Below are 122,265 nucleotides of genomic sequence, written 5' to 3' on the forward strand. Positions count from 1 at the left end.
GGCCGAAACACCCTAGGAACCAAAGGTACACTACTGACGATGCGCTCCCCAAATTTCACCACGCTCACTGTTCATTAACTCTTGGAAGTGCTTGCACAAAGGATAGTAACATCTCATCCTGTGTTCTTGGAATCTGAATATCTGGACTTGTCCAGTGACTGCTGAGAAAGATCAGCTGACAACAGGGGAAAGTCCTTGTGGCAGCACGGAGAGACGGCTGACAGGAGGGAATAGACCCCACTGGGACAGTCATGGGGTAGCTTCCCATTTCTGTAGTTTCCCATGCTTCGCAGTATGTTGGAAACACCCGCTTTAGCTACAGAAAGTCAACATACGAGAATACCCCTAGAGTCTGCGAGAGCGGGGGCGGAAGATGACTCATCGGCTGACAACATGGTAACGACTGGACTCGAAACGACTACGAGTAAAGAGAGCACAGCACAAGAGAACACCACAGCAACTGTCACAAGTTCTGCTGCAACAGTGGGCCACAAACAGATGCAGGTATGTGTCTGTGGTTGGAGGAAAGTTACATCACACCATGGGCTGAGGATCCACCAGGGGAAGAAGGGGTGTTTGGGTAAAGAAAGACAGAGAACTCGCATTGATTACTTTCTGCGAAAGCGATCAAATCAGTCGAATGAAGCACAGCAACTGGACGCAAACCATAGTTTGCAGTGCATCAGTACCACTGTCATGGAGGACGTAAACTCAAGCACCGAAGTAGCAACTGAGGTGGAACCAACAACAGGAGTGGAATACACCCAGCCTCCCAGACCTGCAGTCGAGAGGAGACTACCAGGGCACAGACCGTATGTGAAGTGGCCTGGCGCCAGTGACAAGAAGTTGTGGGAAACAGTGAATACTGACCTTACCTTGACCCTCGAGAAACTTCGAGGCACAGTGGTGAAGAAGTTGGAGAGGATGGGGGACATCATCTATGAGTACGGGACAGAAAGATTTGGAGTGGAAGAGGCAAAAGGTGGGAGAAAGGTTCCAACCCCACCAGTTTCCAGGAGGCAACAAGAAATCAAGCGCCTCGTTCAAGAAAGGCGGCAGCTTAAGGAACAGTGGAAGAAGGCCTCGGAAGTGGAAAAGGAGGGCATAGAGGCATTTCAGGCTGACATCAAAACCCGGTTGGCATCCCTCCGTAGAGCAGAGAACCTACGGAAACGCAGAAGGAAGAAAGAACAAACTAGAACTCGATTCTATAAAGATCCCTTCAAGTTCCTTAAAAGTCTCTTCACAAAGGAAAAAAGTAGAGCTCTTAAAACAACAAAGAAAGACCTAGAGGAGCACCTGAGAACAATAAACTTTGACGCAAAGCGACATGAACATCTGGCCATCCCATCAGATATCCCACCCATTGAACCCCCGGAACATCATATTGAGATCAGCCCTCCGACATGGAAAGAGGTGGAAAACACAGTTCGACGGGCAAGAACAGCATCAGCCCTGGGGCCAAATGGAGTCCCGTACAAAGTGTATAAGAACGCACCAGACGTCCTGAGGTTCCTCTGGAGGCTTATGAGAACAGCTTGGCAGAAGAAGATTATACCCAAAGTGTGGCGTAGAGCAGGCAGATCCCTAAGGAGAAGGATGCAGTGAATATCAGCCAATTCCGCCCAATCTCCTTACTGAATGTCGAGGGTAAAATCTTCTTTAGGGTCATTACCCAGATGATGGCCGAGTACCTGCAAAGGAATGCATACGTCGATACATCTGTACAGAAGGCAGGAATATCAGGGTTCTCTGGCTGCTTGGAACATTCCAGCATGATCTGGCACCAGATCCAAATGGCCAAGGTGGAGAAAAGGGACCTCCAATGACTTAAATGTCTTCCTCGACCTCGCCAATGCATTTGGCTCTGTGCCCCATGAACTCCTGTGGTCTGCCTTCAGATTTTTCCACATCCCGGACACCATCACAAACCTGGTGAAGTCGTACTTCCAGGATCTGCAGTTCTGCTTCACCACCTCAGAGTTCACCACCTCATGGCAGTGCCTGAATGTAGGTATAATGGCGGGATGTACCATTTCTCTGTTGGCATTCACAATGGCAATGGAGGTTATCATCAGATCGTCAAAATGGGTTGCTGGTGGACAGCGAGTCGACTCTGGTTTCCGCCTCCCTCCACTCAGAGCCTACATGGACGACATTACAACATTGACCACCACTGTCCCATGCACCAGGAGACTGCTCAGAAAACTCGAGGAGAACATCAGCTGGGCCCGTATGAAGATTAAACCATCCAAGTCACGCAGCATCTCGATTGTGAAGGGAGTACTCTCTGACCTGAAATTCTTCATCGGAGATGACCAAATCCCAACAGTGTCTGAGCAGCCGGTAAAAAGCCTTGGAAGGTGGTATGATGCAAGCCTGAAGGACAAAGACCAGGTGCAACAGCTGCGCAAAGACATCAGTAGTAGCCTACAGTCCATCGACAACACCCAACTACCTGGAAAGTTAAAGGCCTGGTGTCTGCAGTTTGGTCTCCTACCCTGGGTGTTGTGGCCCTTAGCACTGTATGAGGTTCCAATCTCAACAGTGGAGAAGATGGAAAGAGGAGTCACAGGCTACTTAAAGAAGTGGCTTGGAGTTCCACGATGCCTTACCACCATAGGCCTCTATGGAGATGGTGTCCTCAAGCTGCCCCTCACCAGTCTAACAGAGGAATTCAAGTGTGCAAAAACCAGGCTCCAGATGACACTGAATGAATCTCGAGACCCAGTGGTGAGCAACAACGCGCCGACCTTGGCAACTGGGCGCAAATGGAGGCCAGGAAAAGCAGTCCAGGAGGCAACAGCAGCCCTCAGACATGCTGACATTGTGGTTCATGTTCAGCAAGGGAGAGGAGGCCTTGGGCTAACTAGCCGTGCTGCTTGGAGTAAGGCCACTGCACCAGAGCGGCGGAAGATGGTAGTGCAGGAAGTACGCCATCAGGAGGAGGCTGCAAGGTGGGGCAAGGCAGTCTCTCTTGCCAAACAGGGACAGTGGACTCGATGGGACAGTGTGGAGAAGAGGAAGATCAGCTGGAAGGATCTGTGGGCCATGGAAGCGAGGCGGTTGAGCTTTTCAATCAGAGCAACATATGACGTCCTTCCAACACCAGTTAATCTTCACCAATGGTATGGTGAAGATCCAGACTGTGCCCTCTGTTCCATGCCAGCCAACCTCAGGCACATTCTCACAGGGTGTAAAACAAGCCTCACCTAAGGACGCTACACTTGGCGTCACAACCAAGTCCTTAAAAACCTTGTGTCCGCCCTGGAGGACAAGCGAGCTGCCACCAAATCCCTACCACCCACAGCAGCATCATACTCCTTACGGACAAACTTTGTCCGCGAAGGGGCTACACCACCGAAGAGCGGCTCTACACCATTAGAGCGAGACCAGCTGCGCTTGGCCCGCGACTGGAAAATGCTAGCTGACATTGGCCGGCAAATTGTGTTTCCTCCGGAGATCGCAACCACCACCCTAAGACCTGACATGGTGCTCTGGTCCCGTTCACTCAATAAGGTCTTCATCATTGAGCTCACAGTACCCTGGGAAAACTCAGTAGATGAGGCTTATGAGCGAAAACATCTGCGCTATGCTGATCTAGCTGCCGAAGCACGGCATCATGGCTGGAACACAGAAGTCCGTACAGTGGAGGTGGGCTGCAGAGGTTTTGTGGCAACATCTACAACCAGACTGCTTAGAGACCTGGGAATTAAGGTCCAGAGCCAGCGTTCGGCAATCAAAGTTGTATCAGAGGCGGCAGAAGGCAGCAGTCAGTGGCTCTGGATGAAGAGGAAAGACCCCAGCTGGGCCCCGAAGTGAGAGGGCCAGGAGGTATGGGGTCAACAATGCTTGACTCAGGTAGGATGACGCCCCTGCCATGCATAGTCCCATGGGATGTTGGCTATCAACAACAAGGCAACTCTTATGACTAATTGGGAATGGGACGCAAGCGTAGGATTGATCACCCTGTCGCTGGCCGCCTTTGGGGAGGGTGTATAGTGTGAAAGGCCGAAACACCCTAGGAACCAAAGGTACACTACTGACAATGCGCTCCCCAAATTTCACCACGCTCACTGTTCATTAACTCTTGGAAGTGCTTGCACAAAGGATAGTAACATCTCATCCTGTGTTCTTGGAATCAGCCTACATTTTTGTGATTCACTTGAGCGGTACCAAATTGTTTTTCAGCTGTGATACGGCAGCGCCCCTTAGGGGTAGGTTTCTTCCAATACACTTTAGGGACCTGGGATGTATTCATCCTGCCCATTCTGATGCAAAACGTTTCTCATACGAAAACAAATGGTATTTGTCTAATATAAACTTTAATTTTGCTCTGTTTTGCTTCGTTTGGTTCTTAAACGTTAAACGATGTCCGTAATGAATACACATCTCTTATCTGGAGAAAAGAAACGCGCATTGCGCAGGCGTTGTACAGACGAAACAACGGAAGAGGTCACTTCAGCATGAGTAGCTCGGTGGACTACCAACCATCGTTTTGATTTCTACAGAATTAGGCTACCTCTCTTTTTAACTTCTTATCTGAATCGGCGGTACCCTTCTTTCTATTTACACTTGGTTCCAACGTAGGTTACAGTTGGCTAATTATCGAGAGAAACAACATTGTAGCTGACAAGGCGGGCGCCATCAGTGTAGCATTTCTCAATATGAAATGATATAATCGGCTGCCAATGTAACAGAACAATGCAACATTTTTAAGCAAGAGTGATACTTTTGTTTCCTGTAATTTAAAGAAAAGATGACAGCTCGCAACAGTGTAACACATGGAATACCCAACACTAAGGTCAAGTACTCCAAATTAGCCAGTGATGATGACGGCTACATTGACCTGCAGGTAAGGGCTTGAGTGTGCTAGAATGGGCCTGGTAGGGTTGGAATGGATATCTGGAATCTATAGGCCGTTTGAAATGAACTGCCGGGGGCAATTATTGTAATCTATCATCATCATTATGTAACTATAGACATAGTCCAATATCGTTATTGCATCAATCAACCCTGTATATGAAATAATGTTGTAATATCAGTATTGGAAAAAGCTTTTGGGATGGTTTGGTGAAACACAAATGATAAAATGTTTGATATTCTGTAGTATGTTGTTATTAAGTAATGTTTATCCCCCCACAGTTCAAAAAGAGCCCACCCAAGGTCCCATACAAAGCCATTGCACTGGCCACTGGCCTCTTCTTGATTGGCTCTCTGTTAATCACCATTGGAGCCCTCCTATTGGCAGGATACTTTGAAGTCACAGTGAGTATGACAGTTAAGTCTATTTGTACATTCCTGTCATGTTTTACAACAAATACATTTTCACACAGTTAACTTTGACACATTCTAGTGTGTTCCTTAGATATGAATATTTTATAGATTTTCTGTCTTCATTCGTTTCAGCATGCTGACCGGACTGTGCCTGTTCTCATCATTGGAATCCTGGTTTTCCTTCCTGGATTCTATCACCTGCGGATAGCTTACTATGCATCAAAGGGCTACCGTGGTTACTCCTATGATGATATACCAGATTTTGATGACTGAGCCACTCCTCACTGAGAGTCATGTGTTATTTTTATATAGTGTTGTTAAATACATTAATCAGACAGGGATCTAGTCCTAAAGCAGATGTCCTTTGATGTTTTTGTTAATCATAGAATGTCTTAACTTTTTGTTATTTGACTGAATTACCACCATAGTTCATTATGATTGATTACTATATTTAGTTTAGATATGTTTGTGTTATTGGGTCCTGTGTGGCTCAGTCGGTAGAGCATGGCGCTTGCAACGCCAAGCGTCGTGGGTTCGATTCCCGCTGGGACCACCCATATGTAAAAGTAGTGGCCCCAGCCGACTTGTAAGTCGCTTTGGACAAAAGCGTCTGCTAAATGGGATATATTATTATATTATTGTTTCTAACAAAGAACATGTTTTTTAGTTGACGGATCAATTGGGAATGTGTTTCTAGGATGCTTTTTTTTCTCCAACATATAAAAGAGAAGGATGTCATTTCTATGCTGATAAAATACTTAGCTGTGCTGTGAGGGAGGCATGAATTGAATTTATTGTCCAACTGTTAGTCCTATACCTGATCACTGTAACCATAAACAGAACCATGAGTTTGAGACATTATGGCTAAACTTGAAAGTTGACTCTTTTTCTGTTGAAATGTCACTTGTGCTTTCCTGTAGGGTTTGCTGGTAGGAGTATCTTATGTGATTAATGCCAATCCTTTGATCTCCATATGGTGTGCTGCTAGGCCTGTGAGAATCAAGAGGGAAAAGTAGTCACGCAACAATACAGAGCTCAAAGTGTCTGGTATAGATATCTACTGACTAAGTTTGAGAGGCATTGCCACTGGCAACGCAGAGTGTATGTTGAAAAGAAAGGCAATTGTGGTTGTGCACCAGCTCAAATAAAGGCTATTATAAACAACCATCTTCACTTTTGTGTCAACTCATGCCCTCATGTGGTGTTCCAAAGTTTTCTCAGTGGGGAAAAAACAAACCCAATATTCTACAGACAACCATTGATGTTTTTTGAACCAAATGTTTCGAAAATGTAAGATCTGTGTTTGTTTGAGAGCTATTATTTGACATATTTGGGTGAATGATGCTACTGGTAGAGTTGATGAAGTTATGCCTAAATCAAGCAGGTAGGGCGTTACATTTAACATTAACATCAACATTTACCACTAAGGTAACCTCATCAGGCTATTGCGCACAGGCTATTCTGCATTTGGGTAGAAGTGTTTGGGAACGAGATTACCACTAAGTGAGGGTCTCTAGGAGCAGTTTACCCCAACAACCTCAGACCCCAAACCATTAAAAAATAGTTGTTGGAGGGGCATCTATTCATATAGGAAAACTATCCCACACATATTGATAAAACATGTGATGTTGTGAAGGCATTTTGTTGTAACTTTGTGGGGAAAAGTATTTCACCTTGTAATAAAGGCGTTATTGATCATTGCATCACGGAAAGAGACATGAGAAGAACAGAAGCAAGGCATTTTGGATGACATTTGGACCCTTATTAAAAATGTATGACTGGGGGCATAGGCAACATTACATTGACATTGTTTATGGACGTGTCCCGTTGTATAGCATGTGTCTTTTGTCAGGGTCTCCAAAACGTCCTCTCCCACGGAAAAGGGCTTTTGTCTGGAGCGCTTAAACTGAGTGCATATCTTAGGGAGGAGGAGGGAGATACGAGGAAGGAAAGAAACCGCGAGGAACGTAGTGCATGAATAGACGACTATACTCTTACACATTCTCCGTCATTGTAGGGTGGAACTGAGAGGTGCACATCATTTGGGGATTTTTTGAGCAACACATTACTTAAATAAATGCGCTTAAATGGATTCAGATAGTTTTTTTCTACTGGTCCTTTTTACTACACTTTGGATAACTTTGGACAAAGCTGCAAGAAGGAGAAAATTTGAAATATGCTCGGAAACTTTCAAATTATTATAAACCAATCTAGGCACTCCTTAAGTTTTTCTCTGTCTTTATATTGGATTTAATGAATATAATGAAATACTGCTACAGCTACATCTAAACTGAGCTTTTCCTATCTTCACTCTTGTTGAGTCAGCACCTATCAGGGGCTCGTGAAAGACAGTTTCACGCTGTTATAAAATATGCGAACACCTGCATTTTTAAGTCAAACGTATCAAACTTTAGAATAACCAATGAAAGCCTAAATACGTCAACTGCTGAAAAAAGCAAAGGACCCGATGGACTGATTGTATTCTGGTCAACTCAGAGAAGAAGTGCCTCAAGCAAGGTAAATCGACTCCGCCACATCCTACATGTGAATAACAGTTTATGTGAGTTACACATGTGGTCCACTTTTATTGCAAATGTACATTCACTTATTATAGAATCTACTTTTTTTCACAAACACACATTTCCTCACCCTTTTTTTTAGTCTAGACAAAGATTCCGTTGTAGCTTTATACTTTTGTCTCAAGTATTCGACCTACTGTTAAAACAGTCTGACAAGCAGAATATTCCCTGAAGTGCATTGTGTTGACGTCCGTTCTTGTTGACCATTTTGCTCTAGACATGTTGCTTTATGATTACCGGTTGAGGTGTGATTTATGTAGCGCGCGTTAGCTTTTAAGTGTACATTTGGAACAAGGTAGATTATTCATAGCCTTTGGTGAAATTAAGATTAATTAATGCATTAAATGAATGCATACTGAGAACAATGTTCAATCACAGCAGAATTGTCATTTTGTATTCAGGTTGGGTCCCTTTCCAATCAGTCCATGTCAGACAATAGAGACACCTGTTTTTGTTGTTGTTGCCTGATATGGAGACCATCCTTGTAAACAAACCATGTAGTTACTCTAAAATAACAATGACTTTCAGATTTTTTTTCTGATATATGATGTTATTCCTATTCTTTAATTATTTACTGCATTCAGATATCAGCCTTGATGCCACATATTATATTTTTCTTTATGTTTGAAAACTGATCAATGAAAACAGCATCTGCTACTTAACCCTCCCATCCCCCACTGTGGATAAAGGCAAAAACCCAACAGAATATGATGCATATTTGCTTACACTACTCCATAATGAGTCACCAGTTCAATCCACACTTGGTTATTGAGACTAACTTCATTCTGAAAGACCATGTATTGTGTCATTCAGTTCTTCTGTTTGATAGGTTTATGAATTACTTATACTGGATATCCTCACTTGGACTGTGGCAATTCATGAGTCATGACACAAGGGCATCATTGATGCTAAATAGTTCAGTTATCTACCATGGCACTTATTTCATGATTTAGTAAAGTGTCCATTGTATCAGAGTGATGTTTTTTATTGCTGATTTTGTAGATTTTAATTGCTTACTCAGGTGACCAAAGTCCAACTGTAAAGCTCAGTTCATCCATGGGCCTTAGTGATTTACCAGATTCTGTGGTTCTATGTTCTGCACAGTGGAGGCTCCTCGGAGTAGGAAGGGGAGGACCATCCTCTTCAGTGAATTTCATAAAAAGAAAAATAGTGAAACATAAAAAAAGTTATCCTGAACTGAACTGAATATATTCACGTCAACAAATATCTGATTAAAACACAGTTTAGCAATGAAGTTCCACAGTAGCATCAACAGCACCCTCCAGGGTAGCACAATGGTGTAGCCAGAGGACAGCTATTTTCCGTCCTCCAATGGGTACATTGACTTCAATACAAGATATTATGACAACTTCCGGAGGACGTCCTCCAACCTATCAGAGCTCTTACAGTATGAACTAACATGTTGTCCATCCAATGAAAGGATCCAAGAATTCATCTAGTACTGAAAGCATAAGCTACAGCTAGCTAGCATTGCAGTGCATAAAATGTTGTGAGTATGTGACTCAAAGAGAGAAAGGACAATGGTTGAACAGTTTTGAAAACAAATATTCATTCAAAAATTAAGGAGAAGCAGAAGAAGCATATTTTGTTGTATTTTAGCTTCTTAGTTTGCCTTTCACTTATGTAGCTAATGCAGCTAATTTAGCCTACTCAACAAGCTGACTCAAACAGAGAGGAATGCTACTTAATGTTAGCTAGCTGGCTAAAGATATCCAACACAGCAACACTTCCAAGTCAAGGTAAGTGTTCAGTTCTATTAATTCATTGCCACCGGTGCCCGGTGTAACTGCTTGCTGTACACTGTACTGTGTGATTGTACACACATATTGGATTGCGGGTTTACTAACGCATTTGTTCTAGTTTGTTGACTATAACATTAATATGGTGACAACGATGTAGGCTGTGTAGTGATTAGCGGTTATGGTTTGAAGGTTTGGCTCAGATAGGTTTTTACACCTGGTCACAGCCAGCTGTTGTGTTGTGCACTGAAGTCCACAAGTAAAGACAAAAGGTGAGAGCAAGAAAAGCAGATAGATGCGAGAAGGAATTATACAATGAGCAAAGTGATGATGCTCTATGTGGCTGCTGTGAGAGTGAACTGTGTGTATGGGTGATCAGGGTTGTATTTATTCCACCGATTCTGTTGAAAAACATTTATTAAAACGGAACCAAACAGAATTTGTCCAATAGAAACTCTGTTTTAGTTGCAAAACGGAACGTTATTATTTAGCATCGAGGTGTAATAAAGAAAGTTTTTGTTTTTTGCACGGATTTGATACAAAACCGCTTAGAGTTTTGAGGGAAAACCTAAAGGAGATTAGAAAAAGGGAGCAAATAAAGACATATTCAGCTGAATGCAGTGTAAAAGGCACCATTGTATAGACATGGCCATTTCAACCTGCAGTGTTGTTGGAAACTCTTAATGTGTTTCTAGGTCGTAGATGGTAAGAGTTGACTTGGTGTGGTATAAATTAACCTCCAGAACTAAATGGGTTCTTTAGTGTTATTTTAGCTTTCTTTCAATCAACCAAGACATTTGGGCAGCACCTCACTTTTGTCTCTCTCCTTCTTCTAACAAAGCCAATGTGGTTATTGCGTGTGAAGTATTCTAGATCAGGTGCAGCAATCAGCTATCTATGCCTTGAGACACTTCATTTCACATCAATGCAGTGGTTGACCCTAAATTAAGGTTTGCATGGCCACCAGAGGTCATGGGGTGGGGCAAACTACTCTAAAGGGCTGGTTGAATTAATGGAGGATGTCAGTACACAAGATGTAGAGGGTGTATCAGAGGGAGTTGGGATATGAACAACAACAAAAAATCTAATTCACACATGCGTACAGTTCAATACACACAAATATAAGCACCAACCAAATTATTATCATTATTATTAATAATGGGTCTCAATGATGACAGACGTATCCATCTCTTCTCCCCCCCACCACACTAAGTTACACCTTGAAATAAGAGTTTGGTCTCTATTCTCGCTAATTCGGTCAGTAAAATGTTGATTGTTGGCCTTAACCCTTTCCTTTTATGAAGTAATCTGGTGGGATGTGCAGTGGATGAATTCTATATTTGTTTATGATTTACTAAGTAGGTGTGTTCTTTCTTTGCACCTGCAATAGGGCCCTCAGTTCCCCCATCAAACCCAGCAGGCTTGTTCTGAGGCCATGGCCCAAGCAGGATTAACCAGGATTACTAAGAAAGTAATACAGCTGCTTATCAGGTCCGTCTCTATCACCAACATCACAGATGGGCCTTGGCCGCTAGGCCGATAGGATTTTCTTAGTATGTATTACCAAGTGTGTGAACGTAGAGAGTTAGTCAGATGGATAGTGTCATGTTCTATTGTTATGAGTTTGATGTACACATTTGCGGTTTTGTCTGGGTGCGAATTCGGCAAAACATTTTTGGGGGTGGTGGGGTTTACTCTCAGTGGGCTTACTACTTTACTACTGGCCTTGCCTGGCCTGGCCTGGCCTGGGGGGATCATTTTCCTCCATGTTTTCACCTCTTTCCCTCTTAATGCAGAGCTCTTCAAACTGCTGCATCCTACCTGTGAGATCCAGCTCAGCCCTGTCCGTCATTTACTCCCTTAGCGCTACTGTAAGTGTGTACCATGCATGCTGTGCCACATTTAGATGGGATAAACCATTCAAGTTATTTATAATGCCATCAAAATGGCAAGCATCCCCGTGAACAGAACAATCTGGCAGGTTATGGAACAGTTTTTGCTGACAACTGTTTACTGAGGAGAAGACAACAGTCTTGATAGATTATGGATTTATGTATGATGGCTCTCTCACAGGGGATGGATGGAAGGTTTGGTATGGTACATTTGTCAGTGAGATCAATGGCTGTCACTCTGCTATGGCAAGCAGTGCTTAATAATAAAAATTCACCAACTGTTTGTAAAAGCATATACAGGACAGCGTGCTGCTGACGGATGCCCTTTATCTTTGATTTCTAATTCGATTACACTATTAAGGTTGGGAGCAGCAGTACTGGATTAGACTAGGTGTTCACAAGGGTGCAGTCCAAAGTCATTTGTCTCATTGAAGCCCAGTAAGAGATGCAACTATTTTTAAAGGTGCAATATGCAGAAATCGCATTTCCTTGTTGGCCTATTTTCAGTTTAAGTGGCAAAACAAGCAGTCATTGTGTAGAGAATTTTTATACCATTTAAACTGCTCGGACAAATATTTTCCATAACCAAAAATGTTGTATTTTCAACTGTTTGAACTTAAGAGCGGGAGCACATAGAACAGATCTACCACTTCTTTAAACTTGCTTTCAATGGGAATGACAGTTCTCTAACTCACATTTCACGGGTCGCCCAAAAAGTTACATATTGCAGCTTTAACAGGTTTGAAAGTCTTTACACTGTCATTTCAAGGTAAAATGTCTTCTGTGTAAGTGTCATTAGTCCACTGCATTGATTGCCAGACTTATGGGAGAAAAGGCCCAGACTATTTGAGTGTCTGAGGTTGTATATCGGTTGTGTACTGACAGAACAGTCTTACTCAGTATGACAGAACGGTCCGGATCTCCCTCAATGGCTTCTTTTGTGTGACTTAGACACTTATGTAACGTCTCCGTGTTCCCCTCAGATACCCTCAGGCTCAGCTCCCCTCACTTCCTAACCCGCATCTGCTCCATGTACAGTTGATCCTGGCAGAGCTGCATTTGTCTGCTGTTCAGGACTGTATAAGAGGGGCTTAGCTACCACTCCCAACCCTGTAAACTAAAGCCATGTTTTAGGCAAAGAAACTTAAATGACTGTTGGGCAATATTAACATAATCCAATAATTCATAATAATTGACTTGGTGTATTTGTATGCAACCAGCAACTTTTTCATTGAAGAAGCAAAATCAGAACCCTCCTTGAGCAGCTCCCATAATTGTAATGATTTCTCTTGACAATATGCTTTTAGAAAGAACACTGAGTCCTCTCATTCGTTTGAATATAGAGAGATAATCATTCTGAAGGCACCCAATTTGCTTTTCCATTATGAGATTAAAGGCACATTGATATGATGCTTTGTGTACTGTGCATCTCCAAGCACTGTCATTCAACATACTATCAGTGTCCTATGCAACCCCTCATTACTATGTATGATGTGGCATCTTGAGATAAACTTGTAGGCCTCCTCTGTTTGTATTTAAATTAAAGGACTTCCTGCCCTGGGAAACAGGTCATACCTGTAGCCACAGAATAATGGTGGGTTCTGTCCTCTGACTCTTCTGTCTACACCTATAGACCTGGAACCCTACAGGCTCTCTCTGCAGGGTCTGTAGTCTGGCTCTCCCCTCTCAACTGCCCTGTCAAAGCACCAACTATAAGGCTGGAGAAACTCTAAAGAATTTGACAGGTGATATAAGTACCTATAGGTGATAAGCATGTATAAAGAGCTATCCAAAATAAACATTTTAGCAGTTAAACGTTTCCCTCAATAGCAGCAACATGACATGAGAGGGGGTTGGTTGGCTGGGTGCTCCATTGGATGCCATGTGGCTGAATGATGAAAACTGTTACCTCGGAAGACTACTTCTACCTCAGAGAATGATGCAGTGCTGTGCAATCAGCTCCAGTGACAAGTAATCATGTGTTTCTGTCACTTTGTAGGGATGATGACACAATAGCTAGTGCAGTTGGGAAAAAACAGAATGGGATGGGCAATGTTCGATTTAATTTGGCATTTCAGGCGTAAGGCAGGAACAAGAGGACATCATTACTCCTTCCATCTCTGTCCTGTCAGAGCAAGTTATAGGTATCATGTATCCCTGTGAAACAATTTATGTTGCTCCTTTTCCATTCAGAGAGGAGAGACTTTTGTTTTGGTTGTGACATAGCCCATGGCCATGTTGTCATTTCTGCTACTCTCATATAATAACATCATTGTTGCCTTGCCCCCAAATCAGTGATAAATATCACACTGATTTAACCAACTCAGGACAGATGTCATTGCTAATTCCCATCAGGACTAAAGAGTCCCGCTGAGTCCCATACCCTTATCAGACAAGTGCAGAGAATAACAATATCCCCAACCTATTCTTCCCAGATCTGTTTACTATGTCAGGTTACTACTATGAAACCAAATGTGTCACGTGAGTTGAGTTGGCATATCTGTTGCTATTACACTTCCTAGCTTTCTAAAAATGGCCTCCTTCTATTAGTGTAATTAACTTACACCAGTGATAAGCTGGTATTAGTGACTCTGAATTGCGTGTGCGGGAGGATACAGTGTATATGTGTGTGTGGAGGAAAGGTGAAAGCTTAAACTGTAGATGATTTTAAGCTGTATGTGGCTACCTTAACACATCATGGGCCAGACAGGGCAACACAGATTCAGTTTTCAGAGCTTTATTGACCCTTAGTATTGTCAGGCCCCATCCATTCTTCTTTCTAGGAAGTGGATTATTGAGCAGTCTGGTTACAGTAATATCCGGTTCACATTCAGTGGGTCGGTGCAATAATGCACAATGTCAGAGATAGAAATTACATTCATGGAATTTACAGCGTTCTCTTTTCGAATACTGTAAATGTTTTTTATTTATATATATATATATTGAAACACAAGAGTAAATATGAATTGAAAGTGCATTGACCATTAGACTGGGGTTGGGATGACGAGATAAACAGAGATGTCCCTGATGTTTTCCTCTTGCATGTGTCACCTGTCTAAAGCTGTTAGCCCAGTTAGCTTGAGACAAGACCTACAGTATGAGCTGGGCAAATCACAGGCAGAAGGTTCATCTTTTTGACCATATCAGTGACAGGGACACCCACAGGTCTGTCTAATGGTGATACACACAAACTCATACACACACATACACATCAATATATTTTCACTCCCAAAGCTAGTTTGAATAAGCACGTTTCCCTTAATCCAAATCCAAATCACAAATCAGACATCCAATTTTGCAGTGAGCAAAGACTTTTTACAGAATACAGTCAGTTATCAAGCCGTCAACAGACTGGAATACAGTTTGAAGTAGGGATTATGAAATACTTTAGGGTTGATGTTAACTTGGAGGATTACCTCGGTCTTGTCTGATGCCAGATGCAGTGGGAATGTCCTTGTACAGTATTGAAGGCTGTATGTTACTTTATGTCAGAGGTTTGATTTGAATGTGTGTGTTGCTGTGTTTTCAGGTTGGGAGATATGTAAAGCAGTGTGAGGGACGGCGATGGGATTGGAGAGGCTGTGGCTGCTGGGTGTCACCACTGCTGTTGCCCTCTGTCTGCTGCGTAAGTATAATACTGCACAGTGCATTTGCTATGCTCATAACATTTTATTGGTTTCTCTCCTTACACATACATTGCTCTCCTAGCTACCTAAGTAATTCACTTCATACATTTCTATTACAATACTAAATCAATGTAGTGAAGTTATGTACTGTAAATCATATAAAATGTGCCTCTAGAGAAATCCTCTCATTCAATTCACTATCTGCCTCTCGCCATTTCTGTCTCTCTTCATCCCTTTCCACCCTTAATTACCAATGTCTTTTCCTCTGGAGTTTATACCACTCTCTTTCCATTCCTTGTTTACGTGGACGCTTATGTAATGGCAAAGAGTCCAAGGCCGTGGCTCTCATGTACTGGTTGGTGGACGTTTCTGAATGCACTCCCTAGAACATATGATTCAAAGCATCATACTGATAAGTCTCTGACATCAGCCACTATGTACATGTGACATAGATTGGGGAAAGTGATGAGGAGGGGGTCGGGGGGTCTAGACACAAGTGTGTACAAGGGAATGGGGTGAAATCCGAATGTACAAAATACATCTGATGGTGCGGATTTAGATTAATCTGGGATTTATACTGGTCCCATCCAAAAAGCATGCTTCTAGGGGGAGGGGTGCTTAGTGGAGCGAGGCCATGTGTGGACCCCAGGGGGATGTGGATCGGGAGGGAGGGGTGAGGGGCCTGCTACCCTACCATCTATCAGGGAGTGTCCCCTTTTGAGCAAAGCACTGCCGCAACGTGTTGTATTTTAAAGAGAACAGTGCAGCAGAAGCGAACTCCTTCCACTACTCTTTTGTCCGCGTGAGGCATACAATGCCTTAAATTTCCCTGGGAAGCTGTGAAGCGAGCTGTAGCCAATTGCGTTATTGTGTTTATGAGTCTGTTATTAAAGGATGTGAAGCAATGTTTATGTTTACTGCTTTTCATTTAAGTCATGTATGAATATAAATATTGCATATGCATTTGTTCATATGTGCAGAAAATTGTATATAAATGAATTCATATGTTTATATAAAGGCTGAAGGCTGAAAACAGCCTATACTATATCTAGGTCTTTTTCTAGTTTTCTACAATGTGTTTTCGTTTTAAAGACTGCACTGGCGATTTTAGCATGGAAATCTTGGTGGGGCAAAAGAATTTTATTTGGGATGCATGCCAGCAAATCCATTACACAACACAACACTAAACATTACATTATTTGCACTATAACAGTGAAAAACGATGCCCACAAACTGTTAGGGCCTACATAAAGCTGTCCCAACAGCAGAGTCACAACAGCAGTCCCAACACATTACCACTACTGCACCTGGCTATCAGCGGAGCCTTGTCTGGGAGCGAAACAGTTCATTCAGCCTCATTTACTGCCTTTAAATTAAACATAGCTAATATGGCTGACTTGCTTCAACAAATGTGGTTTCTACTGACAATTGAGATGTACAAACTATGGCATAAGGGGATGACAAGCGGATAAGAGGCAATCCGTAATTTCGATTAAGACATTACTGAGCGAGCTAGGACGGACGTAGTCAATATAACTATTTGTTCAGCACTTTTGAAATGTACAGCAACAGAATTCAGAACATGGGCCGTTCTTACAGTGTTCTCCCTGTACACCAAGTCAGAACCATAGGATAAATAAAGGGGGCATATAAGCAGACAATGAAAGCTCTTACAATATTCAAAGACTACATTTCTCAAAAACAGGTTATAGGCTACATGTGCACCACCAAGTCAGAACAGTAGGCGAAATTAAGAGGTGAAAATAGACCAAATTATTAGGGTGAGGCACATTGGCTACTAACAGTTTACTACTCAACATACACGTATTACTTTCTTAGCTACCGTTTACATATCTTCCTGGCATATTACATAATTTATGCAGAAGCATACTAGACATTTTTGTACTCACCTTGTTGTGCTGTGCCCACTTGAACAGGAAGGTGGAGCGGCAGTCCTTCGTTGGCAAATTTTATCATCAAATTTTGCCATCAAAGTCTGGCATTCTCTGGATTTATGGTGCTTTCAAGACAACTGGGAACTCTGAAAAAAAGGTTGAATCATGATAATGTCAGTCATCTTCAGGTCGTAGCTATAGAAAGAAGCCAGAGTTCCGAATTTACAATTCCGAGTTCAGTGAAAGTTTAAAACATACTTTCCCAGTCGTAGCTCATTTTTCCAGAGTTCCCAATTGTCTTGAACTCACTAAAGTCAGATTTAGCAGTTAACAGCTGTTTTGAGCGTGGCACAAATTGTGCTTCATTGACAGCATGGCCAATTTTGAACGTTTATCATTTTAAAGGGAAAGAAACCCTTAATCTTAGACTTTGGACCAAACAGCTACTCCACTGAATAGCAGGCTAATAAGGGCTTTGCAATGCTTGCAGTTAGCTACACGGATTCCTTCCAAACCACTCAAATCAAATCACATTTTAAAATCAAATAACATTTTATTTGTCACATGCCCTGAATACAACAGGTGTAGACTTTACAGTGAAATGCTTATTTATACACACCATTAACCAACAATACAGTTTTAAGAAAATACCCCCCAAAAAAGTAAGAGATGAGACTAACAAATATTTAAAGAGCAGCAGTAAATAACAATAGTGGGGCTATATACATGAGGGACCGGTACAGAGTCAATATGTCAAGGTAATTGAGGTAACATATACATGTAGGTAGAGTTATTAAAGTGACTATGCATAAATAATAACGGAGAGTAGCAGCAGCGTGGGGGGGAATGCAAATAGTCTGGGTAGCCATTTGATTAGAGGTTCAGGAGTCTTATGGCTTGGGGGTAGAAGCTGTTTAGAAGCCTCTTGGACCTAGACTTGGCACTCCGGAACCGCTTTCCGTGCGGTAGTAGAGAGAACAGTCTATTGATGGTCCTGGATGGCAGGAAGCTTGGTCCCTGTGATGTACTAGGCCACACGCACTACCCTCTGTAGTGCCTTAAAGTTGTAGGCCGAGCAGTTGCCATACCAGGGAGTGATGCAACCCGTCAGGATGCTCTCGATTGTGCAACTGTAAAACCTTTTGAGTATCTGAAGACCCATGCCAAATCTTTTTAGTGTCATGAGGGGGAATAGGTTTTGTTATGCCCTCTTCATGACTGTCTTGGTGTGCTTGGACCTTGTTAGTTTGTTGGTGATGTGAACGCCAAGGAACATGAAGCTCTCAACCTGCTCCACTACAGCCCCGTCGATGAGAATGGGGGTGTGCTCAGTCCTCCTTTTCTTGTAGTCCACAATCATCTCCTTTGTCTTGATCACGTTGAGAGAGAGGTTGTTCTTCTTGCACCACATGGTCAGGTCTCTGACCTCCTGCCTATAGGCTGTCTCATCGTTGTCGGTCACTGTTGTGTCATCGGCAAACCTAATGATGGTGTTGGAGTCGTGCCTGGCCGTGCAGTCATGAGCGAACAGGGAGTACAGGAGGGGACTGAGCACACACCCCTGAGGGGCCCCCATGTTAAGGATCAGCGTGGCGGATGTGTTGTTACCTACCCTTACCACCTGGGGGCGGCCCGTCAGGAAGTCCAGGATCCAGTTGCAGAGGGAGGTGTTTAGTCCCAGGGTCCTTAGCTTAGTGATGAGCTTTGAGGGCACTATGGTGCTGAACGCTGAGCTGTAGTCAATGAATAGCATTCTCACATAGGTGTTCCTTTTGTCCAGGTGTGAAAGGGCTGTGTGGAGTGCAATAGAGATTGCATCATCTGTGGATCTGTTGGGGCGGTATGCAAATTGGAGTGGGTCTAAGGTTTCTGGGATCATGGTGTTGATGTGAGCCATGACCAACCTTTCAAAGCATTTCATGGCTACAGATGTGAGTGCTACGGGTCGGTAGTCATTTAGGCAGGTTACCTTAGTATTCTTGGGCACAGGGACTATGGTGGTCTGCTTGAAACATGTTGGTATTACAGACTCAATCAGGGACATGTTGAAAATGTCAGTGAAGACACTTACATTGTGGAATTTGCAATTTCCAACTTGTTTTGTAATGTTTATGTCCAATGGCCGACACCCATACATTTTATCTATAATTTCTCTTTATTATTTCTCTTCCGATGACGGAAGGATTAAAAAGGATTTGCCAGTAGATTATCGACTTGATTCATGATGATGACAGCTAGCTAAAATGTTGAAAGTATGATGTTGACTTGATCAGTCCAATCAAAGCTACTGTAGATATAATGTGATTTGACGTCATTTTATCTGTGGCCAATGACCTTGAGCACTTCTTGGATGGGCACTTCTAATGTAACTTTATGGCAGCACCCAAGGGGCTAGAATTTTCTAGCTCTACCCTTAGACTTGGCGGTGACGTAGTGTCCCCATGAGTGATAGAACCCTGAGCCAATCACGGAGCATTGCTCTGTATTTTCTGCTAGCTGCCCCACCACCACAGAGAGCACTGAGCTAGGCTGGAACACCTGCATTTTGGAGCTGCCTTACTCAAGAAAACAAAAAGAGACCATGTTTGTACACGGCTTTTGTATGCGGCTTAAATACATACATTTTTTACATTGTTTGCAAACTGATATGTGACACGTATTAATGCCAAAATAACATGCAAAACAGGAAAGCCCCCCCAAAAAATGTTTTTTGTTTGTTTGCTTCTTTTTTTGCAAAACATTTGGGGCTCAAAACAGGCTCTGCCCCACCTGCCCTGAATGACGGGTCGCCACTGAAAGAATGTATTTTCTCCCCAAATAAGTGCAAACCGTGTGTACCTTTAGGCCGTTCATCACCTTTCGGATAGCACTCACATATAGTTGTGTTCTCCAGTTAAATTGGAGATAACCCATCAACCCTAGTCTACTGTGCACAATTGTGTTGGCCTATTGCTATTGCCCAACAGCCAACGGTATTTTCCTTACCATTATTCAGGACATGCAACAAATGAGTCGCCTAGTGGGCTTATTAACAAAATGAACTGGTTATGACATTTCATGACGAAGAAGTATTACATCATAGTCCTAAATCTATGGTGTTGTTAGACCCAATGTGTCTCTCCTTACTGATGACAATGAATGAATGACGGGCGATCGAATTTTGCATGTGACTTGATGGAATTTGAATTATGTGAAGTGCCTAATGATAATGATAATGATGGTGTGAGCCCAGTAACAGATTGACTGCAGTCCATTTAATCATAGAGTAGGCTACTGTTACTTTGAGTCTCTAAAACCACACTGTTTCCATTTCTATAGTCATATGACAAATACTCAATTTTATTGAAAGATATGTTGGCCTTTTACTAGATTCTTATATTTTTGCATGGACTGAATATTTCCATAACTGATCAAATGTCCGTAGGCTAATAGGCAAGACTAATATTCTGCCCATATTAACACATTTATTTTAGGTCATAGCCTAAAAAAATAGCCATACATGATTTAATGAAAAGCAGCAAACAGACACAACATTGTTTCACATTCTTTAATGACAGACTCAAACACAAACATGCAATTGGCTACTGCTCTTTCACAGCTGTTTCCTGCGCAAGTACAGGGAAACTCAGTATATTGTACAATGCATATATTGATTGCGCAGAGGGGTCTGTAGTCTCTGTAGTGTTGTACCTTCGCTGTCGTGTTTTGCTCGATAAAAAGACTACAGGTAAGCCCTTTGAGATTAGTACTTAATCACCAGGCTAAACAAGGTGCAGATACAACACAACACAGGCTCTGGCCCAAGTGTCGTTAATGAGATTGCAGCATGTCTACAGAGCCGGTTGCAGCCTAGTGATCTTGTCACCAAATGGAGTACTATTGTTTTACATGGCCTCTGTGTGCCTGTTTTAAACAAAGCATACTCTCGAGATATTCAGGCTGGCATCCAACTCATGAATATTTATTCACATTTAAATGTGTGTTTATGTTATCTACTCTTGTCTCTTTCCCCGTAGCCCTACTGCTTGTTATTTTCTCAATCTCCTTCCAGTTTTTCTCTATCCTTGCCTTTTGGTTTTAGCCCTGTTTCTCCTGTCTTTGTCCTCCCCTCCCCTTCCCTCTCATGAAGTGACACTTTTGCTCCAAAACAGTTTTATCATCAGTTCTCTGCCCTGCAAAAAAATTATTGAATATTTACTCAATATCTTCCTGGAATGTGTAACCAGAAATTCCACTGAATGCATTTAGAAAAACACTTAAAGTTTATCTGGTTCTGCATGACACTCAAACCTATGTGGAACAGATCCACATAGCTTATGGATGTTAAGGAGCTCTTAAATATTAATTTATGTTGTGGGTGTTGACCGTTCAGATATTAGCATGTTTTTACTGCAGATTCACCAGTCATGCTCAGCCTTCTTCCATGGTATTGTTACCTGTGTGTTACCTGTGTGCTTTCTCCTCAGGTACATCCCAGGGTGTGGAGGCGGTGGTACGAGCCAGGGTTGGGGGGACTGCAGAGCTCAGTTGCAGTCTTACCCCCCCTTCTACAGGAGCCACCACCCCAAACCTGTTCCCACTGCACGTGGTGGAGTGGGTTCGCCTGGGTTACAATGTGCCCATCCTCATCAAATTTGGAGTGTACGCACCACGCGTGCATCCCAACTACAAGGGTGAGTCCTCTTGTCCCAGATCTATGTCTTAGCACTGCTTCTTTCAAATTACGCAATGCACAGGAAAGGCATTGTGGTAATTGCAGTTATACACCATGACTGAGCATGTGAACCTTTTGGTTCTCACTTTCAGAGTCCTGGTGCAATTTAATCTTTTGTCCTGTTTGTTTATTGGGAGCCATTTGTCTGCACACAACAGCCCAGTGTTTTTACTGCTTTTTTTACAGTGTAGGGTATGGGAAAAGGACAAAGGAGAGTTTAACCTCAATTACCTAAACGCGACGATAGCAGTTGTGGTATCTCAAAGGAGTGAAGAGAAGGACCTGACAACTGTATCTGATTATATCTGAAGAGATTGCGTGCAATAAGGTTGCATTGTCTTAAACAACTTTCAATTACCTTCCTTTCAGCCTTCCTTTCCCCTGACGAGGAACTGGCTGGGAATGTGCTTTAAGTACAGCTGATTTGTTTTGAGTTGGGATGGGGATGAGGGCTACACTGGTATTTTTGAATGCTGGAAGGTTTCAGTGGTGAGAATACTCCAAATAGGTAATCAATTAAGAGCCCTGTAATTAGACTGTGTGTGTGTGTGTGTGTGTGTGTGTGTGTGTGTGTGTGTGTGTGTGTGTGTGTGTGTGTGTGTGTGTGTGTGTGTGTGTGTGCGTGCGTGCGTGTGTCTGTGTGTGTGTGTGGTAGGGCAGGGCAGGGCACTGGGACAGGAACTAGGCGAGGACGGAAATATGTTAGTCAGGGGGGTGGGATGACAGGCGGGGCTGTGTGTGGATGTGTGTCTGTGTGTGTGTGTGTGTGTGTGTGTGTGTGTGTGTGTGTGTGTGTGTGTGTGTGTGTGTGTGTGTGTGTGTGTGTGTGTGTGTGTGTGTGTGTGTGTGTTTATGTGAGTGCAAGTGGAGTATGGATTGAAGAGAGTGGGGTTAAATTGAGACAGGCTTGGCTGAGGTGGGGGCTGGTGGTCTGATGACAGTTTGTTCTTGGTATTCAGAGGGGTGACCTTGTTTAGCTGTAAGGAGGATGGATGAAGCATATGGAATATTAGAGTTCTCTTTCATTGAGTACCATAATCTAGTCATTGTTTCTCTGAGAAATAAGACAAAGGCTATGTCACCCCCCCCCCCCACGTCCTCTGACAGAGCCCATGCCAATACTCCAAAATCCCATACCCTCTCATCTAGGTCACTGAACTGGCAGGAAGCTTTTCAAGTCCACCTAGAGTTTGTTTGCATTTAAAAACAATCACTAGATACATTCAGCTATCACACTGAAGATCAAATGGACCCTGGCATGCACTGGACACACACCAGACTCTGACCACTCAGGAATGGCCTGGAGAGCACTGGCCAACAGATGTCTGGCAGTCTGTCTGACCCACCCATAGATAGGCCATTAACAGTGTTATTGTTTTAGGGCTATCATGTGATGCTCCATGACCCAGAATTCATCACTGAATCTATGGGGGTAAAACCAACAGAAAAGATGCAACAACAGTCTAACGGTTTGTTACTTAGCTTTGATGAGGGATATTCTCCCTCTCTGTGTGTCTGGGCTCCGCTTAACCCCTGTCTGCCTCATATCCTCTCAGCTCCCCTTCCTCTGGAGGCAGATGGCAACATGTGAAGCGTATCAGCACTGCAGATCTAATATATTCTACCCTCAAATTAAAATGTTTTGGGATTTAACCACAGCCCCACCTCACTAGACAGTATGAAACACAGCCACTTCCTGGTCTTTGTCTCAAGCAGTATGCTCAGGGACAAACAAGAACAACCTTTTAGTAAGGGGAAGAAATGACTCAATGTTGTTAAACCTTATTTAGAGCCTATAAGACTGTTCTGTCATCTCTGTCTCTCATGTAAAATCTTGCCCTGATGCCATCATCCCCCAACCTAAAAATGTCACATGCAAGAATGAGAGGAAGCGTTATCTTGGATGAGGACATAATATTGCCATGCTTTTAATGTCCAGTTGTTCCGGTAGGATATCAGGTGTATTTCTGATGACAGTGAGTGTCTGTGTCTATGTCTGTGTCTGTGCAACAGAGTAATGTTCTTCTGTTGACCCCATTAGAAGCCAATCCCTCTGAAACACAGACAGATTACTTGTGCAGGCTGCTCTGCAAATCTCTTATTTCTGGAGCGAATCAGAAACCCTTTTGAAGGAGGCTTCCCAGTACTACATCCTTCTTCCTCCGTGTCTATTTTCTAAACATACCCTGGAGGACTGAACATCAATCACCTGACAAAACAGAGGAACAGACAGATAAATAGTGACTGAGTGTGCAGTCAACTTGACAGGTGAAGTCTGTTCGAGTTGTGCTTGTTGAGGAAATGTTTAGTCCAAGCTGGCCTGTGAGTCTCCCTGCACTGGATGCCCTGTCAGAGGCACTTACTCTAAAAAAGGGCAGATCAAATGTGTCCTCTCTGCTGAAGTAAATGAGTGGAGACGGTGTGGAGGGGGTTGAACGACAGCAGCAAAAACCCCCGACTCAGCCCAGCAGGCCCCCATTACTCGGTCTCAGTGTGAGCCCTAAACGCTGGGGGAGTCATAGCTTTGTTTCACCTTTTTACAAATACACACATTAAAGAACCTCAATAAATGAGCCTTGTTCCAACACAAATCTTATTTGGAATTTACATTTTCATTAGTAAACATAACCCTATTTGACCACCTAAACCAGAACATAGGTGGCAGCTGACGCCGATCCACATGATCCAGCTGCAGCCTGCATTTCTAGTGAAACGGAACCAGGGAGACGTTTGCCAAACAGTGACACAATAAGAGAAGAAAGCAGGCTGGACCCGTGGAGCTCATCAAATCAAATGTTATTTGTCACATGTGCCGAATACAACAGGTGTAAACCTTACCGTGAAATGCTTACTTACCAGCCCTTAATTGACCAACAATGCAGTTTTAAGAAAATATAGTTAAGAAAATATTGACTAAATAAACTAAAGTAAAAATAAAAGATAAAAATAAGGAACACAATAAAATAACAATAATGAGGCTATGTACAAGGGGTACCGGTACCGAGTCAACGTGCGGGGGTACAGGTTAGTCGAGGTCATTTGTCCATGTAGGTTGGGGTAAAGTGAGGTTGTGGCATGTTCTCCAGCTCTGAGGTGGTCCATCAAGACAAAGGCTCTGTTTCTTCATCTCACAACGCTGTAGGTGTGTCCCATGGGACTGGGATCAGAGCAGGGGGAAGGAGATCAGACCCAGTATTGTGCTGCCTGGGAGCTTTTGTATGAAAGCCTTCTCTAAGGTCCAAACACTTCCTGGGACGTTCTACCTTATCCCAGACCTGAGACCTGAGGATAGGGCTATAAGTTAAACTTAACATTTTATTATGTAGAATTCACTTAAAAAGGTTTAAACTGATGCATCATGTTAGTTTGCAAGTAAAGAGGTTGGACTTGCCTGAATGAGCCCCCAAAAATGCTGCATATATTTTGGAAAGTCAATCTAACTGTGAATCATTTACCAACACATCATGTGTGGAATACAGAAGGGATTATGAGAGAACTCACATGTGCATGAACATATACACATGGTGATTTCTAAGTCATGTTTTAGTAAGTGTCAAATACAGTGTTGTTAAAAACAGCGATGACACACTGACATGCTTTCGTGCTCTGCCACAGACCATGGTTGACTAGATTGCATGTTCTCTTGATTCAGGCAATGGCAGGTCATGCTGAAGTTGGCCAAGTTGTCTGAGTGCTGAAGTTTGGATGTGTCAAGCAGTGGCTTGAACATGTGAGCAGGGGTTAACACAGTCGGACAGAGAGTGAGGGACAGAGTTACCTGTAATCATTTGACAAAGAGCTATTCATAAGAGGGTTAAAGTGATTAGGGGAGAGGAGGATTGAAGAGCGACATTTTGGAGGAAGGGAGGGGTGGGCTGCCAGGGGCTGGGGTCCAGCCCCAGACTTATGATTGTATTCAAATCAAAACACATCCCACAATGCACCTCTGCCACATACGGAACTGACAAAGAACAACAGAACTGAGGCCTCTCAGAATGATCTGTCTTCCTCCATAGGTGCCACTGTTATTGTAGCATATGAAATTCTGTATATCCCCGCGCATTACAACATTCAATTTTTTTGTTAATTATATTTTTTTTACCCTTTTTTTCTCCCCAATTTCATGGTATCCAATTGGTAGTTACAGTCTTGTTTCATCGCTGCAAATCCCGTAACGGACTCGGGAGAGGCAAAGGTCGTGAGCCATACTTCCCCCGAAACACAAACCAACCAAGCCGCACTGCTTCTTGACACAATGCCCACTTTACTCGGGAGCCAGCTGCACTAATGCGTCAGAGGAAACACAGTACACCTGGCGACCGTGTCAGCGTGCACTGCGCCCGGCCCGCCAGAGGAGTCAGTAGTGCGCGATGGGACAAGGACATCCCTGCCGGCCAAACCCTCCCCTAACCCGGACGACGCTGGGCCAATTGTGCGCCGCCCCATGGGTCTTCCAGTTGTGGGCGGCTGCGACAGAGCCTGGACTCGAACCCAGAATATCGAGTGGCACAGCTAGCACTGCGAGATCACTGGAATTATGTGGGTAAAATGAATATGATTTTAACACTAGTTTCAATGAAGTAAGCATAGAGAGCACAGTGATTTTAAACACAATGCAGTACACCACAGAGAGAGTCCTTGTATACTACAACCCCCAGGCCATGGTTACATAAAAACGGTTGTCAGAGTACAGGCTAGCCAGTTCTCTGGCAGTGCAGTGAGCGGTGCAGCTCAAAAAGAGCTGAGTGATTTTTAACCTGCCACCCAGTGGGGGAGAACCTGACTCTGGCTAATGTGAAGAGGGTGGTATGTTTTAGCGTTGCGGGTGGATTATATTGTTTCCATTTTGCACCCTTCACTGCACACCAGCCAGAATAGCAGCTCATTTTAAGGTAGAATGGAGCCGTCATGTGATATCTGGGGGTGGAAAAAGAGTAAGGAGAACAGACAGGAGAAAGCAGCAGCTATTGTTTCTCTGCCTCTGTGTTGTATAGAGACTAGTGTAGAGGACCTCTAGACATTGTGCTAATGCAGACGAAGGGGGAGTGATCAATGTCTCTGCTGGAGTGTTGCAGGCTCACTGAGGTCATAGAGGTCTCTCACTCATTGGTAGCAGTCGGTGAATTATTGATAAAAATCCCCTCCATAACCTCTTCATAACCTCTCATTGTATTCCTTGTGGAATGCAGCGATGGGACACTTAACCGTTTTGATCAATACTTGGTCATCTTTGATGAGTATTCAGATCCCCATATTTTTGTTTTCGGTTGGGATGGATTGGAAATTCTCGACAGCTTAAATTTGGAACATATTATAAAAAATGTGGTTGAGACCTGTCTGTCCATCTTAACAAAAGCAATCATTGACAGGGCGCATATTTATTTGTATCTTATCCTAATTGTTTTTTTTATGAATGGAAGCAATTTTAACCATGGCTAGAAAATAAATATTCAAATTCAAATTGAACTGCATTTGTCACTCTATGTCAAGGGCTATTGTCTGACCACAGATTCAAGCGAAAACAGGCTTTTCTCTCTCTCACTCTCTTTTTCCTCTCACTCTCTCCATTTCATACTGTTTTAACAGTCACAAGCCATTTACCCATCTTTAAATACAAACATGTTTTCTTCCACGTGTCATCTTTCAAATCACAGGCACAAACCCCTGTGATCGACCCTCCCTTCCCAGTGTGTTGCCGCCGTCGCTCCCCGTTGCTACAGCAACTGAATTCAAATCTAAACGCCCAGCCTGGGGTATTCTTGGTTTCATCACTATGGTAACCTGAGAGAATTACGAGGGGTGGTGTGGGAAGGGGGTTGCAGTCCCTTTGTAGTGATGGACAGGCAGGAGGGGAGCAAGAAATGGTTAAATGTTTGATGGTCAAATGAGACATTCCCCATTGGTAAGCCAGTTGGCACTACACACTAGCACTCACATGCATTTGGATTTAATTAACCATTAAAAATTCCATGGTTTGTGTTTGTTTCTTAATCATTCTTAGAGGTGCTGGAAATCTTAATGAACTTAAAATATCCCGCAATATTTAGCCACACAGGGATGTGGTGTGAGAGAGAGTCTGTGTGGTGTGAGAGAGAGTCTGTGTGGTGTGAGAGAGAGTCTGTGTGGTGTGAGAGAGAGTCTGTGTGGTGTGAGAGAGAGTCTGTGTGGTGTTGCACATGAAAGTGTTTTTCCTCCAGTTCACTCACTAGGTGTAGAATACATTTTATTGCTGTTTGGGGAAAAGCCTACATAGGAAATAGGCAGCTCAGGGAGGATCCCTCAGTTTGAGATACCAGCCAGTGGATGAAGTCTTTCATACACCTGTTATCATTTCAGCACACATTTCCTCTCTCTGAGTGCTCTGTCAGTTCTCCTGGTAACACTGACCTGGGATTAAAGGGACCTTTTTATGGAAGCACAAACTGAACGCCGCCCAGTCAGGGTTGGGTCTGTGTTTAAGCAGGTCAATCCCTACCTCGGCAAGCAAACCTTACTATTAACCAAAGCAACAGCCCCAGCCAGGAATGTGGGGTCAATTGTTAGTCACTGTAATTCCTTTTTAAACACAGTGTGGTGTTTCACCCTGCACCCTGTGGGTGCATAATGAATCACAAGGCTGCCTCTGTTCACTGCTGTCTGAAGGGAAAACATCCTGGATAGACGAATAGGGTTGCTATTGGGTTTTCCTCTGACGTGTTTTGGCATCATTTTAAGGTTGACATAAATTCAATAAATCTCTGTCATACAACACCCTGGAGAGATGACCGCAGTTGCTGAACTACAAGATTGTGTGGTGAAAAGATTCAATGATGAGGGTGCTACTCCGTTTCTATTCTCATGGTTATTCAATGAACAGACCAGGTTTCAAGTAGGGGCTTTTTACACATTGTGTTGTCAATCATAGGATTTAGTGTACAAGGTGCCTACAGTCTTTTATCCAGATTCTGCTCTAGAGTTCGATTGGTTATCTATTATAATTGCTTACTACAGAGGCTCAGAAAGCCTAAGCATTTATCAGACATAATCATATTCCTTGTCAGGGTTAATTGGTCCAACTTTTCATCTTGAAAAATATGTGTAGCCCTTTCCACTCACAGCCACTGTCATCCCATATACGGGTTGAAAATGGCAGATTTTTGTCATTGATAAGCACCTAAGTTGGAATGCAGTGTTGTACAGTAACATGCTATACATGATATCAGAGCTCAGGTTCTCCGCATCACAGCGCTGTGTGGTTTTTGACTGACAGCTGTAATTTGAGCACCGCGCCCGACAAGAAGATGCCCCCATCCCTTCCGCTAATTGGGCTACTTTTGCACATTTGTTGTTGTCTGAGTGAGGGAAATGCTGTAAATTGAGAGAAGTCAATGTGTTCTGAAAGATGAGACGTTGATCTCTATGTTTGATCCACAGTTACAAGGATGACATGCGTTATACCCTGGGTTATCCTGAACAGAATGAGACTATGTTTCTCTGAAGTGCATTTTGAAAGCCTAACACTATAAGATCGTATTTTATAACTTAGCTAGCCATGTTGGCAATAGAACATGATGCCCACCTGACCCAGATTGCGATTTATAATGGAACATTTTTGGATTGCGTAAACAACAACAGTGTTAATGATGGCGATACAGGGCTGTTTTCCAAATAAAAAAACTACAAGTGTGCTTGCTTAAATTCCTCAATTCATTCAAATTCCTCCACCTTATAGTTGAAGGCTCTTTCATTGAGTCATAAAAGTGCAGTGAAATGACTTAAGAACTGTGCAGAGGGGTGTGGCCACTTGGAGACACCAGTTAGACCTTTCACTCAAACCCTCGTAATTGTTTTTCCTTATCTTGCACCTACTCCAAAATTACAATTAATATTTGTATTATGTTACTGAATGTATCCAGAGTATTTTCAGATTTCATCATTGACAAATGCTGTGAAAAGTACATAAAATCAAGTGTAACTTTTGGATTCAGTCTTGTGTCAGGTGAACTGTTGTGTCCTTACCTTTGGTCTGATAATTTCCCTATACTATTGCTCAGCCTGGTCTCATAAACTAGAAGTAACATAGTAAATGAAAATCCAGGACACTCAAATTAGTATGATATGTTATGTTTAGTATGGTCAGGCAAAAATGGAAGTAGGGTGGTTGGTCAGGGTGAATGGGTGTATAACGCGAACATCTAGCAACCCAAAGGTTGCATGTTCAAATTTCATCACAGACAACATTAGCATTTTAGCTGATTAGCAACTTTGCAACTACTTAGCATGTTAGCTAACCCTTCCCCTAACCTTAAGTCTATTTCCTGTTTTTAGAAGCCATGCACTTTCTCCTCTGCTCATATAAAGCTACACACGTTATTACAGTTATGGGTAACTGATTGGGTAGGTCCTACATTTGTTTTGTTCTCATGAGGGGGATGCATGAGGTTTCTCTGTAACTGCTCTGTTTATTTTCAAACTGATTGGCAGTTGCCTGCTAAGTGCATGAGTTTTCCCCTGATGTACTGTACTATACACATCCTCTGCATTTGGGAGAAAAAAATAATAATTGAGAGACAGAATAAAAGGGTGGGTACCCTGAAAACCAGGCTTCAGTCACCAGGCAACCACGAGATCATGTTTCAAAGTTGAAAGAGAAATAGAGGGGTGTGAGTGAGAAATGGAGAGACGTGGGGTGTCTTCCGCTCTCCAGTGTTTGTTTCTCTCTGCCATATGCTCCTCCACGATAAACAAAAACAGGTGGTACATTTCATAAGAAATCTTGACATTTTTACATTGATAGGAGCTTCTCTCTATATGTTGATCTTGGTACCAACCTGCCTTCTGCACTCTTCCTATTGTAAACAACAGGAGGTCTAAATAACATAGTAAAGCTTCCTCAACTATAATCTTGCTTTACTTGGCACAAGTGAATCATATGTTTGTACTTCCCCAAACCCACGGTCTCTGGCTTCTCTTGAAATTGTATTATCTCCCTGCCATTTTTCTCATTCCATTCAGCAGACCAAAAAGCCCTGAGTCCAAACCTCTTTGGGAATGGATGTAATGCATAATTGAATATTTGATACTAACAGCAAACGTTATGGGACAGCATAGTTAATGTCCTCTTGAACCGAGCTGAAAACCCAAGAGGTTGGACTTTGACTGTGGCCTTTTATGACACTGGATGCCTGTGTCCTCTGCTTGGTAAGCCCCCTGTCTGCATGTGCTGACTCTGATAGTTTGGTTGTGTGTTCTGACCCTGGTGGCTCCCTGTCTCTCTCTGTGCCCAGGCCGTGTGTCTCTGACCCGGGGGGCCTCGCTGCTGGTGGAGGGGCTGAGCCTGGAGGACGAGGGCTGGTTTGAGTGTCGCATCCTGCTCCTGGACCGCACCACAGACGAGTTCCGCAACGGCACCTGGACCTTTCTCTCCATCACAGGTGCAGCTCAGGGGGACTCTGTGGCAGTCAGAGGAACTGGACTAGCGCTTACAGGACAGGAAATCCTCCAGCTGCTTACAACCATCAATGTTTTCCCTTTAAAATATCCTCAGCATGAGGCTGGAGCATGACAGTCCCTCTCCTGTTTATCTATGGAGTCTTATTGCGGTGTGTGAGCTGTTGTTGCATAATGCTCAGTGTTTTACACAGTGCTCACGTCTCGTCCTTGTCTGGTTCTGCTGTTCACTGTGGGATGACGTTGACACGGGAGTGTCTGTTAGGAGCCACAGGGGACGTAGACACAGTGCATGTGACCTCACCAGGCTAGTGGAGGCTAAAGGGAAAACAGTGATTTGTGTTGCAGTTTGTGTTGCAGTCCTGGATCATCTCTCCCCTACTGTCACTCTCTCCTTCTCTACTTTTCCTATTCTGTCTTTCCCATCCACACTCATGTCAAAACACATGTCACTCCAATTTACTATCTACCTCTACCTCTCTTTCTTTCCATTTGTCTCCTGCCTCCTTCATGCATCAAATAGGATATCATCAGGGCAAGTATTGTGTTACATCCAAGTAATGCACAAAGGCCATGACTAGCTTACAGATGTAGCAATAACAGAATTCATAGTTTGGCGTTAGTTATCTAATTGTTACACATTAGTTAATAAATTAGCTAGCTAATTGGGATATATTTGTTTAAAGATCATCAATTGTTCCTCTATTACAGCCCCACCTGTGTTTATCAAGACTCCGCCTACCTTTGTAGAAGTCTTGCAAGGGGATTCCCTGGCCCTCAGCTGTGGTGCTCATGGCAATCCTCGACCAACTGTTATCTGGCATAAAGATGAGACCCCAATTGAGAAACATGAAAAGATGGCGGTATGTAATTTTTTTTATTTTTAAACCCATGTTTGCTGTTGTTGGATGAAGTTGTTGGTTATGATTTAAAGCATCTCCAATCTCTCTCTCACTCTCTCTCTCGCTCTCTCTTTCGCTCAGGTGCTCAATGGCACCTTGTCTTTGGTCACCGTCACCAGAGAGACATCAGGAATGTATAAATGTCAGGTGTCCAACTCGGAAGGGAATCTGACCCATACAACCCAGCTGCAGGTCAAAGGTCAGAGTCAGACTATTTTTTAACCATCTGGGAGAGGCAGAAAGGTCTTCCCTCTCCTGACACTTCAGCTCAGTTAGCGCAACCTTTCGGTTACTGACCCAATGCTATTAACCGCTAGGCTATCAAAAAGTTATATCAGCATAAACCCGATGTTCTATCTGCAATCCAATAACAAGCCTGAACAAATACAGATGGACCAATCAAAAAATACTGTATGTCTTTGCCATCTCACTCTAAGTATGGTCTAGGCTAGTCTAACCAGTAATAATGGCACGCAAACAAAAAAAATAACACTGTCAGAAATCTGAAGTAAATGATGTTGTCACATCGTTGTTAAGTGATGACAGTAGTTGGTCAGATGATCATAATACATTTATTAATGTATTTGATGATGTTTTCTGACTCTATCTTGGTAAAATCGTGTTATTCTATCATTTATGTATGAAAATAACAGTTTTCTTAAAAACGGAAAATGTCTAATTCAGAAGTGTCAGATAGAACATTAAGGCTAAACCCAGATTGACATTTCAGAGCCATACGGTTTTATCTGCTTTTGCAACCCACTAAAATGTTTCAGGATTTTGATACTCTGCACTCTAGGTACCTTTATGGTGAGGACCTTAATGGGTTATGAAAGAAGCATTCACTACAAAACTGTTCTGAGATCTGGGATGTGAAAACTGGGATGCTCAATATCTCAGAACTATGCTTTGCGTAGATAAAACCTTATAGTCCCAAGGTCACAACCTGTTTTGTAACATGATACGCTATGAAACACTGCCAGACAGACGCACACTCTGGTTATAAACTAGTTTTTCATGCAAAAATGTTTACTTGAGAAATACTGCACCAAACACCTTAGCTAGATGTAAAATAGACAGATTTCTTGATTCATTTGAGATTAATTCTGACTATTTTGAGGAGGTGGTAGTGGCTGTTTTGCTGTTACCGTGCCTCAAGAGGGAAAAACAACTCTAACTGCCAGGGTATGATAAAGTGAACATAACAGCCACATCGAACCACACCCCCAAGACTCAAATCTTAGTTTTTTCTTAAAGGAAAAATATTCATATTTTTTTCATTAATCCACTGTTGATATAGTCCCAAAATGTTTAGCATGTCGGCAGTCAAGTTTTCAAGATATAGGATTTTCAAGAAGCTAATGCCCTATTGACGTGCTAGTCAGAACGCGGAAACATTTCCAACTAGCTTTTTGTTCTAGGTAAGTCAGTTAAGAAAAAATTCTTATTTACAATGACGGCCTACCCCGGACAACTCTGGGCCAATTATGTGCCGCCCTATGGGACTCTGTTTCCAGGCTGTTGTGATACAGCCTGGAAATTAACCAGGGTCTGTAGTGACGCCTCTAGCGCTGAGATGCAATGCCTTAGACCGCTGCACCACTCGGGTGCCCAAAAGACAGCTATGTGTAGGCGACTTGTGTATAACTACAACACAGTTGCAACGTAGCAGTTATAGCGGCAGGTAGCCTAGTGGTTAGAGTGTTGGGCCAGTAACTGAAAGGTTGTTGGTTCGAATCCCTGAGCTGACATGGTAAAAATCGTTCTGTCCCTGAACAAGGCAGTTAACTTAAATAAATGTACAATTGATTATTTTAAACCAGTTACCAAGTCAGAAATGTCAGAGTTTCTTAGTTCCGAAGAGCACGTGAAGGCGACAAAAATGTAACTTGCCACATCATCACGATGATGCGTTTTGCATCATATGATGATGTGGCAAGTGACACTTTGCTTTTTGAACGTCCAAATTCTTGAAAACTGCTGACATGCAAAACATTATGGGACTGTATCAACAGTGGACTAATGAAAAAAGACCAGAAGATAGTCTTTGAGTGGATTTGTCCTTTAATGAGCAGCAGAAAAACAAATGCGGGAATCTCTCTTTAAGAATAGGTAATAGAGTGCAGATCAGAGCTACTGTCATACTGCCATCTAGTGGTGTATGGTCTATAAATGCACTGCCCTTGTCACATCAAATCATGATCTGATTGTGAAGCTGTTATTTGGCATGAGAATAACTGTATCATTAAGGTTAATCAGTTGAATCACTTGTTTTACAGCCAGATAATAGCACATGCAGTAACTGAAAATCTCCCAAATTCAAAATAGGTCCTCCACTCATCATTATCGCCCCAGAGGACACCACCCTCAACATATCCCAGGATGCAGTTCTACAGTGCCAAGCTGAGGCCTATCCCTCCAACCTCACCTATGAGTGGTGGAAACAGGGACAGAATGTCTACCATATTGAGTGAGTTGACTACAACACAAACACAGACAAATAACACAAACTATAGTAGCTACAGGGATATGTGGGAATCATACTGCACTCTTAGAAAAAAGGTGCTATCTAGGTTCTTAAAGGGTTCTTTGCCTGTCCCCATAGGAAAACCCTTTGAAGAACACTTTTTGCTTCCAGCTAGAACCCTTTTGGTTCTAGGTAGAACCATTTCAACAGAGGGTTCTACATAGAACCCAAAAGTGTTCTGCCTGAAACCAAAACAGGTTCTACCTGGAAGCAAAAAGGGTTCTCCTTTGGGGACAGCCGAATAACTTTTGGAACCCTTTTTTCTTATGTTGTGCATTTATGTTTTCAAGCATTGATTCCATGTAATCTTACAAAGCCATTGGCACTACAATTCAGGTTAATTGGATTGTTACTAAGTCAGTTAAATACCGGTAGTAGCATTGTCACCACAGGTAATCCCTAGACAGTGGTGCATAATGCAACTACGAAGATACTAACTCAAGGCCGGGTTGTGATGTGTGTGTTTTGTCCTCAGGTATCTTAAGACACGTGTGAAGATCCTAGTGGACGGCACACTCCTCATCCCTAGTCTTGTCCCAGAGGATACTGGGAATTACACCTGTATACCAACCAATGGGCTGATGACCTCACCATCTGCCTCAGCACACCTCAAAGTCAAACGTAAGAATTGTGGTTGACTATGGCTATGCATGCCTTGATTTCCTGGCTTGTGTGTTTTAGTCCATCTCTGGGAGAGTGACTGACTATATCTACTTCCTCTGTCTCTCTTAGACCCTGCCAGGGTGGGCCGGATGCCCAGGGAGACGTATCTACCTACGGGCATGGGAGGAGTCATTTTCTGCCCAGTCCAGGCTGAGCCTCCCATGATCTTTGTCAACTGGACCAAAGATGGGAGCAATTTAAACCTTGACAATGTAGGCAATCAGGGCAACATGAATCCTATCACACAGTATATCCACCATTAATCTCTGTTGTATTTCATATTTGTTTTTTCTCCTTCTGTCTTTGCCTGCTCAGTTCCCTGGCTGGTTGGTGAATGCCGAGGGCTCTGTGTTTATAGCCACAGCTAATGACAATGCAGTGGGTATGTACACCTGTACTGCCTATAACAGCTACGGGACCATGGGACAGTCTGAACCCACTAAGGTTATCCTGCAGGTAAGGCTGTACCCCAGGCCTCTGTTCCCTAGTTATGGATTACAGTGCTACCTGTAAATGTGTACGCAAAAAAAGGTACCGAATTGTACTTAAAGGGTTACAAATGCATGTCACTGTAGGTACCGTGTAAGGTACCATTAGTTATACATACATAGTTGTATCCTTCCTGTTCGTACTACTAAGCTAACACAAGGAATTGTTTTAAGAAGGTCATACCATGGATTATTTAGCTATTTGATTTAGATTTATAAAACAAAGATATTTAAAAACGATTTGATACAATTTCGAATGAGGCCTTTACTACTAAGTCATTGAATTGAATAATACATTCAGAAATGGCAAAAAGACAGTAAAACATCTATCATAAGCAGTCAGGGTTTGACATGTCTGTCCTATATCTAGGAGATATAAGAAAGCTCAGGAAATATATATACAGTACCAGTCAAAAGTTTGGACACACCTACTTATTCCAGGGTTTTTCTTTATTTTGACTATTTTCTGCATTGTAGAATAATAGTGAAGACATAAAAACTATGAAATAGCACATATGGAATCTTGTAGTAACCAAAAAAGTTAAACAAATCCAAATATATTTTATATTTCAGATTCTTAAAACCCTTGATGACAGCTTTGCACACTCTTGGCATTCTCTCAACTAGCTTCACCTGGAATGCTTTCCCAACACTCTTGAAGGTGTTCCCACATATGCTGAGCACTTGTTGGCTGCTTTTCATTCACTCTGCAGTCCAACTAATCCCAAACCAATTGGGTTGATGTCAGGTGATTGTGGAGGCTGGGTCATCTGATGCAGCACTCCATCACTCTCCTTCTTGGTCAAATAGCCCTTACACAGCCTGGAGGTGTGTTGGGTCATTGACCTGTTGAAAAACAATTGATAGTCCCACTAAGTGCAAATTAGATGGGATGGCATATCGCTGCAGAATGCTGTGGTAGTTATGCTGGTTAAGTGTGGAGTGCTGCATCAGATGAAGTGACTTTGAACCGGGCATGGTAATAGGTGCCAGACGCATCGGTTTGTGTCAAGAACTGCAGCACTGCTGACTTTTTCACGCTCAACAGTTTCACGTGTATATTAAGAATGGTCCACCACCAAAAGCACATCCAGCCAACTTGACACAACTGTGGGAAGCATTGGAGTCAACATGGGCCAGCATCCCTGTGGAACGCTTTCGACACCTTGTAGAGTCCATGCCCTGATGAATTGAGGCTGTTCTGAGGGCAAAGGGGGGCGGGGGGGAACTCAATATTAGGAAGGTGTTCCTAATGTTTGGTATACTGCATATGTACCTCTGAAGGTTATGCGTATTTTGATATTTTTGTACCCAGGGAAAAAAATTCTGAGAGTATATGGACTTAAAACTCTCTCCCTCTGCAGGACCCGCCCTCATTCTCAGTGTCCCCTCGTGCTGAGTACCTGCAGGAGGTGGGCGGGGAGCTGGTCATCCCCTGTGAAGCTGATGGAAACCCCTCTCCCAATATCACTTGGAGCAAGGTGAGGTGTCCCTGATAGACATTGCTGAAGGAACCCCAGACATCATAGTCCTCTCTCTCTCTCTCTACTTACGCTAATCTCTACATGTTGTCCCTTTCATTTGTAGGTTGGTCCCATTCCTCGCTCCCCATACACTGTTCTGTCCAATGGCTCCCTCCTCTTGAAGCCTCTCAGCAAAGATCATCAGGGGGGCTGGGAGTGCCTCGCCACCAACCGTGTGGCCACCGTTGGCACTGCCACTGTGGTCTTGGTGCTGGGTGAGTGCCAACTGCATGGAGCAACATGGTACAAGACATGCTATACTATATTTATGTACAGTTCCGCTGGTCTATTCTCATTGCTCTCCTCATCTTTCTCCCAGGCACCAGCCCTCATGCTGCCTCATCTGTATCAGTCAGTACTGGGATGAACCAGGCCAATGTGTCCTGGGAACCTGGCTTTGATGGAGGATACACCCAGAAGTTTACTGTCTGGTTAGTAACTCATCTCAATGTTTATCCGAATGAGACTCAACTCAGCACTGCTCTCTGGAACACGGTGGTTGAATCTCTCTGTTCCTCCCTTTTGCCCCCAGGGTCAAGCAGACTTCCAGAGGGAAACATGAGTGGGGATCTATCTCCGTGCCCACTTCCAAGTCTCACTTGTTGGTGACAGGGCTGCTGGCTGGCACCAGCTACCAGTTCAGTGTCCTTTCTCAGAACAAACTAGGCTCTGGACCCTTCAGTGAAATTACCTCTGTCAGGACGCAGGGTCAATACAAATTTTAACTGACAAAGTACTCTTTAATTTGTCTGTATTGGACATTTATCTACATTTTTACTGTATGTACAAGTCTGATCTTATCTTGTCTCACCTCCACAGCCCTGCCAACATATCCACCGACAGTGGCGACCAGTCTACCAACTCTCAACCCTCCCTTGTTCCTGTCAGCCAATCGGACTGTGTTGGGGATTGTCCTGCAGTGGTATCCTCCTGAGTCTCAGGCCACACTACTCACTGGGTATGTCCTCCAGGTTCGGAGGGACAGAGGCCAATGGGTCATTCTCAACAGTGCTGTGAAGACCAACCAGAGTGAACTACTGGTGCAAGGATTACTGAGGGTGAGAGGCGATGATCATTTTGGACCTTGGCAGAATGAATGAAGACACTGACTATTTGATAAATGAGGTGTAATGAACTGTAATCTGAAGGCTATGACCTCCAAGCTCTACTGTGTTTTCAGATACGTTGCCCAGAATTGTGTCTACTGAACACTTGTCCTTCTCCCCTCTCAGGACTGCATTTATGATCTGAGATTGATGTCTCGCAGTAACAAACTACTGAGTGAGCCCAGCGAGTCTGTCAATGTGAACACCACAGGTTAGTATCATTACTGAACAGCCAGCTGTGATCAACTGCATGATAGAAACACTGTTTAGGTTGATAAAGGCTAGACGATACAGTCCTAAACATTATGTAGCAGGTATATCAATTGTGCTTGATAATAATCAATGGTCATGACACTTGTCGTTATGTTGATAAATGTATTGCGTAGGTATTTCCCATTGTTAGCCAAAAGCATGGCTGTCTACGCTGTTGGTAGTACATTACTCAGACACTGTGCCTGGTATGGTTGCAGGGATGGAGATGTACCCTGTCCAGCCAGGCTTTTTGGAGTTTGTCCCTGAGCCCCTATTGGCTGGTGTGTTGGGTGGAGTGTGCTTCCTGTTCGTGGCAATCATCCTCTCCTTGGTGACAGCCTGTGTTATGAGTCACAGAAGAGCCCATCGGCGCAGGAAGAGGAGAGATGGTAAAGACTGTTGCATCCTAACATTTTTCTGATATGAAAACAGAGAATTTCAAGCTTTTGTTTTATTAGAGGTTATCTTTAAGAGAGTATTTTCCAAAGCCTTGGTGACTGGATCAACTCTTTGTAACTGTCAAGTGGTTCCTATGCCCTAATCTACACTGCTATGCTAATAGCAATGCTAATGCTAAATGCAATGCTAATCTACACTGAGTATACAAATATTACGGACACCTGCTCTTCCAATGACAGACTGACCAGGTGAATCCAGGTGAAAGCTATGATGCCTCATTGATGTCACTTGTTAAATCCACTTCAATCAGTGTAGAGGAAAGGGAGGAAGAAGAAGGATTTTTAAGCTTGAGACAATTGAGACATGGATTGTTTGTGTGCCATTCAGAGGGTGAATGGGCAAGACAAAAGATTTAAGCACCTTTGAACGGGGTATGGTAGCAGGTGACAGGCACACTGGTTTGTGTCAAGAACTGCAATGGGTTTTATCACACTATACAGTTTCCCGTGTGTATCAAGAATGGTCCGTCGCCCAATGGACATCCAGCCAACTTGACACAACTGTGGGAAGCATTGAAGTCAACATGGGCCAGCATCCCTGTGGAATGCTTTCAACACCTTGTAGAGTCCATGCCCCGGTGAATTGTATACTCGGGGTATTTCAGTGGACAGCGTTCCTTTTCATCCCATCTATTTGTTTATTTTACATGTGCCATTGTTTGACCTTTTCACCCTTCCCCGCCTTTTCAGATCAACCCTCTGCCTTCCAGAAGAGTCTTTCTCCAGAGTAAGTTCCCATCCTTACCAGCATGTTTTCCTCATTGCATTGACCGTCTTCTCACCAACCCATGTTTCATTCTTGTGCATTTTTTGGAGAATCATTTCAAATTAATGTGTATTTATTTGATCTGCTACTAATAACAAACATAACTATTTGTATCCACTGAATGCATCCTTACATATGGTTCTTCTAAGCTTGAGACAATAATGTAATAATGCATTAACCTGTACTGTTTAACTCATCTCTCCTCCTTTATGACTCTTCTCTTCCTCAGAGCTCGCTCGCCTTCTGACAGCCCAGACAGCGTCCTGAAGATCAAGTTTTGTCCTCCCCTGTCTTTCTTTCCCAACTCCTCGTCTTCCCAGGCTGATCGTTCCTCCTTCAATAAAGGCAGCCGTGGAGAGTACCAGGACCAGCGCAGGCAGCTCCTGTCCAGCTCTACTCCCCCACCACATTACACCCTCTTTGAGAGCCACCTGGGAGGTAAGGCCCCCTCACCCTCTGCTCTGGAGTCCATCTTAAGAGGCCCAGATGGACGTTTCATTGTCCAACCCCTGCCAGAGGCGCCTACTCTTTCCAACATGAAGACAGTCTTCCTACAAACCCAAACCAATAGGGGAGGCAGCGGCACAGTGAGCAACCGGACATCTTTCAGAGACTCTCCGAAGTCCAGCAGTCTGAGCTCTGAGAGGGGAGAGGGAAAGGAGTCCCCCCTGACAGTGGAGGTTACCGAACTCAGCAAGCCCCCTGCCTCCCCGGGCAGAGTGAGGGCAATGGCCAGGAACTTCTCCCGTCACGGCTGCTTCTACTCTGATGACGAGCAGGGCTTCTCAGAGGCTCTGCTGGAGAGAGCCAGTTTCCACTCCGATAGGAGTGAGAAGAGAGTCTGTGACTCCCTGAAAAGATACCGATCTGGGCACCCAGAGGACATCTTCCCCAGCCTGGGCAGGACAGCCAGGCTGCTGGAGATGGACAGGCATCACCTCGCAGATTACCAACCTATGGAGAGAGAGAGCCAGCTGACTAACGCCAGCACACTGGTCTCACAGATTGACACAAGTGAACAAAAGCAGGATAACCTCAGAAAGTGTCGGCAGCTGGCCAAAGAGAGGGAGATGATGGAAAGGGAGCTGGATAACTATACTGCCAGTCAGAGGGAAAGGGAGTGGGAGAAAGTGGAGAACCAGCTTGAAAAGGCAACAAGCCCTAACAGAGAACTGGGCAGTTCAGGGGCTGAGGATCCTATATGGAAGCCACAGGACATTACCTTACGTCCCAAAGCCCACCGGGCGTCCGGGCAGACCCATCAGCTGTCGGACTATAGGAGGGCCTGCTACTTTGGGAACACCAGCAGCCCAATGGACCGGCTCCCTTCCTCCTACATTCAATGGGACATCAGCCCAGTCACCTCCATCAGCAGCCTTGTTCCAGTGCAGAGCCCCTTAGAGAGCACCACGCCAAGATCCCAACATCCTCACCAACGTCATGCTGGGCTGTCCATGGAGGACTCACTACATGTGGAATGCTCACGCTGCCCAGTCACTCAATGCACCTCTCCATCTCAGCTCTCCCCTACCTCAGAAAGACCACCTATCAGTCAAGGAACAGACAGAAATGTAGGCAGAGCCAGGTCAAGGAGTCCTGACAGAACTGTAGAAAGAGAGCAGGACATGTATCGTAGAAGGTCTATGGTTGAGGAGGGCTGGAGGGAGACAAAACAGCCAGGGGGAGGTGACTTAAAACCAAGATCGTCCTTTGCTTATGGTACACAGCATCTGGAGCCAACAGCTGAAAGATCTGTTTTACCAGAGCGAGTGAGGGCCACAGGTTCTGGCCAGCCATACCCAGGCACTGCACCATATAGTCTGTCTGAGAGAACAGAGACAATGGATGATAGGGAGAGATTAAATCAAATTCACTCTGGTTGCTCTACCTTGCCATATGGTTACTCTACCTTGCTCCACAAAGCAGGGGCCAAAGGGAAAGTGAGAGGTGATCAAATTAGGGATGACCCTCAGAGTTCACTGTCAAACCCTGAGCATGAGAGAGAGGGTGTCAGGGCACGCTCCAGAAGGAGTGATAGGGCTCTTTTTAGTGACAGCCCCAGTCAAATTTCCCCCTTAACTCTTCTGGAAGCGTGTGAGAGCGATCAGTCCCAGTTCTCTGCTGCTAGAATAACAGAGTCTTTCAAGAATAAGCCGGCAACCCAGGCACCCAAAATGTCCCCACTGCAAACAAGTGCAATTCTGGAGTATTTGAGCCTCCCGGGTTTCATTGAGATGAGTGTGGACAACCCTGGGGATGAATCTGAACTCACAGACACTGCTTGCAAAAGCGTAGAGCCACGGACAGACACTTCTCTGGAAGGTAAGCCAGACGTGGTTCCAAAAAACTGGGATGTTCATGTGCAGGAGAAGCTAGAGAAAAGTTCAAGCCAAAACACGGTTTCTTTTTTAGAAAACAGACACTTTGTTGTTCCAGCAGGAACTTCAAAGGCAATTGAGAAGCCAGACTATAGATACTCTCTGCAAGTGCAAGCAAGAGATTCAAGCCACAGTGCTGCGATTCCAGACAGGTCCAAAAAACTAGCACCCGGGTCAGAATACACGGGGAATTATCGTTATTATGAGCAGTCACAACCACTTATTAGTCAAAAGACAACAAGCTCAGAGAGACCACCAACGAGAATTGGTTTAAGTCCAGCCCAGACATTGGCTAGTGCAGCTAAAAGCATGGCAGAAGTTGTGTTTAAACACACTAATACTTTTGCAGGGAAACCAGAGTCAGCTTCAGAACAATTCCAAAGACTTCATTCTCAAGGCAACAGGACTAATAAAATAGCCTCTAGGATCTATCAACACCCTGCACCGTTCATCAAGAAATCTCTGAGCATTGGGCCCTGCAGAACTCTTTCAGGCATGGGACAGTCTCGTCCATTCATAAAAAAGTCCATCAGCTTAGGGTCACAGAAATGGGAGCATTTTGAAAGACCAAGGACTTATGTCACAGAGAAATGTTACTGGGATGAGTTCCCAAACCCAGACGTCCGGGTCAAATCGTATAGTTTAGGACGCACCCGTGCACCCTCCTTTTCCAGACCAGACCCCTTGTGGCGGGAAGGGGTCCAGTTTAGACAGCCGAGTGTAGGAAGCTTGGAGAAGCCTCTGAATGCTGACAGATCCTTGGAGAGGCTTCAGTATGACAGATCCCTAGCCAGCTCTTCCTATACCTACCTCAGCCCCTCCATGTACCCACCAAGACAACCCCCAGTCTCTGTTAGACTAGACCTATTAGATCCGTGTAGACAGGCCAGTGCTTATCCTGATGCCGCCACGTCGCCTATCACATATCAGGATGCTCTGAGGTCTGTAGAGCAAAGATATGTCTCTATGAACTCCTCAATACCCCAGTACCTACCTAGACTAGACCAGTACCTACCCAGACTAGACCAGTACCCACCCAGACCAGACCAGTACACACCCAGACCAGACATGAGGGGAGACTACCCCAGACAGATGGAGTCCAAGAGGGGCCAACCGAGGCCCAACCTGCCCCGGATGTATAGCTGGCCTTCACCCTACCACGGTGGCCCTTTCCCAGCCAGGGATGTAGACAGTCATAGAGAGGCAGAGAGAGGGACAGGGAAGGGGGCAGGAGCTGAGGCAGAGATGAGCGACAACAGGGAAGGATGGAGGGCCAGTTATGCCAGTCAGAGCAGTGGGAGAGGTAGCGTTGGCCTCCTCCGTCAGTCCCTCTCTATCACTCCCATCCTTCTCAGCTCCCCGGAGACAACAGAGGAAAGTGAGACACAGAGACACAGAGCTGAGATGGATCTACGTGAGTGGAGAAAAAAAAGGTGAAACTACCGCACCAGTCCAACATCACACACAGGTGTCTTCACAGCTGAAGAAATTGAGGATATTGCCAAAATGTCATTGCTTTACTGTTAAATTATTACTATTGTCCCCTGTATGTCTGACTCTGACTACTTGTTTTGTGTGTCTGTCATTAGAAGGAACACATCAGTAGATGAGAGTTATGAGTGGGATTCTGCTGATGTCTGTGTGGATTTGGAAGTCCTGGAGGCCATGAAGCCACAGGCGGGGGTAGGGAAGGGCAGGGGCCAGGGCAGGCATGATCGAGTCCTTTCTGTGGCTGGCCTTCAGGACCTCTACAGGAAAGGTAAGACAATTGTATTTTATTATTCACCACACTGAATGTATCATATCATGTGCCTTTTGTTGTGGTTGTGGTGATGTGAGTTGTACCCATGATTCTTCCCATTCCATGCTGTTCCTCTCAATCCTGCCCCTCAGGCCCTCCTCCCTCAGTCAGTCCACCAGTTTCCAACCTACCTCACTGCCAATACACCCGCTCCCTAAGTGAGGCGCACTTCAATGCACTCCGCCTGGAATACCAGGAGTACAGGCGCTCTCAGGGATCCTCCTACACCAGTGATCCCTGCCTCCCTCCCGACACAGACTCTGACTCCAACTCAGCACTGCTCTAGCTGCCTGCCCACCCTGGTCCGTTCCTCTCTGCCTGCTACTGTTACCCCCTCACCTTCTCTTTGACCTCTCACTGCCTGCCTCTATCCCTGCTAGTTTTCATCCATCTGTTGTGAAATTGTGCGTTCACTTTTTCTGTTTATTTTAGAACACTATTTTTTAAGCAAAGCATCAATTTATACTAGCTAATGGTATCCTAATCTCACAGTATTTTGATGTTTGTCTTTCTGAATCTTATATTGTTTGTCCTGGGAATGTGTTTAATGGTTTTTAACATTTTGTATTTCAGATATGTCAAAGAAAGGAACCAAATAGTTTCTCAGATGCAGAGAACTGACAGTACTGTGGTCCTGGATGTATGCTTGATATATTTTTTGAAGCTTCATGCAACACCTCAAAATCCAAATCCTCCACAATCCAACTGGATCCTCTGTGGACGGAACACTGTCAAAAGTGTAACCAACTAAAAGAGACAGGATATGCTTGTTCATATGGCGCACGTCGTACACACCAATTGCCACAGATATTGATACCTGTGTTGTGCCATCATTATTGACACAGAATAATACTTGGCCCTGATTGGAGCCTGTTATGAGATGGATATTTATATTTCTTGTGTTTTGGTTTAACTGACCAGGAACCTTGCAAAGAGGCAAGTACAAATGTAAAACCAAAACAACAAGTGTTTTATGGGCTTTTGGTAAGCTTGGACAATCAAACACAGTTGTCCTCTTTAAAAAAGATCTTGGAAAAGTCCCTGGATTCATGCTTGTACATAACCACTTGGCCAGCTAATGGTGGCAAGCTAGAGATCTGCCTGAGATCTGTATTTCAAGTCCAAAGAGTATTTCACATCAAGGACAAGGTCTTTTTGCTTCCACCACCATTTTATGAAAATTGGTGAAAACATCAGTCAGTTTATGACAATGTATGGATCTGTATGTGAAAACACTGAATATGAAGATTTAGTACCATACTCAACACAAACAGTATTTTGTCATTAGCAACCTAAATGGCATGTGCTTTGAGTGAGCGAGCCTTCATCTTTGTGTTGCATTGTTACAGTGAGTGGGTAGCTAGCTCACCATTACCTGAGCAGAAAAACATGTTTATTCATTTCCCAATTAAACAGGTAAATCTCCCTCATTGTTGTGTTTGTAATTATACTCTGTTTTCTCCGCAGAGTATTTCAGACTAACAGGAAAGTGTTGAGTGATTGCTGTAATTTATGTGTCAATGTTTTCATATACTGTAGCCCTAGACAATTACACCTTGTATTTTTGGTACCATAGCAACTCAACATCTTAATCCTTGATCATATGAAAAATATGTTATAAAGTTGTCCATGACAGGGACAGGTTGTGTATCATCTTTGCTTTACCTTTGTCTGCCCAAAAAATGGTAGTTCACCATTCTCAAATATGGTTGAACATTATTCCCAAACTAAGCCTATATTAAATTATTGGAATTAAAGAATAACAATACGTCTTGAGATTAAGTACTGTGTATAATGTATGTCATCACCTTTTGTACTACAAGCATTATTGAACATTATTGTATATTTATTAACATGAGTTTTGATATGCAACAATGTTTACATGCAAGTTCACATTATTAATGTGAAAAGCACACTGTGAATATACTCCATTAAGCTGAATTCTGCTGGAATAAGAAGTCTCCATTTAGTGTTGTACATTTTATATCCAAAATTGTGTCCTGACATTTGTTATTTAATAAAAAACTGTACTTTATAATGGAACTGTTTTACAGTGACCAAGAGAGATATTTCTTATACAATTTAATAAAAGGAAAGAATTGAAGCATGTATTATACTTAAGGAGCATTTGTACATCTGTACATTTGGAGTACATTTGGCATTTTTTAAAATAAGTTTGATGTTTTGTACAAACTGAATGTTTTTTCAATATCTGCTCATTTGGTTGTTGTCATTGTCGTTTTTATTTTTGTATTGAATAAATTGTTTTATTCTGAATGTACCAGAATGTGACATTATGATTTGACATTGAAACATCTTGAACAGGGTCCTGAACTACCCAGTCTGCACCCATGTTCATTTTATTGGTAACAGTGAGATAAAACTCAAGAGTGAATCATTCACAGACTTTACACCTTTACTTATTTCAGACTTTACACATGAGGTCACCATTCAGTGAACTGGGTTCAAAATTGAGGGAAGCATAATTTGTGATTATTATGTTGTGTCCTACAGCACCACTCTTCTCAGACGGGATTTCAGCACAGTTTGTTCCTCCTCTCTTCTATGTTGGAGTTTAGGCTCAGTTTGATGAGACCCAAGATCACACTTTCTCTCATGCCAATCGGCGCTAGGGTATGAGGCGTAATGCGTGCTATACCTCGATTGTAAAATATAATATTTAACTAACAACTGATAAGGCAATGCCGCAATAGAGTGATTATTGGGAGACTCGAACTGCTGATGCAACGAGAACCGGGAGTGACGACTTCTATGGGGAGGAGAGTGTACGATTGTAAGTGCAAACTTCACATCACACTTCTTTGGAAGAACGTTGAGAAGTGGAGGGAGGCAGCAGGGGGCACAATATGTAGCTACAGCTCAGACTGCTATGGAGTGTTATGTTGAATGACTAGCTCGTAGAGTCCAGGGGACGGATTGGAAGAAATGCGGGTTGATGTGATCACGTGCTGCTACAATTGCCTATTATGTTTTGGTTGTTTGAGCATTTTTGTTTGTTTGTGGTTAATATTTCTAGATAGCTAGCTAACGAGCTAACTGTAGCAAGCTAGCTATATAATAACATACCTTAAGGGAACTTTTTGACAATCACCGTATGGTTAGTGAGAAAGTCCATATTGGAAATGTACCGTACTAGACTTAAAACATTTTTAAAATATAGACCTACCGGGAAGTCATCAAATGAACTTTGTCGGACATTGGGGATTTTCGTTTTATAAAATAATCAAATTTTGGTCCATTTTTCCTCTATAAGTCATGAACTTTGTCGGACATTCGGTTTTCGTTTTATAAAATAATCACGTCCATTTGAGAGGACATTGGACCATCCCGAATCACGACATGTGAAAATACATTGGTGAGCAAAGGTTTGGCATAATCACTTGGCCCCGAACAAGATCCCGTCTAGGCCTCAACGGTTTTTGAGTTATGGCCATTTTTCTGGGATTAAAGGTCCAAAATGAAAATGGAGAATTATTTTTTTCACATCATGGCAAAGCAAGCAGCCTGACTTTGAAAGAAAAAATCTGCCATTTATCTATCGTCATTTAAGAGGTTTGTGATGTTCAGATATAGGTGTTTTTTTTTCAACGGCTACAGCCATCCAGTTGCAGGGTGTTCATGTTCCTGACATTTCAATTTTCAGTGACTTTCTGAAAAACACAGACTCACTAAACCCTTTGTAAATAACTGTTTTAACAGTTTCAAAAAGTGACATTCTGAAATCAACCCAATGAGGATATGGAGATTTATAGAATCACTGCCAACAGGAATGCCTTAGTTCATCGTGGCTGTCAATTTGGCATTCCTGCATGATTTTTATAGCAGACAAATTGGTGATGGTGAACTGTAAAATCACTCATTTCTCCCAAAAGATGTCAAAGTTAACCATATGGCAAAAGCACAGTGACTTTGAAAGACACAGAGAAAACATTACCAAATGGACATTCTGAAATCAACCCTAATGGGCGATGGAGAGGTACCAGAATCACTTTCCGAGTTCATCGGGCCAGTCAATTGCACCAAATTTCAGTGACTTTGGGTGACAAAACATTTGCAATATGTTTTAAGGTCCTCAGTGATCTGTGCCAACCAAAAGCGACATTCTGAAATCAACCCTAACAGTTAAAAGAAGGTACCAGTTGTGCCATCCCGAGGTCATCGGGCCAGTCAATATTCCTGCATGATTTTTATGGCATACAAATTGGTGAGTCCCAGTTAACCATATGGCAAAAATGACTTTGAAAGAGTGAGAAAACATTACCAAATGGACATTCTGAAATCAACCCTAATGATTTTTTCAGCGATGGAGAGGTACCAGAATCACTTCTAAGCTTCCTGGAGCCATCCATTGACCCAAAAGGTCAATTTGGCATTCCTGCAACCCTGTTTTCAGTGACTTTGCAAAGGATTCTGTCAGTTTTGTATTTATAGCAGTGAGGTACCATCACCAAAAGTGACATTTGAAATCAACAGGGGCTGATGGAGAGGTACCAAATCACTGCCCAAAACCATCCCGAATCGGGCCATCAATTGTAATTCCTGCATCATTTTTCCCATAGATGACAAAGAAATGCTCTGAATGCCCAGTTAACCATATGGCAAATGCACAGTGTTTGAAAGGGTGAGAAAACATTACCAAATGGACATTCTGAAATCAACCCAAGGCCGTGGAGAGGTACCAGAATCACTCCCGCCATCCCGAGTTCTCGGGCCAGTCAATTTGGCATTCCTGAAAAAAATTCAGTGACTTTGCAAAAGTGAGAAAACATTTGCAATATGTTTTAACGTGAGGTACCGTCACCAAAAGTGACATTCTGAAATCAACCCAAAGGAATGTTCCTTTGATCACTGCAAGCCATCCCGAGTGTGGCATTAACCAGTCAATTTGGCAAAGCAGGATTTTTATAGCATGACAAATTGTAATGCCCAGTTAACCATATGGCAAATGCACAGTGACTTTGAAAGAGTGAGAAACATCACCAAATGGACATTCTGGAATCAACCCTAATGTGGAGAGGTACCAGAATCGCTGATTCTAGCCATCCTGAGCATCGGGCCAGTCAAATTGATTCCTGCACGAATTTTCAGTGACTTTGCAAAAGTGAAAAACATTTGCAATATTTTTAACAGTGAGTAGACATTCTGAAATTTCAACCCAATCAAGACATGGTGTATTTATAGTATCCTGCCCAGCCATCCCGAATTGGTCATCAGGGGCAAGGGTTAAAAAATCAGATTTGGCATTCCTGCATGATTTTTATGGTCATTTTGATGGACAAATTGGTGATGGTGACTGCCCAGTTAAAATATGGCAAATGCACAGTACACTTTGAAAGAGTGAAAAACATTACCAAATGGACATTGTTCGAAATCAACCTAACAGAGTCGATGGAGAGGTACCAGAATCACTGCCGAATCCTGCATCGACACAGTCAATTTGGCATTCCTGCACCAATTTTCAGTGACTTTGAAACAGTGAGAAAACATTTGCAATATGTTTTAACAGTGAGGTACCATTAAAAATGGCGACATTCTGAAATCAACCCTAACACAAGATGGAGATTGTACCGCACTGCCCAGCCATCCCAAATCTGTCCGAGTCAATTCAATGCATTCCTGCATGATTTTTATAGCATGGCAAATTGGTGATGAATGCCCAGTTAACCATATGGCACATGTGACTTTGAAAATGAGAAAACATTACCAAATGGACATTCTAGAAATCAACCCAATGTGTTTTATGGAGAGTTTGTACCAGAATCACTGCCCAGCCATCCAAGTTCATCGGGCCAAACGAGTCAAAAGTTTGGCATTCCTGCATCATTTTTGTAGCATGACAAATTGGTGATGGTGAATGCCCAGTTAACCATATGGCAAATGCACAGTGACTTTGAAAGAGTGAGAAACATCACCAAATGGACATTCTGAAATCAACCCTAACGAGCAATGGAGAGGTACCAGAATCACTGCCCAGCCATCCCGAGTTCATCGGGCCAGTCAATTTGGCATTCCTGCACGAATTTTCAGTGACTTTGGTGAAAGTGAGAAACATTTGTATGTTTTAACAGTGGGTTCACCAAAAGGACATTCTGAAATCAACCCAAACGAGCGATGGAGAGGTACCAGAATCACTGCCCAGCCATCCCGAGGTCATCGGGCCAGTCAATTTGGCATTCCTGCATGATTTTTATAGCATGACAAATTGGTGATGGTGACTGCCCAGTTAACCATATGGCAAATGCACAGTGACTTTGAAAGGGTGAGAAAACATTACCAAATGGACATTCTGAAATCAACCCTAATGAGCAATGGAGAGGTACCAGAATCACTGCCCAGCCATCCCGAGTTCATCGGGCCAGATAATTTGGCATTCCTGCACGAATTTTCAGTGACTTTGCAAAAGTGAGAAACATTTGCAATATGTTTTAACAGTGAGGTACCATCACCAAAAGTGACATTCTGAAATCAACCCAAACGAGCGATGGAGAGGTACCAGAATCACTGCCCAGCCATCCCGAGGTCATCGGGCCAGTCAATTTGGCATTCCTGCATGATTTTTATGGCATGACAAATTGGTGATGGTGACTGCCCAGTTAACCATATGGCAAATGCACAGTGACTTTGAAAGAGTGAGAAAACATTACCAAATGGACATTCTGAAATCAACCCTAATGAGCGATGGAGAGGTACCAGAATCACTGCCGAGCCATCCCGAGTTCATCGGGCCAGTCAATTTGGCATTCCTGCACGAATTTTCAGTGACTTTGCAAAAGTGAGAAAACATTTGCAATATGTTTTAACAGTGAGGTACCATCACCAAAAGCGACATTCTGAAATCAACCCTAACGAGCGATGGAGAGGTACCAGTATCACTGCCCAGCCATCCCGAGGTCATCGGGCCAGTCAATTTGGCATTCCTGCATGATTTTTATGGCATGACAAATTGGTGATGGTGAATGCCCAGTTAACCATATGGCAAATGCACAGTGACTTTGAAAGAGTGAGAAAACATTACCAAATGGACATTCTGAAATCAACCCTACAAAAAATGGCATCACCATAGTGCCAGACTGTGCCGAGTTCATCGAGGCCAGTCAATTTGGCATTCCTAGCTCGCTCGGTCAGTGACGCAGCAAATGAGAAAAAAGGCATTTGCAAGTATGTTTTGATTTTGGGTGACAAACCGTTAGGTTTAGAAAGACAATTCAACCACAGGAATGTTCCTAAGGTCCTCCACTGATGTGCAAGCCAACCTTGACTGTGTGACATTAACCCTTCACAGTTAAAAGAAGGTGTTTACATAAAAACAGTGTGCATTGACTTCTCTCCCCATAGGAATACATTGGCTGCTCCAAAATACAACCTGGAGTCTATATGGGTTATGAATGCATGTATGAACCTGTCTTCTACCAGTCTATCAGACCACTATAAGGTCTACCTGTGTCGATTCTAGGCTTCCTGGGCCAACCCGAAGTTCATCGAGTTGTTTATCCATACACTGCCTGCAATTTGATGGACAGTGACATTGAACCCTGTGTAAAACAGTCAATTTTTAACGTAAAGACTTAAAACTCAGGATTCTGTAAAAGCATAGCCCAATGAGGATATGTGTTGACTTAGAATTCCTGTGTCAACCAAGTGCCATAATTGGTGTCTCAGGGCTGCTTGGAAGGGTTAAAAAAATCAGATCTGTCCAAAACTTCAAATATATGATTAGGCAACCCCCATGAACTGTAAATCAGTCATTTTTCCCATAAAAATTCAAAGGAAAACTAAATCACACAGATACTCAACTTGGATGGAGGGACGTATTGGGGTGCGTAGAGACTGACAGTGCCTCCAATAGTTAGCTTTGTTCGAGCTAAAAAAGAACTCAGACCTAGAGTTCCAAACTTTAGAAACCTGTTCTAGACCTCAGGTTTTAACGTGGTGAGTTACGGCACCTAGAATGTTCTCGGACCGAGAAACAGCCTCGAACATTTGAATGACTTCAATTCATTTTGACCATTACGAAAATGGCGACATTTAGAAAAGTCTCAGAGACACAAGACTAGGTGCATGAAAATTGGCTGATAGACACGGACCCCAACGTTTCTGTCCGATGGCTCATTCAAGGACCCCGTAAAGGCATGGAAAAATTACCAAATGGATTTTCAGCACCAATTAGGCTTTTACTCGGACACCAAATGACCTATCGAGCCAAAACTCGGGATTCGGGGTCGCCTCACATAGGACTACACATAATGTCCGAACTGGCCCCGCAGCTAGAAAAACTATGTGTTTTATGTTTTTTTTATGGTTTGAACCAAAGGCATTGTGAATTTTGGGCCAGCTCTGAAGTATGTGATGCTGGGAAAAGTGGGTTTGGTGTCAGTTTGTATCAGTTTGGTGTCAGAATGATGTCAAATTGACTGATGGACGGTGACTTGCAGGTGACTCTTGTCCATTTGCAATATGTTTAAAGCGGTGAGGTACCATCACCAAAAGTGACATTCTGAAATCAACCCAAACGAGCGATGGAGAGGTACCAGAATCACTGCCCAGCCATCCCGAGTTCATCGGGCCAGTCAATTTGGCATTCCTGCATGATTTTTATAGCATGACATATTGGTGATGGTGAATGCCCAGTTAACCATATGGCAAATGCACAGTGACTTTGAAAGAGTGAGAAACATCACCAAATGGACATTCTGGAATCAACCCTAACGAGCGATGGAGAGGTACCAGAATCACTGCCAAGCCATCCTGAGTTCATCGGGCCAGTCAATTTGGCATTCCTGCACGAATTTTCAGTGACTTTGCAAAAGTGAGAAAACATTTGCAATATGTTTTAACAGTGAGGTACCATCACCAAAAGTGACATTCTGAAATCAACCCAAACGAGTGATGGAGAGGTAGCAGAATCATTGCCCAGCCATACCGAGTTCATCGGGCCAGTCAATTTGGCATTCCTGCATGATTTTTATAGCATGACAAATTGGTGATGGTGAATGCCCAGTTAACCATATTGCAAATGCACAGTGACTTTGCAAAAGTGAGAAAACATAAACAAATGGACATGATGAAATCAACACCACGAGTGATTGAAAGGAACAACAATCACTGCCCGGCCATCCCGAGTTCTTCAGGCCAGTCAATTTTGCATTTCTGAAGGATTTTTGAGCATGTCAAATTTCTTATGACATTTGGCAAAACATATGCCTTATGCACAAGTAAAAAAAAAAACCATTATGATAATAAAATATGACTAAAGTATGTTGATACAGTTCTTATACGTGTGTAATTGACACAAAATTCGAAAAATTTCGAAAAACGGTCCAGAAAGCACTTTTTAGGGGTGTGTGAAGTTTCTTTATGAAATTTAGCAATAGCAATTTTTGACTTTTGACTTCTTATGAAATCATGTTCCAAATGGAGAAAACATATGCCTAATGCACAAGTAAAAAAAAAAAAAAATTATGATAATAAAATATGACTAAAGTATGTTGATACAGTTCTTATACGTGTGTAATTGACACAAAATTCGAAACTTTTTCGAAAAACGGTCCAGAAAGCACTTTTTTAGGGGTGTATGAAGTTTTTTAAGAAATTTTGCAATTATTGACTTTTGACTTCTGACTTCCTATGAAATCATATTGCAGATGGAGAAAACACATGCAATAATGCGCAAGTAAAAAAACTAAAAAAATTATGATATTAAAATTGGACAAAAGTATATTCATACAGTTCTTACACATGTGTAATTGACAAAAGAAGCGAAAGAATTTCGAAAGCACTTTTTTAAGGGGTGATAAGTTTTTGACAAAAAAATCAATTTTTTCAAAATTTGGCTTTTGGATGTTGACTTGGAGTCCATTTTCAATATGAAAAACCACGGTGGAGCGCACGCGCCACCTGTTGGATTTTTGAAGTGTTACAACTGGCAATAGCCATATGGCATTTGAAGTACATTTTGCATGAATCAACGCCGATTTGGGTGGTATTGACCAATGTGTACATGGTTTGTACTCTGCCAATAGTTTGCCATTCATTTTTGTCCAATACAGGGGAATTCCCTTACAGCAGCTAGTGAAACTAACTACTTAGCTATATAGATTACATTCAATTCGGCTCTATTGTGGCTACAGGATCTACATAGCTCTCTCACGACCGTTAGCTAGCCAACCAAGCTAAACTCAAGTCTATCGTAAATCGTTGAGTTAGCGGACGTGGCTAGCTAACTAGCTGTTTTAGATGCTGACCAGACGGGACACTTCGCTTTTTTAGCTAACCTAGATTGCTAGTTAGGTATATAGCAAACAAAAGGGCTAATGTTACGGCACTGAATGATGTTTCCTAAACTTGTTTGGTTGAAGCCATCTGTGTGTGATCGTGAGTTTGAGAGGAGTAGCTAGCTAGTATGAGAGGGAGCGAATGAATGCATCTGGGGAAGAATACCTTAGCCTCACATGGCATCCGATTATCACAATACTGTAATTTATGCATGGCAACACATGATGTCATGACACATTCTTATGAGGTATAGTTAAGCTACATTATCAGTTGTGTGTCTGTCTGAGTTATATCTTTATAGAGTTATATATTTATAGTGGATGATACCTGAGTTGATTCCAGACCAGCTGGACAGGACTTATCAGACTTCAAGAGGAACCAATTTTTAGCTTTTGTCAGGTCACACACGTTTCCACACACAAACCTACAACATGTCTCCGTGTAGCCGAAATGAAATCCGCGAGTTGGCGGTTCTTGCGCCCTATGGCGTTTCAATCAGTGACGTCACTTGATCTGAGACCTTGAAGTAGTGGTTCCCCTTACTCTGCAAGAGCCGCAGCTTTTGTGGAGCGATGGGTAACGATGCTTCAAGGGTGACTGTTCGCGCCCAGGTCGGGGCGACGGGACGGACGTAAAGTCTATATAATTTTTTTTATTTTTTTCACCTTTATTTAACCAGGTAGGCAAGTTGAGAACAAGTTCTCATTTACAATTGCGACCTGGCCAAGATAAAGCAAAGCAGTTCGACACATACAACGACACAGAGTTACACATGGAGTAAAACAAACATACAGTCAATAATACAGTATAAACAAGTCTATATACGATGTGAGCAAATGAGGTGAGATAAGGGAGGTAAAGGCAAAAAAGGCCATGGTGGCAAAGTAAATACAATATAGCAAGTACAACACTGGAATGGTAGATTTGCAATGGAAGAATGTGGAAATACAAATAATGGGGTGCAAAGGAGCTAAATAAACCAATTAAATACAGTAGGGAAAGAGGTAGTTGTTTGGGCTAAATTATAGGTGGGCTATGTACAGGTGCAGTAATCTGTGAGCTGCTCTGACAGTTGGTGCTTAAAGCTAGTGAGGGAGATAAGTGTTTCCAGTTTAAGAGATTTTTGTAGTTTGTTCCAGTCATTGGCAGCAGAGAACTGGAAGGAGAGGCGGCCAAAGAAAGAATTGGTTTTGGGGGTGACTAGAGAGATATACCTGCTGGAGCGTGTGCTACAGGTGGGAGATGCTATGGTGACCAGCGAGCTGAGATAAGGGGGGACTTTACCTAGCAGGGTCTTGACATGGAGCCAGTGGGTTTGGCGACGAGTATGAAGCGAGGGCCAGCCAACGAGAGCGTACAGGTCGCAATGGTGGGTAGTATATGGGGCTTTGGTGACAAAACGGATTGCACTGTGATAGACTGCATCCAATTTGTTGAGTAGGGTATTGGAGGCTATTTTGTAAATGACCGCCAAAGTCAAGGATTGGTAGGATGGTCAGTTTTACAAGGGTATGTTTGGCAGCATGAGTGAAGGATGCTTTGTTGCGAAATAGGAAGCCAATTCTAGATTTAACTTTGGATTGGAGATGTTTGAAATGGGTCTGGAAGGAGAGTTTACAGTCTAACCAGACACCTAAGTATTTGTAGTTGTCCACATATTTTAAGTCAGAGCCGTCCAGAGTAGTGATGTTGGACAGGCGGGCGGGTGCAGGTAGCGATCGGTTGAAGAGCATGCATTTAGTTTTACTTGTATTTAAGAGCAATTGGAGGCCACGGAAGGAGAGTTGTATGGCATTGAAGCTTGCCTGGAGGGTTGTTAACACAGTGTCCAAAGAAGGGCCAGAAGTATACAGAATGGTGTCGTCTGCGTAGAGGTGGATCAGAGACTCACCAGCAGCAAGAGCGACCTCATTGATGTATACAGAGAAGAGAGTCGGTCCAAGAATTGAACCCTGTGGCACCCCCATAGAGACTGCCAGAGGTCCGGACAGCAGACCCTCCGATTTGACACACTGAACTCTATCAGAGAAGTAGTTGTTGAACCAGGCGAAGCAATCATTTGAGAAACCAAGGCTGTCGAGTCTACCGATGAGGATGTGGTGATTGACAGAGTCAAAAGCCTTGGCCAGATCAATGAATACGGCTGCACAGTAATGTTTCTTATCGATGGCGGTTATGATATCGTTTAGGACCTTGACCTTGTTACATTTGCATCATAAATTACAGTGTATTCCCCAGCCTAATCTAGTAACCACCGTCCTCGACTCATCCAGCCTAAAGATACAGGTATACACATCACTGGGACATTGTTATTGCATTATCATGAACAGATATTGCCACCTTAGGTAATGGTGGATGTGTACTGCACAGTTGAGAGGATCCCATGAGTAAGAATTTCACTGCAAGGTTTAGCCTACGATCACATCTGATGTTATTCAGTATAAACCTTGATTTCCATCGAAATCATGAAGAATAATTGTATTGTCTGTGTTTGTATGCTGTGAGGATGACACCATAAGAACAGGCGGGTTCAAGAAGGATGGAAACCTAGAGTTCAACATAGGGCCATTTTCTACAGGAGATACCCAGACACACACATCTGTATTAAAACTAAAACTGAGGGGGCAATAGCACAGACAGAAGGGGTCACCCAAACACGTCATAGAGGCTATAAAGTTGAAGCATTCGTCTAGAAGGATTTCTCACCACCACATATGGTAGTGAGATGAAGTCCAGCCGCAGGTAATGGGACGAGATGAAACCGAGCCAATATTCTCTCTCATTGATTAAACATCTCATCTCAATACATGTTTCTGTTCCCAAAACTAGAATCTGTTATGAACACAGTGCACTAAATTTTATAGACTTGACGCTCTGCCAAAGTAAAACATAAATAAAAAGTTGTTTATAAGTGCCAGGTTGCATTTGTGCAGACGCGCACTTCAGAAGAGGCGTTCCCTAACGGAAATATGCAAATACAGTGGGGCAAAAAAGTATTTAGTCAGCCACCAATTGTGCAAGTTCTCCCACGTAAAAAGATGAGAGAGGCCTGTAATTTTCATCATAGGTACACTTCAACTATGACAGACAAAATGAGAGAGAAAAAAATCCAGAAAATCACGTAGGATTTTTAATGAATTTATTTGCAAATTATGGTGGGAAAAAAGTATTTGGTCACCTACAAACAAGCAAGATTTCTGGCTCTCACAGACCTGTAACTTCTTCTTTAAGAGGCTCCTCTGTCCTCCACTCGTTACCTGTATTAATGGCACATGGTTGAACTTGTTATCGGTATAAAAGACCCCTGTCCACAACCTCAAACAGTCACACTCCATACTCCACTATGGCCAAGACCAAAGAGCTGTCAAAGGACACCAGAAACAAAATTGTAGACCTGCACCAGGCTGGGAAGACTGAATCTGCAATAGGTAAGCAGCTTGGTTTGAAGAAATCAACTGTGGGAGCAATTATTAGGAAATGGAAGACATACAAGACCACTGATAATCTCCCTCGATCTGGGGCTCCACGCAAGATCTAACCCCGTGGGGTCAAAATGATCACAAGAACAGTGAGCAAAAATCCCAGAACCACACAGGGGGACCTAGTGAATGACCTGCAGAGAGTTGGGACCAAAGAAACAAAGCCTACCATCAGCAAGGGCATTGAAGATGAAACGTGGCTGGGTCTTTCAGCATGACAATGATCCCAAACACACCGCCCGGGCAACGAAGGAGTGGCTTCGTAAGAAGCATTTCAAGGTCCTGGAGTGGCCTAGCCAGTCTCCAGATCTCAACCCCATAGAAAATCTTTGGAGGGAGTTGAAAGTCTGTGTTGCCCAGCAACAGCCCCAAAACATCACTACTCTAGAGGAGATCTGCATGGAGGAATGGGCCAAAATACCAGCAACAGTGTGTGAAAACCTTGTGAACACTTACAGAAAACCTTTGACCTCTGTCATTGCCAACAAAGGGTATATAACAAAGTATTGAGATAAACACATTTTTTTGACCAAATACTTATTTTCCACCATAGTTTGCAAATAAATTCATTAAAAATCCTACAATATGATTTTCTGGATTTCTTTTTCTCATTTTGTCTGTTATAGTTGAAGTGTACCTATGATGAAAACTACAGGCCTCTCATCTTTTTAACTGGGAGAACTTGCACAATTGGTGGCTGACTAAATACTTTTTTGCCCCACTGTATATGCTACGAGACAATAGGATCTCGCGCTTGATTTTGACCACCTCCTTGCTTGTTCTGCCCACTAGGCTTCCCTCTTGCTCCCACTGTAAACAACACAGATTAGTAAATATCTTTGGCAATAGTTTCAATTTGAGGTGGCACATTGTTGGCGTTCGCATGCTTCCTAGCCGGAAGTGCATATATTTTTTTATTTTAACTTTATTGAATTAGGCAAGTGAGATTTTTTTTTTCATTTTTCGTTTTAATTTATTTTTATTAACAACAAATCAATACATAAAGCACACGAGGGAACACAAGCATACATAGATTACAAACCATGGCCAATCGAGCTAGGGGGTACAATATCACATTACAATTACACAAGGACCTTAAGGGACATACATATACTTACAATTCTAACAGCTTATTTGTTAGTAAAGCATTTATCTGTCTTAAAATACAGTTCAATTTCTTTTTGTAGGGCACTAAAATGGGGTTTTCTGTTTGTAAATTTACATTTGTGTATATGAAATTTGGCCAAAAGAATAATGAAATGAATTACATGAAAATGTTTCAGCTTATTTCTATTGAATGTAAAGAATTCAAACACTACATCTCTCAACAATAGAGTAAAATCTTCATAAATGTGTTCAATTATAAACCTACTGATGTCTTGCCACAGTTTTCTTACATTCATACAATGCCAAAAAAGATGCAACACTGTTTCTGGGTGGTCATTACAAAAGGAGCAATTTGAGTTGATGTTTTCCTTAAAACTTCTTCATATAGTGGTTGGCAGGATAATATTTATGAATAATTTTAAAGGAAACTTCCTTAATTTTGTTAACAAGTAGGTATGTGTGTGGCAACATCCAAACTTTTTTCCAACAGATATTATCAAAAAATCCATTCCAATAAGGCATGACATAAGGTATAGATACAACATCCTGCTGAAACAAGGATCGTATCGCTCTGTTGTTGAATGGACCAAAAGAGAAACAAATCTTTCCTACTGATGAGTCAACAGGGTCAATAGAAGGTAGGCTCTGAGGGTCAGGTCTTCACATGTTCCTGAATAACAGAGCAACACCTGAGGGAATGGCATCTAAAACAATTGCAAAAGCTACTTGTTCAGAAAATAATTTGTAAAATTCTGATGTAATTCCAACAACACCTGGTGATTTATTGTTCTTTAGATGTTTGATAGACTCTATAATCTCGTCAACTTTGATGGGTTCATCACACTGTTTAGATTCTATATCACTGATAGAGTGAACATTTTTCTGTGAGTTAAAAAACATATCTGTGGATTCCTGACAGTACGTAGAGCTATACAATTTTCTGTAAAAATTGCTACAGTATTTAGCGATTAATTTTTGGTCATTTGTAATAACACCATCAATGTTTAACTTATGGATAGTGTTATTTTCAGAGTGACATTTCTCAAGTCTAAAGAAATAGGATGAATTCTGTTCTCCCTCTTCAATCCTTTTTTCCTAGATCTAATAAAGGCTCCTTCTGCTTTTAATTTATATATATTATCCAGTTTATTTTGTAACTCAATTAGTTCCATCTTCTCCTCCCCCGAGAGGTCTGGTGGGGACCTCTGAGAAAGGGAAATCATCTTAATGATCACCTTTTCCTCCTCAGCTCTTCTGGTCTTAGCAAGATTACTACCATATTTTCTAAGGTATTTGGACGCCTCAAATAGGCAAGTGAGTTAAGAACAAATTCTTATTTCCAATGATGGCCAAACCTGGACAACGTTGGGCCAATTGTGTGCCGCCCTATGGGACTCCCAATCACGGCTGGATGTTACGCGGCCTGGATTCAAACCAGGAACTGCAGTGACGCATCTTGCAGTGAGATGCAGTGCCTTAGACTTTGCGGACCTCGGGAGCCCATATTATGACACAATTTTGTGACGTTTTTGTTCGTTTTGGACTTCAGTAAGTTTTTTTTTCAGCTGCAGAGTTCTTACCACTCTACAAGATCCCAGGAACACCTGAAGATGTGCAATTGTTTTAGATGCCATTCCCGCAGGTGTTGCTTTATTTTTCAGGAACGTGTCAAGGCCTGACCCTCAGAACATACCTAAGATTAACCCTGTTGACTCATCAGTAGGAAAAATGTGTTTCTCTTTTGGTCCATCCAACAACAATTACAAGCCTTGTTTCAGCAGGATGTTGTATCTATACCTCATGCCATGCCTTATTGGAATGGTTTTATTGATCATATGTTGAAAAAAAGTTTGGATGTTGCCACACACATACCTACTTACTGTATTAACAAAATTAAGGACGTTTCAAAAAATCATGAATATTATCCTGCCAACCACTATATGAAGAGTTTTAAGAAAAACACAAATTCAAATTGTACCTTTTGTAATGACCTCCCAGAAACGGTGTTGCATCTTTTTTGGCATTGTATTCATGTAATGAATCTGTGGCAAGACATCAGTAGATGTATAATTGAACACATTTATGAAGATTTTACACTTATGGAGAGATGTACTTCTTGGATTCTTTACCTACGATAGAAATAAGTTGAAACAATTATGTAATTAATTGTATTATTCTTTTGGCCCAATTTCATATTCACAAATGTAAATTTACAAACAAAACACCACATGTTCTTACCTTACAAAAGTAAATTGAACCATAAGACAACAGCTTTTTGAAGATGCTATATCTATTTTAATGTTTCATTTTGGTTTTTCATGCCTTTTGTATCATGCAATTCCATGGGTACTGTGATGTACAAAATCCTAGTTAAGTATTGACAGTGATACTCGACCAACAAAAAAACTAAGAGTTATAAATGTGTGTGTATGTCCCTTAAGGTCCATGTGTAATGTGATATTGTACCCCCTAGCTCAATTGTCCTTTGTATATTATTTATACACGTAGATCTCACACTTGTTCCCCCATGTACTTTTTGTATTGATTTGTTGTTAATAATAATCATTTTAAAAAGGGGTTTTAATCTTAGATTAATTCTGACTATTTTGAGGAAGTGTACTACTGGCTACGGCATCTCTAAATAGAGAAAACCAGTACTATTACCACTTTTTTCTCGTTTTTAAGCGAAGACCTTTTAAGGGAGTATGCGAGCTGAAGCATGCCCCCTTTAGTATCCTTGTGGAGCCGGGTACGAGCCTACATTTACAGTTCTTACATTGAAAGCAATTATCTAAAAGAAAATTGGACAATTTCTTTTTATTTCGAATATGACCTGCTTTTGTATAAACAGTCCACAATACATGTTTACAGACTGATGAAAGTAAAGCAACAATGAGGGGAAAGGCTAAAATAAAATAAACAATAGAGCAACAAATCACCTATGGAATAAGTATATTATTAACCACATTTATAAAAAATAAAAAAAGTAAGCAGTACAGGGCTGAATCTGAACACAAGTTAAGATATGTGTGTGTAAGATTCCATCCCAAATAATTACAATCAGATTCTCACTATCTTGAGGATCAAGGGGGAAGAACTCATGCACAGACAACACACAACTGTCACATAACTCAAGCCAAGTAATCACAAAGTACAATTAAGAGTTGTCAATCAGTTGTGTATATTTAAGTGAAATTACTTAATTTATGAAATTACCAATGCATTGTGGATTGATGATTCTACAATAACGTTCCACCCATTTTCCCCAATGTTAAAATGAGAAAATAATGTTCCTCTAGTTGTCCAACATAGGAACATCTTGAATAACGTCCATTGCAATATGAGACACTTCACATTTCTCATGGTTTTCCATCAATTACTTTCACAGCAATGAGTGCTTAACTCACTAGCCATAATCATGTAAAATAACTAATTGTTTTACTACCATGACAAACCAATTTTACAGAATATTGAAAACCTATTAATTTCCAAGTTCACAACTGCAAGACTAAATTAAAATGCGAAACAGTGCCGTTCATACACATGAAAAGAAATAAACACATTTACCACACCAGGGACAGGCAGTCAATACATAATGGTCCATTTCAATTGAAAAATAAATGTCCACAATTCAGTGTCTGTGTAATCTTGGTGCCTTTTATTAGGTTTAACTGATAAAATGTCAAATAATATTCACATGGCAGGCAAGTCACCAAGTTTTGGATGTTCAGTGGGTATTTAATGCTTCAAACCAAGCGCCAAATACTACTGCCACACTGTGGAACCACGAAACTTTGTTGAAAACTTGACCTTTGTCAAGCCATGACTGTCATACACTGTCATATACCAAGTTGAGTCTCAACCCATATTTGATCATTCAATAACCAGGCATAGACCCAAACCACACAGTGAATTAACACCCCATATGTTACCACTTTCTCTTGCTTTACATGTATGGGTCAAGACCTTAATGCCATTTACATGCAAATTACTAAAAGCTTCAGTGGTGAAAATAAGATTCAAGTATTGAATCTCTGCCATCATAAAAGGAAGCTTTCATGCACTCAAGCACCCACAATCAAGAAATAAGTGTGTTCATTAGTGTGTTGATAAAGGAAAGAAGAATAAGCTATTTGCAGAGAATATCCATTTGGTACAATTATTGGATCACATATCTGTATATGTGTTTGTTTACGAGGCCAAAAGTGGTACTCAGGGAGAAGCCTGGATGTAAGAGAAAGAAGCGGCCGTCTGGCAACATTAAGGCATGTATGCAGGAGGCGGCTGGAACTGGTTGGCAATGTCATAATCAGCAGGATATGTTTCACTGCTCTCCTCCATCTCTGAGAGAAGCTCCAGCGCCTGCTCTTCCTCCTCTGTGGGGTAGTGGCGCAGCAGGTTGGCAGCTGTGGCCAGAATAGAGGCTCCACCAGCCCCCGCCACCAGGTAAAAGCTGATGGCAAAAGTGACGTAGATGAGGGATCCGTGGTACTTCTTGTGCTGCTGCTGTAGTGACAAGATGAGCTCTGAGGCCCAGTAGCAGAACCCGATCACTGTGGCACACTGCAGCACTGAAACCATACAAAATAACAGCAAACGGGAAAATATTGTTTTGTTTCTACCTTGCCTTGCAATTGTTTTCACACTCTTTAGCTGAAAAGCTCATTCCCTCCCCCTTCCACCGCCAAAACCATTCATACCTGTGAGAATGTGTGCAAATGCATATCTGCGGGTGATCTTGAGGGCAGGGTGCTTGGGTCCAAAGACATCCAGCAGGAAAGCTGTCAGGCTGCACAGGATGCCCAGGAAGCAGAATGCAGCAATGACCCTTATCAGTAAGATGGTCTGGGAGTTCATGCAGTAATCTTTAGGAGAAGTTCGTGATAGTTAACACAAACCACAGGTCTTGTAAACATGCCAACGTGATTTCACATTCGGCGCTCGAGCCACTGTTGACAATATCATTACTTACCCTCCATGAGTTTTGGGTCAATGTATCCCAGGACATCAGCCACTCCAAGCTCCTGCCTGGGACACGTCCCTCCATGAACTCGGACCCAAGCTGGTTCAGCCAATGCCGTACATAGAGCCGTGATGGAGAGTGCTCCGGGGAGGGCAGATGCCAGGCTTCGCTCTGGCTGCTTGGGCAGTGCGGTACCCCCTCTCATTCGCCGGCTTCCAGGGACAGTGGCACCAGGTGGTGCATACATTGTCATTCAATTCCCCCTTTGTCTTCAACCAGGACTCAGTGCCTGATGTATATCTATGTTATGTCACTCAAAGGACGGACAGCTTTTGTTTTGACAATGCGCCCTTCCGCCTATGAAATAATCAGCTCACCAAAACCGATAGTGAAGGTCAACTGGTTACATTATTTGTCAAATAAATAAGTTTCATCTGTTGGGTGTGATATGATAAATGACAAAAAAAAAAATAGACCGATAATTTTCAGTGTAACTAGCTAAGATTTCGACCTAGGCCTGTTAGCAGCAGAAGTTAGCTATCTAGTTCGTTTTAGACGTATAACATTAGCTCGCTAAGTATACAATCCTAATTGAAACAGTAACGTGAACTGGCATAATAAATACAATCTTATGATATGATACTTACAATCTGGCCAATAAATGTATCTAAAACGCGAACATCAGGATCTATACTAGCTCTCACGCTAAAAACAAAAACAAAAGGCAGCCAATTCACTAGCTAGCTTCCTGTACAATTGATTCCTTCCTTGTTATTCAGCACAAACCAAGGTACTTTTGTGGTTATTTACCGCCATCTACTGGGTTATTGTGCAGCTACACACCAGAAAACACGCGCAATGTTCACCCTGTACTCATGGGTGCGGTAATGAGCCAGATGGACGTTAGATTGGCAGCCAGCAGTAACTAGATACGAACAGGAAGTAAAAGTAGGAAGTTGAGGTTGAGCGTTTTTGGATTTGGTTGGTAAAAGTATTTACATATACCGGATAACAACATCGTATTTTAAGTGGATATTAGCTATCGTCATTGTTTATGTCTGTATGATATTTGCATTATCTTCTTGGAGATACGGTTTTGTTGGTATCATTCATAGCTACGACTAGTTTGGTGGCTGCACATTGTGCTTATCAGTTGCCAGTAACTGCAAGATAGCAAGCTTGTTAGCAATGAAGGACACTTTGGCCCTTCTACAGAAATTCAACGCGCATCCAGATTCCCGCTGTTGGTATGTTGCATGGAACCCCAAGGGCACATTGCTGGCCTCGTGTGGTGGTGACCGGGCCATTCGGATATGGGGAAGGGAAGGTAAATATCCCAAATCCACTGTGTGAAATCAACCATATCAGAGGCATGTGCCGGTGGGGAAAACAGAAAAAAATGAACCCCTTTGTCTGTGTAGGTGACTCTTGGGAATGCAAGACAGTGCTCCAGGATGGACACCAGAGAGCTGTCAGAAAGGTGGCATGGTCCCCATGTGGAAACTACCTGGCCTCAGCCAGCTTTGATGCCACAACCTGCATCTGGAAGAAGAAGAATGATGATTTTGAGGTGAGTCGTCCACAGACAATTGACCAAATGCTTTGTGATGATAGTAAGATATGGCCCGTGAGAGCATCACACTGTCTCTGTTTCTTTCAGTGCTTGACAGTGTTGGAAGGACATGAGAATGAGGTCAAATGTGTGGCCTGGGCCCCATCCGGTAACCTGCTGGCCACATGTAGCAGAGACAAGAGTGTCTGGATCTGGGAGGGTTAGTGCTGCATTAACAAAGGAATACAATTCCTTGTATTTTTATCACATTACTTGTGTTCCATATAAACATTCAGCTGTTGTGTATCTGTATGTAGTTTTGAACAGTCTGTCACCATGTCTCTTTCTGTCTTTCTCAGTGGATGAGGAGGATGAGTATGAGTGTGTGAGCGTGGTGAACTCTCATACACAGGATGTCAAGCATGTTGTCTGGCATCCAACACAGGAGGTACTGCCTATTTCATACTGTTTCACTTTTTGTACTAAATAGCAGCATTATATAATCCTTTCACACCCCAACACTATTGCAAGGCTTCTCTGGACTAATCGTTTCAGTATTCTGCATTGTGTTTTTACCCACTGAAGTTAAATGTTCTCTACGCAGCTTCTGGCCTCGTGTAGCTACGACAACAATGTGTGTGTCTATAAAGAAGAGGATGATGACTGGGAGTGCAGGGCGACCTTGGAGGGTCACACCTCCACTGTCTGGGGTTTGACCTTTGACCCAAGTGGCCAGAGACTGGCATCGTGCAGTGATGACCGTACTGTGAAGATCTGGAAAGAATGTCAGTCTGGAGGTGGGCAGGGTGAGCAAGATGCTCCATGAATGTGTGAATGATGTAAGGGGAAAAGGTAATGATAAATGCCCATTTAATGCCTGATTTGTTTTTTTACTGAAGGCACAGACACGGCTTGGAAATGTGTTTGCACCCTTTCAGGGTTTCATGGACGGACAGTGTATGATATTGCATGGTGAGCATCCTCTTTATATAAAAAATATTGATAAAATGCAGCCACAGATCCAATTCAGTACTTATTTGTTTTGCTCAGGTGTCCGCTGACCGGTGCCCTGGCGACTGCATGTGGTGATGACGGAGTGCGTGTGTTTAAGGAGGATGAGACGGCTGACCCAGACCAGCCTGTTTTCTCCTTGTCTGCCCATGTACCCAAGGCCCACAGCCAGGATGTCAACTGTATCGCCTGGCACCCCAAGGAGGCTGGGCTCCTTGTCTCCTGCAGTGACAATGGGGAGATAGCCGTCTGGAACTACCAGTCTGAGGTCTGAGAAAATGTACAGTATGCTGGGCCAGTTAGGACTTCCACATCCAGTGTTTAACAGTGCTGAATTTACCTTGTACAATCGAGGGTGCTACCAGCACTGAAAGTCATGTATTTTGTTTCTCTTGGAATATCCTGTTAACTAGATTAGTGGTTAATTGTAACATTAGGTTTCTTGGTCTCATGTGATACTGATAAGACTCCTGCCTGTGCACTTGTTCTGTGCTTCATAAATTGTGGTTTCAAGGATCCCAAATGTGTATTGTCATAATTATGTATTTGAAAAACAATTTACACATATTCCAAAGGCATTTTGTAATATCAATAAAATTGTTATAGCTATTTAATCAAAGTTGAGTGGTTCGGCACATTTGGATGTCTAGGACTGGTGCTCGCTAAATGTTTCCAGAAACGTTGTAAGGGAAAGAAAGCACTGAATTGTAAGCTATGATGGAAAGTGCCTTGCATTAAAAAAATATTACATTATTCGTAAGGATTATTGTCCTCATTTTAAAAGGTAGACTCAGCTATATGTAAAATGCAGTGGGTAAATTTCAGTCCTTTGGCTACCACGTAAGCGCATGAAGCGAACCCATGCACATGCATAGACACTGTGAGAGAGTGAAGTCTTGCACCTCGTTCATCGCAATATCTGCAGTGCTACTTATGGCAACGTCATTACACTTAGGCTACCTTTAAATTGACAGTCAAAGCAGTCAGGTCAATTTGAATTATTTATTGTAAAAAAAAAAACTGCACAAGCATTTTACAAAAAAAACAGGTCAATATTAATCACGTTGTTGAAACAGTTATAGTAGACAAATCTTTAATATTCAATGACTTCACTAAAATACTAAGTATGCTTTTTTCATGTACAATTCAAACCTTGTGGTTGACATCGAATTAGGTACTATTTACATTCTCGACTGATCCAAATTCAAAAACTACTGTAGACGTGGAAAAAGTTTAACATTACCTCAAGAGCATATAATGAGAAGTCCAAAAATAGATTCAAGGGGAAAAAACAACTAGACGGATTAGCAACAAAACTGACGCACGCACAACTTTGGGGCAAAAAAGACCGGGTTGGCTAAGATTGTTGACATGTAATCTATATGAGCACTTGTCTCAAATAGTTAGTTGTTGGTTAGCTAGCTAGCGAATTATAGCCATAACACCTCAAAACAAGATATGGTATCAAGAACAAGATGAAACGAGCCACTTACAATTCCCCATATGGCAGCTACTTGTCATTGTTGCTAGCTATCCAGAATCACAACGCCGACTTGTGCCCCATTGAAGCGTGCACATCGTTTTCGTGACGTTCTCAGCTAACCAGTGTATGCCTCACCTAAAACAAAACCAACAATCCCTACTGATCCCAGTCTGGGGAGGCTCCTCACCATCTATAGATCCCCGATTAGTCTGAGTCACTGTCTCCATCGCTTTCTGCCTCCTTCACGTCCACACTGAATTTATACTCCTGATCACAGCCCATGTAGGCATCACTCATGAAGTACAGTGTGTAGTTGTGAATGCCCAGCACTGGTGCAACAAAGTCCAGCTTCACCTGCAGTGGGAGGAAGGGGCACAGAGTGAGGCCAAGCACTGCTGACAGAGTGCTTTAAGATTATTTGTCTACTTTGTTTTTACACCCACAAGCCATATGCAACAATTTTGTCAAACATATGCAGTTACCTGCAGGTATTCATTGGCTCCACAAGATCAGATTGATGTGTGGTATTTAACTGACCTTGGCCTTCTGCTGCAGTGTCAGCCTCTTGATGGAGATCAGGCTGTTGGATTTGGGGTCTCCAATTACCACCCACCAGCCCTCCTCACGTTTCTGGAACAATAACACAACAATCAAATGTTAAAAATGTCAGTTTTTGAGTTTGTGATTTTTGAATGAATCAATATGGGAGTTCTGACAAGCTGGTGGTGATGATAGGTACCTGGGGGAAGAGTGGAGCAATAACAGGCCCAGTCACCTCCTCTTCTCTCTCCAACTGGACCAGAACCAAAACTGGACCTCCACTGAACACAAAGATATGATCAGACACCTACTCAGTTTCTCTCTCATTCGCAATGTTCTATAGATTCACTGGGCAGTAGTAGTAACTAGTAAAAACATGATCAAACTCCTAAGCAAATTGACAGTTTCCTGTGGTACCAATCTCTTTATATTCGGTCAAGCTATTTCCCCACAAAGATTCCCCTACACCGCAAACAGCCCCCATTTAAATCACCTCTTGATATTCTCCTTCTCTGCCACCTCGTAGGACAGTTCAATGTTGGGGTAGCGGTTACAGAAGCGAGCCACGTCAGCTATCTGTGTGTCTGAGAGCTGCAGCAGCCCACTACGATCCTCATCCTCCATCTCCATGATGTCAAATATACTCTCCACACCCTGAGAAATATATTGAGAGATCAGCTTCAAATCAAATCAAATTTTTATTTGTCACATACACATGGTTAGTAGATGTTAATGCGAGTGTAGCGAAATGCTTGTGCTTCTAGTTCCGACAATGCAGTAATAACCAACAAGTAATCTAACTAACAATTCCTAAACTACTGTCTTATACACAGTGTAAGGGGATAAAGAATATGTACATAAGGATATATGAATGAGTGATGGTACAGAGCAGCATAGGCAAGATACAGTATATGGTATCGAGTACAGTATATACATATGAGATGAGTATGTAAACAAAGTGGCATAGTTAAAGTGGCTAGTGATACATGTATTACATAAGGATGCAGTCGATGATATAGAGTACAGTATATACGTATGCATATGAGATGAATAATGTAGGGTAAGTAACATTATATAAGGTAGCATTGTTTAAAGTGGCTAGTGATATATTTACATCATTTCCCATCAATTCCCATTATTAAAGTGGCTGGAGTTGAGTCAGTGTCAGTGTGTTGGCAGCAGCCACTCAATGTTAGTGGTGGCTGTTTAACAGTCTGATGGCCTTGAGATAGAAGCTGTTTTTCAGTCTCTCGGTCCCAGCTTTGATGCACCTGTACTGACCTCGCCTTCTGGATGATAGCGGGGTGAACAGGCAGTGGCTCGGGTGGTTGATGTCCCTGATGATCTTTATGGCCTTCCTGTAACATCGGGTGGTGTAGGTGTCCTGGAGGGCAGGTAGTTTGCCCCCGGTGATGCGTTGTGCAGACCTCACTACCCTCTGGAGAGCCTTACGGTTGAGGGCGGAGCAGTTGCTGTACCAGGCGGTGATACAGCCCGCCAGGATGCTCTCGATTGTGCATCTGTAGAAGTTTGTGAGTGCTTTTGGTGACAAGCCGAATTTCTTCAGCCTCCTGAGGTTGAAGAGGCGCTGCTGCGCCTTCTTCACAATGCTGTCTGTGTGAGTGGACCAATTCAGTTTGTCTGTGATGTGTATGCCGAGGAACTTAAAACTTGCTACTCTCTCCACTACTGTTCCATCGATGTGGATAGGGGGGTGTTCCCTCTGCTGTTTCCTGAAGTCCACAATCATCTCCTTAGTTTTGTTGACGTTGAGTGTGAGGTTATTTTCCTGACACCACACTCCGAGGGCCCTCACCTCCTCCCTGTAGGCCGTCTCGTCGTTGTTGGTAATCAAGCCTACCACTGTTGTGTCGTCCGCAAACTTGATGATTGAGGCGTGCGTGGCCACGCAGTCGTGGGTGAACAGGGAGTACAGGAGAGGGCTCAGAACGCACCCTTGTGGGGCCCCAGTGTTGAGGATCAGCGGGGAGGAGATGTTGTTACCTACCCTCACCACCTGGGGGCGGCCCGTCAGGAAGTCCAGTACCCAGTTGCACAGGGCGGGGTCGAGACCCAGGGTCTCGAGCTTGATGACGAGCTTGGAGGGTACTATGGTGTTGAATGCCGAGCTGTAGTCGATGAACAGCATTCTCACATAGGTATTCCTCTTGTCCAGATGGGTTAGGGCAGTGTGCAGTGTGGTTGAGATTGCATCGTCTGTGGACATATTTGGGCGGTAAGCAAATTGGAGTGGGTCTAGGGTGTCAGGTAGGGTGGAGGTGATATGGTCCTTGACTAGTCTCTCAAAGCACTTCATGATGACGGAAGTGAGTGCTACGGGGCGGTAGTCGTTTAGCTCAGTTACCTTAGCTTTCTTGGGAACAGGAACAATGGTGGCCCTCTTGAAGCATGTGGGAACAGCAGACTGGTATAGGGATTGATTGAATATGTCCGTAAACACACCAGCCAGCTGGTCTGCGCATGCTCTGAGGGCGCGGCTGGGGATGCCGTCTGGGCCTGCAGCCTTGCGAGAGTTAACACGTTTAAATGTTTTACTCACCTCGGCTGCAGTGAAGGAGAGACCGCATTTTTCCGTTGCAGGCAGTGTCAGTGGCACTGTATTGTCCTCAAAGCGGGCAAAAAGTTATTTAGTCTGCCTGGGAGCAAGACATCCTGGTCCGTGACTGGGCTGGATTTCTTCCTGTAGTCCGTGATTGACTCTAGACCCTGCCACATGCCTCGTGTCTGAGCCGTTGAATTGGGATTCAACTTTGTCTCTGTACTGACGCTTAGCTTGTTTGATAGCCTTACGAAGGAATAGCTGCACTGTTTGTATTCAGTCATGTTACCAGACACCTTGCCCTGATTGAAAGCAGTGGTTCGCGCTTTCAGTTTCACACGAATGCTGCCATCAATCCACGGTTTCTGGTTAGGGAATGTTTTAATCGTTGCTATGGGAACGACATCTTCAACACACGTTCTAATGAACTCGCACACAGAATCAGCGTATTCGTCAATGTTGTTATCTGATGCAATACGAAACATGTCCCAGTCCACGTGATGGAAGCAGTCTTGGAGTGTGGAGTCAGCTTGGTCGGACCAGCGTTGGACAGACCTCAGCGTGGGAGCTTCTTTTTTTAGCTTTTGTCTGTAGGCAGGTATCAGCAAAATGGAGTCGTGGTCAGCTTTTCCGAAAGGGGGGCGGGGCAGGGCCTTATATGCGTCGCGGAAGTTAGAGTAACAGTGATCCAAGGTTTTTCCGCCCCTGGTAGCGCAATCGATATGCTGATAAAATTTAGGGAGTCTTGTTTTCAGATTAGCCTTGTTAAAATCCCCAGCAACAATGAATGCAGCCTCCGGATAAATGGTTTCCAGTTTGCAAAGAGTTAAATAAAGTTCGTTCAGAGCCATCGATGTGTCTGCTTGGGGGGGGGGGGATATATATGGCTGTGATTATAATCGAAGAGAATTCTCTTGGTATATAATGCGGTCTACATTTGATTGTGAGGAATTCTAAATCAGGTGAACAGAAGGATTTGAGTTCCTGTATGTTTCTTTCATCGCACCATGCCTCGTTAGCCATAAGGCATACACCCCCACCCCTCTTCTTACCAGAAAGGTGTTTGTTTCTGTCGGCGCGATGCGTGGAGAAACCCGTTGGCTGCACCGCTTCGGATAGCGTCTCTCCAGTGAGCCATGTTTCCGTGAAGCACAGAACGTTACAGTCTGATGTCCCTCTGGAATGCTACCCTTGCTCAGATTTCATCAACCTTGTTGTCAAGAGACTGGACATTGGCAAGAAGAATGCTAGGAAGTGGGGCACGATGTGCCCGTCTCCGTAGTCTGACCAGAAGACCGCCACGTTTCCCTCTTTTTCGGAGTCGTTTTTTTGGGTCGCTGCATGCGATCCATTCCGTTTGTAAGGCAGAACACAGGATCCGCGTCGCGAAAAACATATTCTTGGTCGTACTGATGGTGAGTTGACGCTGATCTTATATACAGTAGTTCTTCTCGACTGTATGTAATGAAACCTAAGATGACCTGGGGTACTAATGTAAGAAATAACACGTAAAAAAACAAAAAACTGCATAGTTTCCTAGGAACGCGAAGAGAGGCGGCCATCTCTGTCGGCGCCGGAAGTTCAAGATCCACACCCGTGCAAGATGTTCATTGCTTGTCTGGTAAATTAAAGTGTTACAAATGGATAGAGTAACAGGGAGTAGTGGATGTGTTACCTTGTCTGTGCAGCGTTTGATGTGCTCCAAGGTGAAGTAAGGCAGCTGTTTGAGATAGGAGTCCTTGGACCACATGGCCTGGGTGACCATCTGGGCCAGCTCCATAGCAGCCAGCGCAGGGCTCAGCCAGCCGTTACTGGACAGCACATCTACACAGGCCTGGATCAGACGCACAGCCTGGACAAGACAGAACCATATACAGATTTTAAACACTAGCATAACACTCTATGACCCACTGCTCTCTCAGCAGTTTAACACTAGGTCATACCACAGTTTTAAGGTGTAAGCATGCTCCAGTTTGGCTGGCACCTAGCCGATACCAGCTTGTCGAATTGAACGAGTGTGCTTGCGTACTCCCTTAAAAGACCTTTGATTGAAAAACGAGAACAAAAAGCAGCAATGGTACTGTTTGTCCATTTTGAGATCTCATCGCCCAGGATTACCCAACTCGTGGCCTATTTGGCCCCCCAAGTTTTCAAAAACATTTATACAAATAATATATTTTTTGAGACATATGTATAAAAACTGTAAAAACATCAGGAAATCAGCTTCAAATGATTTTACATTTGGGAAATCTGCTCCCAATTATTTCCATGCATAGAGACACGTGATCATATACAGATGTAAGCAAGGTTTGAAATGTTTTAGTCAAATATGATATACAATACCAGTCAAAAGTTTGGACACATCCACTCATTACAGTTTTCTTTTTCATTTCAAGACATCAAAACTCAAAATTAACATGGAATCATGTAGTAAATAAAAAAAGTGTTAAATCAAAAGATATTATATATTTGAGATTCTTCAAAGTAGCCACCCTTTGCTTTGACAGCTTTGCACACTCTTGGCATTCTCTCAACCAGCTACCTGAGGTAGTCTCCACGAATGCATTTCAATTAATAACAGGTGTGCCTTGTTAAAAGTTAATTTGTGGAATTTCTTTCCTTAATGCATTTGAGCCAATGTGTTGTGTTGTGACAAGGTACGGGTGGTATACAGAAGACAGCCCTATTTGGTAAATGACCAAGTCCATATTATGGCAAGAACAGCTCAAATAAGCAAAGAGGAATGACAGTTCATCATTACTTTAAGACTTGGTCAGTCAATCTGGAAAATTATTATTATTATTTTTTTTTTTTTTACCTTTATTTAACCAGGCAAGTCAGTTAAGAACAAATTCTTATTTTCAATGACGGCCTGGGAACAGTGGGTCAACTGCCTGTTCAGGGGCAGAATGACAGATTTGTACCTTGTCAGCTCGGGGGTTTGAACTCGCAACCTTCCGGTTACTAGCCCAACGCTCTAGCCACTAGACTACCCTGCCACCCCATAATAACTTTTAAAGTTTCTTCAAGTGCAGTCACAAAAACTATCACACACTGATGAAACTGGCTCTCATGAGGACTGCCACAGGAAAGGAAGACCCAGAGTTACCTCTGCTGCAGAGGATAAGTTCATTAGTTACCAGCCTCAGAAATTGCAGCCCAAATAAACGCTTCAAAGTTCAAGTAACAGGCATCTCAACATCAAGTGTTCAGAGGAGACTGTGTGAATCAGGCCTTCATGGTCGGATTGCTGCAAAGAAACCACTCTACTAAAGGACACCAATAATAATAAGAAACTTGCTTGGGCCATTAGACCGGTGGAAATCTGTCCTTTGGTCTGATGAGTCCAAATTTGAGATTTTTTGTTCCAACAACCATCTCTTTGTGAGATGCAGAGTAGGTGAACAGATGATCTCCGCAAGTGTGGTTCCCACCATGAAGGTGGTGTGAGAGTGCTTTGCTGGTGACACTGTCAGTGATTTATTTAGACTTCAAGGCACAATTAACCAGCATGGCTACTGTACGACAGCATTCTGCAGCGATACGTCATCCCATCTGGTTTGTGCTTAGTGGGACTATCATTTGTTTTTCAACAGGACAATGACCCAACACACCTCCAGGCTGTGTAAGGGCTATTTCACCAAGAAGGAGAGTGATGGAGTGCTGAATCAGATGACTTGGCCTCCACAATCACCCGACCTCAACCCAATTGAGATGGTTTGGTATGAGTTGGACCGCAGAGAAGGAAAAGCGGCCAACAAGTGCTCAGCATATGTGGGAACTCCTTCAAGACTGTTGGAAAAACATTCCAGGTGATTTTGGTTGAGCGAATGCTAAGAGGGTGCAAAGCTGTCATCAAGGCAAAGGGTGGCTACTTTGAAGAATCTCAAATATAAAATATATATTGATTTGTTTAACACCTTTTTGGTTACTACATGATTCCATGTGTTATTTCATAGTTTTGATGTCTTCACTATTATTCTACAATGTAGAAAAAAAGTAAAAAAAGAAAAACCCTTGAATGAATGAGTAGGTGATTGGTACTGTATGTTTGGGCTTCTTGCAGTCTACAAATTATTTGTAATTAAGTTCTGGCCCCCAACCATCTGCTCAAGAAAAAAAAATTGGCACGCAGGTGAATCTAGTTGATGATCCCTGCCATAGCCAAAATACACTTCCTCAAAGGTCAAAGAACTCAAGAAATCTGTAATTAATTTACACATTTTTGCAGGCAAGATCTTAGCCACACAATTTTGCTTCTGACTAGGATGTTTGGTGCAGTATTTCAAAAAATGTGCATGAGGACGAGTCGTCTGAGAGAAATTACAAATAACTTAATTGAAGATTCCCTACTGTTGACCAAATAAATGAACGAGGGGGTGTAGTCCTCGGCTTCAGACTTCGGCTTGCCTCTAGAAAAAAAGTTGTGCCCGAACAGCCGGAAAAACCCTTGCCCATGTCCAAAACATCTCAAAATGTTATCATAATATATGTGGATGCCTTTACTGCTCTACAGAGTCCATTTACCACAGCTAAGATTCCACCAAAGTATCTATCAATGTCTCAGCCATTCCTCCTCACCTTGCTGAGGATCTCCTCTGTGTCTGACTGCAGCTCAGCGCTCAACTGCATCCTGGACAAGTGAGCCTGCAGCAGCAGATTGGTCTTCACGTGTGGGTCATTGAACTTGGGGTTGTTCAGTTTGTGTGGCACCTTCTGGGCCAGCTGAAAACACCACATATACAATTTGATTAATGAAAAGTGTTTCCAGATTAGTATTCGTGAGCAATTTCCATTTTTTCCACTTCTACATGGGTATTTGAGTGGGTTATGAGTCTGCTCAAAATGCATATTATGATTATTGATGTGCATTAGTATGTTTACCTGTCTGAGCAGGTTGTCCTCATGGTGTCTGATGGGAATGTTCTTGTACTCCGCAGCATTGGAGATGATCTCAATCAATCCACGAATCTTGGTCTTGGCGTTCAGGGACATACTGAACAACTCTGATACAAACACAAATAAAATATGTCAGTAACTCCAGAACTGTTGTACATAGCAACACGTTATATACTCAATGATGGATGTATTCTATTTCAACAGTTGTTTAGTCTTTGCGATGGTTCACAGTATAGGTGATGTGACTGATACAGCCATATTTCGTGAGTGGGTTGTTGGTTGTGGTAGTTCTCACCGATGGTGGTGTAGTTGATATAGTAGTAGGCAGCGATCATGCCCAAGTTAAGAGGTGCCACATCCATCTCATCCTCGATGCTGATGCACTTGGACTGCTCTAGATCATGCAGGGTGTTCTCCACCAGCTCTGACAGGTGGTCTGACAGGTGACGGTGAGACATGCCTGCAGGGGAGATGGAGAGCAGCAGTTTAACAGAAGACTACACATATACTGGTAACTTCCAAAATAAAACAAACACTTGCGTAAATAAGGGATACAAAGTATTGTGAATGCAGGTGGTTCCTGAGTTAATTAAGCCATTAACATCCCATCATGATTGTGTACAAATGCTGGGCAGGATGACAGAGGAATAACAATGATTCCAAGCACCACCCTCCTTTTGAAGCTTCCAGTCTGTTAATCGAACTCAATCAGCATGACAGAGTGATCTCCAGCATTGTCCTCATCAACACTCACACCTGTGTTAACGAGAGAATCACTGACATGATGTCAGCTGGTCCTTTTATAGCAAGTGCTGAAATGCAGTGGAAATGTTTTTTGGTGATTCAGTTCATTTGCATGGCAAAGAGGGACTTTGCAATTAATTGCAATTCATCTGATCACTCGTCATAACATTCTGGAGTATATGCAAATTGCCATCATACAAACTGAGGTAGCAGACTTTGTGAAAATTAATATTTGTGTCATTCTCAAAACTTTTGGCCACGACTGTAAAATAAACCCAACTGAACACTTATGGGAGATTCTGGAGCAGTGCCTGAGCTAGGTTTTACCACCACCATCAACAAAACACCAAATTATGGAATTTCTCATTGAAGAATGGTGTTGCATCCCTTCAATAGTTTCAGACACTTGTAGAATCTATGTCAAGGTGCCTTGAAGCTGTTCCGGCTTGTGGTGACCCAACGCCCTATTAAGACACCTTATTTAGGCGTTTCCTTTATTTTGGCAGTTACCTGTATGTCTGGAAAATAAATCAACTTCAACTAAAAGGCATACAGTCCAAAAACCTGTATCGCCCATCTGTAAGAATGTCAACAGTAGAGAGCAGTCGCAGTGCTGTGAGTGTCTGTCTCACCCTGCAGGTTGTAGTAGTTGGGGTTCTGGGTCATGCGGCGGTACAGGAAGGTCCAGGTCAGGTAGTCCACTGCGTCCTGTTTGTTCTCCACCGTCTTGGTGACGATCTCAGCGTTGAAGTGGTCGTGCATACAGTGGTCCAGGTGAGATTCCACCGGCAGGGGCTCATACAGGAACTTCTTGAAGAAATCCTACATTTGAGAAAAAGAGAGTAGGTTATAAACGACAGAATGATGGAGTATGAGAGATGGAGAGAGCCTGAGTGAAAATGGGGTGGGCGAGTAAATGAGGATATTGCCAACGTACCTTTTTGGAACCCTGACACATGATGACACAGCGTCCCTCATCGTCCTGCAGGGGCCGGTTGGCCTTGCCCACCATCTGGAGCACATCGTAAATAGGGTAGTCCACGTAGCTGGGGACAGAGAGGACATGGTCACTAACACACACTCAACCTGAGGCAGTAGGAGGTTCTGACGGGTATAGATTAGGAAATGTAGTCATCACCAAAACCAGTGTCGTAGCTACTTACGCATGGATTTTTCCGTTGTAATACTGGGTGTCCATGATAACAACCAAGTGAGCAGAGATGTTGGTTCCCCAGCAGAGGGAGCGTGAAGCCACCACAACCTGGACTGCACCTGCAGACCGAGGACCAGACACAGCATGTCATTTAACAACCATGGCCCATAATTCCTCTAACTAGGCATCAGCAGGTCTAATGGAATGGCCAAGTTGTACCTGAGTTGAAGAGCTGCTCCACGATCCTGCGCTCTGTGGTGGACAGGCCCTCGTGCAGGTAGCCCACCCCATTGGCCAACGTCTCCTTCAGGGTGCCGTCTGTCACCTTCTCCAGGAAGGGAGCCAGGTCCTTCTCAGTGCAGTGCAAGAACCTACAGGGAGACAGGGACACGTTACTGCTCTGAGACCTCAGGTTACACCTATCATTACTGGATACCCATTCAAAGTTTTAACCCCTTGCACCCCTCAGAGATTAAAGGGTGAGGTTATGGGTCTGACCTCTGAGGGACCACGTCAGCAGCACAGAAGGTGAGGATGTCAATGGCGGTGAGGCGGGTCTGTCGGCGGGATGGGACGAACACCACGGCCGGTTTGGAGGGGGAGTGCTTCATGATGGCGTGGTACACTGGCTTGGCCATGGACAGCAGGCGAGTCTGGGTGTGACTCACATTGAAGCCCTGAGGAGAGACAGGCATTACAATGAGGTTCAATTGAGCAGATGATATTACCCAGCCAAACGATAACAGATTTTATGGCCAAATCCTTATTGGGGGCAGGTTGATGATGATAACATGTTAAGACATTACAGTCATGGTCCAGACCTGGATGTGCAGCTCCAGAGGGACAGGCCTGACGTTGGGGTGGAAGTTAAAGGTTGCGGTGGTACTGCAGCCCAGCCAGTGGGCCACGTCTTTGGCGTTGGACAGGGAGGAGCTGAGGGCCACGATGCGGATGGGACGCTCAATCTGAGACGAGATGTACCTCATCCTGGAGCAGATCACCTCCAACACAGGCTACAAGCAAGACAACGAGTGTGAATATCAATGTATTTTACTTCACATGCCAAACAAGTATTGTATAGTTTATATCTAATCAAAACACTAGGCAGGTGGATATATAGGTTTTATCAGTTAGGATTCATGGACTTACTCCATTCTCTCCTCCAATGAGGTGAGTCTCGTCCACGATGAAGAGGCTGACGTTCTGGACGTTCTTCCTCTGCTTCCAGCGGCGTGACAGGATGTCCCATTTGTCCGGGGTGCTGACGATGATGTCACCCTTTCCCAGCAGCTTCAGGTCAGTGCTGGTCTCTCCCGTCAGCAACACCACCTTCTTATTCAGAGCATCCTGGAACTTCTGGTGCCAGTCAACAAACACCTGGACACACACAGGAAGATATTAAACAGAGGTGTAAGGAATGGGCAAACAATTAGAAGTCAGATGAAAACAACATTATGTTAAAAAGGGGGGCAATGTGCAGTTCCTACATCTAAATTAATGATATGTACCCATTGATTCTTGAGGAATATAATTTCTAAATGCCTCACGAGCGTAGTTTTACTGTCCTGCCCCATCAGAACCCAAAATATAAACTTGCTTTAATCCAACATTGGTAAACAATGTAAATGTAAAAACAGTCCATATTGATAACTGTACCTGTTCAGCCAGGGCCTCCATGGGTGTAATGTAGACACAGCGGCCCTCTGCGTTGTGCAGCAGCATCCTCAGGATGGCAAACTCAGCACAGATGGTCTTCCCACTGCCGGTCGGGGCTCCCACAAACACGTTGTCATCACTGTTGTACACAGCGTTGAACACTGGAGGAAGACGGACAATACCACACAGCTTACTCCCAGTGTAAGCACCAAAAGGTATAGAGTCATGTGCCTGATCGAAGTCATTGAATGGGCCCCATTGGTCTTAAGAGGTCAGATGGGTGCAGTGAGAAACTGTTAGCCAACATGGTGCCATCTTACCCTGTGTCTGGATGGGGTTGAAGAAGGGGAACTTGTTCTGGTAGAGGGTCTCGAAGGCGGCATTACGCAGAGCTGTCACAGGCAGGGGCTGCAGGTCCAGCAGCTCAGTGGGAGGGGGGTACTTCTCTGGCAGGATCAGGTGTCGGAAAGACACCGGCAGCTGCGTCTCACAGGCTGAGAGAAGGAGAGAGAGAGATACATTTTCAATGGACATCCTCTAAAGTCTATATTTTCTCATACAGTTTAATTAACTACATTTGACATTTAGCATAAGCCCTTATCCAGAGCAGCTTATAGGAGAAATTAGGTTTAAGTGCCTTGCTCAAGGGCACACAGACAACATTTTTTTTTACCTAGTCAGCTTGGGGATTTGAACCAGCGACCTTTTGGTTACTGGCCCAATGCTCTTAACCACAAAAAAAAAAAACATATATATATAATATCTAGCCAGAGGAATGTCACTCACATAGCCAACGGTCCGAGGACACACGGATGAAGTACTGCGGGGGCAGGGGCTCAAACACGGGCACAAAGAAGGTGACCAGGTGCTCGTCCTGGGCGTACTTGGCCTTGAGCAGGAAGTACTCGTGGTGTAGGATGACCTCACTGTCCACATCCTCCACCAGTATCCAGAAGGCCTCCGATGAGCCATGCACCTGTATGGGCCACAGAGAGCAGTGTTAACGGTTTGTGTGTGTGTTACAGTAAGTGAATCCTGTTAAACTACTATAGCTTGACGGTACTAAAACAGATCCACATTTAGAAACCACTAACCTTGTCATCCCACTGGAAGTCTGGTGTGATGGTGAGTTCCACCTTCAGTGTGGAACGGGTGATGGGCTGCAGATGGACGGCCAGGTCCAGTTTGGGGAACTGGTGCACGTACTTGTGGATGGTCTTCCCCATCTTGGGCATGCGGATCAACTCACCTGAGGGACAGAAGGACTTTAACAACCGGGGATGAATCAATGAGAATGTAGTGTTAGTTTGTGCAGGTCTGAGGTGGGGCATTTGGAGCAGACTGCAGAGCAGACTCACCAATCTCATTGTGGTTGAGGTCATAGAGGCGCTCAAAGGGGAAGTTCTTCTTCTCAATCTTCTTGATGACTTCCTCTGGGAGCTTCCTGAACTGACGCAGAGGAGACATGGACTGCCACCTGTGTAGGAGGAACACAGCCACACAGGGAAGAACGTCACATTTCATTCTAGCCTCATCATGTAATTCACTAGGACTGTAGACTAAGGTCTTAAATCAGTGAAAACTAGGTATAAACAGCAATGGTTAACTTACATCCGCTTGTCAATCATCTTGCAGAGGTTCATGGTCTTGTCTGTGAGCTGGGCCCATCCCCTGCTCAGGACGATCTCAAAGATTGCTCGCATCAGTCTTCCAGCACTCTGAGGAAGAACACAGTTAAAGCTAGAATCAGAAGGTGAGACAAAGCGTTCATCCAGCCGCCTTGAGAAATGCCACCTTTCTCAAATTCAGACAGAGCTATGGATGCAAGGACTGACCATTACATACACTTAGGTTGGAGTCATTAAAATTTGTTTTTCAACCACTCCATAAATTTCTTGTTAACAAACTATAGTTTTGGCAAGTCGGTTAGGACATCTATTTTATGCACGACAAGTAATTTTTCCAACAATTGTTTATAGACAGATTATTTCACTTATAATTCACTGTATCACAATTCCAGTGGGTCAGAAGTTCACATACACGAAGTTGACTGTGCCTTAAGACAGCTTGGAAAATTGCAGAATATGATGTCATGGCTTTAGAAGCCTCTGATAGTCTAATTGACATCATTTAAGTAAATTGGAGGTGTACCTGTGGATATATTTCAAAGCCTACCATCAAGCTCAGTGCCTCTTTGCTTGACATCATGGGAAAATCCAAATTAACAAGACCTCAGAAAATAAATTGTAGACCTCCACAAGTCTGGTTCATCCTTGGGAGCAATTTCCAAATGCCTGAAGGTACCACGCCCATCTGTACAAACAATAGTACGCAAGTAGACACCATGGGACCACGCAGCCGTCATACTGCTCAGGAAGGAGACGCATTCTGTCTCCTTGAGATGAACGTACTTTGGTGCGAATAGTGCAAATCAATCCCAGAACAACAGCAAAGGACATTGTGAAGATGCTGGAGGAAACGGGTACAAAAGTATCTATATCCACAGTAAAATAACTCCTATATCGTCATAACCTGAAAGGCCGCTCAGCAAGGAAGGAGCCACTGCTCCAAAACCGCCATAAGAAAGCCAGACTACGGTTTGCAACTGCACATGGGGACAAAGATCGTACTTTTTGGAGAAATGTCGCCTGGTCTGATGAAACAAAAATCAAACTGTTTGGCCATAATGACCATCGTTATGGTTGTAGGACAAATGGGGAGGCTTGCAAGCTGAAGAGCACCATCTCAACTGTGAAGCACAGGGGTGGCAGCATCATGTTGTGGGGGTGCTTTGCTGCAGGAGGGACTGGTGCACTTCACAAAATAAATGGCATCATGAGGGAGGAAAATTATGTGGATATTTTGAAGCAACATCTCAAGACATCAGTCAGGAAGTTAAAGCTTGGTAGCAAATGGGTCTTCCAAATGGACAATGACCCCAAGCATACTTCCAAAGGTGTGGCAAAATGGCTTAAGGACAACAAAGTCAAGGTATTGGAGTGGCCATCACAAAGCCCTGACCTCAGTACCATTGAACATTTGTGGGCAGAACTGAAAAAGTGTGTGCGAGCAAGGAGGCCTTACAAACCTGACTCAGTTACACCAGCTCTGTCAGGAGGAATGGGCCAAAATTCACCAAACTTATTGTGGGAAGCTTGTAGAAGGCTTCCCGAAACGTTTGACCCAGGTTAAACAATTTAAAGGCAATGCTACCAAATACTAATTGAGTGTAGGTAAACTTCTGACCCACTGAGAATGTGATGAAAGAAATAAAAGCTGAAATAAATCATTCTCTCTTCTATTATTCTGACATTTCTCATTCTTAGAATAAAGTGGTGATCCTAACTGACCTAAAACACGGGACTTTTACTAGGATTAAATGTCAGGAATTGTGAAAAACTGAGTTTGAATGTATTTGGCTAAGGTGTATGTAAACTTCCAACTTCAACTGTAAAATAATTATACAAAAAATGTAGGTAGCAACTAAAGATTCCAGCTTTAACAGTCAGAGACTGGTAACATACTTAAAACAACTCTCAAATCAAGCAAACAGACACGGGCTTACCTGTGTCACATAGACCATGTCAGCCATCAGAGCAAAGCCCTCCAGTTTGAGCTGAGAGATGTAAGCCTGGAGCAGCACGTTGATCTGTAATAAGAACACACACCTCAGAACTGGTTCATACCAACAGGGCTCTAGTAATACATACTGCAGTGGTGTACCATATCATTGATCTGTGTTAGACCTGGGCTCAAATATATGTGTATTTGTTAATTAAACACTTATTTTCTGTGTGTTTTAGTATTTTCAAATAATGTGGCCTGAATCAACTACTTCGATTGGATTTCCTATAAATAGCCTACTATTTGAAATGATCTTAAAATACTTATTTCAAATACCTGGGTTAAATGCACAGAAGTGTATTTGAGTCAGTGTATTTGAGTATTTCCAAATACATTCCAATATTCATGTGTTTGTCTTTTCAACAACAACAAAAATGTAGTGTCTTTGAAAGTAATTGAAATACCCTAAATAGTATTTCAACCCAGGTCTGATCAGTGACAACATTGACACATGTAGTATACCTTAGCACTGGGTTCCTCAATGCTCTCCTTCACTGGAATGGGAACTCTCTCCAGAAGCTTCTGCAGCTCCAGCTTCTCTTCCTGAAATAAATCCCCACGTGAATATTTATGTATCTATAGCATTTTACTAGTAACTAGTTGTGTAGATCCAACCAAAAGCCCCCCCCCCCCCCAAGAGTGGTGCATACCTCTCTGACAGTGATGTTCCTGAACTCTGAGGAGAGGGAGAAGACGCGGAACAGCTCGATCTCACTAAGGGTGGGCTTCAGCAGCTGGTTGTAGGTCTGGATGGAGTTGTGGGTTATGTAGAAGTGACTGGCGATGCGACCCAGGTCAGTAACCTTCAGGGAAGGATGCAAAAAAGTTGCCCAAAATATAATCTATTATGCACATTAATTTGTCTCTTTCATATCAATAGCATAATCCTTGCTTTCACCATCTTAAAATCTTGAAGAGAGTTTGCAATTGGTCATTGATCCGCCTGAACAAAAATAACATGTATAATAACATGTGTACCTGGAAGGCGCCGGTCCTCTTGTCGTACTTAACCAGGCTGTTCTTGTCCAGCACGTTGGCTGCAGTGTGGATCAGGTCCATCCTGCGGCGCTCTAGCAAGGGGTCAGAGCTGCGGTCGTCATGGGAGACCCCGTACAGGGTGGGGTTACGGAGCATACGCACGTACAGATAGGTGTAGCCCAGCCAGTTCACTGCATCCTGATGAGGAGACAACGAGAGAGGAGTGAGCACTAATGATTCTAGCCGACCAGTTTCTGTACAGGTAAAGTGCAGTCTCAAGAGCACACCACAGCATGTCTGTATGGTTATTTGTGGTGAGTTGTTACCGCCACACCGGCGGTCATGAGTTATGAAGGCAGTCAAATTCCACATGACCGTTCAGTCATGGTAATTAGGCTTCTCCAAGCTCTGATGCTGCTGTTCATTAGTAGCCTACCAAACTTGCTAACTGCCTGGTACTCAGCACTCTACTGTCCCTCTAACATCAATGAAAATGTATTTGAAAATCTAATCAAACACTTCATGAGAGCCCATGAGCTCATGTTGCTCAACATTTCTATAGGCTATGAAATTGCGCGAGTTAACAGTGACGGCCTCTATTAAAAAGAGGAGAATGCCATCAGCTTTCTATAGGCTAGGCCTACTATATTTATTTCTCAACTTCCCAAATATTAAGCACATTGTTTATCTTTACAACAAGAGTATAGCCTACCTGGCTGTCATGAAAATAAACCATAGGAAAAGCATCTTCCATTCGCTACATAAATGCAGAGATGACGTGCATTTTTTCCCGCTGCCCCTGTTTTGATACAGGTGCATAATGGTCCATTCTAAATCAAAACAAATTTCACACATATATTATTTAGTATATGTAAATTCAAGATTAAATCAAGAATAGTCTGATGGGTGACAATATCACGTGAAATATATATTTTCACTTGTGAATGGTGCCCTGCATAAGAAACAATGCCCTTTTTCTGGCAACTTTTTCAAATTATAGTTGCACACCTCATGTAGCCTAGCCCATAGGCCTATATGTTTTAATAAGGTTAGTATCACAACTAAAGTGTCCAAATAACTTCTTAAAATGAAGGACATTAATCTGCTTTACAAGGGGTGTAGAGCCTAACTGGCATACTTAAGAAGCAGGTGAGTTTCAAGTTTGGGGAAGATCATTTTCACCATAGAAATGCACCTTTAGAATAAAAGCAGTACATGCATAATTGCATTGGCGGTCACTTTTGATAAATGCTATTTTCCGCTAATAGAATATCTGCGCTTATAGCCTACTGCCATGTGTACATTGCTGCGCTTAGAATGTGAAAAAGCCTAATAATTTATCAACATTTTAAGCCAAATGTTCTGATCTGTTGCAACAGCCACATTGCGTAAAAAAAATGTGTTTTAATGCTAGTGGTTGTATTCATTTGGGATCTATCGCATCCCACAACTGTCCCAGACTGTTTGGAATATTTATTTCTCTCACAGAATAGGTTGACTGTTGTACTATGGAGGATAGTAGATTGACATAAGGTTGGTGCTTTTGCTGTTCGTTAGACCTCAAGTTGGTATAGAAAAGTGAATGTGGACGGTTCTTCCAATATCTTCAATATGCACCTCGGACAGAATTGGATAAGGACACGACAGATGTGTCCCCCTTGTGTCCGTCTTCATTTGTAGCCTGTGAGAAAGACCCAATCACGTGATGGAGCGCACAGCACTCAGGGAGAAGGGCACAACGGTCACTGGCCGCAAAAGGCACGGATTTTTTTAAGGGTGCATGATGGCCACAAAAATGGGATGCCGCTGTGAAATTATAGGCATTATCAAGTGCTTGTCAAATTGTGACTGAGAGACTATTGGAGTGTGTACAGTCTGCGCAAAAAAAACAAGCAGAGCTCATGCCTTTCAAACAACTTTTTTCAAATCATCATTTAGAGTCGCATCATGCAGCCTTGCAATGTATTAAAAATCAAAACATACAGCCCAATGTTTCTAGAACAACTAAAGTTACATGAATAACTAAGCATATAGGAGACACCTATTTCTTTGTTATTAACCGCTTGACACAGAATAACCGCATGTGCGCACTCCCTCAAAATATAATTTTTTATTTTATTCAGTTTTGTTCAATTGTATTCTTCATAATATAAAATAATGCCACGGAATTCTAAGCAAATTATGCCTGCTAAATGAACTAGTGTATCCCACATCCACACCTAACATAAAGGACAACTCTATGCTATTCTGTTCTTCTGAAATGGATGACATTTTCTTCATATCATGCTTCTTTAGACTTGTCTAAAATAAATAATTGATTTATTGTGAAGGTGTAGGCTATATTACATGGATTCATCAGTAGTTTGTAGACCTTGTGTGGAGGCCAGAAGATGCTAAATGTGTTTGTTAATTTGCGGCCAATTACCGTGAGACCGACAGTTATTTGCTTGACAATTACCGTCTGACGAAACTTCCTGGTTGTGTGTGTGTGTGGGGGGGGGGGGTGAACCCCAGTTATACGCTCACCTTAGCATTCTGCACATTGCCCAGTACTATCTCAGCGTTGAGCATATCTGGCAGCTTGGACACCATCTGGCTCTCGATGGGCAGCTGCTGGTTGAGTAGAGACAGGTAGTACTGCAGCTCTCCGTGGGATGTGATAAGGATGCCCTCTCCCTTGGTGTCGTACTGAGGACGTCCAGCTCGACCAAGCATCTGAACACAGTACACAGAGAGGTGTCATTCAAACTCACAAACACGGCCAGAGTTTGAGGATTATTTAGCTAACAAATTGCACTGTGCTACAATGAAGTCTAGCCCTGTGTATGTATCTCAGTCATCTAATCCAGCCAATGCAGACAAACCTGTAGAATGTCCAGGGCTCCCAGCTCTGTCCATCGGCCTTTCTCTGGGCTGTACACCTGGGTGCCTTTGATGATGACCGTATGAGCAGGCAGATTCACACCCCAGGCCAATGTGGCTGTGGACACCAGCACCTGAAACAGACGGACAAAGCCTTTTCAGTGGGACAGGTCTCGTGACATTGTAACAATAACTGACTGTATAGGAGCACGGGAAAGAGGTTAGTAGAGATTTAGAAGAGACTAACCTGGATGTGGCGATCAGCAAAGAGATCTTCTACCAAGGTACGGTCCACTCTGGTCATACCAGCATGATGGATGGCAAAACCGTAAGGCAGCAAGTCCTTAAGCTCAAGGTTCTGGTGGATGAAAAAATGTATGTACTGTTTAGAGAATTTTTATTTTATAATCAGATTGTAAGGTTTGGTTTTCAATGAAGTGCATAGATTGACAGCTAAAATCAGTCTCCAAGTCAGATGAGCTCACCTTACACTGCTCTGCCTCAGTCCTGAGGACCTCGGTGGAGGCTGAGCCCTCCCTCAGGAACAACCCCAGAGTGTCCTTCTCCAGACACATGTCCCTGATGGCCCGGGCCGTCTTCCCAGTCTCCTTCCTGGAGTGGACAAACACCAGCACCTAACAAACACAAGTTAGCACAGGGATACTAGATTGTGGAACTCTCTGTTGCTCTTCCTCTGATAAACAGACATTGAGATTTTCTAGAGCTCATGTTTTGTGTTGGTCGCAATGAGGAGTCAGATGATGATTACAGAACACGCCTCAATTGGCCCAGCGTTGTCCAGGTTAGGGGAGGGTTTGGCCGAAGGGGGTTTTACTCGGCTCATCGCGCTTTAGTGACTCCTTGTGGTGGACCGTGCGCCTGCAGGCTGACCTTGATTGTCAGTTGAACAATGTTTCCTCCAACACGGCTGGCTTCTGTGTTAAGCAGGCAGGTGTTAAGAACAGGGATGCAAACTGGTGAGGGCCCAAAAAGGGGACACTTTTTTTTGCACTGAAACACGTTAAAAAAAATCCCTCCTGGGGAAATGCAGGTTAACGAATTAAACAAAGAATATGATCTAAATCATCAGTCTCTGTGTGTAAAATAAAAAGTAGTTGATGTGAAACTAACTCACAGCTAAACAAATGTAAAGAAAGCAATCCAATGTAATTTGTTGCCTAGACTTCACTGCAAATGACACTCAAGCCTTGAGAAAAAACAATACATTAATATTGCAGTTAGCCATGACAACCTTTATAATAGAACGCTTGTGACCACACACTTCTAAATATTATACTTGGGGAAAAAACATCTAAAATAGAAATAGAATGAAACAAACAGGTATTCTATTTTTGCTCTAAGGCTACATGTGTGCAAAAATAAAGTTCACTGAGTAAAAAAATGTAATAATCCCCCCACTCACACACACACACACACACACACACACACACACACACACACACACGTGTCAGTCAAGTTCAACACAACAAAAGCAATATCTTTGGCTTACACTGCACTTTACACTTTACCTGTGGACATCTGTTCTACAATGTGCCAGCACAGCATGATACCCTTTGTTGGCATAATTGATCTCTTTCAGGCAGAGAGTACACCTGGCATAACCCACTGTATTGAAAAAGTGAGAAAGTGTGTGGTGTTCCTTTCACCTAGTGGCATCCAGTTTAAGCCAGGCCCAGCTATACTTGTTTAACAAGCAACATCTCATTTTTCATCTAATTCTCTCATTCTGAAAATTAACCACATATTGTAAAGGGAAAACATTAGTTCACAGATTGTAGTTAGTTTATTATCTAGTCAACATGTCACACAGATTGCCAGGGTCCAGTAAGCAACTAACACATAACTTGAGGAACGGCAAGGAGTCGTATAAAGTTACCAGTTAATATTATAGCGAATTGGTGAGGTTACTAACGTTAGCTCATCTGACGTAATGTTAGTTAGCTAACGTTAGCTGTCTAACTTTATTAGTCTGCTAATTTTCACACCATGAACTCAATTATTTGATCAGTAAAGTTGGCTAATGTTGCTCAACATTTCTCTGGCTACCAAACGGATAATTCGATCCAGCTAGCAAAATACTTAACAATGCTAACAATACTTGTCCTACCACACTTTCTCCCTCACATCAAACGTTCCAAATGCCAGTTGTTTTTCGGTTACAGCTCATGAAGTACACTTCATCCCCTTCTCACCCTCGTCTCTGTGGTCAGGCTTCTCACCTACCTTAGTTATCGTTCAGGGGACGCGCTGCTGTAAGTTAACCGGTAAACTGCCTTTCAACTCTCCTGCTGTCTTTCCAGAACGTGCGCTGATGCTGTAACTAGCCAATCTCTTCAGTTGCGTGATGTGAACGACTGGCTGAGCCTTGGATACAGCCAGTATTGCTCCAAACACGCATCACTAGTTCAATGCAGCCAGTGGTCCCCCCCTCAAACATGTCTCATCGGATCTACACGAATCACATAAGTCACCTATTTTGGATTCAAAACGGCAAATTTTGCAGAAAGGTGACTAGTTTGTATCCCTGTAAGAAGTGTGGTTTGGCGGGTCATGTTGTTTTGGAGGACACATGACTCGACCTTTGCCTCCCGAGCCCGTTGGAGAGTTGCAGCAATAAGACAAGATAGAAATTGGGGATTGGGAAATTGAAATGTAATAAAATAGAAGAACACTAGACTGAGCTGGCCTCACCTGGTTCTTCCCAGCATGCTCCATGATCTTCTCATAGACGATCTCATTCATGATCTGGAAGCGCTTGATGGCCTTCTTCTCAGTGATGCCCACATACGTCTGCTCCAGAGGAACTGGGCGGAAACTACCGGACAGGAAAGACTGTTAGTCTTATGCTGACAATGCAACCACTCACACGATAAAACCTATTAAAGTGGGATTATGAGTGTAGAAGAGATTGTCCCTCCTTCCTGAGCCCTGGCTGACCTGTTGTCGAAGTAGAAGAGTCCCTTAGCGGGGTCCACACGCAGGCAGGTGGCCACGTCCTCGTAGTTTGGCAGGGTGGCACTGAGACCCAGCAGACGCACGTCCTCCTGGGTCAGCTCCACGTTGCGGATGGTCCTGGCCACCAGAGACTCTAGGACTGGCCCGCGGTCATCATGCAGCAGATGGATCTCATCCTGACCATAAGACACACTCCGTTATATACAGTACTTACACCCAATGAGTTTAGAACTAGTTTAAAAAATAATGTAAAAGAATGTAAATGCTTGGGAAATGTAATAATATGGGATGTTTGACTAAACACTTGAAGGATCATGCATGAGGTCCACAAGAGGACCGTTTGAGCGTCTGTACTTACAATGATGATGAGGCGCACGAGCTGGGTATAGGTGCGCTCGCCTCCTTTGCGCGTGATGATGTCCCATTTCTCTGGGGTGCAGACGATGACCTGGGTGGCATTGATCTCCTCTTTACACAGCTGGTGGTCTCCAGTCAGCTCAGACACTGTGATGCCATAACTGGCCAGACGCTGGGATGGAGGGAGACAAGCAAAACTGATCAAACAGGACATTATGCCTTATGATTAATTATACAAACACAGCTTCCTTGGCAAATCAAGCCCTTGACAGCATTGAACACTGAGTTCTGACCCCATAGAAAGGACAACAAGTCTCACCTTACTAAAGCTTCCCACCATCTCCTGTACGAGCGAGCGCATAGGAGCAACGTAGATGATCTTGAAGTCGTCCAAGTTGATGGTTCCGTCCAGGTTGATGTGCTTGCCGATCTCCCTCAGCATTGCCATCAGGGCCACGTTGGTCTTTCCTGCCCCCTGGAGGCACCCAGGGGAAAAGACAGAGGGAAACCATACATAGTGATAAGTTAGAAAACATAACAGAGTTCGACAGTGGCACTTTCGAAACACATGCAACATGACAGCGTGCTGAGCAGTGTATTGTGGGGAGAAGTATTATAATTGACCGTGGTTTATTTACTAACCGTAGGAGCGCACACAAGCAGGTTCTCATCTGTCTCCATAGCAGTCTTGAACAGCTTGCTCTGGATGCGGTTCAGTGTTTTGAATCCTTCGAAACCTGCCTGGGCATACTTGGGAAGCTTCTCAATGGCCACCAGCACCTAATAACACAGATAATAAATTAATGAATTAACAAGACCACCCACTTGCTAGAAGCCTCAGTACTGACTACAGCAAAAAATAAAACATGCACAGGCGCACACAAACACACACCTCATCGTCAGCGAAGGGCTTGGGCTTGAGGGCAGGAACGTGCACCTCCTCGTAGCCTTTGCGCTGCTTGCGGAAGGAGCCGTCTGGTAGCTGGCACCTCTTGTTGGCCATGAAGTGGCTTCCCTGGGTGAAGGCCAGGTCCTCCAGGTCCAGCAGTTGTTTAGGGGCCATGGACTGAGAGGGGGGTAAATTATTCAAGTTAGTATTTAGCATCAATGTATTCATATTAAATACCTGTGGAATTGCAACATGCGTGTCATGTTTGCAATGTATGTGCAAATCGTCTGTGTACTACACAGTGGGTAGACGGGCTATATTAGTGTGTGCATTATTCATGGTTCTCCTCCTCACCTCTCCGTGGTCGATGTCCATAGACTCCAAGTCATTGTCCACGCGAGACTTCCTCACTCTCTCCCTGCGAGATCGCTCCTCCTAAAGACATGGAACACCAGCCATTGTTTAAGACCAAGGGAACCAACATGAAATGTTAAGGTGATCATTTGTTTATTTATTTCAGTCTGTTCCGATATGTTTATATTACACAGTATAGAAACAATGATTTATCCAGTGATTAATGCAACAATGAAGATGGCGTCTTACCCTAATAATATCCTCCTTCTCAGTCTCCTGCAGCTGGTAAAGAACTTTGGACAAGTCTGGATCTGCCTCCATCTTTCCTACAATCTTCTCCTTCTCTGCTTCACTCTGAGCACTTGCCAACATGGTACAGTACTGGACTGTGAAGGTAAATTGATTATGAGTGACCTTTCAAATTTGGCAACGCAGGCTGTGATGTTCTCCATTGTGGAAATGACAGGTACTCACTCATCCGCCGATGCTGCCGAAGGATTTTGATGAAGTCGAAAGTGTTGAATCCCAACAGTAAGACCAGCTGGTTCTCACATTCTCTGTCATCACTGGCCGTCTGTGGAATACAGAGACAGGGAGTCAGTCAGAGACCAAGGCAACCACACAGACACACTGAAACAAATAAAACAAACACCTTGAGGATCTCCAGAACCTCATCTGCTTTCTTCTGAGAGATTATGGCATCGTCATAGAAACGGCTGAGCTGACGCTGGAGCCAGAAGGCATCAATGTCACGAGGGTGCAGCTCCTTCTTCTTGGCTGTCATCACATCACCTGTCACACCAAGCTACAGAGGAACACGGAGAACATGTTTCATTAGTGCAATGGTTAAAAAAAATACATTGTGGTTTAGTATGAACACAGACGTGTGTGCTGTCATGTAAACGAGGGTTCTTACGTTGGCCGTCAGGGTGCAGCCCAAGTCTGCTTCCTCTCCTTCACTCTCTTCATCTGAGCCATCATCTCGCACCTCCCCAAACTGGTCCTCATCACCCTCCTCCTCATCAGATTCAAACTGGACGTTCACCCCGTATGTTTCGTCAATGTTGTCATCTGTGTGTTGAAACATTGATTAATTTGAGTGCATAATACTAGCCTAAAATAATGTCATGTTTCAGTTGAGTGAACATAATGTAAACATTCCTTCATCATTGTGTTCATTTCCTTACCCATGTTCTGGAGCTCCTTGTCACCCCCGTAGTCACTGATTTTCTTGCCCAGGTTGACCAACACGTGGTAGCGTGTGTCATCTGCAGGCCCTAGTAGCTGCTCCACTTCACGCCGTCTCTCCTTGTCCCTCATCTTGTCATTTTTCAGCACAGCCAGCACCTCGTCAGCTGCTCCACACAGGATGTCTCTTGGCTGTGGAGACACAGACACACATCACAGGCATATTTAAGTCATTGATTTGAATAGAACGTTGTTAACCTCACTAGGGTAGGGGGCACTATTTTCACCTCCGGATTAAAAGCGTGCCCAAAGTAAACTGCCTGTTACTCAGACCCAGAAGCTAGGATATGCATATAAAAGTAGATCTGGATAGAACACACTCTAGTTTCCAAAACTGTTCAAATAATGTCTGTGAGTATAACAGAACTGATATGGCAGGCGAAAACCTGAGCAAAATCCATCCAGGAAGTGGGATATTTTTCATGTGGGTGCTTTTCTCAGTATGTCAATGGTTATGACCTAGATTGCAGTTCCTATAGCTTCCACTAGATGTCAACAGTCTTTTGAAGTTGTTTCAGGCTTGTAATTCTGAAAAATTAGGGAGTAAGACCACTGAGTCAGTGGATAGTGAGGAGTCCCCAGAGCTGTTTGCTGCGCATGACCGAGAGCGCGCCTTTCTTGTTTTTCTTTTATATTGACGAAGCTATTGGCCCGGTTGAAATATTATTGTTTATAATGACTAAAAACAACCTGAGGATTGATTATAAACATTTGACATGTTTGACATGTTTCTACGAACTTTACTGATAGTATTTGGATTTTTCGTCTGCCTGTTGTGACTGCCTTCGAGCCATTTGACTACTGAACAAAACGCGCCAACAAAATGGAAGTTTTTGGATATAAAGAAGGACTTTATCGAACAAAACAAACATTTATTGTGTAACTGGGAGTCTTGTGAGTGCAACCATACAAAGATCATCAAAGGTAAGAGATTAATTTTATTGCTATTTCTGACATTTGTGACTAATCTACTTGGCGGGTAACTGTATGTAATGTTTTGTGAGCTGGGCGCTGTCCTCAGATAATCACATGGTATGCTTTCGCCATAAAGCCTTTTTGAAATCTGACACCGCGGCTTGATTAACAACAAGTTAATCTTTAAGCCGATGTATAACACTTGTATGTTTTATGAATTTTTATTATGAGTATTTCTGTTTTTGAATTTGGCACTCTGCAAATTCACCGGATGTTGGCCAGGTGGGACGATAGCGTCCCACACCCCCTAGAGAGGTTAATTCCACCAGTATATATTGTCTGCATAGTGTTCTTCAATCTTTTCAAATCAGTGACTCTTGAGACAGACATAATTGCACAAGTGCCTTATTGTTTGTTTCTCTGACCTGATCTCCCAGGGCAGCTTGGATGAAGCTGAGAAGGACCTCGTAGGTCTCCCTAGTCTCCTTGGTCTTAGGCTTGTACACAATGCCCACCATCTCATCAATGCCTTCTGACAGGAGGGTGAAGCCCTTCATCTTATTCATGTCGTGCCCGTCCTCATCTCTCTTCCTCCTCCTGCACAGTTTAAAAGACAAAGGTGGAAGGAAGAGTCATATGTGGGTTAGTTAGTCAAGAAGTGATTCAGACATGCACCAGGAAATAGACATGAAGAGGCACTTGTAGTTACTTTGCCCGTTTCTCTCCTTGCATTGAAGGTTTGGTCCTCTGGGACTTGTCACCCATCTTGGTTCCCACCAACTTTCCCACCAGGGACAGCACCTCTCCCGTGGGCTCATCGCGCCTTGTGCGGTCAATGAGCGAACGGTCCGCTTGTAAGACCAAGTTAGAGTTCTATTATTGGACAAGACACAAAATATAAAATGAGGAACTGTAATGCAATGTAAACTTCCCTACACCAAGTTGTTATTATGTTGGCTGGTTATACAGTTACTGAGGCTCAAAAACAACTTATTTTGAGGAATTCGTGTTTCCCAACATTGGACAATCAACTGTCGAGTTAGCAGACGAACTTGTCTCGCTAGCTAGCTGGTAACTGATCGTACTAGCGCGGCTGGTTAGTAACCCGTAACTTTAGTCAGTTTTGGTTGTTAAAGTTAAAAGCCTGTATCCAGCTACGCTAACTAACGTTATATACTGCGAACTAGATACGTAGGCGCAACAAAACAACAGCCTGAGTGAACATATTTCCAAGTAGTTAACGTTAGCTAACTTAGTTCAATTTCATACTCACCGCTTTGTATTCATACTGCAAGCTACGCGCAGTAACATCTGCCATTGTTGAATGAACGTAATCGCACTTTAGTTGTTCAACACTGGAAAAACGATGGCTAGATTGCGGAGCAGCCCGCTAAGGTTGGCTAGCTCCACAGCCAATGTTGGTGTGCTTTAGATCAATAAATACAGATAAGCAGAAATCCTCTGTATCTATAGATATATCTATATTTACACTTAGCGATACGTGATGTACTTTTTGTAAATAAAAGCGTTGGCCATACGTCCCAGAAAACACGATGTAACAACAAGAGTTATTACTTCCGCTTCCGTCCGTGTTATAGGTCAAATTCGACGTTACATTTTTCCTACAATGCCCTCTATCGACTATTTGAAGCGTCACCGCTCCGGCCAACTTTATTATTGCAATGATTTGGTTTTCTAGAATCTCAACTCTGTTAATAAGTGGGTTTAGTCTCCCGATATATTAGTGCTGCATCTGCGAAGAAATTATTTATTTTATTGCCCATGCGGTATTGCACTCACCCCACGAACTCACTCAACACAGTGTCCCTGGTCCAAACCCCAGACAGTTCATCCTCAACCAGCACTGACAGTATTATTAGCCAGACTGGACTTTGGTGGCAATTATATAATTGCAAGAGATCATATAGGTTTGTGAATACTGCCCAGCAAAGGCATAGCTAATAATTGGGCTGCTGAGCCATTCTTTTAAAAAATGGTCATGAAATTGCCTGCAGTTGCTCAATTCGCATTGTGATTGTACATACTGCAATATAATAATATAGTTGTAGTATAGTCTAATCTCTATTGCACAGCCTATTTCATAGTCAACAAAATGATGTATTGCATTTTAAATCTATATGTAGGCTAGTGTGTGCATCATCTCCTGGATCTTTTCCATCACTAAATACTTACACTGTGCGGCAGATCACCTCATTCCCACCCAGGGTCAAATTATTTGGACACACACACACTAGCCTACATATAGATTTAAATACTGTGCAGTGGTATCCACTACTTCATTATGATCCTCTAGATGTTTATCACCCAAGTGCCGCACATAGCATAAATGTTTGTAATCTAGAGTGAATGGCAACCTTGATTAAGTGAATGAAAGACTAGAATAATCTACATTTTATGAGGATTACAATGTCTCTGTATTGTATGTGCCTACGCAAATCATGACAGAGGGTATTGATCTATTGTTTCTTCAAACTAAATATAAATTGACTATTTAAAATGAATTGTCTACGTTTTTACTGCATTGTATTTTCTTGCTGGTAAGTGTACTGACATCATAACCCCAACAACAAATGGGTTAGTAATGTCATTTTATTTTGAATCAATTTTTTTATTAGAAACACCATTGGAGGGACACCTCCTAGTTCTTCTGTAAACTAGACATTTTACAATTTTTCAAACAATTCATTACATGATAGATAGATGATCAACATTACATAGTAATCAACTTCAATGATGTTGAATATTGTGCAGTAAACACATGTGTATAAAGAAACAAAGAAACAGAGTCAGGACTTGATATGTACAGATAACATAAACATGCTGAAACACACATTTTTCAACACAGTTTTAAACTATGGTTAGTGAGACAACAACAGTATCCCCGGCTGCAGTGTAGTAGACCCTCGTCAGGGGTGAAGTCAAGGTCATCCCAGGTCCATTTGAACCTCACAGGATAACATAGGTGAAGAGAGCCATGATGGCAGCACTGATGAGCCCAGAGATGGGGACGGTTACAAACCAGGCGATGAAGATGTTCCTGAACAAACGCCAGTCAACAGCCTTCCTGGAACGCAGCCATCCAACAGCAACCACAGAGCCCACCTGAGTGAGCATAATAGAAACAACTTTACTCAACACTATGCACAGGTTCACACTTGTTTCTACCGGCTCACACTGGTCAATGAATGAATGACTTATTAACATGTCATGCGACTCCTCCATTATGTTGTTATAAAACACTCATTTTCCAAAATATTTCTTAACAGTGATTTAGCACTATAGAGTTTCTTGTTGTTAGGCTAAGAAATTTGACAGACTCATCTATACATTTAAAGTTGAATTACCTTGCAGTGAGTTGTGCTGACAGGGAGACCAATATTGGAGGCCACTACCACTGTGAGCGCTGAGGACAGTTCAATGCTAAATCCACTGGAGGAATCAAATAAGATCCACATTATACACTATACAGTGTAATACGATGCAAGAGTACAATGAATGACATTCATACTGAATAAACATTGGGAGTTTGAACAATGTGATATGTTGTTGTATTGGCCCACAGACTTATGTAAAACACAGATATTTAGTTTGAGTGCATGGCATACCTGGAGGGGGTGATTGGGGTGAGGTCCTTGCCCATGGTCTGGATCACTCTGCGTCCCCACACCCAGAGCCCAGCAGTGATGCCCACTCCTCCATACAACAGCAGCCAGATAGGTGTGGGAGCATTGGACACCACAGAGCCACTCTCAAACACCAGCCACAGAGCCACCAGAGGACCAATCGCATTACTGAGAGAGAATAACAGCCTATAATCAGCCTATGATAATTCACAGACAGTAATTATTTCTCCATATTCTCTATCCTAGCATACCTGACATCATTTCCTCCATGGGCGAAAGAGCCGAAACAAGCAGTGAGGATCTGGAGGAACCGGAAGAGATGTGTGACCTCTGGCCGGTCCACCTCCAGCTCATCCTCCTCTTGGAGTATGTCCTGGCCAGCCTCCAGTGTCAGCCCCACAGCCCCTGCCTCCTCCTTAGCCACTGTGCCACCATCTGCTACTGCCGAGCAGTAGCTATTGTAGCTGTCCAGCCGCAATCTCCTCCGCTGATCTGCTAGCTCTCCCTCCTTGTATCTGGGGTCCCCATGGATGCCATAGATGGCCAGGGTGTAAGAGGTGTAGCTGTTGTTCCGCCGTATGGGCCTCCCATCGTCGTCACCAATGCAGTCACCCACCTTGGCTAGGTGAAGCTTGTGCAGCAGGTCTTTGTAGAGCCCTGAATCCTTGTGTACAGTGTGAGCCTGACCACTGTGTGGGTCCGTGATGGTCATGGGGCCCATACCATTAATACCTAAGAGGGATAACCAGCAACAATACATTCAGTTCAAACATTACATATGAGTGTACACATACTATAACACTTACTTTAGTAATGTAATAATATTATAATACTTTCTCTATATAAAATGTATACATTTACAAATAATGTATTGTGCCCTAACTAAAATTGTCACTAGCCACTTGCAACAAAGTAGGGGGATCTCACCGCTGCTAGCACCTAAGTCTTTGGTGTCCATGTTGCTGTCCAGATCAGCCTCCTCCGAACCTCCAATCTTAAAGGCCGCCCTTTTCTCATAGGCTGGTGGTGTCTGGGGAACAGAGTCACAAGGTTGAATTGTGGAAGGATGCTCCTGTAGGGCAGGTTTGGAAGGGGTCTTCTCCATCAGTGGAGTCATACAGGGGCTGGAGGCAACTTTACCTGGTTGACAAACAGGCAGAAAGGGAGCACTCAGGATTATTTTCATATCAGTCAATTCCCTTTAAATCAACACAAGTTTGAAGTCCAGTATTTATTTTTTGCAAATTAAAGAAAAAGTACAGCAATGCCACTTACGCCTGATCTTCTTCTTGAGCCGTGGACAGACGAAGAACCACACGACCAGGCCTGTGACGAGGGCGCAGCCTAGCGATATGAGCAGTGTTACCCACCATGGCATTTTGTTGAACCCCAGCACTATGTACAGGACAAGGGAACAAAGAACAGAATGCTCAGAGGACGCTTTCACTAAAGCATGTACCCTCCACATAATCCAAGGTCATCATACACAGCACCTGCCATGGGATTGTCAACATTTCCCACGGTATTTTATCACAGTCATAGTAACAAAATTCTGCACAAAACATCAAATATATCTCAGTTTACATTCGTAGTTGGGTTAGATGCCTTTTCTAAAATTTGAAATTGTATATAATTTGAATAAAGTAGAAAGTGACCATTTCATTTAAGTTATGCCAGTGTCCAGTACACTATTGAGTATACTATTGCTTGTGCCTTCAAAGTCCATTTAGATAATCACTAGGATGGCACAAACCAAATGACCCCTCTTGCTGTTCTTTCTTGGTAGTTTCTATGCCCCTGCTTACTTCAAGATCACATGAGATGGGAGACACGTGGTAGAATTTCTTGAGAAATTTTTAACTTCCAGCTAAGCTGTTTGTGTATGACCTCAGAGATTAGCAGTATCAGACAGAGGACATGCTCTGCACAACAGATAATGGGAGTCAGACAGGCGCTGTGGCATAGTGATTATGTGATTTAGGGTCACTTTAAAATAGGCCAGTGCATTACTATGTACCAATCACTAGTAATTGTTTTTATGTTTTTGTTTCCTACGTATTAACATATGTTTATACTATATGGTTAGTAACACCATTTTCATCAAATACTTACCCGTTTAATCCAGTAGCGAATGAAATGTAACAGACTAATGTATAGCTAACTAGTAAATGTAATTAAGAGATGCTCTTTCAAAGTGTCTCATAGTGGTATATGAAGCAAAATAAGATGTCTAGCTCTGCCTATTTTAATGAAGACTTGACAGAAGTAAGAGAGAGGGAGCCAAACACCATTTACAGCAAGAGGAAGAGATTAACAATAAAAATATACAGGATGGAAAATGCTGTAATGTAGTGACATTGAATCTCCTACTGCCATAGATACAGCAAGAGGCTCCCAAGAGAACACTTCTTATCTTCTCAATCAGGGTTCTCCAACCCTGTTCCTGGAGAGCTACCCTCCTGTAGGTTTTCGCTCCAACCCCAGTTGTAACTAACCCGATTCAGCTTATCAACCAGCTAATTATAAGGTGCGCTAGATTAAGGTAGGAGTGAAAACCTACAGGACGGTAGCTCTCCAGGAACAGGGTAGGAAAGCCCTGCTCTCAATGATACTACATGCAATTGTGTGGTTCTGATTACGTGTCTGTTGGAGTGGGTGAGATTATCAGCATCAGCTGTGATACTGTGAGTGTCTGAGAAACGGAAAAAGTGGGCAAGTGTATGTGAAAAGAGTATGTGGGCAAGCATTAAAATGTTTATCCTGTTAAATGAGCAATACCATACAAAATAGCCTATATATTGCTGTCTATGTGTGCTGAATGTGTGCTGAATGTGTGCTGTGTGCAGGGGTTATGGTGTATATTAATCCTTGACATACACCGGCCTGCAGCCTTCAGTGAAGGGCCCAGGCCAGTTGACTTCTTGAAAAGTTCAGCCCTGCAAGTGAAACACAAAGGAGTGGAAATGTCCCATTTAATATCCATATTTCTCTCAGTGGCTCATTCAACTTGAAAATAAAATTGTTTCCAAAACACAGTATAAGAAATGTCATTGCAGAGGTTCTGACAGCGGTATGCTTGCTTTTCTAAGATGCAGGTAGTTAAATATGCTGAATGACAAAACATAGGAGTGAAATATTTACAGATGTCATCAAAGCAGACTTCTTGGTGCCTCCAGTGACACTTTAATAAGGCATCAAGCGTGCTCCAGGGGTGTCAATGGTCCCTGCATTAGTGCTGTGAGAGAGCGTTTTGGGAGGATGAAGTAGGTGGTGTGTATGTGTGCATTGTGACATAGTATGTATTGTACTCACAGGGGGCTCCAGTGAACATGATGGAGAACAGGTTGATGGCCATGGTGATAGCATAGAAGACAGGGAGAGCTCTCAGGCCATTGGGAACAGGGTCCTCCTGAGGAAGACAGGATGGGTAAGGTCTGGCTTGGAGTACATAGCTAAGGATCTCTTCTTAAATATCATTGTTATTTCATATATTCCTCAGACACTCCCCATGTTGTGTTGAAAAAGTAATTTCATCCTTCTACATTCACTCCCCAAGGGAAAGTTGAAACACTCTAAACAATAGTGAATTACAGGTTTATCTTACCTTATTCAGGATGAATTTACGAACAAAATAGAAGAGAATTGCTGACATGATGCCTGACAGCAGAGGTGAGAGGAACCATGATGCCACTACAGAGAGAAAATAGGGGTATTTTAAAAGAGAATCCTTTCAATGCATATTTCAACGAGTCTCTGACCAACACTATTCGTCAACACTTTCCTTAACACAGACATATATAATGCATTATGATACAGATATAACACATTGTAAGACAAATCCCTATTGCAGAATATCTCCACAGTCATTTGAATACCAATGCGTAGTAGCTCCATCCATTTGACCCCGTGATGACCTTTGGCTACCATGGAGAAACCAAGTGTCGCACCCACAATACAGTGGGTTCCAGATATAGGGAGCTTCAAAAATGAAGCGGTCAGTTGCCACACAGCAGAACCTGTAGAATACAAGGATGAACAAAATCCTAATTTGTTGCCCTTTTCAAAAGGATATCAACAAATGCCATTGAGACCTTTCAAATCAACATAGCATGCAAGGAGTTTCGGAACTCCTAACAGTGACCATCATATAAGCACTCACCAAACATGGCACTGATGGAGCCTGCCATCAGCACGTGTTCGGAGCCATTGTACATGTTCACATCGATGATGCCCTTGCGGATGGTTTCGCTGACTTTGGCCCCTAGCAGCATGGAGCCCACGGTCTCAAAGATAGTGGCCAGGATGCAGGCCTGCCGTAAGGTGACCACGCCAGAGCCCACCGCCGTGCCAAATGAGTTGGCCACATCATTGGCCCCCACAGAGAAGGCCAGGATGAAGGCAATGACAAAGCCTAGGATCAGTAGCCACAGGTAGCCTGACATATCGCTTGAATAGGCCGCGGTAGCTAAAGTGGTGGCTGCTGCGAGAGATGCTCTAGTGGAAGACTCCATTGAAAAAAACTTGTGTGTTTGAATCTCAAAACTAAATTCTAAATATTAGGATAGTTTCAAAATTACTTAACAATGCTTTCCAATATGCTTAATAAATAACGAGGTATATTGCTTCTTTGAGATTCAATAAATAAATGTTTCAGGTATCCAGCCTCAAATCAAAGAATATAGTTATTTTCTTACTCCTTTCCGAGCTCTGTTCAATAAGCGGCTGATGGGAAGGGTAAAACAATATTTGTTATCTAAGTACACAAAGCTGGTGTGAGAGTTTTCTTAGACACTGCGATGATATGCAAAGGACATCCATTGTGTGGTAGCCTCAGCAGGTGGTTGATGATATACAATGTTCTGCAAAAAAACTACCAAAAAGATTAATTCACCACACTGAATCAGAAGATATAAAGCATTGTTTCATTTCAGCATTGAACACTAATTACATACTTGAAGTGACATAAACATATTAGACCAGGAGTTAACAGACAGGACCAAAACAGTCACTGTGGATCAACAATGTTACAGCATGTCTGCTGACAGATCAAAGTCAATATGGATACAACTTGGGTGGGGTCAAATTAATGACCATTGTATATGTGAAAAAAAAGCAGACAAAACTACTGTTTTGGAATTTTTGACATTTGATAGTAAATCCATTCTCTCCACCATGCTCACTGGCGCAGTCTCTGTCAAGCTGACCCATTGACTTTAACATTAGTGAACTGTCTGGGCTTCTTTTACAGTAGCCTTTCATTTGTGAACTAAGAGCACATCCAATAAATGGTGGGTTAACCATGGTGTGAATCATTACCCTAAGGAGTCTATGTTTTGTACTGTAATTTGAGAGATGGTACTTCAGAAATCATGTATGATGGCTCAAAATGAATTTAAATCGCTGAAAGAATACAGTATAAAAGTAGTCTTTCTGTAGGCCTTCACAAGTTGTCAGTGATCATACACTAACATAAAAGTAACATAATATATAATAATAAATATTATATAATATAATAAATGAGCACAAAAGTAGATTTCAAGCACTTCAAGAGCAGTGTTTTTTGATTTAGTGAGGCCTTATCCATGAATGCTACATAAAGTTATTATAGACTAACACAGTAAAAGTGGTCTTATGCAATAGGTCGAATAGGCAACCAGAAAGTTCTGTATCTTGCATAACCTGCAATGAATAACTGACTGGTTAGGCTGCTTCACGTGTGCGTTATACTAAAACCAGTTATGAAATTAAAACAAGTGGAACATAAAACCATCATAGAGTAGTAGCCTTTTAATTGTCCAATTCTGAAAACCATAAGAGGAACAAGTTGCTTAAAACTCACCAATAATGTCGTTAAAAAAGTGTCTCTCCGAAGGCTGGCGCTCCACTGTTCCTGTTACAATAAGTAGTTGACATTGAAAAGACTGTGTGTCTAGAAAGCAAGCATCTGCAGTATCCTGTCACTTGTCCACTTGTAGGCTAAACAGTCATCGGAGGAGAGGTCTATATCAAGTGGCGCTGCCAATGTTGTTATATGTTAAATTGCTTGTTGGCTTATATTTGTTCGGCAATGGGTGGAGAGTAGACTAACGGCTCATGCGCACGCACGTTCAGTTCTAACCATAAGACCGTAGCCGCCAGAGGCAAAGCTTAATAGCCTGTTTACAGGAAACATTAATTGCAGCTCCTTTAGCAAAAGGCACACCTTGTTCAGATAACGAGACCATTTTCTTCAAGGCGTTGTGTATCATCTAAATTGGGCCTCTTACTTAATTGTTTGATAATCAAATCAGAGTTTCAAATCATGTCTACATCGTTTTTAGTGACGTTGCTCTCATGAGCACTACAAATCATGGGATGCAGAAAGTAAATATCATGGCCCATCTTCCAGTGTATGCGCATGTGTTTATGAATAGTGCTGCAAAATCAACCAATTTCAATGCATGTTGCTTTCTACAACATCAAAAAACACTTTTATTTTACAGGCTAGGCTATACTCCTGGAGTTAATGAATCAAAATGAACGTGTCTACAGTGGTGTAAAGTACTTCAGTAAAAATAATTTAAAGTACTACTTATGTCGTTTTTATAGGTATCTGTCTGTACTTTACTATTTCTATTTTTGACAACTTCTACTTTTACTTCACTACATTCCTAAAGAAAATAATGTACTTTTGAATCCATACATTTTCCCTGACACCCAAAAGTGCTCGTTACATTTTGACTGCTTAGCAGGACAGGAACATTGTCCAATTCACACAGTTATCAAGAGAACATTTCTGGTCATCCCTACTGCCTCTGATCTGGTGGACTCAGTAAACACACATGCTTGTTTGTAAATTATGTCTGAGTGTTGGAGTGTGCCCTGACTATCCATAAATAAATTTTAAAAAACAAGAAAATAGTGCCCTCTGGTTTGATAAATATAAGGATAAAAATATTGTTTTAAATTTATTTGAGCAATTATCTTTACTTTTGATAGTTAAGTATATTTTAAAACAAATACTTTTAGACTTTTTCTCAAGTAGTATTTTACTGGGTGACTTTCACTTTTACTTGAGTCATTTTCTATTAAGAGATCTTTACTTTAGTATGTGAATTGAAGTATGGAGGTAGTTTTTTTCTAACAAAGATAACAGGTTGAATATGTGTCCAAAACAACTCAAATATGTCCTATATCTCCTAGACATAGGACAGACACTTCAAAGCCTTATTCCTTATTTATCATTTGAATGTCTTTTTTGCCATTTATGAATGTGTTATTCAATGTGTTTCTATGGGCTATAGTATGGCTTAGACTTTTGGAGGTTAACGAAGGATTTTAAGCCTTGAGACATGGATTGTGTATGTGCCATTCAGATGGTTAAATGGGCAAGGCGAAATATTTACGTGCCTTTGAATGGGATATGGTAGAAGGTGCCAGGCGCACCGGTTTGTGTCAAGAAATACAATGTTGCTGGGTTTTTCTCGTTCAACATTTTCCCGTGTGTATCAAGAATGGTCCACCACACAAAAGACATCCAGCCAACTTGACACAACTGTACGAAGCATTGGCCAGCATCCCTGTGGAACGCTTTCGACACCTTGTAGAGTCCATGCCCCAATGTATTGAGTCTTTTCAGAGGGCAATATTAGGAAGGTGTTCCTAATGTTTGGTATACTCAGTGTAGTGTCTCTGCACATCAGCACTATGCGGTCACTTTAAAAGTCTAGGGGTTAGGTCAACCTCCAATTAACTATTAATCACCTTTTCTGTGAAATTCACATAGGAAATCTGCAGGCCCATGTCAGTCAGCAGAGTTTGCCCAGGTTTGAATTGCAACATTGCCCTCAAAACTGCTGATGGCTTCCCTTTAAACATCACTAATTATTTGGTACTCTGTAGTGTTAAAGCTGTGGTAGTTGAAGTGCATGTGATCTAAACCTTTTAGTCAGCATTTATGTGTTCCGCTTGCCCCTCGGATGGAACTTTTTGTGCCAGGAAGACAGAGCTGATGATTCTCTAACTGAAGTCCTGATAACCGTGTAATGTTTCTATTGATACTGCACATACAGTACAGTGCCTTCGTAAAAGTATTCAGACCCCTAACTTTTTCCACATTTTGTTAGGTTAGAGCCTTTTTTTCTCTCTCTCTATTTCCATACAATACCCCATAATAGAGCGTTGGACTAGCAACCGAAAGGTTCAAGATCGAATCCTCGAGCTGACAAGGTAAAAATCTGTCGTTCTGCCCCTTTTATAAGGCAGTTAACCCACTGTTCCCAGGCCATCATTGAAAATAAGAATTTGTTCTTAACTGACTTGCCTAGTTAAATAAAGGTAAAATAAAAATAACAAAGCAAAAACTGGTTATACATTTTTGCTAATTTATAAAAATGTATGGAAATATCACATTTACATAACTATTCAGACCATTTACTTAGTACTTTGTTGAAGCACCATAGACAGAGATTACAGCCTCAAGTCTTCTTGGGTATGACGCTACAAGCTTGGCACACCTGTATTTGGGGAGTTTCTCCCATTCTTCTCTACAGAACCTCTCAAGCTCTGTCAGGTTGAATGGGGAGCATTGCTGCACAATTATTTCAGGTCTCTCCAAAGATGTTCGATTAGGTTCAAGTCCGGGCTCTGGCTGGGTCACTCAAGGACATTCAGAGACTTGTCCCGAAGCCACTCTTGCGTTGTCTTGGCTGTGTGCTTAGGGTCATTGTCCTGTTGGAGGGTGATCCTTCGTCCCTGTCTGAGGTCCTGAGCGCTCTGGAGTGGGTTTTCATCAATGATCTCTCTGTACTTGTATATGAATACATAAACATTCATACATATACACATATATACATACATACATACTTTTTTTAGAATATACCTTTATTATTCCCCGCAAACCCAACCACCCCTCCCCCAATTGGAGTAAACTAATAAACAATACCACTTAGGCTTTTACCTTCAGTTTATACATATTATACTCATTTATGGACACAATTTATTTTATAATAATTATATATAGTTTGTTTTTAGTCCTTCCTCTATTTCTGATGTCCATCCAGTTTGATTTGTAGTTGTAACTGTGCTATTTCACAGAATGTCTGAACCTAAATACATTTTACAGACCCCATATGTTTTACATTGGTTATCTTGTTATTAGTCCCACCCATCAGCTCAATTCAACCCCTCCCATCTATCTCTTAACACCATTCATTTTGGATTTCTATTTGCCATGTATTTTTCAACTGTGCTGTGATGCTTCACAAAAGTACTGAACCTTTCTATTCTCATAGCTTCTACAGATTGTAAATTAAAGATAAACATTTTTGCTAAAATAATTATTATATTATTGATTGATTGACTATGAAATCACCCAGTATTGCTATCTGCAGCATTAGTTCTAGGCAAATGTTGTAATTCTTCAGCCATTCCTGGACCTGTGACCAAAAACGAGCTACATATTGGACAGTACCAAAATAAATGATCTAATGACTCTGCCTCGTCACAGCAAAATCTGCAGACCTGGGAAGATTGTATTCCTCATATATATAACATTCCATTGGTTGCAAGAATTTTGTATAATAATTTAAATTTAAAAAATTTGAAGTTTTGAATCGGCGTTGTTTTGCTTCTCAATTCATAAACCATGTGCCATGGTATGGGTACATCGAAAATCTCTATTTTGCAGTTTATATGGCACCGCTGTCAATTTTTTGGTCCTTAAATAAAATTGGTATATGTTTTTATTTATCACAATTTTCTTTAACCATTTATGGTCTGTAATGCAGGACCGACAGACAAGTTCCTTACCTATCCCCCCTTCTACTTGCCTCTTTCATTTTTGTGGTAATGCTGCAATTAGTTGGTTGTAATTTTGGGTAGAGCAGGCATTTCCATATGTCTGTGTTAGCTGCATGTGTGACATAACTCCACCAGTCTTATTTATGATATAATTTACAAAAGTTATACTTTTTTTTTATTATCGAAAAATACGTTGTTTTTTTAAATCAATTAGTAACCACAATATTTGTTGTATTATATGTTCTATCTTTTCAGGTGGATTAAACTGAAATTGCAACCCATCTTTCTAAGGCAGGTTTAAAAAAAATATATATATTTTGGAGATGATTTCATTTTCAAACACCCGGAAGTGAGCAGTTGTAATCTGAATAAAGGGAAAAAGGCCATTCTTGAACATGGGGTGAGACATTCCTACCTATTTACTAGAGAACCTTTTCGGATTTAAGTATAACTTTTGTATGACTGATGCCTTTAGTGAGAGGTCTAATGCTTTAATATTTAATCATTTCTGCCCTCCGAATTCATATTCATTATATAAATATGCCCTTTTAATTTTATCTGGCTTGCCAATCCAAATAAAATGTAATATGTCTTGTTCATATAATATTAAACTAGGTGTAGGGGAAACCATAAGCAAATAGGTCAACTGTGATATGACTAAAGCGTTAATAAGGATCCGTCCCTTTTTTCAATTTTCGCCTAAAATCACATACCCAAATCTTTGCCTAAAATCACATACCCAAATCTTTGCCTAAAATCACATACCCAAATCTAACTGCCTGTAGCTCAGGCCCTGAAGCAAGGACATGCATATTCTTGGTACCATTTGAAAGGAAACACTTTGAAGTTTGTGGAAATGTGAAAGGAATGTTGGAGAGTATAACACAATAGATCTGGTGAAAGATAATACAATGAAAAATCCAACCATTCTTTTGTCTTTTTTTGTACCATCATCTTTGCTTTGCAAGAGAAATGACATAATATATTATTCCAGCCCAGGTGCAATTTAGATTTTGACCACTAGATGGCAGCATTGTATGTGCAAAGTTTTAGACTGATCCAATGAACCATTCCATTTCTGTTCAAAATTTTGTATCAAGACTGCCCAAATGTGCCTAATTTATTTCTTAATAACTTTTCATGTTCAAAATTGTGTGCACAATAGCATGTTATTCTTTCACTGTAATAGCTACTGTAAATTGTACAGTGCAGTTAGATTAACAAGAATTTAAGCTTTCTGACAATATCAGATATGTTTATGTCCTGGGAAATGTTCCTGTTCCTGAAATGCTCCTGTTACTTACAACTCATGCTAATCGCATTACTCTATGTTAGCTCAACTGTCCCGTGGAAGGGACATCGATCCCAAAGAAGAAGATTTTTCCACAAATAGGCAGCTATTTTCCTTTCCATGGTAGCAAGATCTATTTTTGCCAACTTTCTATAAAAAATCTATTGGAGTGAGATAATTTCTTTCTTTCAGGATTTGTATCCCGAGAATGGTGCCCCGTCAGACCACTTTATTGGTAAACTACACAGTAATGTAAAAGTTGAATTTTTTAGTGATCCAATATGAAATATAGTACACTTGTCATAATTTGGTTTTAATCCAGAGAGGTCAGCAAAAGTATCTAGATCTTCTATGAGGCTGTGGGGGGATTCTAATTGTGGTTTTAAAAGAAAACATGAATCATCAGTGTACAATGACACCTTTATTTTAAAACCACGGATTTCTAATCCCTAATCTAATTTTAACAGCTAACATTTCGATGGCAATAATAAATAGATATGCCGATAGTGGACAACCTTGTTTTACTCCTCTTGACAGTTTATTCTTTCTGAGGTGTTTCCATTATTTACTATTTTACACCTAGGGTTACTATACATATATTTAACCCATTTTATAAGAGATTCTCCAAAATTGAAATGTTCTAGACATTTATATATAAACTCCAGTCATACTTTATCAAAAGACTTTTCAGAATCAGCAAGGCCTGGTGTCCCTGATATTTCATAGTATTCTCTTGTTTCTAGTACTTGTCTTATATTATCTCCAATGTATCATCCATGTAAAAAAAAACCTGTCTGATTAGGATCAAGAATAACAATACCTTTTTAATTCTATGCGTCAAGCATTTAGATTTAGATTTAGTTTTTTTGCATCACAACACTGTAGTGTAAGAGGCCTCCAATTTTTTAAATGGACTGGATCTTTATACATACCACTTGGATCCTGTTTCAGTAATATTGAAATCAGACCTTCTTGTGGCGTGTCCGATAATCTACCATTTATATAGGAGTGGTTAAAACATGCTAATAATGGTCCTATGAGTTTATATAAAAAAAGCTTGGTATACTTCCCGGCCTTAAAGGCTTTAATTGCATCAAGAAGTTCCTCCTCTGTAATTTGGCCTGCACATGAGTCTTTCTGTATAGATGTTAATTTTACATCATTAATTGGAAAAAAATCCATACAATTAGCTTCGGTTAGTGGAGATGGAGGAGACTGAAATGAAAACAAGTTCTTTACTTCCTCTTTCAAAATATAATTTGGTGAATCATGCATGACTCCATCATTTGTAACAAGTTTCAATACATTTTTTTAGCATTTCTATGTTGAAGATTGAAAAAGAATTTGGTGCATATTCCATCCAGTTCAGTATTTTTATAATATATTACACTGGATCTTTCTTGAATAAGTTCTTCCATTTCTTTTTGGGCCTCTCAATTCAGAGACTTGCCCCGAAGCCACTCCTGCGTTGTCTTGGCTGTGTGCTTCGGTTCATTGTCCTGTTGGAAGGTGAACCTTCATCCCAGTCTGAGGTCCTGAGCAGTCTGGAGTGGGTTTTCATCAATGATCTCTCTGTACTTTGCTCTCTGTACTTTTGCACCACCATGCTTCACCGTAAGGATGGTGCCAGGTTTCCTCCAGACGTGAAGCTTGCCATTCAGGCCAGCATTCAGGCCTCTGACATGCACTGTCAACTGTGGGGCCTTATTTATTTGGAAAGGCGCGTGCCTTAATACATTTTAGAATAAGGCTGTAACATAACAAAATGTGGAAAAAGTCAAGGGGTCTAAATACTTTCTGAACGCACTGTAAATGTTCAATTAAAGTGATAAACAAATTGTGAATACACTGACAACATGGGGTCAGTGTGCACTTACTGGTTTTGCTTCCTCCACTGTCCAACTGCCCCATTCTGGGCTAAAACCAGTGATCCTCTGCTTAGCAACACACGTAACTACCATCCTTGACAACATTCCAACGGTTATATCTAATGTAATTTGATTTGATAGCTCCATCCCCAACATTTCAAGCTTGCTGTGGAGTGAGTTTACGATACCATCTTATTAACTCAGTTACAGAGAGAGTGTGAACAAGTGTGTGACAGTTTTGGGAAGCTTGAAGATATTTTGTGTGATGTTTCTGAAATGGAAAAGCATGTAGGGATTTATTTACCCCCTTTTACACAAAGAATAATCAAACACGGGAGATTACAGTGGGAAGATAGAAGAGATTACATTTGTAAAAGCAAGTCATACTTTTTAGTGTCGTGTCTACTCCCGCTCCCCCACTCCAGTGCTCGCAGGTCTACTCACCACCGGTCCAGCAACCCATCATTACGCACACCTGGCAACCATCATTACGCACACCTGCGCCTCATCGTCAAGCACACCTGGACTTCCTCACTTTCCTGATTACTTCCCTTTATCTATCACTTTGTTATATCACCCATCAGGCAGGATCATCCCCGTGTTCATGTTCAGATGCTACTCTTGTGCTTGTATTCTCGCTATGTTCATTCCTATTAAACTCACCGACTGCCCCTGCTTCCTGACTCCCTGTGTCTTTGTTACAGAATACTGCCTCACAAAATGGAAGCAGCAGCCAACCGAGACATCTCCCAGATGGTCAATGAACAGGAAGATCTGCTTCGCCAACACAATGACCAGCTGGCACAACTAGCGACGTTGATGGATGAGGTCCTCCGCGTTCTTCAACATCTAGATCTTCCTCGAGGCGTCACCTCCAACGATCGAAGGATCCTCTACAATGAGTCGAGCCAGCACTTCAGCCCATTCAACAGGCCACCTAGGTCAGCGATGCCCGTTTGTCCCTCCCGAACAAATGACTCCATTCAAATGTCCTGGCTTTCTCCTTCAGTGTTCCCTCTAATTCACTCATCAGGTGGGAGCTACTACCACCGAGAGGTCCAAGGTTGCCACAGTTATTTCCCTGCTGACTGGACTGGCGTTGGAGTGGGCTACAGCCGCCTGGGGAGCGTAGAGGAGGAACTGGGTTCCTATGAGAGGTTTATGGCTCTAATCAAAGGAGTCTTCATCACCTCTCGCCCTCCTTCGTTGACCGTTCTGATTCAGAGCCTACATGTCTCCCCACAACTGAGCGACGCCGTCGGAGACAGCTGGGGCTCTGTCCCTATTGTGGTCAGGAGGGGCACCAGCTTCAATTGTCTGCTACATCCCAACTCGAGATCCACTGGAGCAGAGGGACGGCCCCATGATCATCCGTCTCCTGGGGTAGGTGTGAGTATTCCATCACTTTCCACCGAGCCCTTTAAGTACCGATTTTCATCAGCTGGCTGTCCCTTGTTTCTACAATTCTAGTGGTTTCCGGTTCCACGGGGACTTTCATTGACCAGGCCTTGCTTCCTCCCATAACATAACCTCATACCCGCTCACCTCTTAATTTCTGGTTCAAGCTCTGGATAAGCGACCACTGGGATCTGGGACAATCACACACATCACAGCACCACTCACCATTACCATGGGACCCCTGCACCAAAGTCATCCACTGCCTACCATGGCTCCAACGCCACAACCCCTCCAACTCCTGGTGGAGACTGGAGAATACTGCCTGGGCACCTGGATGTATGAAGACCTGCTTTCCCTTTGTGGTTCCACGTCAGTTGAGAGTCCTGTGGTTACCCTACAGGTCGACGTCCCGGAGGTTGACCAGGATCTCCGGGAGGTCTCCCTTCACATTGCCCCTGGGACTATGCCATCGATCTGTTGGCAAACTCTGCGCCTCCGCACAGCTGCATCTAACCCCTGTCGGTGGCTGAAACCAAGGTTATGGAGGAGTACAACCAGGATGCTCTCCAACAGGGTTTCATCTGCCCATCCAACTCCCCTGCATCGGCAGGCTTATTCTTTGTGGCCAAGAAGGAGGGTGGTCTATGCCTGTGCATCGACTAGAGGTCTCAATTCCATCACTACCGCTACCCTCTCCCGTTGGTGACAGCCGCCATCAGAAAGTTCTGCGGGGCCCGAATTTTTACTAAACAGTCCCAACCACCATAAAAGGACTACAATGGTTTTTGGGGTTTGTCAACTTCTACCGCCACTTCATTAAGAACTTCATCTCCATCACCTCTCCTCAAGGGTTGTCTCCGTAAGTTGGTGTGGAATCCTACAGCCAATGAGGATTTCCGCATACTGAAGGGGCGTTTCACCTCCGCCTCATTGCTGAAAGACCCAGATCCTACGCTGCCTTTCGTGGCGGAGGTGGATGCCTCAGAGGTGGGCGTCGGGCCTGTCCTGTCACAACGCCAAGGTAACCCACAAATTATATCCATGTGAATATAACTTTAAAAACTGTCTCCTGCGGAGAGGAACTATGACACAGGCGACCGGGAGCTACTGACAATGAAGTTGGCACTAGAGGAGTAGAACAACTGGCTGCAGGGCATCAAGGACCCATTTCACATTCTCACCGACCATCGGAACCAGGAGTACATACGGACAGCGAGGCGGCTGAACCCAAGCCGCCTCTGTTAAATCACAGAGTGATTTAACTTCACTCTGTCATACCGCCCAGGTTCAAAGAACACCAAGGCTGATGCCCTTTCCCATCTCCACGATTTGGGAGAGGTTCCTGTCCTGGGTGCACCCATCATTCCGCCCTCCCGAATCAATGTTCCGTGCATTGGGACATGGACATCCGCCAGGCTCTGGAGAGGGAAACCTGCTAACTGCCCTCCGAAGCGCACCTACGTTCCCATGGAGGTAAGGGATCGGCTGTTGACCTGGGCGCACACATCACTTGTCGCTGGATATCTAGGTATCACCTGCACCATTCAATCTATCTTCACTAAGTATTGGTGGCCCACCTTGGTGCAGGACGTCGCTCATTACATCAACTCCTGTTCCATATGTGCCCAAACCAAATCTCCCTTGCATGCTCCAGCAGGGAAACTCCTTCCCCTTCCTGTGCCTCAGCCTTGCTCTCATCTGTCCATTGGAAATATTCTCAAAAATCATGCCATTTTATCCCTGGCTCTGGTCTCCCTACCTCTCTCAGGTCGCTGAGGCACTGTTCCAGCAGGTCTTTCGGCACTATGGCCTTCCGAATGACATCGTCTCCACGTGGAGAGCCGTCATGGAGAAGCTGGGGGTCATGGTCATGCTCACTTCCGGGTACCAGCCTCAGTCCAACGGCAGGTGGAGAGGATGAACCAGGAGCTGGGGAGATTCCTTAAGAGTCACTGCCATGACCGGCAGTGGGTCCGGTTCCTTCCCTGGGCAGCGTACGCCCAGAATTCACTTCGTCACTCCAGTGCGTTGTGAGGTAGCTGCCGGCCCTGGCTCCATTGACACCGAGCGAGACCGAAGCTCCTGTGGTGGATGAATGGTTCCGGCACGCAGAGGAGGTTTGGACCGCTGTCCATGTGAGGCTCCAAATTGCTGCTGCCGCCTGAAGGAGCAGGCGGACCGCCACCTCAGTGAGACTACAGTGTTCCATCCTGGTGATCTCATCTGGTTCTCCACCAGGAACCTCCCGCTCTGCATGTCCTGCCGGAAGCTCAGCCCACAATGAGTGGGGCCATTCAAAGTCTTCTGGAGGATCAATAAGGTAATATACTGAGTGTGTAATGTCATGTTTACCCCCGCACCGGTGCGCGATGTCACCTGTCTACTAACCACTGGTCCTGTCAACCCATTATGCACACCTGGCAACCATCATTACACACACATGCGCCTCATCGGGCACACCTGGACTTCATCACTTCTCGGATTACTTCCCCTTTATCTAGCACTCCGTTGTATCACCCATCAGGCAGTATTGTTTCTGCGTTCATGTTCAGACGCTACTCTTGTTCTTGTATTCTCGAAAGGTTGTTCATATTAGACTCACCGACTGCACCTGCTCCCTGACTCCCTCCGTCTTCGTTATACATTGCTGAAGCTAATAATATTATCAATGGAATGTTAATAACATAAGGGTGAACAATTGAACAGACAAGATCCAGCAATGATTTTTGGATCTCTTGTAAACGTGTATGTAGCATTCCAAACAATCTGTGATCCAATATACATTTTGAAACTCCTTCAATTTGACCCTCATGTGTTTTGTATTGTTTGTTTCTGCTTTGTTGTGTGTGTGTTTGATGCATGTTTCTCCTCAACCCACAACCATTTTGTTGTGTATACATTATGTGTTTAGCTGGCTTCAGGCTCTTGAAAGGCTGTGATTTAGAGTGAACAGTGAAAAGATCTGAATGATGTGCATGTGCCAGACTTGTTCGGGCCTTTTCTTTTTCTAATTTAAGAAACTTTAGCATCACGTAATGTTGTCTGTTATTCGTTACCACACTCAATTCTTAATTTGAGAAAATGTGGGACAAAAGGAAGAGCATCCTTAAATTCAAATATTGTGGTTTGAAGAGTCTCACCCACACAGTTATTTCTCTCCACCATGGTTCCCCAACTGGCAGGCTGAATTTGGCCCCCTAAGTACTGAGCAAAACATTTCAAATACATTTGGTGTGGAATTTTCGTAGTAGGACATGACTGTAATTTAAAAAACTAAAAAACACTCCAGGAAAACAGCTCCAAGTGATTTTCATTTAAGAAAGCTGTTCCCAAGTATTCCCACACGAATCGAATACAAATGTAAGCAAGGTGTGAAATTATTTTGTTTTAGTCAAACATATCTGTTTGGGTTTCTTGCGGTCAATTTGCAGTCTACAAATAATATGTAATTACTTTCCAGCCCCCCAACCATCCACTCAAGAAAAAAAAGGCCCGGGGCTGGATGTAGTTAATGATCCCTGCTCTGCACTTAAAATTAAGTGCTTTGTAACACCAAAACTAGTGGCAACTGATGTGCCACCAACGCGAAGGAGATGAAACCTTAACTTTGCTGGAGTATTGAAACACATCATCCTGAGATGTTTTTGAAAGATTACATGGTGTTGTAACTAAACTTAAGTGTTGTGCAAAACCTTGCCAGGGACTGGGCACACTACCGGAAATGGTTAAACACTTTGGTGTTTAAAATTCTGTCTAGTGCGGAATTAGATCCCTTATGAAGTACTTTAATGTTTAACATTGATCTGTCTAATAATTTGCCAGTTTAACCCATTTTGGCAGGCTATGTTGAGCACAGCTCTCAATCCACCAGCAATAATTAGATGTTTTACAGTAAGTTATGTAGAATACTGTATTTCTTTCTCATGTTTAGATGTGGGAATGCTTCCTCTCAACATTGACCGTAATTTTGTCTGACGGTTTTGATATCCGTTCATCATGATCCATTACATCGCATGGTACAACGAGCTGATTAATACTAATATAGAAGTATACTTTTCTTTCTTCAAACATGCAAACAACATTGTGTATAAGAATCATAAAGTCAAAAAGGTTGAATTACCCACAATCTTCTAAAAAGTTAAGTCACTCGATTTTATCTCTTTTGTTATCCTAATAATGTATACTTACTTTTTGAGTAACATATTAAGCTGGATTTATTCTTAAATGTTTGGTAAAATTAAATTAACAAATCATTATAATGACCTCAGTGAAAGTCAAATATTTTAATTAAGTATGTGTTATTTTTATTGTTTTGTCCATTTTAATTCACCACAGAATATTTTTTTACAATATGGGTATGTGTTTGAGTGTGTATTGATTGATTGAAGAACCACTTTGGGTGTTTCAGAGTACTTCTATTCTGTTTTTAAACACATTCTGTGTACCAAAACACTTACATTGGGTTTACATTCAAACATCATCCAAACACCAGCTTTCAGATTAGCTGCACTACTTTCATGGTTTCATTACACAATCATAGGGGTTTGAGTCTTTCTATTTTCACAGTCGGGCTGTACAACTGCCTCATTACACTAGCTGGCACGGCATCCTCTAGATGTAAAAACACAATAAAACAAAATAGTTTTTGAAATCATCTCCTAACCATTTAAAAAAATGTTTTATTGAATTAGCACATTAGTTATTTAACCGATGAAAATGTCTTACATTTTCCAGAAAATTTACAGTATAATCAAATAATTACATTAATGCATCTTTAATTAGTACTTCCAAACTAATAATTAGATTAATGTACCTTTCTATGGTTTTAGTGAAGCTGATGGCATTGTTGTTGAAAATCATAGGGATGTGCCATTTTGGTCTTTGCATGTTTTCTTTTGAGGCGTGAGAAATAACTTTGTGACAAGGATAACTTGTGTGAGAGAACCAAACCCCCGGCCCCAACATATTGAAAAAAAAACATTCCCAGGCTTGGGCTTCACATTGACTATAGAGGATGTACAGTAGAGCCTTTTCCCACAGTAATTGTTAGTTGCGCTCTAATACCGTGGTTTCTCATTTCTGTTTTGTATGATCATACATACACACAATTTAAAGTATGTATAATACCGCCAACCATTATTGGTTGATCACATAATAAGCAGAATGGATCTTTCACAATGAGCAGAGCAGGCTGATGTTGAAATACTATACAAAGAGCCTCTACTAAAACACCACTTAGTTAGATTATACTGTTCTTCATAACGAAGAAACACTTGTGGGAGAGAGTGTGATGGAAAGTGTAAACATAGGAAACTTGAAGACACGAGTTGTAACAAGGCTGAGAAAGATACAGTGTTATTAACAATGGGGTCTTACATGTGAAAAATATTTCTCGGTAAGAAAGTACAGTACAGAGTCACCTACATAATGAAGATATTGTTACAAGAAAAGTCTCGACATAACAATGGTATAGACAGCAAAAATTAGATTTAAAAAAAAGTATAATGTTTGTATTGCCATTATGCTTTCATAAGGCATTCCATGGTTGTATTGTACATATGATGTTGAATAATGCCTGATCAAGGTCATGTGTCAAGTATTTCTTGATGCTTAATATTGTTACATAAGTTTAAACAATAAAGATAGTAACATGTCTGGACAGGAGATGTTAAGAAATATACTGCACAAGGTTAACAGCTAGTTTGGTTAGCTTAGAATGTTTGCATTTAGTTGTTGTGAGAGCATACTAAGACACACATACACACACTGACAGTTGTGTTTACCAAATACAATGCTATTTCTCTGTAAACAAATTAACAACAGACTTTCAGCATGCTTATAGAGAAGGGCACTTGACATGTACTGCACTGACACAAATGACTGATGATTGGTTGAAAGAAGTTGATAATAAGAAGATTGTGGGAGCTGTACTATTAGATTTCAGTCTTTGACATTATTGACCATAACCTGTTATTGAAAAAACGTATGTGTTTTGGCTTTTCAACCACTGCCATATCGTGGATTCAGAGCTATCTATCTAATAGAACTCAAAGGGTTTTATTTAATGGAAGCTTCTCTAATATCAAACATGTAAAGTGTGGTGAACCACAGGGCAGCTCTCCAAGCCCTCTACACTTTTCTATTTTTACCAATGACCTGCCACTGGCATTAAACAAAGCATGTGTGTGTGTCCATGTATGCTGATGATTCAACCATATACGCATCAACAATCATAGCTAAGGAAGTCACTGAAACCCTTAACAAAGAGTTGCAGTCTGTTTTGGAATGGGTGGCCTGTAATAAACTGGTCCTGAACATCTCTAAAACTAAGAGCATTGTATTTAGTACAAATCATTCCTTAAGTTCTAGACCTCAGCTGAATCTGGTAATGAATGATGTGGCTGTTGAACAACTTGAGGAGACTAAATTACTTGCCGTTACTTTAGATTGTAAACTGTCATGGTCAAAACATATGGATTCAATGGTTGTAAAGATGGGGAGAGGTCTGGCCATAATAAAGAGATGCTCTGCTTTTGTTTTGACACCACACTCCAAAAAGAAAGTTCTGCAGGCTCTAGTTTTGTTTAATCTTGATTATTGTCCAGTCTTGTGGTCCAGGGATGCAAGGAAATACCTAGTTAAGCTGTAGCTGGCCCAGAACAGAGCAGCACATGTAGCTCTTAATTGTAATCAGAGGGTTTATATAAATACTATGCATGCCGGTTTCTCTTGTCTAAGAGTTGCGGCGAGACTGACTGCATCTGTCACGCCCTGACCCGAGTATTCTTTGTTTTCTTTATATATTTTGGTTAGATCAGGGTGTGACATGGGTGATGTATGTGTTTTGTACTGTCTAGGGGTTTTGTAGGTTTATGGGGTTGTTTACCATCTAGGTGTTTATGTATGTCTATGGCTGCCTAGATTGGTTCTCAATTAGAAGCAACTGTTTATCGTTGTCTCTGATTGGGAGCCATATTTAGGCAGCCATCTTCTTTGGGTATTTCGTGGGTTATTATCTATGTCTATTATCTATGTCTAGTATGCACATTTAGATTATATAGTGTCACATTTGTTTCAGTGTTCTTTCTTCATTAAATACAGAACATGTATTCATATCACGCTGCGCCTTGGTCTCCTCACTATGACGATCGTGACAGCATCACTTCTTCTTTTTATAAGAAACAAATCCCAAATTGTTTGCATAGTCAACTTACACACAGCTCTGACACACTTCTTATCCAACCAGACATGCCACCAGGGGTCTTTTCACAATCCCCAAATCCAGAACAAATTCAAGCAAGCATACAGTATTATATAGAGCCCTAATTGCATGGAACTTCCTTCCATCTCATATTGCTCAAATAAACAGCAAACCTGGTTTCAAAAAACAGATAAAGCAACACCTCGAGGCACAACGCCTCTCCCCTATTTGACCTAGATAGTTTGTGCGTCTGCAATGATATGTAGGCTACGTGTTCCTATACATTTTTTTTGTATGTCGTTCTGTTTTTGAGCTGTTCTTGTCTAATGATATTCTGAATGTCATTCTGTATTATGTTTCATGTTGTGTGTGGACCCCAGGAAGAGTAGCTGCTGCTTTTGCAACAGCTAATTGGGATCCTAATAAAATGTAAAAAATAAAATAAAATACACCACACGCACACGCACAAACACCTGGACACATGTACACATGCACACATACATACACACACTCGCAGAAAGCATATGGAAAGAAACCAGATGAAAATGATTAGAAAACCTCCCAGTCCCAGTTCTTGTTAAGCCCCATTGTTAAAGATCTGTGAAATGGATTTAGTGCTTGGGAATTAAATCCTAACTGGTATGGCTAAAATAGCCCATTGAAGAGACGCCCCTTGGTGGTATGTTAAAGCACACCAGAGGCTGTAGGTCAGGCCCAATGATAGCAGAAAGTGTGTGTGTGTGTGTGTGTGTGTGTGTTGGCGTGCCTGCGTGTGTGTGTTGGGGGGATTTATCCTGTAGTTAGCAACCAAGATCACATTCATACAATCACCTTGATTATATAGTCAATGCGTAACCCCTTTCTATTGGCCTTGTTTCAGATATTTCTACACAATTTACCTTCAAGTCCTCTAGATGGCAATAATATCTCTGTACGTGTTTAGTAAGTCCTGGAAAGGCAGGATTTCATTGGAACAGGGTTGAGTGAGTTAGTTTCAATTTCAGTGATTTCCAGTTCGAGAGTCAGTTAAGAAACTTGCTGCTATCAGTTCTCAGAATATGCACTCCATCAATTTCTTCAGAGTCAAAGCAGATATGATTCTTGTCAGATTGTTGATGAATACTTTTGCATTGCATTGTTATTCAAATCAAATCAAATCAAATTTTATTTGTCACATGCGCTGAATACAACAGCTGAAATGCTTACTTAAAAGCCCTTAACCAACAATGCAGTTTTAAGAAAATAAAAAGTTTAAAAAAAAGTAAGAGACAAGAAAAACAAATAATTAAAGAGCAGCAGTAAATAACAATCGCAGGGCTATATACATGGGGGACCGGTACAGAGTCAATGTGTCATCAATGTGCTGGGGTACCAGAGTCGAGGTAATTGAGATAATTATGTACATGCCGGTAGGGTTGTTAAAGTGGTTATGCATAGATGTGTGGGTGGTGGGGGGGGGGGGGTGCAAATAGTCTAGGGAACCATTTGATTAGCTGTTCAGGAGTCTTATGGCTTGGGGGTAGAAGCTGTTTAGAAGCCACTTATTATATGGTATTGTCACAAATACCATTTTGTAAATGACCTCACATTTTAATCCATTCTGAAATGCAGAAAATATGGTCATTAAAAGAGTGATTCTCTTTTTTATGTATAAATGATTTGTTTATAGTACAGATGAATCAGGCAAAACCATAGCCTAATATCCCATCTATACTGTCTTTACAGTGGTTCTGCCTAGAATTCAAGAGGGAAAATCAACTTTTGCCCGTTTTATTGATTTTCAAAAGGCTTTCGATTGGGTGAATACAGACCTCCTTGCTTTTAGACTAATTAAAATAGGAATTGATGGTAAATTCTATGATGCTATCAAGCTCTTTATTGGGCTCCAGGTACCTGTGTTCAGGTCAATGACCTCAGGACTAGCTGGTTTCCAACCCCGTACTATGTAAAGCAGGGGGGAGCATACTCTCACCCACTTTATTTACACCATATGTTAATCATATATAGCCCTACAAATCAAACATGCTAAACTTGGTGTTGAAGTTGAGGATATATTCCTTGGCATTTTGTTGGGCATCTGATGACATAGTTCTCCTTGCTGAGACATAAGATGACCTACAAAACACACTGAGTGAACAAAACATTAGGAACACCTTCCTAATATTGAATTGCATCCCCTTTAGCCCTCAGAACAGACTCAATTCTTCGGGGCATGGACTACAACGTTTCAAAAGCATTCTACAGGGATGCTGGCTTATGTTTACTCCAATTCTTCCCACAGTTGTGTCAAGTTGGCTGGATGTCCTTTGAGTGGTGGACCATTCTTGATACACATGGAAAACTGTTGAGCATGAAAAACCCAGCAGTGTTGCAGTTCTTAACACGCTCAAACTGCGCCTGGCACCTACTACCATACCCTGTTCAAGCTTACTTAAAACTTTTGTCTTGCCCGTTCACCTTCAGAATGGCACACATACACAATCCATGTCTCAATTGTCTCAAGGCTTAAAAATCCTTCTTTAACCCATCTCCTCCCTTTCATCTATATAGACTGAAGTGGATTTAACAGGTAACATCAATAAGGGATCAAAGCTTTCACCATGATTCACCTGGTCAGTCTATGTCATGGAAAAGTTGTTTTGTACACTCAGTGTATGTTAATTTAAATATTGTTAATTTATGGTGTACTAAATGGAGATTAGTGATAAATCAGGATAAGACCCAGGTTGTTCAGAAAGAAGAGTGTGTAGAGAAATACACACAACTTTTATTTTGGTACAACCCTATTATTCTACACTGGGCTTTATAAACACTTTGGCTTCACTCTGGATGAACACATGACTTTTGAAGGTGGCATTAGATCACTAGAAGATTCTGCAGGTAGAGTCTTGGGGTCAGTGTTAAAGAACATTAAAGTATGTAAGGACCTTGGTTAGTGTGCTTATTCTCAGCTGTATAAATCCTGTGTGTGTCCAGTGATGGACTATGCTGCTGGGGTATGGGGATCCAAAGTACGTACTAATTGTAACAATGTTCAAATCAAAGCAATCTGTTGCTTTCTTGGTGTCCATAAACTGACTCCGAACCTAGCCATCTGTGGCGATATGGGTTGGGAACCGTGTGTGGTTAGGCAAAAGTGTCACATGGTGCATCTATGGAATAGACTGATAAATATACCAGAACACAGAATCACAAAAAAAAGTGCTTGACTGGGACCTTACTCATAACTATCCGTGGGCTAGAGAATCTGTTTTTGTGAAACTGATTTGCAGCATTTTTTTTAAACCTTTTATTTAACTAGGCAAGTCAGTTAAGAACAAATTCTTATTTACAATGATGGTCTACACCAGCCAAACCTGGACGACGCTGGGCCAATTGTGCGCCGCCCTATGGAACTCCCAATC

The 122,265-nt window shown here is 42.5% G+C and overlaps 6 protein-coding genes across 7 annotated transcripts; 3 read left to right on the plus strand and 3 right to left on the minus strand.

The window, feature by feature from the left end:
- Nucleotides 1-4,420: 4,420 nt before the first annotated feature.
- On the plus strand, nt 4,421-5,748 carry LOC135514150 (transmembrane protein 230-like). Its single transcript, XM_064937389.1, has 3 exons — nt 4,421-4,855; nt 5,146-5,268; nt 5,410-5,748. The coding sequence occupies exons 1-3, from the start codon at nt 4,760-4,762 to the stop codon at nt 5,548-5,550; spliced, it is 360 nt and encodes a 119-aa protein (XP_064793461.1). The 5' UTR covers nt 4,421-4,759; the 3' UTR covers nt 5,551-5,748.
- A 9,324-nt stretch (nt 5,749-15,072) lies between these two features.
- LOC135513620 (uncharacterized) lies at nt 15,073-46,317 on the plus strand. The gene is made up of 20 exons (XM_064936496.1): nt 15,073-15,133; nt 21,496-21,702; nt 31,010-31,156; nt 31,884-32,035; nt 32,156-32,273; nt 34,403-34,544; nt 35,077-35,222; nt 35,334-35,476; nt 35,580-35,720; nt 37,117-37,233; nt 37,340-37,490; nt 37,595-37,707; nt 37,797-37,983; nt 38,095-38,333; nt 38,508-38,592; nt 38,852-39,022; nt 39,782-39,818; nt 40,087-43,668; nt 43,825-43,994; nt 44,610-46,317. Exons 1-20 carry the CDS (start codon nt 15,073-15,075, stop codon nt 44,633-44,635), a joined length of 6,135 nt encoding a protein of 2,044 aa, XP_064792568.1. The 3' UTR covers nt 44,636-46,317.
- A 15,400-nt stretch (nt 46,318-61,717) lies between these two features.
- Nucleotides 61,718-64,654, minus strand: LOC135514152 (transmembrane protein 127-like). Its single transcript, XM_064937393.1, has 3 exons — nt 63,888-64,654; nt 63,616-63,780; nt 61,718-63,486 (listed from the first exon to the last, which is right to left on the minus strand). The coding sequence occupies exons 1-3, from the start codon at nt 64,129-64,131 to the stop codon at nt 63,176-63,178; spliced, it is 720 nt and encodes a 239-aa protein (XP_064793465.1). The 5' UTR covers nt 64,132-64,654; the 3' UTR covers nt 61,718-63,175.
- A 144-nt stretch (nt 64,655-64,798) lies between these two features.
- LOC135514151 (probable cytosolic iron-sulfur protein assembly protein ciao1-A) lies at nt 64,799-67,196 on the plus strand. 2 transcript variants are annotated; one of them, XM_064937391.1, is made up of 7 exons: nt 64,799-65,205; nt 65,300-65,448; nt 65,539-65,650; nt 65,790-65,878; nt 66,035-66,236; nt 66,330-66,402; nt 66,481-67,196. In XM_064937391.1, exons 1-7 carry the CDS (start codon nt 65,067-65,069, stop codon nt 66,713-66,715), a joined length of 999 nt encoding a protein of 332 aa, XP_064793463.1. In that variant the 5' UTR covers nt 64,799-65,066; the 3' UTR covers nt 66,716-67,196. The 2 variants fall into 2 exon arrangements, with proteins under 2 accessions (XP_064793463.1, XP_064793464.1); XM_064937392.1 differs by having other exon boundaries at nt 66,035-66,227.
- A 233-nt stretch (nt 67,197-67,429) lies between these two features.
- On the minus strand, nt 67,430-95,263 carry LOC135514153 (U5 small nuclear ribonucleoprotein 200 kDa helicase-like). The gene is made up of 44 exons (XM_064937394.1): nt 94,953-95,263; nt 94,389-94,552; nt 94,105-94,276; nt 92,704-92,896; nt 92,433-92,587; nt 92,169-92,321; nt 91,991-92,090; nt 91,766-91,902; nt 91,517-91,597; nt 91,166-91,339; nt 90,916-91,053; nt 90,593-90,748; nt 90,275-90,445; nt 89,899-90,092; nt 89,653-89,776; nt 87,426-87,575; nt 87,188-87,298; nt 86,943-87,074; nt 86,605-86,793; nt 84,079-84,276; nt 83,751-83,903; nt 83,563-83,643; nt 83,042-83,125; nt 81,088-81,194; nt 80,835-80,953; nt 80,571-80,725; nt 80,263-80,452; nt 79,797-79,970; nt 79,477-79,637; nt 78,970-79,197; nt 78,642-78,833; nt 78,319-78,497; nt 78,040-78,191; nt 77,831-77,939; nt 77,605-77,713; nt 77,300-77,489; nt 76,219-76,383; nt 75,909-76,030; nt 75,606-75,749; nt 72,700-72,876; nt 68,958-69,118; nt 68,664-68,745; nt 68,462-68,554; nt 67,430-68,278 (listed from the first exon to the last, which is right to left on the minus strand). Exons 1-44 carry the CDS (start codon nt 94,995-94,997, stop codon nt 68,129-68,131), a joined length of 6,414 nt encoding a protein of 2,137 aa, XP_064793466.1. The 5' UTR covers nt 94,998-95,263; the 3' UTR covers nt 67,430-68,128.
- Nucleotides 95,264-96,278: 1,015 nt separating this feature from the next.
- Nucleotides 96,279-103,404, minus strand: LOC135514154 (sodium-dependent phosphate transporter 1-A-like). The gene is made up of 11 exons (XM_064937395.1): nt 103,163-103,404; nt 101,483-102,193; nt 101,199-101,339; nt 100,928-101,013; nt 100,636-100,732; nt 98,599-98,718; nt 98,251-98,463; nt 97,575-98,055; nt 97,306-97,491; nt 97,045-97,129; nt 96,279-96,802 (listed from the first exon to the last, which is right to left on the minus strand). Exons 2-11 carry the CDS (start codon nt 101,832-101,834, stop codon nt 96,647-96,649), a joined length of 1,917 nt encoding a protein of 638 aa, XP_064793467.1. The 5' UTR covers nt 101,835-102,193; nt 103,163-103,404; the 3' UTR covers nt 96,279-96,646.
- Between the last annotated feature and the right edge of the window lie 18,861 nt (nt 103,405-122,265).

Source organism: Oncorhynchus masou, chromosome 25, assembly GCF_036934945.1.
Source record: "Oncorhynchus masou masou isolate Uvic2021 chromosome 25, UVic_Omas_1.1, whole genome shotgun sequence".
NCBI classification, from domain to species: domain Eukaryota; kingdom Metazoa; phylum Chordata; class Actinopteri; order Salmoniformes; family Salmonidae; genus Oncorhynchus; species Oncorhynchus masou.

Excerpts from the sequence above, each read along its gene's own strand:
- LOC135514150 (XM_064937389.1), top strand. The coding sequence starts at position 4,760 with ATGACAGCTCGCAACAGTGTAACACATGGAATACCCAACACTAAGGTC. Across the intron at positions 4,856-5,145 it reads ACGGCTACATTGACCTGCAG|TTCAAAAAGAGCCCACCCAA; the intron begins GTAAGGGCTTGA and ends ATCCCCCCACAG. Across the intron at positions 5,269-5,409 it reads CAGGATACTTTGAAGTCACA|CATGCTGACCGGACTGTGCC; the intron begins GTGAGTATGACA and ends CATTCGTTTCAG.
- LOC135513620 (XM_064936496.1), top strand. The coding sequence starts at position 15,073 with ATGGGATTGGAGAGGCTGTGGCTGCTGGGTGTCACCACTGCTGTTGCC. Across the intron at positions 21,703-31,009 it reads CGTGCATCCCAACTACAAGG|GCCGTGTGTCTCTGACCCGG; the intron begins GTGAGTCCTCTT and ends CTCTGTGCCCAG. Across the intron at positions 35,721-37,116 it reads CCACTAAGGTTATCCTGCAG|GACCCGCCCTCATTCTCAGT; the intron begins GTAAGGCTGTAC and ends CTCCCTCTGCAG.
- LOC135514152 (XM_064937393.1), bottom strand. The coding sequence starts at position 64,131 with ATGACAATGTATGCACCACCTGGTGCCACTGTCCCTGGAAGCCGGCGA. Across the intron at positions 63,781-63,887 it reads TGACCCAAAACTCATGGAGG|ATTACTGCATGAACTCCCAG; the intron begins GTAAGTAATGAT and ends CTTCTCCTAAAG. Across the intron at positions 63,487-63,615 it reads ATTTGCACACATTCTCACAG|TGCTGCAGTGTGCCACAGTG; the intron begins GTATGAATGGTT and ends GTATGGTTTCAG.
- LOC135514151 (XM_064937391.1), top strand. The coding sequence starts at position 65,067 with ATGAAGGACACTTTGGCCCTTCTACAGAAATTCAACGCGCATCCAGAT. Across the intron at positions 65,879-66,034 it reads TCTGGCATCCAACACAGGAG|CTTCTGGCCTCGTGTAGCTA; the intron begins GTACTGCCTATT and ends TTCTCTACGCAG. Across the intron at positions 66,403-66,480 it reads ACAGTGTATGATATTGCATG|GTGTCCGCTGACCGGTGCCC; the intron begins GTGAGCATCCTC and ends TGTTTTGCTCAG.
- LOC135514153 (XM_064937394.1), bottom strand. The coding sequence starts at position 94,997 with ATGGCAGATGTTACTGCGCGTAGCTTGCAGTATGAATACAAAGCG. Across the intron at positions 94,277-94,388 it reads CAAGGAGAGAAACGGGCAAA|GAGGAGGAAGAGAGATGAGG; the intron begins GTAACTACAAGT and ends TAAACTGTGCAG. Across the intron at positions 68,279-68,461 it reads CACTGCAGCAGAAGGCCAAG|GTGAAGCTGGACTTTGTTGC; the intron begins GTCAGTTAAATA and ends CTCCCACTGCAG.
- LOC135514154 (XM_064937395.1), bottom strand. The coding sequence starts at position 101,834 with ATGGAGTCTTCCACTAGAGCATCTCTCGCAGCAGCCACCACTTTAGCT. Across the intron at positions 98,719-100,635 it reads CATGTTCACTGGAGCCCCCT|TGCTGGGGTTCAACAAAATG; the intron begins GTGAGTACAATA and ends TCCTGTACATAG. Across the intron at positions 96,803-97,044 it reads TCAGCACAACTCACTGCAAG|GTGGGCTCTGTGGTTGCTGT; the intron begins GTAATTCAACTT and ends ATGCTCACTCAG.